Raw genomic sequence first — 116,488 nt, 5'->3', positions numbered from 1 at the left:
TTTATATCGTCACCTTCTTAAAATAATGCCTTAAGTCACTTTGAGGAAAATTATATCATCTCTTCATGATGTTGACCACCTCTAGTAGAATTGCCTGCATCCTTAATTGAAATGATCATGCTGTTCCTACCTAGTTGTGAAATTATTAATATCATATTATTTTCTTTTTTTTATCCACTTTTTCTCCTTATTTTCTATCTTTCCAATTCTCCCCTCCCCTGTCTTGAACATTGCTCGCATATGCCCCACACTGGTCGGTTGTAGGGAGGATAGAAGCCTTGCATCACGTGTCCCCTCCGGTACACGAGGAGGCAGCCTGTCACATCTTTTCACCTGCCAGCGCGGACTCTCATTGGCGAGGTGTAACGCATGGGAGGCTCACACTACCCCCGCTATTTCCTGTCTCTGCTGTGCAGGCGTCCCCCAACCGACCTGTAGGAGTCGCTGTCCACAACGTCCAGATTAGCACCCATCGACTTCCACCCAAGCCAGTATGACGGCCGGCCCAAGCCGGAGGCAATGCTGACACCCGGAGTCTCTTGCATTGGTGACGAGCACAATCTCCGCTGCGCCACCTAGCCGCCCTCTAATACATATCATATTCTATATTTGGTTCAGTTTATCCTGTTTTCCTCAAAGCTTGAACATATTTTAAAAAGGTAACGATATGGATCTTGCCCCCCTTGTGGGTTTATTGTCATATGAGGTTCAGGAACCAGCTTGCTTCCCCCGCCCAAAAAACAGCATTTCTGCTTAACATCCTGAAAGGTCATAAATGAGATGGTAAATATCCAAAGCGCTTTACAATTTGTTCCTCACATTTTACCCATTCACTCACACACCGATGGCAGAGACAACCATGCAAGGTGCCAACCTGCTCTTCGGGAGCAATTAGGAGTTAGGTGTCTTGCTCAAGGACACTTCGACACGCTGCCTGGGAGGAGCGGAAATCGAACCGGGAACCTCCGGAATACCAGACGACTGCTCTACCTCCTGAGCCACATGAAATAGCATGTGAGTGACGTATACCTGCATATAATCCTCCTATATACCTATTTATACACCTGCATATAACCCATATAACTCTGTGTGATAGCATGTACAATAATGTGTATATAATGTATATCTATCCACATCTGTCTGTACATACCTGTATATAATCCTTTTTACATATCTGTAGATACCATATCTATATCTACCTACTCCTACTACTGGCCAGTATGACTTACTACCATAGTGTCTTTATACCTGCATGTATCACTGTACATATTAATACTACAACTCTGTACATACATCTGATTAGCACTATTATACAGTAGTACTCATTTATATATTTTATACCCAGTTTAATCACCTGTACATTGTATATTACTATCGCACTTTACTGTTATATTTGCACTCTGGATGCCAAACTTCCTTTTGTTGTACTGTATTTGTGCTTTATAATGACAATACATTATAAAGTATGTACGTATGTATGTGTACAACTACACCTAAATGTAGAGTGACTTCATTGACACAATAAAGTATAAAAAAAAATATATATATATATATATATATATATATATATATATATATATATATATATATATATATATATATATATATAATGACAATACATTTTAATCTAATCTAAACCAAGTCAGATACATTTTGTCTGGAAAGTTGGTGAAGATTTGTGACATTATTCCTTTGACCAGCGCTGCCATTAGCTTGTTCAGCTACAATCAAAACCAGAAGTTGAGAGAATCACATAATTGTTGGTAGAGTGCAATACTAATATATCAACCTGTTAAACAATAGTGGCTTGCCGGTTTGCGACGTTCTGGTGAACAGCCACATGAAAGAGCTCCCAGTCGGTGAATATCAAGAAAAGGAAGTAAAATAATTCAAAGCGAAATAAAAAGTGACAATTCAAGGATATAAGAGAGGAGGAGGGTTGAACACGAGAAAAGGCGAGAGAAAAGCGACCCCAGAAGGAGTACAAATGGTGGCCCTGGAGATGATTCAGACTAGCATGCCGCAGTGGGCAGCTAGCATGCAGGCTAGCATACAGGCCAACATCCTGCAGATCGCCCAGGACATGCGGGCTAGCACACGGGCTAACGAGCTAGCTAACCAAGCTTTCCAAGCTAACATACGGGCTATCCAAACTGGCACGCGGGCCTGGCTGGAGAAGGAGCTGCAAGCTAACATGGAAGTCAACACGAGGAATACGACGCAGCGGGGGATACAAGCTAACAGGGTGTTGTTGGACCGCAGCAAGGCCTGGCTGGAGAGGGAGCTGCAAGCTAACATGGAAGTCAACACGAGGAATACGACACAGCGGGGGATACAAGCTAACGTGGTGGTGTTTGACCGTAGCAGGGCCTGGCTGGAGAAGGAGCTGCAGGCTAACATGGAAGTCAACACGGGGAATATGACGCAGCGGGGGATACAAGCTAACGTGGTGTTGGACCGCAGCGGGGCCTGGATGGAGGAGCTGCAAGCTAACATGGAAGTCAACACAAGGAATACGGCGCAGCGGGGGATACAAGCTAACGTGGTGTTGGACCGCAAGCGGGGGCCTGGCTGGAGAAGGAGCTGTAAGCTAACATGGAAGCTAACACGAGGAATATGACGCAGCAAGTGATACAAGCTGGTTCGGGAGAGGTGAAACGGACAGCCCCCAGGGGAGGGACGGGGAGGCGCTGGATACAACCGGATCAACCAGGACTCGGGCACCCAGGTCGGCCAGACCAACCGCACACGAGCTGCAGGCGCGGAGGTCGCCCAGGCCGGCCAAGATGCGAACATGGAGGCTACACACACAAACCGAGGTCCGAGCACCGAGACCAACCGGACTAGCCAGAACTTGAATAACGAGGTTTCACACACCAAGCAGGACTCGAGCACTGAGGTCATACACACCGACCAAGATTAAATACCATATGCATATAATGTATGTGTATATATATACCCTCCTCTCAGCCCTTGCAACCTCCTTTGACAAGCTCTGTCCCCTCGTTGAGAAACCTGCCCGCCGTTCCCCACCCAGTCCATGGCTGACGGATGCAGTGAGAGAACAAAGACAGGTCCTGAGAGCGGCTGAGAGGAAGTATAGAAAGTCACGCCTCACTGCTGACATCGACACATATCACAACCTCTTGTTAACATTCTCCAAAACCATTACTAATGCCAAAGCTTCTTTCTTTCACCATAGGATCGAGGCCTCTGCCAAGAATCTTCGCAAACTGCATGCTACCATGTCCTCCCTCCTCACTCCCCCCCCCACCCCCCCCCCTCCCTCATCTTTTTCTGCCGAAGACTTTGCGATCTTCTTTGAGGAAAACGTGGAGAACATCCGCAACTCCTTCTCCCAACCCCCACCCATTCCAAACGCTGAATCGAGAACCTCATCCACGTCTCTGAGCGGATCTGTCCGACATCTCCGCCTGGATGACGACCAACCACCTCAAACTGAACCTAAGCAAAACAGAATTGCTCCACCTGCCGGCCAAATTCTCCCCCCTGACCGACCTCTCCATCACAGTCGAGAATGCAGCTGTGACCGCGTCCCCGACCGCCAAGAACCTTGGTGTTGTCCTCGACAACCAGTTGAATTTCTCTGCTCACATCGCAGCGACAACCAGAACCTGCAGATTCCTCCTGAGCAACGTCAGAAGGATACGCCCCTTCCTGACAAAAGAAGCCACCCAACTCCTCGTCCAATCAACAGTCATCTCCCGCCTCGACTACTGCAACGCACTGCTAGCTGGCCTCCCGGCCACTGCCACCAAGCCTCTTCAACTCATTCAAAACGCAGCGGCCCGCCTGATCTCAAACCTACCGAAGTCGGCCCATGTCACCCCACTTCTTAGCAGTGGCGGCTCGCCACTAGGGGCGCTCGGGCGCCGCCCCCCCCTCAGGCCCTACCCTGGTTATATGACAGAACAAGAAAAATAAGTTTTTAGTTTTTAGTTTTATAGCCCTATAAATAATATAAACATGTTTAAAATTAATAATATTTACTCATTTTAAGTATGTTTGTGTTTCCAATGCACAATATAACGTTATTATCGCAATTAAAAAACACTCGTTTTCCAAAGCAGGAAGTGACATCACGTTTTTTTTATTTTTTCGTATTTCTCGGCCCGGGCTATACGCGATAGCGCTCTGAGTGCGCGTCACAGTTTGATCGCTGTATCCGTCACAGCCAATCAGTGCATAACGCGTTGTGCGTTGAAATATGACTATTATGTTGGAATCCGGGCGCGATTTGAAGCGGTCTAGCCAGTAGCGTCAAGAATATCTGTAGCCGCATTTCGCGGAGACGCTCTCTGATTGGCCGACGCCAGTATTTTTTTCCGTAGCAGAATTTCACAGAGACGATCTCTGATTGGCCGAATCCAATTTCTAGGTTATTATTCCTAGGTTGGTCGGTGGAGATAGTTGTGTTGTTGTGAGAATGATGCAGGCAGCTGTTTGTCTTAGACGAGCGTACCGTGACTGCAAGTTCTTTAGACTGTTAAGCTTAGGCACTCTTTCAAAGTTGGTTAAGGTTAGAGTTTGTCTTAGAGCATGGCGATAGAACGCCAGGTAGTTTGCAGGCTGTTCGAGGCGGAAATGGACAAAGACACAGCTCTTCACTCACACAGCTTGTTGGCTAACAACAAGCTATATGGATGCGGACAATGGATGGATATCAACACAGGCTGGATGGACAATGCCATGGAGTGGATATACTTTATCAACAAGCCAACAACAAGGTAGATTAGCGATCTTAACTCTAGTTTAATACATGATACGTTGTCTACTGATGCCGCATAACGTTGTAACGTTACAGCTACTGCTAGCTGTTAGCTCCGTTATCTTAGCTGGCCACTTTTATAATTACTTCATGGAAACGGAGTAACGTTAACGTTTAAACGTTATGTCGAGGTCATACAATACTACAGTCGACATAAGGTTAACGTTACCCCGTTTCCATGAAGTGTTTAAATAGCAGCAATCTTGTTGAAAATGTAACTTTACTAAAATGCTCTCTCTCTCTCTCTCTCTCTCTCTCTCTCTCTCTCGCTCTCTAATTTCGCCGCATGTGGGACATAACCACTCAGACAATGAATGGTAACTTGTTTAAAATAACAAGCTTTACAAATGTGTTTATTATTGAATGGATCTGACATCATCTGAGAGAGAGAGAGAGAGCGAGAGAGAGAGAGAGAGAGCGAGAGAGAGAGCTGTGCGTGTTTGTGTTGGGCTTTTTTTACCAAACATTTGCAAAATGTTTGGTATGTTTGGTATGAATGAATGAATGAATGAATGAATGAATGAATGAATGAATGAATGAATGAATGAATGAATGAAAACTTTATTAACAGATTGCAGAATGGGTACAGTACAGTACAGCTCAATACATACAATTGTTAAGGGGATGCAGACCAGAGAAAGACTTTCGTCTTGTTTACATCAGGGTCCCCCATTTTCAATTCATCGTAACATATGACATACATGACATACAGATAGACAGTACTGCTCCATCTATACATTTATGACATACCAGATTTGCAATTACAGTACTGTTTGTGATACAAAAAGAGTCCAGAAAGAAAAGAGTATATACATTAGGCGTGGAAACTGTACATTGGAGTATAGCGCCCCTAGTGGCGAAGTACCCACCGGCCGCCACTGCTTCTTAGGGACCTGCACTGGCTCCCCATTGCTGCACATATCCGCTTCAAGGCCCTCGACCTAGCATACCGTGCGGCAAAGGGAACCGCTCCCGCCTACCTCCGGTCAATGGTCTCTAACTACACACCCTCACTCAAGACCCCTACGCTCTGCATCTTCTGGCCGCCTCAGACCTACTCCTATCCAAGCTCCCGGAGGGTCATCAAAGAGAAGCCGCCTGGGGGGGGCAGGTGGCGCACGGAGATTACGTTCGTCACCAACACCGGGAGACACTAGGATTCGCCTGTTCGAATCCAGCTCCCGGCGTTGCTATCAGCTTGGCTGGCCCCTCGCACTGATACAATTGGCCGTATCAGAGGGTGGGAAAGCTGAAGGGTGGGTCCTGGGCGTTGTGGACAGCGACCCCTACAGTTCGGTCGGGGCGCCTGCTCAGTGAGGGTTGGATCTGAGGAGAGATAGTGTGGCCTCCCACACGCTACACTCTCCCCGGTGAGAACCTGCGCGGCCAGGTCGGCCTGCCCCAGGCTGCACATGCGTCGGAGGAAAGCATGAGACAGTCTCCGGTTTCCCGGACCAACAGTAGGGGAAAGTACGCAACAACCAGGAAGGGTGGGATGGGAGAAAAATCGGGAAAAAGGAGGGGAAGAAAGATAATAAATAAAAAAAAAGAAAAAAAAAAGAGAAGCCGCCTATTCTCAGTCCTTGCCCCACAATGGTGGAATGAACTACCCATCCCAGTTAGGACAGCCGAATCCCGTCCAATCTTTCGCCGTCGACTAAAGACTCACTTCTTCAACCATTATCTGAAATGAAAAAATAAAATAAAAAATCGAACCCTGACTAACCTTACTGTCATGCACTTGTCCTAATAAACTAACCTACACTGTAACACGCAACACTTTGATGAACATTGTTACTCAGCTGATAGAGTTGTACCCTTCTTGCTGTCTTGTCGTACAGAACTTGTAAGTCGCTTTGGATAAAAGCGTCAGCTAAATGACTAAATGTAAATGTAAATATGTGATAGTGAATGGATTCGAGACACACTGCAGACAACACACAGACCACTGGGGGACATATAATACAAATAACACGTACTAGACTAGACTGTAGAAACTAACACACATGACGCACAACTAAGCATATTATTTGATAGTGAATGGAGGTTATGGCTCGAGACACAATGCAGATAACACACAGACCGCTGGGAATACAGACAAGGTAAACGCATTAGTTGGAGAGGTTGGGACTTGATTCGGGACATATAGTACAAATAACACGCACTAGACTAAACTGTAGACACTAGCACACAGGACACACAAATAGGATGACAGGGAACATGGGGAATCACATTCAGAGACCGGACTGGGAGCTCTGGAAATGTACTACTAACATATGAAAGATAAAAATTCAAATAAAATGTTGGACAATAATAGGGACATTGGAGAATCCCCATTGGGGATATCTACGTCGTTATAGGAGGGGCCCTCTCCAGGAGAGCCTTACCCCTCCAACCCGCCAACGGGGGTTAAACTGGGTTAAAATAATTACCTGGGAAGTGCCAATTGTCATTAGTCTTCTTTTATATTATTTCCTTCTGAGTTATGTTAGAATAGCAGTTGCTTTAAATGTGGTGTGGTGCTTTGGCCTTCTGCGGGTCTGGGCTTGGGGTCCTCGGGGGCCTGGCGGTCGGGCGGGGGCGGGAGCTCTAGGTGCTCGGCTCCGCGCATGGTGGACCAGGATATGGGGGTGTTCTGTTTCTCGGGGAGGAGGGCGGGAGGGAGGGGTTTCTCTCAGGGGGATCAGAGCGGCTGGGCTCTGCCCGGCGGGGTCCTGTGTGTTGGGGGGTCGGTGGGCGTGGGGTGGGGCTCTCGGTGACATGGGAAATAGCGGGCTTGGCTCGTGGGGGGGGGGGAGTCCCCTATCCTTTCCTCTACTGGGCTGGCCCAATTGATTCAAGGGACCCGTGTCGCCGGGGGCCCGGCGGCGGCGCATCGGCCTGGGATATGGGGGGCTCCTATGGGCTTAGCTCAGGGGGGAGGGGGACCATCGTTTCCGCGGTTTGGCCCGGGAGAGTGGGGTCTTGGATGTTGTGGGGTCGTCGGCCGTGGGGTGGGGTGCTGGGTGGCATGGGAGGTAGCGGGCTTGGCTCGGTGGGGGGGGGGGGGTACCACCCCTCGCCCCTCTACTGGGCCTGGCCCAACCAAATTCAAGGTACCCGTGTCGCTGAATACTCGGCCATGCGTGGGACGGCCCTGGGATGTGGAGGAGCCCTGTTTCTGGGGGTAGATGGCGGGACCCTCTCATGGAGGTCTGGGAGGCTGAGCGCGGCCAAATTCAAGGGGCCCAAGTGGATGTACTGTTGTGTTGTTGATGTCATTGTAGGTATGCTGTGTCATTGTAGGTATGCTGTAAGTGTTGTTTGTCTATAAATGTTAATAAAAAATGTAAGTAAAAAAAACAAAAACAATAGTGGCTTAAATAAAAAATATAATTCGTTTTTGTGATTCAAAAGATGTTTTGTTTTTGGCGCAATGTTTCATCCGACTTTGACAGGTGAACACTAGCAGGTTGGATGAAAAAAGTCATAAAATGTGCAAACTGAGCTTCCGAGTTCCAGAGGACCACGTGAACACAACACTTTGAAATGTTTTGGGAAAATATACACAGCGAAATGCATCTATAAGGGCTGTGATAATGAAGAAATGCATCTGTAAGGGCTGTGATAATGAAGAAATGCATCTGTAAGGGCTGTGATAATGAAGAAATGTGAATGGTTAGGGGGAAGAAGTCAAGTACTTATCGGCCACAGGAGTCCTCATTAACATTGAATAACAATGTCTACCTGTATGTCATTTATGTTATGATAAATTGAAAATGGGGGACCCTGATGTAAACAAGATGAAAGTCTTTCTCTGGTCTGCATCCCCTTAACAATTGTGTGTATTGAGCTGTACTGTATTGTACCCATTCTGCAATCTGTTAATAACATTTTCAATCAATCAAAAAGCACTTTGACTTTACAGAAATTTTGGAGTCGAGTCCAATTCTGATTCTACATGATGGGAGTGTGTTAGGATTAGGAATCAGGTAAGAGTGTTGAATCCAAGTGCAGAATGGAAGGAGGAGGCAGAGATGGTATTTGCTCTTCTCAAATATAGTGTTCCTTTATTGTTAGAATCACTAGAGCGATAATAGGTAAATATGCAAAACATACAAAAATAGAGAACGACAATAACTCAGGATAAGGACGGGCGAGATATCCGACTTCTCTACCGTGAACACAAATAAAAACTAAACAAAAGAATAACAACGGGCGAGAGATCCGACTTCTCCCCGTGGACGACTGCTTCCAGTAACACTGCTGAAGAACCGACAAAGAGAGGACATACAGAGGGTTACTATAAAGGCGACAAACACATAGACATCAATCAGTAATCAGTACAGAGACAGGGTGAAGTACTCCAGGATGGCACTAGGGCTTTCACTCCTAGGAGAGAATAAGAAAGCCCAAACGTTACAGAAGTCTAGACCCTTTCAAATGTTATTCTCTCAATTCCAAAGATTTCAAAGAGTCGAATGTGACCTGCCTACTGAGCCACAAGAGATGAATAATAGATTAGATTAAAATGTATTGTCATTATACAGCACAGGTACAGTACAATGAAAATAAGTTTGGCATCCAACCAGAGTGCAAATGTAACAGTAAAGAGCAATAATAATATACAGGTGATTAAACCAGGTATAAAATATATAAGTACTAATGAGTAATAGTGCTAATCAGATGTATGTACAGGGTTGTAGTATGTACAGTGATATGGGTATAAAGACACTGGTAGTAAGTCATACTGGCCAGCAGCGTAAAAGTAGGAGAGTAGGAGGTAAGGGATATGGAGAGATAGTATGAATGCCTGAATGCAGATATAGTATCAAAAGATATGTAAAAAGGATTATATGCAGGGATGTACAGACAGTGGATATATATAGTATATATATACAGTAAGAATAAATACATGTATACTACATTATATACAGCATTATTGTACATGCTATCATACATTATATGGGTTATATGCAGGTGTATAAGTAGGTATATAGAAGGATTATAATGATGTAGGTATATTCAGACAGATATGGATATATACATATGCTGTAAATATAAATGTATATGTACGGTATGTACAGCACTATTGTACATGCTAGTGTGCGGCTGAAAGAAGTCTCCATTAAAACATGTTAATAATAGTGCTATTAAAAAAGTATAATCTTCCAGCTTTCACTACCATTTGCCCAAGGTCATGTGGAAGCCCCACTAGAAACATCAACACTGCTATGATGAGAGGCAGCTGGATTGTGGCGGTTCTAGACCCTTTTTAGGGGGGCTGAAGCTAAGTAATCTTAGCCCCCCTAAAATAAAAAATAAGAGATTTGTTTTTATTATTATTATTACAGACATGGATTGCCGGTAGTAGCCTGTTGACCTCATTGGTTAACTATAAAAAATTAAATAAAATCATGTCATGTCAAGTCCCAGTCCGACATTCAACACAAGACGTGGAAGCAGATGTAGCTAGCTACCTACTGTAACTAGTTTAGTAATAGTGAATTGCCAGTGCTGATGGGCAACAAGACAAGTATGTTGAAACGTTAGCTAGCACTATATAAAATTACTGACTATTCTGACAGAACGTTGTCAAATTGGTCATTAGTTCCATGGTGTTGGTGTAATAATAGTGTCAAAGAACGTTAGCTAGCTGATGCTATTTGCTAGTTAGCTATCAAGCTAATGTCAGTTCAGCTAATGTTAGCTATCTAGCCCAGCTAATCTGCTTGCTACAAAGGCTTATTGCTGCCACGCAAAATGAAAAAAATATGTTGTGGCCTCAAAATAGTATTTAGTTACCTCAAAATGTATTTAGTTACCTCAAATTAATCAATTTGGGGCCTCAAAATAATATTTTGTGGCTTCAAAAAAGAAAGATATTTTGTGGCCTCAAAATAGTTACCTCAAGTATTTTGTTCCCTCAAATTAATCAATTTGAGGCCTCAAAATAAAATAATACCCCCCCCCGCACCCTCCCTTGACATAGCTTGGCATTTTGTTAAATGATGCTACTGCTCTAGGGGCTGAGCCCCCCTAAAGGTCTGATGCTAAAACCGCCCAGTGTGTAAGTAGACTGATTGGAGGAAGGTTGCAGGCTGTATGTTTTGTTTGGGATTGGTTGCTGCCTGCCACTCTCTCCTCCCCCTGCTGTCTCTCTGATCATTCCTATATAGTGGGGCAGCTTAGCTCCAATTTTCAACAGAATTGTGCATTTTGTGATAAAATCACCTAATTTGGTAGGGCGGCTACGTGGCGTAGTGGGCAAGGCGCTCGCCACGAATGCGGAGACGCTGGGCTCGACTGTTCGATCCCAGCGCTCCACATTGCTTTCAGTTTAGCTGGTCGTCCGTACTAATACACATTGGCCGTATTAGGGGGTGGGAAACTGATGGGTGGGGATCGGGCGTTGTGGACAGCGACTCCTACAGGTCGGTTGGTGCGCCTGCGCAGTAGAATAAGGAAGTGTCGGGGGCAGCGTGAGCCTCCCACGCGTTACTCCTCGCCACTGAGAGATCGAGCTGCGCAGGTGAAAAGATGCGACTGCTGTTACCTCAAGTACCGGAGGGGACTTGTGCTATGTATGACTTAGTCCACATTGCAGCCGGCTTGTGGGAGGCAAGAAACAGCGTTCGTGACAGGGGAGGGTTGAATTGGATGATACGAAATTGGGATGGGAGGAAAATATAGAAAATGGGAGAAAAAGTGGATAAAAAAAATCATCTAATTTGGTACACATAGTTTAATTGCTAATTACTGCTAATTCTCCCCCTAGTGGTTATAGCAGGCATCAGCGTTATTAGATCGACCTTTCCAGTGATACCAATGTTATTGGGTCTCATTCCCAAATATTTTCCAAAGAGTTCTCTTGGAAGACTTATCTTAGAACCGACTGAGACAGAATCAATGACAAGTTCACTCTGAGTCCCCAACGCGCGGGGAAGATGTCTTAAGTGTCTCAAGCGGTCACAGCTGTGATATCTGCGTTGGGAATGGCATCAGTCTGAAACGCGAACGCGTGTCCCCGTTCAGGTCATTTGCATACAAAACAACGAGGAAAATGGACGCGGAAGCGCTTTGCGACCCATCAAAATTAGATTAGATTAATGTATTGTCATCATATATAGTACAGCTCGTGGTGCACCTGCCGCAGCGCGCACACACACGCGCGTGCAGTACTGTATAGCCTACGCACGTATAGGCTTATTATTCCAATGACTTGTTTCATTAGGAGAGCAGCAAAGACACATTGCGCTGCCCGCCCCGTAGACCGTAGTACAGTCAACCAGGCAGTCCGCTCATGGTACACCCGACTCTGGCGGCCTTAATATGTGTACAGTACACATATTAAGGCCGCCAGAGTCTTGTGTGCGCCAGTATGGGCTGTCTAATGAATGAACAGTAGGCTTATATTATTCTAGTTACTTGTTTCATTAGGATTTAGTAGATACTATATATATGCTCTGCCCTACGTACAGTATAAGTACAGTCTGTACGTCACCAATGCATGTTGAAGAAAACAAGTTCCCAGTACATTTTGAGACATTATTCACATTTCAAAACAATGGGTCTCATTCACCAACGGACTTACGACAAAAAGGGCTTTCTCTTAGGGCCATTTGAGACCTTTTTGGGCAAGACATGAATATAGACAATATATTATAATATTAATTATATATTTTATTGGGACGGTTGGTGAATCCCAAAATCGTCCCGAAAAGGTCTCAAATGGCCCTAAGAGAAAGCCCTTTTTGTCGTAAGTCCTTGGTGAATGAGACCCATTGATATTCACATGATAAAAGTACCACGTTTGCTACCTATAGGCATACAGTAGTGGCGGTTCTAGACCCCTTTTAGGGGAGAGAAGGGGAGACTCAAAGTGAGACCTGTCTGGGGAGCCAATGCAAGGCTCTCGTGAGACTGGTCAGCCAATACAGAGCGCTATTTCACTCTTGCTTGCTCTCTCAGTGCCCTCGCTCGTCTCCGTGGCTATGAAATGAATTCCTTCAATATCATTCAGATCCTTCCGTGCCACAGGGTGATGTGGAATCATTTCATCTGATTATTCACGGACAGCAGAGTCTTTGTTTGAAGATGGAATTGAATGAAAACACATGTTTGAGAGATACAGAGTACAACAAAAGAATGTCTGAGGGTCTCTGTAGAATGATGAGCTAACAACATATTTAAACAGGAGTAGATACAACAAGTGGAGATCTTGTTGTATCAGAACAGGGTAAATCTGTACTTTGCTATGATGCCCCTAGCTCATGAAATGAACTCAAACAGTCCTTAAAGCTTGAGATTCTCGCCTGTTGCAGAGTTTAAAACCTTGATCTCCAACCTTTGTCAATCAAGTTGTACGTGTTTTAATTGATTTGTTATCCGTGTTCTTTTCCTTGTGTTGTTGTCCCTCAATACTCTGTATTGTATATATGTATATTGATTGACTGAACACTTTGTTTACATACTCTTGACTTTCTATTTTATACAGAAAAAAACATTTCATGGAAAAGTATTCTGTATTTTATGACAACTATTAAAGAAACTTGAAACTGTTATAATTTTATATGCTTTTTTTCTGTATGTGAACTAGACGTGACTAAACGAGGGGAACCTGCAGTTGCCTTTCAAATTTAAATAAAGGTTTGAAATGTCTAACGTTAGACATTATAATAAACCACTAGTGGGATAACCATTTTACTAACCATTCACAGAAAATTAACAATATCATAAATACAATTACTCTCCAGTAGGATTTTTTTTTTTATTATCCAATTGATGTCACTAGATAACAAGACCCTACTCACTCAGGTCCAGCTTCTCTCGATTGTGTCAACCCACTTCTGACGCCATTTGATGTGGAATCATTTTGACCAGATTATTCACAGGAGGCAGACAGCCGAGTCTTTGGTTGAAGATGGAATTTAATGAAGCACATGTTGCACAGTGTGGAGAGATAGAGTACAACAAATGAATGTCTACTGAGCATCTCTGTAGAATGACGAGCTAACAATGTATTTATACAGATAAGATAAGATATTCCTTTATTGATCCGAGATTCGGGTGTCATATCAGCATGGGGGAGAGGGGAAGTACAGGCATGGGCAGGGTAATAGTAGAAAGACATAATTATAGGCAATGAAATTAGATCTGAATATAAAAATATGAGAAGAATAAACAGTCTAAACAATATGATTAACTCTAAATATAAAAATATGAGAAATTAATCAGTGTAAACAAAGGTGCAGATGGGGGTCTGTATATATCAGTTATATTATACGACTTTTACATCACTCTAAATGTATGTCACAATTCTTTACGTCCATCTTTTTTTTTTTAATGTTAATTTGTGCATGCGGGTCAGTTCAGGAGCGTGACGAGTTCACACTGGAATCTGATATTGGCCACGTTTATGGCACTGACTTGGGTATATATGTCTCAAATTAAATTATAACCAAATATAGAAGTCAAAACTCATCCGTTCTTATGTGTTTTATTGATGCCTTCAAAGCCTTTGATCGTGTTAATCCTAAACAGTGGTTTGTTAAATTGAGCCAAAGAGAGATAAATACATTGATAGAATTCTGGCTAACTGTTGTCCTCAGTTCTTTTTAATCTATATGATGATCTGTCCAAGCGATTGAAAGCCTGTAAAACTGGGTGCATGCTTGGTAATACTCTCAAACTTTTTAATGTTTGAGGCGCTAAAAACAAAATTACAAACATCTCAAAACAAACTGGTCAGACTACTGCTTGACCTTACTCCTAAAACCCACCTCACCCCTGCCCACTTTGACAACCTAGGATGGCTTAGAGTAGACGATAGAGTACAGCAACTTGCAATGGGCCTGGTCTACAAGATACACTACACAACCAAGGTACCCATGTACATGTCAAAATACTTCCCAAAGGTCAGTGAATACCACGATCACAACACCAGAGGGAGCTCCACAAATCATGTCAAACCCAGATTCGGCTCAAACAAGGGACTAAACACGTTTCGCAATTATGCCACATCAATGTGGAACGCCCTACCCAAAACTGTAAAGGAATGTGAATCACTACCCACTTTCAAAACCACTCTCAAAGAACACCTACGGGAGACTGCAATTCGAAACTGGCCCCTGTAAATGTCCTAACCCAACCCCCTCCAATGTACAGTAATTTACCTAGTATGGTTGTCAATATTCCAATGTACAGTTGTGCTTGTACAGTTGTACAGTGTTCCCCCCCCCCCCAACCTCCTCCAATGTACAGTTTTTACGTCAAATGTATATACTCCCTTTTCTGGACTCTTTTTGTATCACAAACAGTACTGTATTTGCAAATCTGGTATGTCATAAATGTATAGCTTTAGCAGTACTGTCTATCTGTATGTCATGCATGTCATATATGTCCTGATGAATTGAAAATGGGGGACCCTGATGTAAACAAGACGAAAGTCTCTCTCTAGTCTGCATCCCCTTAACAATTGTGTGTATTGAGCTGTACGTATTGTACCCATTCTGCAATCTGTTAATAAAGTTTTCAATCAATCAAGGACCCCCAAATTGAGATGTAATAGGTCAGGGACCCCCATTTGATTTGTCTCAGGGACATTGTTTTTACATGTAGTTTAGTCCAGAATTCCAGTCTATAATGTATGTCGATTCAGATTAAAATTATTTGCTATTTTATTGTAATATAAGCAATAGGGCTTACATACCCTTATCTGCACCTTTGTTTACACTGTATCTTTATATTCAGATCTAATTTCATTGCCTATATTATGTCTTTCTACTATACCCTGCCCATACCTGTACCCCCCGCCATGCTGCTATGACACACACATTTCCCCAAGGGGATCAATAAAGAATAGTCATTCTTGTATTCTCTCAGTGGGATACACTTTTAGTGAATAAAATATTATTATTAAACTATTCATTTTGCTAAGAATTTACACAATATGTGTACAGATGTCCCTGTTCAGAGCATATTGTACACCACTACTGATGACCAAGCAAGCTCACAGAAACTTATGATGCCATGAGAATATAACTTAAGAGACCTAGATAGTGGAGCAAGTGAGATGTTGCAGGCTGCAGGAGCCAATCATTTCCTGTTCCTATGTGAGGACATTAGTACAATTGTCTATTTTTCGTATTAAACCTTCATCTTTTATTGTGTTTGTATGTAGTGTATTATCTAATGGTGCATTTATATAGCACTTTTATCCAACGCGCTTTACAATTTTGTTCCTCACATTCACCCACTTTTTTTTATCTGGACCCCGAGTCTGTAATACAGTTTGATTGACTAAAGTTGTGCTACTAAACCTTGTGCGACAGTGGTTCAGGAGGTAGAGCAGTCATCTGGCAATTCGGAGGTTCCCGGTCCTCCCGGTCAGCATGTCGATGTGTCCTTGAGCAAGACACTTAACCCCTAATTGCTCCCGGTGAGCAGGTTGGCACCTTGCATGATGGTTGTCTCCGCCATCTGTGTGTGAATGTGTGAGTGAATGGGTAAAATGTGAGGAACAAATTATATAGCGCTTTGGATAAAAGCGCTATATAAATGCAGCCATTTACCATTTATTGTGCTCGTGCTACTTGAGCTTTGGTTTGGGAAATCTTTTCAAATGATAGCTAAATCTAAAAGAAAAGAATCATAATGCCCGTGCCATTTTCAGAATTGACAATACAGAATTTGTCCAGCAGAGGGAGGTGTTAACACATGAATTAGGGTAGACCAGAGTTAGTAGTGGTTCTCAAACCTTTTCTGTGAGGCCCCCCTTTGGCAGACCAAAATCTGTTGGGCAGGGGTGTAAAAGTACCCAGAAATTATACTTAAGTGAAAGTATGGGTACCGTCTCAAACTCGTACTCAAGTAAAGGTCAGAGTATCTGGCTAAAAACACACTTGAGTAAAAGTAAAAAAGTTTCTACTTTTAAATGTACTCAAACGTAAAAGTAAAATCTTTTTTTATTCCGGGGCAATGAAATGTTCCGTTTCGTCCTCTTCATCACTCGTACTATAGTTTGTGGCCATATTCTGTAGCTTGTCACTCTGTTTAATCAAAGATCCCCGCTTTCTAGTCTTGCACAAGGACCAATCAGCATGGGTATGGGCGGGTTAATTTTCCATTGATGGGGATTTGATTGGCTGTTTATAAATAAAGCGCGGCCGCAGGATTAATAATGTTATTTCGGCCAGAGAAACAAATATACTAATTCAGATTTGTTGGACCTGCGAGATTTGTACTTTGTAGGTCTGCATTTTAAATGTAAGGAGTAAAAAGTATGTTTTTTTTCTCTGAAATGTAATTGAGTAAAAGTACAAGTATACAAACCTAATAATACTCGAGTAAAGTACAAATTACATTACATTTACATTTAGTAATTTAGCGGACACTTTTATCCAAAGCGACTTACAAGTTCTGTACGACAAGTCATCAGGAAGTGATGAGTGCTACAGTGTAGGTTCGTTTATTAGGACAAGTGCATGACAGTAAGGTTAGTTAGGGTTAGATTTAAAAAAGAAATACCGTAATTCCTCTAATAGTAACCAGGTCTCAAATACAAGCCGGGTCTCTATTAATGGACGGGTGCGCTCTTGAGCTAAGCAATTATAAGCCGGCCTCCTAATACAAGCCGGGTTACTAATATACTGAGCTGCATACTGAGCTAGTTACTTGATTTCACTTTGAAAACATTGAAATGACCAGTGACCACCTGTAATTGCACTGTTTACTATTTCATACAGTACTTGGTTTCAATAAATGAACCCAGTACATTTTACTGGGTTCAAACTGACACAAAATGTTGATTTATTCATTATGATCCGTTTGAAAATTTGAAATATAGGCCTCCCTCTTATACAGGCCTCCCCCTAATACAAGCGTGGTACCCGCTACAGTTGAAACAAATACAAGCCGGGGTTACTATTAGAGGAATTACGGTATATATATATTTCAGATAGTGGTTGAAGAAGTGCGTCTTTAGTCGACGGCGAAAGATTGGACGGGTTTCGGCTGTCCTAACTGGGGTGGGTAGTTCATTCCACCATTGTGGGGCAAGGACTGAGAAAAGGCAGGTTCTCCTTGATGACCCTCCCGGAGCTCGGATAGGAGTGGGTCTGAGACGGCCAGAAGATGCAGAGCGTAGGGGTCTTGAGGGTGTGTAGTTAGAGACCATTGACCGGAGGTAAGCGGGAGCGGTTCCCTTTGCCGCACTGTATGCCAGGTCGAGGGCCTTGAAGCGGATTCGTGCAGCAATGGGGAGCCAGTGCAGGTCCCTAAGGAGTGGGGTGACATGGGCAGACTTCGGTAGGTTTGAGATCAGGCGGGCCGCTGCGTTCTGAATGAGTTGAGGCTTGGTGGTAGTGGCCGGGAGGCCAGCAAGCAGTGCGTTGCAGTAGTCGAGGCGGGAGATGACTGTTGTCAGGAAGGGGCGGATCCTTCTGACGTTGCTCAGGAGGAATCTGCAGGTTCTGGTTGTCGCTGCGATGTGAGCAGAGAAGTTCAACTGGTCGTCAAGGACAACACCAAGGTTCTTGGCGTCGGGGACGTGGTCACAGCTGCATTCTCGACTGTGATGGAAAGGTCGGTCAGGGGGGAGGATTTGGCCGGAAGGTGGAGCAATTCTGTTTTGCTTAGGTTCAGTTTGAGGTGGTTGGTCGTCATCCAGGCGGAGATGTCGGACAGACAGGCCGAGATCCGCTCAGAGACGTGGATATCTGAGGGAGGGAAGGAGAGGAAGAGTTGAGTATCATCGGCATAACAATGATACGAGAAGGCATGAGACGTGATAATGTTACCCAGTGATTTAGTGTAGAGGGAGAAGAGAAGGGGTCCTAGGACCGAGCCCTGGGGGACACCCATCTGCAGGGGGCGGGTGGCCGACAGGGTCCCTCTCCATGACACTTGGTAGGAGCGGTCATTGAGGTATGATGTCAGCCATGTCAGCGCAGAGCCAGCCACTCCCATTCCTGCAAGGAGGATCTGATGGTTGACTGTGTCGAAGGCTGCAGATAGATCTAGGATAATCAGGACAGAGGAGAGGCCTTTCGCTTTTGCTAAGTGAAGTGCCTCTGTGACCGCAATGAGGGCCGTTTCTGTGGAGTGGCCAGTCCGGAAGCCTGACTGATTAGGGACTAGGAGGTAATTCTGTAAGAGATAAGCAGTAAGTTGGTTGGATACAGCATGTTCAAGTGTTTTAGAAAGGAAGGAGAAAAGAGAGACAGGACGATAGTTGCCTATGACGGTGGGGTTCAGGGTTTTTTTTTTATGAGCGGTGTGACTCTGGCTTGTTTTAGGGAGGTGGGGACCACCCCCAAGTTGAGGGAGGAGTTGATGGTTGCAGTTAGGAATGGGAGGATGTCTGGTGCTATGGTCTGGAGGAGTGGGGAGGGTAACTGGTCCAGCTGGCATGTAGTCGGACGGTTCGACGTTACCAGTGTCAGGGTCTCGGCTTCTGTAATGGGAGAGAAAGATGACAGAGTGAAGGATGAGGTTCTCGATTCAGTATTTGGAATGGGTGGGGGTTGGGAGAAGGAGCTGCGGATGTTGTCCACTTTTTCCTTAAAGAAGATCACAAAGTCTTCGGCAGAAAAAGATGAGGGGGTGGGGGTGAGGAGGGAGGACATGGTAGCATGCAGTTTGCGAAGGTTCTTGGCAGAGGCCTCGATCCTATGGTGAAAGAAAGAAGCTTTGGCATTAGTAATGGTTTTGGAGAATGTTACATGTCCAGTTCATCTGGGAAGTGATCGAGCAGACCTGGAGGGCGATAGAGTGTAACAATGGTGAGATTGAAAGGATTAGAGACAGATACTGCATGATATTTGAGAGAGTGACAGTTCTGGGAGTGGTGTTAAGTTTGTAGCCCATGAAGGAGATGTCATGAGGCCAGTGCCTCCACCCCATCTGGAAGCTCGAGTAACAGTACTTGAGTAATTGTACTTTGTTACAATACTTAAGTACTTTACACCCCTGCTTTTGGGCCCCCCTTGCCCCAAGAAATGTCATGAAATGGGCCAAGTTTAAATGTATTGAAATGACATCAATATCATGAGCTTTCAAATTGTGCAATCCCTTTGCTAAAACAATAATATACATAATACAGTTAAATAGACACCCAGACTGTGTGCTTTTTTTTTTTTTTTTTAAATAGAGAGAAATCTCACCAAGACTCTTGGCAAGAGCAAGATAATCTATGTCGTATTTTCTTGACTTGGAAAAAAGATTATATATATATATATATATATATATATATATATATATATATATAGGGGTGTAACGGTACACAAAAACCACAGTATGGTACGTACCTCGGTTTTAAAGTCAAGGTTCGGTACAGGTTTTCGGTACAGTGGGGGAAAGTTTGGCTTTCCATGTTCCACTCGGGTGATGTAGTGTGCAGTAACTAATTGTACTTGTAGGGCTGTCAACGAATATTCTATATTGAAATTAATAGACTTGTTTATAAAAAAAAATAAAAAATTATATTAGATTGTGAAAAAAACAGCCCCTGGTGAGCGGTCGTTAGTGGTTAACATACCGCTTAGGGCTGCACGGTTAATTGATTTTTAATCGAAATCACGATTTGGAATGATGCAATTATCAAAAATCGCTAAAAAAATAATATCGCAATTATTCTTTTTTTTTACTTTTTTATTTTAACCAGGAAGTCCCATTGAGATACAAGATCGGTTTGGGAGAGGGAGGTAAGGGGTTTTAGATTGTGTGTTGTGAAGTTTAGACTTCAGAGAGGGAGAGTAAAGTACAGAAAAAAGGTACCGTTGGGTACCGGTATCGATTCCCAGGTAAAAATAAACATTTTCAGGCTCGGTGTCCCGAAAAGACCCACCGCGTAGGCCAGATGCAAGCCGCATTTTACAATAAACCTTTGTGGGGCTGCTTTTTTATTTTTATTATTATGTAAGGGGCTGAGGGGAATGGTGATCAATGGATGCTATGTTCCTGCCTGTTGGCTCCCCCAAATGGAGAGAAGAAGACTGACAGCTGCACACAGGCAGACCCACACACAGCTGTCTTTCAATTAGCAATCAGCATGCCTCTCAAAGAGGACAGACCAAGAACATCAGAGTGTGTCTTGGAATGGAGAGTGGGAGAGCTGTGGGGAGACAACCAAACTGTGAGTTAAACAGCCGGTAAGCCGGACAGCGGCCCGGCCTAGTTAAAGACTGGACTATAGCAAAGACAATTCGGTGCTTCACTGGGAGCCAGTATGATTGGTTTGTTTCTTAATTTTCTGTTTTGTTTAAATAAATGCCCCTGGCCATTGTCCAGCGGGGAGCTAAAGCTGTTTGACTGTTTGATTATTTGTACAACCATATTGCACCTTCCACCTACCCCTGTCTGCTATCTTTGTTACAATTATAATCGCAAATGTAGTCGCAATCGCAATATGTCAGAAAAATTACAATTACATTATTTCCCAAAATCGTGCAGCCCTAATACCGTTGTATTCGTTCGGTACACTACACAGCCGTTCGGTATGGTACGGTAACGGTACACACTGAAACGGTTCGGTTCAGTATGGATACGCGTACCTTTACACCCCTAATATATACACATATGTAAATCACTATCTTCCCTTTGAATAAAATAGGCTCAGGAATCAGGATTGGTAAAGTTAATTACCCTAATCCATGTCAAAGAGTAGCCTATAGTAAATGTACACACACACACACACAAGAGGGGGAATAGCTTATAGCAGTCTTAATAATTTTTTTAATATTTCTGCTAATGAAGTGAAATATGTATTATCATCAACTATCCAGTTAGTTTTTATAGTGTAACATTTGGCTACTTCAAATCATTGAATGCCAGAAAGCTTGCAGAAGTTGTTGTTGTTTTTAGCTCCGAGGATGAGAACCATAGAAGGTAAATGTAATTTTAAGCATCAGTATGTACTGTAGGACTAAGCAGATGTGTATTTCAGTATGTGGCGTGAAACTGTGGAATTCTCTACAGAATGATTTAAAGAGTCGTACAAATATATTTCAGCTCAAGAAATGTATAAAGAAAGAACAATTAGACCCTATGAAGTTGAGGGTAACAGCTTTCCGTATGACAATCTTTAAAAAAATATGTATATATTGTTAAATGTATAATTGACAGACCATATATTTATATTGTTGAGTAAGAAAGCAAAATAAGATTTTCTTCTCCCTGGAATGTTCAAATTGAGGTGCTTTGATTATCAAATACTTATTTTTTTCTTTTTGTGTATGAACGGAACAAATAAAAATTAAATTAAATATATTCATTGGAAATTCACTTAATATTGTCCAATCGCACGTGTCTTGTTTGCTCCCATGTTAAACACAATAGTTATTTTACATGCATACTTTTGACTCAAAGGAGAAAAGACAAAGGCAGAGAATCTGCCGCCATGCTTCGCATCCTTGTGACCGATGAACCAATCTTTATATTTATCACTAGATCACGCACATGTGTATGCATTACCCTTGTTGTGTTCGTTTATTTACAGTTTCTGCATTTTCATTTACTTTTTGTGTTAATACCGGTAGACAATATTAATCTGTTGCTGAACAAGGTAGTTAAGTTGGTCCGAAAGGACTCAGAATCGTATGGACATCGGCACGGTGGTGTAGTGGTTAACACTGTCGCCTCACAGCAAGAAGGTCCAGGGTTCGATTCCCGCTTGGGGACCAGGTTTCCATGATGCCAGGTACCCAGGTGGGGTAACTCCCAGGCCTTTCTGTGTGGAGTTTGCATGTTCTCCCCGTGCTCGCAAGGGTTTCCCCCCTGATAAGATAAACCCAATGGAAAAACATGCACAACAACAGATCGCTAACGCTGTGGCATCCTTGACGAAGACGGACAGGAGCACTTGGATTGGTCCCCTGGCGCGGCTCACGTTGACGCCTGTCTGCTCCCGGCTGCCCTTGGGGGGGGAAGGACGACGGGATGGGTTAATCGCAGAGACAAATCGCATCGGCGATAGACAATGCATGTGTGTGTGTTCCGGTGTGTGTGCTAAACTAACCGCTGTGTGTACCAGTGTTACAGTGTCGTTGCATGCCGAATAAAGACCTCTGCAACAGGTCCTGCATTATTATTATTATATCAGCCACTACAGAACACTGATCCAATCCATTACTTTTACTGAACGGCATGAACTTCTTTTACTGAACGGCTGCTTTGTCTTGCTCTCTGGCTCTTGATGTTACATTATGGCTCTTTGTATCAGATTTTTGAATTAGGGAAATTCTCCACTACTCCACTACCTACAATACCTAAGCCTGGTATTGTTCTGATGTAAAAATACTGGTGCATATGAAGCCTGGCATGCCAGCCGTATATATTATATATATATATAGGTCAGTAAACTGAGTAATGTTGTCCTGGGCCCAGGAGCTGACCTGTGGCTGACCTTTAAAGGATCAATAGACTCTCGCTAATTTTGGGCAACATTTAAAATTTCTTATCATATCTTGACTATAATCGATAGTATTCAAAATTGGATTTAAGGATTTGAAAATACTTCTAAGTTATGCCCAAAATCAATGGCTGCCTATTGCTCCTTTAAGAATCATGTGACAATTGACCGATCTCAAACGCCTCCCTATTTTCTTGTGATTGGAGGATCAGGTTTGAGAGGTACATTTTATGATTAGCTTGTTACGACTGACAAATGACATGTAACAACAAGCAACAATGAATTGACTGATGCTTTATTTCAGCGTAAGGCAGCTCTCTATAAACATATCTTCCATGGAATCATCTAACATGTCATCAACATAACTTAGACGTAAATTTTTAAAAGCTCAAAATAAAACTTTAAATGCATAATGATAGCTTTGAAAAACACTGTAGAGAATAAGAATGGTGACATTCAGATGATATTACATTACAAAGAATGACCATGTACATCTTGATCTGACAACCAGTCGTGTAACTTCTGACCAATAAAACGTTAAGTTCACAAATAAATGACACGTGTGACAACTAAACTAAAATATGTCAGTTGAATTCTGGATCTCTAGCATCCAGCAGTCTCTAGCAGTCATGGCTATGAAAAGCTAGCAAAACCAGTAACTGAAAACCCTTTCACAAGCGGTCGAGCCGTTTGAAAATGTAACCAAAGAAGACCCAATGGAAATAAGTCAGACTTTTTTGTGCTATCCTTGATAATTTTAGGATGCATGACTTGTAACATTTTTAATATTTGTCAAATAAACTTAACTAAACTAAACCCATGTCCACTTTTCAACAGCAGGGCCGCCTGGGGTTTGCCAGGCCAACTCAACGTTAAGTACTGAACACTGAAATAAGTTCACCTGAACTGTAACCCAGCTGACAAATAATTTGTTGGTAACAAGTATTATTGAAATGGTTTGAGATTAAAAAGGGACACCTCACCAAAAGATAATGTAGATTTATTTTGCACATAATCTCACACATCCAGTTTTGCACACATGGATTTAGTTTGACAACGGCCACCAGTGATGTCATCGTAACATTGAATGAATCCTTGTTGTGTTAATTTACAGCTCAATTTAATTATAAAGTATCAGTCCCTATAAGACAAGGTATTGCTATTTTTTCATCAACACAAGGATTCAGTGTCACGGGTGACCAGTCAAACTCATTTAATCTTAATAACTTAATAATGTGGGAAAAACTCAGTTTTCAGATGTGTGTGAGATTATGTGCAAAATAAATCTGCATTGTTTATTGGTGAAGTGCCCCTTTAAGTAATTTGCTTCTTTGCGACATTGCACTTCGAGCCACAGTAACATTTGGGGTGCAAAGCCATGTGAGCAAAGATTTGTCATGGTCAAATTTCACACTGCAATCAAAACAAACCCCGGAATACATTTGCATATCTCCGAGCAAAATTCAATATAGAGACAACTTTTCTGCGACTATTAATTGTTGCACACATTGGATTTTAATTAACAATGATACCCATCATTGTGAATGCTGAATGTGGTGTACTGGACTCAAGGGATTATGAAAATACTTGAGGGAACATCAAGTGACCGAGAGCCACCAATCTTAGGCACTAACAAATCACCCCGTTTGGCTTTGCTGTGGAAACCAGGTGAACAAAATACACAAAAGCATGGCACTGCCATTTAGGATCTGGATATCAAGGCTACATTGTGCATTGCATCTAAACACATTCTAGTGCAATTGAGGCTTAATGTGAAGTAACTAGGTAAAAAATACATTACTCATCTGAACGCTTGACAGATTTGACACTGAACTGTGTGTGTGTTTGTGTGTGTAATTAATGTGAAGCAAACCGCTGCAACTGAGCAAATGCAAGGCATTCCTTTTGACATTCCAATGAGATGGCCATTGTACTTGACGCAACATGAAAGCACAAGTTCCCCTGAGCCTAATTCCACAATGATTAAAAAACATAAAAGAACTCAAGGGCCCGCCTATCGGTGTAAAATAACTTCTCACTCGCTGAAATCTCCTGTGCAAGTACAATTAAGAGTAACAATCAATTTGCTTTTGATGTAACATACAAGACACTGTCATTAGTGGCACAAAATGTGAAAATATGGGCTGAAAGACAACTGTTAAGTTCATTTCAATTAGGTGTCGCCTCTGGGAAGAATTTGTTGCAGGCCAAAGATTTTCTTGCTTCACTGATGAAATCTTTTTCATCCTTAGAAGCACCTTGGACGCTTGGACTTCCAGAGTGAGGCATTCCTTGGGTGATGCCCACTGATCTATTCTTACTATGCTGACCAATCGATTGAGAGTTTATAGTTGCAGTGTAAAAAATACCCTCGTCCCCAGCATCCGACTTTGAAACCGTTCTCACGAATAAATCTTCCCCCGGCATCGCAGAAAAAGCAAAGGAGCTATGAGGTAAACAAGCACCTGACTGCAAAGGAAGACGGCATGGTGCGTTGAACAGCCCAGTATTCTGGCACGGTGCGTTGAACAGTCCAGTAGTCTGGCACGGTGCGTTGAACAGCCCAGTATTCTGGCACGGTGCGTTGAACAGCCCAGTAGTCTGGCACGGTGCGTTGAACAGCCCAGTATTCTGGCACGGTGCGTTGAACAGCCCAGTAGTCTGGCACGGTGTGTTGAACAGCCCAGTATTCTGGCACGGTGCGTTGAACAGTCCAGTAGTCTGGCACGGTGCGTTGAACAGCCCAGTAGTCTGGCACGGTGCGTTGAACAGCCCAGTATTCTGGCACGGTGCGTTGAACTGCCCAGTATTCTGGTACGGTGCGTTAAACAGCCCAGTATTTTGGGAGGCAAAGTCACAGGACACTCTTTCTGAGATCATATTTGAGGGGAGCAGTTGTGATTTACTGTTATGGACACGGCTGCTTGGTGAACCAGAAGACACTATGTGTTTGACTTGGGTTTGACAGAGACGGTGTGTTTTTTCAGTAATCTTCCCGTCTGTCAGAGGAGGGCTTGAAGTCCTTTCTGTCTCTGTTTGCCATGATAAAGAGAGGACGCTGTTATTGTCTCTGATTTCCGATGTGGACATGTGTCCATTCTTTCTTGGATGGGGAGAGGACTCGCTCTTCAAGTCTCTCTCAGTTCGGGGGCAAGAAACTACCGCAGCCCTGTTTCCCAAGTATTTGTCGGTCATCTGCAGCTCCAGGCTTTCTGTGTCCAGGGATCTACTTCTTCTGTTGAGAGAAAAGGAACTGGGCATGCATTGATTCACTCTAGTAAGGCTGAAGTGGTGTGGGAGACTTGCGATTGTCCATGTTTTGATGAAAAGACTTGGTTCATCCAGCACATGATAGTCACATTCAGCCATTGTGTCCTTTTGTAGGTAGCTCTCTTCAAACTGTTGATAGGGTGATGTAAGGTCCTCCTCCTCCATTTCCATGTGCATCGGTTGGTCATACTCTCCCTCGTTATGCATGTCCACCACGTCAAATGTGACAATAGTCGGCAAGGCCTGCATATTCTGGGCAAAGGTAGAATTGTCCTCCAAGCCATCTGCACTGTCATGCGAGTTACTGAACAAATGGGAGTGTTTTGTAAAGTCAACAAGGGCTTGAGAGAAATTAACAGTCTGCCCATCATCCAAGTCATTGGAAATTGTAGGAAGAACATTAATGCTGGATTCTTGTTTTGATTTGCAAGGTGTTTCTGAAGCAAAACTACCAAACTCATCAGACATACTTTCAAATGATGAATCACTGTCTCTTTTCTCACTCTGTGCACTTAGGGGCTTTAATCTTTTTTCCTTTATGGCAAGCAGCCCATACACCATATTTCCACTTTCCATTAATTCTTCTGGTTCAAAGCCATTCTTGTTAAAAGACGCTAGGGGTTTTGAATTCGGTTTATTGATCTGATTCAAGCCTTTGTCTTGAAGACTTTTTGTAAATGGTGCCAACTCTTTGGATTGACTATACATGCTTTGCAAATCTGCAGAGAGAAAATTCTGATGAGCCCGATACAGTTCGGTGCCTACCATTTGCAATGAATCAGTCTCAGGAACAAAAGCAGAGTATACTTTCACATCTACAGACTCGTCTAAATACTCAGATGTTTCAGCGCTGGGCGGCGTTGATCGATTTCCATAAGGCTGACTGACTAGACTGTCGTCTGGCCCAAAGAGCTCATAGAGGGCGTCGCCGCTGTAACTGTCTCTTGGTAATCTATCCGTCCTCATCCTGACGACTTTCTCATGTCTGTCGTCGTCGTCTGCCCCCGGTGTGGTCGAATCAAAGTATCCCTCGTCGCTGTTTGGAACCGATTCTTGGTTTTCACTCTGAGGAGTCAAGATGTCGGTGTATGAAGGAGAAGAGTCTGTGTTTCTCAGTGCACCGTTACTGCTGCTCGTGAGCTCCATGTGATGAGAGCTGGACAGCTCTTCGTCTGTCATCAAATCTCCAGCCTGGTTTTCATTGAAACTGCGACAAATCTCCTCTGTGGCCTGACTACTCCAGAGGTCGCGGATTCCGTCCCCATCCAATTCATTGGGGGAGGCCATTTCTTCACCCCCGCCCTGGTAAGTTACATAACAGGAGCTCCTTTTCCCTCCGTTTCTAATCCGCTCTCCGGAGACTGTACTCTCTGCGATGCTGTCATCGTCTTGATCTGCGATTATGTCACCGCAGCCTGTGAGTGAGTCAAAGCTCTTTAGTGATGCAACATCTCCAAAAATCAGGTTGAGCTGATCAGACGAGCCAACAGCAGGTAGTCCACTTTTTACTGCAGGCTCTGGAGTCGACTGATATTGCAGACAAGACTCACTGCGTGTCCTGGAACTCTCGCTGCACCTGTTAGAGGCCACCGCTACTATTTCTATCTCCTCCGTCTGATTATCAAGCGAAGACTTAAAGCGCCCTTGCTCCACACTGTCCTCTGATGCCATCACATCGACACCAATACATTCAGGAGCAACGGTCACACCACATAGGACACTTGCCAAATCAGGCACATTAGGTTCAGACAAACCTTCCAGGCACTCTGTGACATTTTGGTTAGTGTCATCTTGGACAATAGGCACCTCTTTGTTGCAGATATGAGAGGACATTGCAATCATTTCATTATTTTCCAATTCAGCATTTCTGTGGTTTTTATGATGTTTAATGCTGTGAAATAGACCCCTCAACCCCTTTTTTGGCCGGGAGAGAGACAACGATTTCTGATCACCACTGAAGTCAGTCTGGGGGCTTTTGTGTCCAGCAGTGGCACTCTGGCTGTGGTACTCAAAATCTCCGGCTGGAATGTATCCACTTCCCAGATTGTCGTCATAACTCAACTCACAAAGTCCGTCATGTGTTTTACTTTTGCCGATTCCTTTTTTGGAAGAGCACTTTGGATTTGTACTCCTTCCTCCGAATAAACTAGGTAAAATGCAAATGCTTTTACGAACTCTGAAAAACCTGAGGGCGGTCCTCCGAAGTTTTCCCGGCGTCTGGGGCTTAGGAGGAGCGGCGTTCATCGCGGCAGATTGAAGTTCCTCTGCTGTGGGTTCAGGGCCACTTATGGACAGCCTCTCGCAGGCTGAAGACAAATGCTTTGCATCGCTCGCCGGCTCGTTTACCTTGCAAGAAGCCATGGCAACCGGATTTAGAGAAGGGTGAGCCCAGCATCAGATTGTGCGGTGATTGCAGTGATGTTTTTCTCCAGTCTTATCTGCTGCAAGACCTTTATTATTATTCTGAAAATCAAGACAAAGAAGAACAACATTCAGGGGGGGGGTTGGAGGCATTAGCACCAGCTATATGCTAGGAAATCTGTGCCGTGGGTTGAAGGGATTATGGCCATGTCCGACTCCAGACTAAGGCGATTTTGGTCGTTTTCGTTTCGGTTTAAGGTTTCCGTAAAAACGAAAACGTCAAGATAATGAGCGTGCCACAAATTTACTAAATAAATGTCTTTCCTGTTTTTCGCTCTTTTATTTTGAAAACCGACCGGAAGTGTTGTCGATCGTTGTTTTTGATAACTTGTGTGTCCGGTTCTGTGCTTTTGTTTTGAGCCGACGCTATAGTTTTCAACGGAGAGACACACACACACCGCGGCGCCAGTGCAGCTTCACAGGCAGCCGGTGATGAGGAGGAGGAAGAGCTGTGGATTTTAATCGGCAGGAGAGAGAGTACAAAGCCGTATATAATATAATAGCCCCGTGGTGCGGTCGGAGGCAGCTCAAACTACCTGTGTTGTAATAAATTAATTGATTGATGTTTAACTTGTCCGTGTGTGTCCAGTCCTTTCGACTAGCAAACGTTGTCTGTATTTAATGTTACCTCAGGATACCACTGTAATTGTAGCAAACGTTGTCTGTATTTGTCTGCCCTTCCCTCCCAGCCCTTCCCAGAGACAGTCGCATTTCTCTCCTCTCCCCAGGCTCCTCAAGGCCGTTCCTACCGCCGCCTCTACTGCTCCATGAAGCCCGACGCTGCTATGCTGCGTTTCGTGCCGGTTGCCGGACTATACTCAAATCAACTCGAAATGGATCTAATCAGTGGATTGCATACTTTCGTCAAGAAGCAGAATAAGGCTAACCCTCTCTGCCTCTTGGGACATCATAATCGGGCTACCAACTTGAAGACGGTCATTTTTGGATTATCGAAGCTTTTGGACTGCAATAAGAAGATTTTGGATCCGTTTACCGCGCACAGGCCCTAGCAAAATGAACTGATTAAGACACTTGGACACTTGGACTAATGCATTCAGTCATTTGAACGGAGTTGTTAAAACTCACTCCACTCAAATCAATAGTTATATTTCACTCAACTCAAATCAAATTTAAAGTGACGTGGCTGGGAAAAATTGTTGCCAGTCAGTTCAGCCAAAAAAAATCCTGGAGTTTGCACATGCGGGGGTATTAGGGAGAGGTGGGCCAACGCGTCATCGGTTCAGGAGAAGACGTATCGCTTGTAAATATGGTGGCGCAACGGGGGGCGCAATCTGGAGAGTAGAGTGGTATCAAAAAGTACCGTCTTCAGGCTGCCAGAACGCAGTTCCGTCTGGCAGAACGATGCAAACGATCAAATACTTTGCCTAAAACGACCAAAATCGTCTTAGTCTGGACATGGCCTAACACAGCTATATGCAGGTAAATCAGTGCTGTGTGTTGAAGGGATTAACACCAGCTATATGCTAGGAAATCTGTGCAGTGGGTTGAAGGGATTAACACCAGCTATATGCAGTGACGCTTTTTTGCCTAAAACGACCAAAATCGTCTTAGTCTGGACATGGCCTAACACAGCTATATGCAGGTAAATCTGTGCCGTGTGTTGAAGGGATTAACACCAGCTATATGCTAGGTCATCTGTGCCGTGGGTTGAAGGGATTAACACCAGCTATATGCAGGTAAATCTGGGCTGTGGGTTGAAGGGATTAACACTAGCTATATGCTAGGAAATAATTATGTGCCGTCGGTTGGATAAGATAAGATAAAATATTCCTTTATTGATCCCCTTGGGGAAATTCAGGCATCATATCAGCATGGGGAGGGGAGTTACATGGGCAGGGTAATAGAACAGACAATAAATATAGGCAATCAATTAGATAAACAATGTAAGCAATATAATTAACTCTGTATATAAAAATATGAGAAAAATAAACAGTGTAAACAAGGTGCAGATGAGGGTCTGTATGCCCCATCGGTTATATTATACGTTACAATAAATATAGGCAATAAAGAATTTGAATCTGAATATATACTATGAGTAAGAGTAAAGGTAATCAGTATACATAACACAAGGAAGGTACCCTAAATGGCATGATGTACACATCATACATTTTTGTCCGTGCAGGTTTTGGTGGTTAAGAGTCAGGAATTAACACCAGCTATATGCAGGTAGTAGTAGGCTACTCATTTATATATTTTATACCCAGTTTAATCACCTGTACATAGGGCTGGGCGATGGCATAAAAATAAAATCTGTTTTTTTTTTATCCGATTTTAATCAATTTTTTTCTCTTGAAAACTAGAAATCATTCAAATAACCTTTGTTTTTATTTGACACCAAAGAAAATCTAACCAAGATGAATTTCCCTATTGGGATTGAAGTGCAAACCTAACTTTCACCAATCTTCACATAATTTTTTTTTAATAATATATATATAAAAGGTTACTCTTGATCAAACAAAGATGAATGTCCCTATTGGGATTAATAGTGCAATAACTTGCTTTTTCACCAAACTTCACTTAAAACAAATAAAATGTGCCTCTTGATCATCAAACAAGAATGGATTTCCCTATTGGGATTAATAAAGTGCAAATCTAACTTTCACCAAACATCACTTTTTGTTAAATAAAAGGTGACCCTTGAAATTTTATTTTTCAAAATCGTCCTAAATCATTCATTCGAATTAATCGATAAAATCGATAAATCGCCCAGCCCTACCTGTACATTGTATATTACTATTGCACTTTGCTGTTACATTTGCCCTCTGGTTGGATGCCAAACTTATTTTTGTTGTACTGTACTTGTGCTGTATAATGACAATAAATGTGAATCTAATCTATCTGATTCAAGCTTCATAACCCCCCAACCCACCTCCACCCACACCTTCCATCCAATCCAGCTCAAATTGTTTAGTTAAAATCAAATGATGATTAATTTCCAGCACCTCTTTCTTCACTTGAATTTTTTTCTTTTGAATTATTAGGCCTATTATTATTATTTTTTGTATTATTAATTTCCTTCCCCGTCTGGCTACCCAAGAGTAAATATATATATATATTTTTTTAACATTTAAAAACTGGGCAGTACATTCGGCAGTGTTCCCAGCGCCAAAAAGCACAGCTAATTGAGATTAACCGTTTGTGTGCGTTTCCCTTGTGACATTGACAAATGGCAATAATTTTGAAAAGGGTATACATTTACATAGTCATTTAGCTGACACTTTTATCCAAAGCGACTTACAAGTTTTGTACAACAAGACAGCAGGAAGGAACTCTTATCAGCTGAGTAACAATGTTCATCAAAGTGTTGAGTGCTATAGTGTAGGTAAGGTTAGTATATTAGGACAAGTGCATGACAGTAAGGTTAGTTAGGGTTAGAGTTTTTTTTTTTTTCACCTCTTAACACTTTCAGTGCCTTTGATTAACATTGATTTACCCCGTTGAATGCCACCATCCACTTCAATGTTAGCGTTAAAAATGCCTAATCTATGTTTTAAATTATGGCTATGTGTGTAATCTGCCCGTCGCTTATCAATGACTTGTTTTCCAGTCAACATTGTCGAAACGGATTGTTTTTTTATCGGTTCATTTTCGTTTTATAGCATTTTGAAAAGCCCTTGTTTTCAAGGAAAATATAAAGATTCCATGATAAAAGACATTTACTGGAATATTCTAGAATACACAAAAACGTTGTAATTTTTCGGCCTATTTATGAATAGTTTTCAAATAAACGCTAGATTATCGGTAGTATATGTGTACGTATGCATAGACGCGAGCTGAAAAATCTATTCTCTTATTTCCTCATCAGCGATCACCGCGCACACACACACACACACACACACGTCACACGCATAGGGCAAAAGCTAATATCTGCATACTGCTCGCCAGCACAAGGAGCGAGTTGGCTCCCCCCCCCAGATATCTACAGATCCCAGGTCAGTCTAAGCGACTGACCTGCAGTTACACAGGGATAGACGATAGGGGGCGCTTTTTTCCAATCTGAGCTCCTGTACCACGGGAGACTCGGTTGATGAAATATGAATTCAGATCGCTAATAAAACAATAAAACGACATTTGTCGTCGTGGGCACTCAACGGGGGGGCTGATAAAACGAGATATGTCGTCCGTGGCACTGAAAGTGTTAACAGGCGCCCCCAAAATTGGCCATTTTAGTTTTAGTTTTTGAGGACTGCATACTTTTCTTGCAAACCAAAACACTATACTTTATACTTATAGCACATGCATGGGCCTGGTCTCTTTTGAAAGATGACATTCTGAAGATTCTGATTCCAGAAAGAAAGTTCACTTTTAATGCTAATGAAATAGAGTAACATGGGTCTGAACTTGAGTTGTATAAAAACTTGTTACTCAAGTTTTTCTGTAGTAGTTAGTTGTCCAGAAGTAGTATTTCCCCAGAAATTCATATGGCTTAAAATGTCCAAATTTCATAAAGATCCGTTCAGAAATGAGTGATTTTGGTCGGGCAGCTAAGTGGCGCAGTGGGCAAGGCGCTCGCCACTAACGCAGGAGATGCTGGGTTCGAGCCAAGCTCTCGGCGTTGCTTCCGGCTTGGCTGGTCGTTCATACTAATACAATTGGCAGTATTAGGGGATCGGACGTTGTGGACAGCAGGGCTCTACAGTGCGACCATATTGCTCGCATATGCCCCTAAAAATATGTGCGTGCGAACATGCAAAATCAAGTACTCGCACGGCGTGCAAGTGGGGCCAGCGAGTGCAGAGTACAGCCTCTCATTCGTCCTTTTTTTTCTCCGCTGCGAGAATCGTTAAAAAACTACAAGTCCCACAGTTCACAGCCGCATAAACGTTCCAATCACAGTAGTTTCCTGTGGTCACGCGACTGGAAACCGAAAGTAATGATCAGCGGCTGCGTCACTGTCTGAGTCAAACAATAATACAGCCATGTCGAAGCCCATTCATTTTTATTTTGCGCGAAAGATACCGGAGAATGAGAAGTCAGGCGAGGCAGCTCATGTTACAGAGGTGATGGTTAACGTTAACCAAGATACTGACGCTAGCCAGCATGCTAGCGAAGTTGGCCAAGCTAGCGAGGCTACACCCACTGTAGCACCCAATGTAGCCACTGTAGCTAGCGAAGCTACACCCACTGGAGCCGGAGGGAAGACATACAAATTTAACGTGAATTGGCTAAACATTTCCCCATGGCTAGAGTTCAAAAACAATGTCATGTTTTGTAAATATTGCAAAGTAGGATCGATGCATTGCGATGCATTGTTACACCCCTACAACTGGCCCACTGTGTATGTGTGTACAGCTAACTTGGCTAGCGTTATCAACCGCAGAGGTGGGCAATGGGTCCAGCTGTAGCGCCGGACGGCCAGAGTGCAAGCGGTGTGGCAATAGGGTCTAGCTGCAGCGCCGGACGGCCAGAGTGCAACGGTGTGACGTCGTAATTGGCAGAATCGACTGTCAATCAATGGTCTACCTGACACGCAAACTACTGTACTGAAGGTGTACAGTATTTCAATAGGCAACCCTGAAAGGATTATTTTTCTAAAAGAGCAACACTAGCTCCCCCCTCTACTGATGGCCCTGGTTGTAAAGCCAGTGTCTCCTTTTTGTTCAATATCACTGCCTTTCTTATTAGGCCTAGTTGTTGGCTACAACTTTGCCATAGTAGGCATTAATCACTTAATTAATAGTTCAAATGTCTGTCCCATTCCCGTTTGCACACGCAGATGATACACACACACGCACAGTGGGCCAGTGACTTTGGTGGCATGTGCTATTGCACAGATGTGTCCCGTTTGCACATGCACGCACAGTACAAATATACATTTATTTTTGAAAAAAAAAAAAAACTGTTACTTGACATATTTTCACTGTGCTCCTAAATATTTTTGGGTGCTCCTAAATTTCTTTGTGTGCTCCTAAATTTTTTCATTTAGGAGCACCTGTGCCCCTAGTGAAAAAGGTTAGCATAGAGCCCTGGACAGCGACTCCTACAGGTCGGTTGGTGCGCCTGTACAGGAGAATCAGGAAGCAACGGGGGGCAGCGTGTCCCTCCCACACAGACCCTCGCCGCTGAGAGATCACGCTGTGCAGGTGAAAAGATGCGACGGCTGCCTCCTCGTGTACCGGAGGGGACACGTGATGCAAGGCTTCATCCACATTGCAGCCGACCAGTGGGAGGCATGGTCTAACAACGTTCGAGACAGGGGAGGGTAGAATTGGATAATACGAAATTGGGATGGGAGAAAAATTGAAAATGGGGAGAAAATAATAGTAGATAAAAAAAATTAGTGATTTTGGTCAACTGTAGTGTGTACAAAAGAAAAGCAAAATGTTCTCATAGAATTCAATGCATTGTGCGGTTTTTCTCTTCCCGTTGTTGCTCGTTAGTTTTTCACCTAGATCCCTGATTCGTACATCCTCCCTTGGGGTATCATTGGAAAGCCACACTCATTGGCTACAAGACAACCCTCCACAATCATTTTTGAGATCGCCAAATGATTGACGGAACTAGAGCCCCAAGAGTCGGGAGTAGTATTTTGCGCAATACCGTGTACTTTGCACAAGCCTCAAATATCGGCATCTAACTCGAGAACCGCTGAACGGATTTTGTCACCTGAAAGGGCTATTGACAGGCAACAATTGGGGCTTTAACTCAATATGCACACCCGAGCCACTAGTGGTCGCCAAAGTGCCGGTGGGAAATCGTTAAAGCCCAACTTGCAGGTTAAACCCTACTCTGCAATTATGGGTAGTTTACATCATTGGTATCTAATTTAATTATTTATTTATTTCCATTTGACGCCGGAAATTTCACTCAGAAATGGTTAAAAAGGTCCACGCACGAATAACATGCACGAGCAAATCTAAAAGCTTATCAGACGCTAGCACGGCTGTGACGTCACTTCAGGAAACGTATGCCTTATGCCCGTCCGGGTCATAGTACTACTCGATATATGGCGCTGGCTAACGTTAGCATTATGTCTACTGTCGTGAACCATTTGAGATCGGGGCATGTAGAGGAGTTTGGGGAACGAGTAAAATCATGTGCAGGTCCTCTTCTCAGACCTGTGTGGCAAAGCACTGCACACGCATCATGCAAGCTACACGTTGCTGCATGTTGATCAATGGTGGCCCACTCGATGCATCACAGTGGACTACTATTGTGCTAACAACGTGCCGCGGCGTCCGGCTTGTCGGCCGGCATGAGTGCTCGATTTGGGGTGGTTCTCTCCTCTTTGTGTGCCCCCGTTCTCGCGGGTGTCCTGCCGGGGAGCTTGTGGACGCGACAACAGCGGCGGCCGTAGGGTGTTTGAGTCTGTAGCATTAGTTAGCTCATAGCTATCGTGTACCAATAGCGTTACGGCGGGCTCGAGCACCCTACGGCTGCCGCCGTTGTCGCGTCCATGGGCTCCCCGGCAGGGTACCCGTGGGGACGGGGGTGTACAGAGAGGAGAGAACCATTTTGTGTCGGGCGTTCATGCCGGCCAGCGAGCCGGACGTTTGGGATATGTTGTTAGCACAATAGCTACCAAGCTAAGCTATGTTAGCTTCTAACGGTGTATACACAATATGTACAACGACACAATGATTTACATTATTACAAATATGGTAACGTGGTTGTGGCTTTTACAAATAGTGGTTTAGAGATGGATGGCTATGATCACGGAGCAATAGTGTTGTTAGATGAAACAGATACATTTTCATTCGGCTAGTAGTAGCAAGGCTCTCTGCCTGCAGTGCCTGCCACTAGCTGTGTGTGACTCTCAGAGCCCCCTGGTGAGCCCCCTGGTGCCCTGCACCTGTTGTGACGACATCATTTCGATTACACGCGCACGTTATGAACCATTGATTAAAATATCCACGTGCATGGTGATTGTGTTGGGCAGACAAAATGTTTGATAAAAACGCTAAAACTGGGTCAATTTCAATACTTTTTTTTTTCCTTCTTCATGAAAGTCACCGTTGGCCTAGTCCACATTGTTTATTGAACAAAAATACAACATGAAGGTTGGCCTTTAAGAGGCTAATTAGGACAAGTGCATGACAGTAAGGTTAGTTAGGGTTAGAGTTTTTTTTTTTCATTTCATTACAGATAATAATTGAAGAAGTGTGTCTTTAGTCGACGGCGAAAGATTGGACGGGTTTCGGCTGTCCTAACTGTGGTGGGAAGTTCGTTCCACCATTGTGGGACAAGGACCGAGAATAGGCGACTTCTCTTTGATGACCCTCCCGGAGCTCAGATAGGAGTAGGTCTGAGGCGGCCAGAAGGTATAGCTGGTTATCCGACCGCACTGATTGCCCTATTTGATTACATTTGGATTAATCAGGTCCTGATCCGATTAGATATTCAATTAAATTGTAATTGTATAGTGATTAAATAAGGCTTGATGGCACTGGTTTCAGTGGGTCAGCAGCACCCGACATTGTTGTCAAGAGATAATTTGGATTTGGTTAACTAAGTTTCCATAGTAGCTCAGAAGGAACTTGGGACAAGGCAAACAAGAGACATCTAGAGAAAGCTGAAGGGATTCGGCACGATGCCCCAGATCCTACAGGACTTCTACAGAGGCACAACTGAGAGCATCCCGGATGCATCACTGCCTGGTGGTATGTTAACCGCTTCTGTAGCACTACAGAGGGCAAGCAGCTCAGAACATCAGTGGATGTGAGCTTCCCTCCATCCAGGATATACAACGGAAGGTGTGTCAGCAAAGACCCCAGCCACCCCAACTGTAAAATATCTATCCGTCTATATTTCTATCTATTTTAAAAAGGACTATGAAACAGTGTCTACAATATGCCATATCTACTGTTGATGTTCCATGGTAACCGGCATTCCATTTGTAGACCGACCTTGAGAGTTCTCGCTCGCCCTCTCTCTCCGTCGAGGGAGGGCCAGGAACTCCTACGTTTTGATATATAGGACAGACGGGGCTTCTTGAGACGAACTGCTGGACAGCTAACTGGACCCACCAGTCTGTGTGGCAGAGCGTCTTTGCTTGGGACTCTCGAGAATATATTCTGTTGTCTTTTATTGTTTCTGCATCAACTGCTCTGTTTATTATTAATAATTTTGCCCAATTAAACTATAAAAAAAATCAACATCTGAATAGAAGACGGATCCCCCTTTATCAAAGAGGATCTGAACATGGTCGGAACCCCGACACAACCACAAATGGTTTCAGCTGATGCCGCCTGGCAAACGGTACAGAAGCCCCAGTCTATATATTTTTAACTGTCCATCTCTTGAAAGAACATTGTAACCTCCATACATAGCATTAGCAGCCATAAACAAACGTGCAACATTTATCAGCATTTGGCTGAAGAACAGTTTTAATTTCCCACCCTGGACTCCTTTTTTGAAATGCAGGCTCCATTTAAATCTTGTCTGGCACAATGTTGACTAGTTCAAACTTCAGGCCATCATTTGATTGCTTTAATATTGAGAAACGTAATATTAGACCCTTTGTCATTTCACCAAGCTCCAATCCAATGGGGCCAATGTTTTCGCCTTCAAAAAACATGATGCATGTCCTTTTTCTAAATAGGAACACAGTATAATCAGATGTGTTCTCATATACATGTTATACTGTGGAGATAGTTGCACACCATACATTCAAACATTATAATGAGTTTCATGGGCTCTGTGATATCTAAGTTGTAGTGTATTGGAGCTTAGTGAGATGATGGATTGATGCAGTAGTTTATAATTATTAAAGCGACCAGTGAAATTATGCCTGCACTAGTTAACAACATGTCAGAAATGTTTATTAAATGGGACTTGGTTAAAAAATAAATAAAAAATAGTGAAACCGTTCTTTAGTGGCAGCCCACAGGGGGCTCAATTGTTGCTTGCTAGCTAACGGTAGCTAGATTAGCTTGCCAATGTTGGCCCCAGTATGCGAGTTTAGACATAGTTCTGTGGCTTTGTGATTCTTTGGCAGTTGCTAGCAGTAATATTACCTAGCTAGATATAGCAAGCTAACATAACGATTAGCTGAAGGCCCTGAATCGGGGGACTGTTATATATCTGGACATCTAACGATTAGTCAAATGTGCAATCATGAACAACAACAACAACAACAACAACAACTATATAAGATAAACTAAACGTTGTTATAATGTAACGTTCGTTAGCTAACGTTCGTTAGCTAATGTCGTTCAAGAAACGACTTCACGTTAGTCAAGTTACCTTACCCATGCATGGTGAATTCAATCGAGATAAGGACTGATGTAAGTTATATTCTCCACAGCGATGTAACGTTAGATCTGTGTTGGTAACATCATGGTGTTACTGAGCTGCGTTACTAACTCGCGGCGGCCTCGTACACTGGGTTAGTCAAGGGAACTATACAAGAAGGAAGGGTCATGACGTCACAATACCAGCGTTGCTTGGTTTTGAATTGATTGATTGAAAACTTTATTACCAGATTGCAGAATGGGTACAGTACAGTACAATACACACAATTGTTAAAGGAAAACTCCAACATTTTGGGAAATTAGCTTATTTGGCATCTACCCTGGAGTTAGACACGAAGATACATACCGCTTTCTTCTCTGTGCATGCAGTAGGAGTAGGAAGACACACACTGTTAGCCTACCTTAGCATCAGTCACTGGAAGTAGGTTCCTCCATTAGCCTACTTCCCAACGTCTTCCTACTCCTACTGCATGCACAGAGAAGAAAACGGTATGTATCTTCTTGTCTAACTCCAGGGTAGATGGCAAATAAGCTAATTTCCCAAAATGTTGGAGTTTTCCTTTAAGGGGATGGAGACCAGAGAAAGACCACCTACCCAACCTACTCCAATGCACAGTTTTTATGTCAAATGTATATACACTCTTTTTCTGGATTTTTTTAGTATCACAAACAGTACTGTATTTGAAAATCTGGTATGTCATAAATGTATAGATGTAGCAGTACTGTCTATCTGTATGTCGTGTGTGTCATATGATGCATTGAAAATGGTGGACCCTGATGGAAACAAGACGAAAGTCTTTCTCAGGTCTGCATCCTCTTAACAATTGTATGTATTGAGCTGTACTGTACTGTACCCATTCTGCAATCTGTTAATACATTTTTCAATCAATCAATCAATCAATCAATCAGACTTTCGTCTTGTTTACATCAGGGTCCCCCATTTTCAATTCATCATAACATATATATGACATACATGACATACAGATAGACAGTACTGCTACATGATCATCTATACATTTATGACATACCAGATTTGCAAATACAGTACTGTTTGTGATACAAAAAGAGTCCAGAAAAGAGAGTTAATTGTGTAGTGACTGTACATAATTCACACAGAACTGTTGTTGGGAATAGTAGTTCCCCCCGGACGATTTATAGTGTGGCACTTCCTGCCACCGGCATTCTTACTTACTGTCGACTCGACTACGTCGACTTGTTGTTACGCTGATGATTAATAAAGGAATTAGGTTTAGCTTCGAGACACCGCCTCCGACTCCTTTCTCTCAGCACTACACTGGTGACCCCGACATTAGTCTCGAAGAAGTTTCCGAGACGGAGAATACGACAAACATGGCAAACAACGCTGTTTTTCTCAGACTGCCTGAGTTTTGGGAGCAGGCGGCAGCTGCTTGGTTCGCCCAAACTGAGGCGCAATTCGCCCTACGGGGAATCGTGGATGACGCCGCAAAATACTTCCACGTCGTCTCGAGTCTGAACAACACTATGGCGGCGAGGACGGTAGGCTTCATTACAGCTCCACCGGCCCAGAATAAATATGAGGCGTTTAAGACGAACCTACTCAGGATTTTTGAGTTATCACAGTCTGAGCGGGCCCGACGCTTGCTGGATATACGAGGCTTGGGAGACAGCAAACCGTCAGAGCATATGGAGATGATGCTGAACCTACTGGGCGCCGAACAGCCGAATTTTTTATTTAAAGAGCTGTTCCTCAGACACATGCCGTCACGGGTACAGACGGCACTTGCCAATACAAACATTGTGGATCCATCGATGGTATCTAAGTTTGTCTGGAATAACAAACGCCCGAGAATCAAAAGGGCTACTACTCAACGTAGGAAACAAGATGGGGGCCTCGCAATCCCTGATTTTAAACTTTATTTCTGGTCCTTTTCACTGAGACCTCTGATGTGCTGGCTAGACCCTGTAGAGGCTGTATCGTGGCGCTCCTTAGAAGCGGCGGCGGTGTCTCCGCTAAGATTGCAGGATGTAGTGTACTCCACTGTCTCTATTGCGAAATGCCGGCTGAGGTATGGACCGATCATAACTCACGTGATCCAAACGTGGCGTAATGTACAGAGGTCGTGTGGGGTTAAATGCCCTTGGCACCTGGACTCTCCAATTTTTAATAACCAGCAATTACTTGTTGGACACAAGCCGGTTAATATTCCTCAATGGCAAAGGAGGGGAGTGCATACTCTGGAGGATATTTATGATAAGAACGGCCTCCGTGCGTTTCAGGACTTAAGAGAATTTTATGATCTTCCCGGCGAGTCCTTCTTTCTTTACCTTCAACTAAGGTCAGCACTGAGGGCGCATGGCGTACCGTGGGCTCAAGCTTTGCAACCACACCCCTTCCTCAGGCTCATAGTGGACAGAACGACATCCAGAGGGTTTGTCTCAGACTTTTATACGCTCTTAATTCAATCCACGTATAAAAATTTATCATTGGATACAATCTGGCGTGTGGATATCCCGGAGTTGGACCCCGAGTTTGACTGGGATGATGTTTGGGCAAATGTGGCATTATCTTCCCGCAACCCCAATCACCAGCAAATTAATTTTAATTATATTCATAGGACCTATCTTACACCTAGGAAGCTATTTGCTATGGGACTGATAACCGACTCTCGGTGCACTTTGTGCTCTCAAAAGGCCACTGGCACTTATATGCATATGTATTGGGATTGCCCACCAGTGGCCCGTTTCTGGAGGTCAATAACGGACAAACTTTCAGATCTGTGTGGCTTAACTATCCCATTCACAGCTGTTACGCTACTCCTGAACGACATAACGACACTACCCGCGTCCGTACAACTGAAAAGGGTTGTCCTAGCGGGCGTCACAGCAGCGAAGAAGCTTATAGCAATGAGATGGAAGGAGCCTGAGAAGCTGACAATGATCAACTGGTCCCTAACTCTATTGGATGTGATTTATCTTGAGATATCCACGGCTCGGGTGATTGGGGTAGGGCAGGCTGGCATTGACCTGTGGTTCGCAGCAGCTGAGAAGGTAAAGACCGCCGTGTGCGGCTGAGCGGGGTTGGGGCGCTTGATCGGGGGGGTCCGGCGGTCTCTGGGGAGGGGGAGGAGGAAATGTCTTGTCTGTCTTGGTTTTTGTCTTGTCCTTCTTAACTTTGGCTGGGGGGATTTTAGGGGGGGTTGGTATTTAGCTATTCTGCGCTATATGTCAATTCACATGCCATCTCCCCAAGGGACTAATATTGGCAGACTGATTGACCTGTCAACCAACTTGGAAGAGGAATTTCTTTCTTCTTACACTTTACCGTCTGCGAGTTTGGCAGTCTTGAACATGTGTAAGGGACCTAGGCTATCTACAGTAAATCTGTGACAACACTCTCATAAACAATCTTTTAAGTCACTCCACTTTGTAAAGGTGGGGAAAGGTTGCCATGTCTTGAAGACCCCTTTTTTGTTATTGAAGTAGCCACCTATATTTGATAGGTTGGACGCTGTTTCTTTTTCTTTTTGTCTTATAATTTATTATTCTGTATTATTATTGTTTGTTATTCTCCTGTGAAGTTATGTTTTTTGTTACTGTGGTTATTGTGTTGTCCTGTTTCATGTAATTAATAATAATAAAAAAAATTTGATCAAAAAAAAAAAAAACAAACATTGTGGATCCCCGCGCTCTGGCAGAAGAGACGGACCGGTTCTACCTGGCCACGCAGCACTTAGCCCCAGAGGTGCTAGCCCCGACACGGGCGCACATGCCCAGAGGGGGAGGGGCGAAGATGGAGAGAGGCGCCGCGGCCGACGTCAATAATGACACAGGCCTGTGTTATTTCCATGCACGCTTCGGCGCGAAAGCAACAAAGTGCCGCCCACCTTGTACTTTTGTCAGGGCGGGAAACGCCAACACCTGCGCCCAGTAGCGGCTGTGAGCGCAGGTACGTCGAACAGGCTACTCTTCATTAAGGACACACTCTCCGGTCGAAAATTCCTCTGCGACACCGGAGCACAGAGGAGCGTCCTACCGGCGACGGTGGAGGACACCGCCGGCGGGGAGGGGGGTCCGCGACTGACGATCGCCAACGGTAACCCGATCCGCACCTACGGCACGAGGACCGTGGAGTTGTGTTTTGGGGGACAGCGGTTCACGTGGGAGTTTGTCACGGCCGACATCTCGTTCCCACTACTCGGGGCGGATTTCCTCTGCGCACATGGGCTCCTCGTGGACGTGAGGCACGGCCGCCTGGTAGACGCCCAGACATATGCTTCCTTGTCATGTGTGCGCAATGAAGTAGTATACAGCGGGCTGGCCAGCTCGCTCGCAGAAGGTGACGTGTACCAACGCCTACTGCGGGAGTTTCCCGGCTTGACACAGCCTACGTTCTCGGCCACGACCACCAAACACGGGGTCGAGCATCACATCGAGACTCAAGGAGCTCCCGTCTACGCTAGGGCCCGCCGACTCAACCCTGACAGACTAGCAGTCGCTAGGTCAGAGTTCGCCAACATGGAGAGGTTGGGGATTATCCGACGCTCGGACAGCCCCTGGGCCTCGCCGCTGCACATCGTGCCCAAAGCGGACGGGGGATGGAGACCGTGCGGTGACTACAGACGCCTCAATGATGCTACCACGCCAGACCGCTACCCGGTCCCCCACATCCAGGACTTCTCAGGGCACCTGGCGGGTAAGCTGTTCTTTTCAAAAGTAGACCTGGTACGCGGTTACCACCAAGTGCCGGTACACCCCTTGGACGTCCCGAAGACGGCGGTGGTAACACCCTTCGGTCTATTCGAGTTCCTACGGATGCCGTTCGGACTTAAGAACGCGGTACAGTCTTTCCAGAGGCTAATGGACTCGACGCTCAGAGACATGCCGTTTATTTTTGTCTACCTGGACGACATCCTCGTTGCCAGCTCCTCGCCCGAAGAGCACCTGGCGCACCTCCGGTGCCTCTTTACGAGGCTTGGCCAACACGGCCTAATCATCAACCCGGCTAAGTGCCAGTTCGGGTTGACCTCCATACAGTTCCTCGGACATCGCCGCCCCCCTCCCGACGAAAGTGGAAGCCGTTTCCGCTTTCCCACGACCCCCGACGGCTCGGGCACTCAGAGAATTTCTCGGGATGGTGACGTTTTATCACCGGTTCATCCCCCAGGCGGCCCACACCATGCGGCCGCTTTACGAGGCTCTGAAGGACAAGTCCCCCAACCAGCCTGTCGACTGGACGGCCGAGAGGACGACAGCCTTCGCGGCCACCAAGACGGCCCTGGCGGATGCAGCCATGTTGGCTCACCCGTCACCGGGGGCCCCGGTCGCCATTACCACCGACGCGTCAGAATACGCGGTGGGCGCGGTGCATGAACAGTACGTTGACGGCGCCTGGCAACTGCTGCCGTTTTTCAGCCGTCAACTGACCCCCAGAGAGCGCAAGTACAGCGCATTTGACAGAGAGCTCCTAGGCCTCTGGTTGGCGGTGCGCCATTTTCGCTTCATGCTGGAGGGCCGGGAGTTTACGGCCTTCGTCGACCACAAACCCCTCACGTTCTCCATGTCTAAGGTGGCTGAACCGTGGTCCGCGCGACAACAGCGCCAACTCTCGTATATTTCGGAATACACGACAGACATACGGCATATCGCCGGGAAAGCCAACGTGGTCGCAGACTGCCTATCCAGGGTCGTCATCGGAGCTGTGCAACTGGGCCTCGACTACGTCGCCATGGGCTCGGAACAGGCCTCCGACCACGACATCCAGGCCCTCAGGACAGCGGATACCAGTCTGCGCCTCAGAGACGTCGCGATTGGCGGCTCGGGCGCGTCCCTGCTCTGTGACCTCTCCACCGGGCACCCCCGGCCGCTGGTCCCTATAGGCTGGCGCAGGCGGGCTTTCGAGGCGGTGCACGACCTGTCTCACCCCGGTAGGAAGCCTTCGAGCAGGTTGGTGTCACAGAAATTTGTGTGGCGAGGGCTCAAGAAAGACGTGATGGCCTGGGTCGACGCGTGTGTGTCCTGCCAACGGGCTAAAGTGCACCGACATACCAAGGCCCCGCTTGTGACATTCGTGGTCCCCGAGAGGAGGTTCGACCACGTCAACGTTGACCTCGTGGGCCCGCTTCCTTCCTCTCACGGGTTTACCTACCTGTTCACTATGGTGGACAGGACCACCCGATGGCCGGAAGCCGTTCCCCTCGCCTCGACATCTTCTTCCGACGTGGCCCGCGCCTTTATCAGCACGTGGATCGCACGTTTCGGTACCCCGTCCGACCTCTCCTCCGACCGGGGCTCGCAGTTCACCTCGGAGCTCTGGAACGCGGTCGCCAGCGGCCTGGGGGTTAAGCTGCACCGTACAACCGCGTACCACCCGCAGGCCAACGGGCTATGCGAACGTTTCCACCGGTCCATGAAGGCGGCGCTGCGCGCAGGCCTGATGGACGGCAACTGGGTGGATAAGCTGCCCTGGGTCATGCTCGGACTTAGGAGCGCCCCCAAAGAAGACCTGCAGTCCTCGTCCGCGGAGCTGTTATACGGCCAGACATTGCGCGTCCCGGGGGATTTCATTCCGGACGCGACAACCCCTTGGTCCGCGGCCAGCCAGCGTTCCACCCTGCGGGAAGCGGCTCAGACCTTCGCCCCGATTCCCACGTCGCAGTATGGTACCCCCGTTTCCCGGGTGCCGCGCAGCCTGCACACGGCGGAGTACACTTTTGTTCGCCACGACGCACACCGTGGGCCCCTACGCCCCCCTTACGATGGCCCGTTTAGGGTCCTGCGACACGGTAATAAGGACCTCATGGTCGACATGGGCGGTAGGACGGAGAGCGTGTCAATAGACAGGATCAAGCCCGCTCACGTAGACGTTTCCCAACCTTTGGAGTTGGCCCTTCCCCCCCGCAGGGGTCGTCCGCCGTTGCCCCGGGAGCCGCCTCCCACAGAGACACCGGCAGCCTCACCGATGCCAGTGCCCCCGGGTGTCGGAGAGGGTACGTGCGCTTGCGACGCTTTCCCCTCTCCGCCCCCGGTTTTCCGCGCTCGCCGAGGCCGTTTCGTGCCCCCGGGTGTCGTGGACGGCGCGAGCACTTACGCCGCTCCGCCCTCCCCGCCCCCGGTTTTCCGCACATGCAGAGGCCGGGCAATTGTTCCCCCACGCCGGGGGGATTTTGACTATGAGTGAATTCTGGGGGGGCTTGTGTAGTGACTGTACATAATTCACACAGAACTGTTGTTGGGAATAGTAGTTCCCCCCGGACGATTTATAGTGTGACACTTCCTGCCACCGGCATTCTTACTTACTGTCGACTCGACTACGTCAACTTGTTGTTACGCTGATGATTAATAAAGGAATTAGGTTTAGCTTCGAGACACCGCCTCCGACTCCTTTCTCTCAGCACTACAGTATATACATTTGACGTAAAAACTGTACATTGGGGGAGGTTGGGTGGGGGGGGCTGTACATTGGAGGTGGTTCGGTGGGTGGGGTGGGGGGTTGGGCAGGAGGGGTGGGGGGGGGAACACTGTACAACTGTACAAGCAAAACTGTACATTGGAATATTGACAACCATACTTGGTCATTTACTGTACATTGGAGGGGGTTAGGTTAGGACATTTACATGGGCCAGTTTCTAATTGCAGTCTCCCGTAGGTGTTCTTTGAGAGTGTTTTTGAAAGTGGGTAGTGATTCACATTCCTTTACAGCTTTGGGTAGGGCGTTCCACATTGATGTGGCATAATTGCAAAACGTGTTTAGTCCCTTGTTTGAGCCGAATCTGGGTTTAACATGATTTGTGGAGCTCCCTCTGGTGTTGTGATCGTGGCATTCACTGACCTTTGGGAAGTATTTTGACATGTACATGGGTACCTTGGTCGTGTAGTGTATCTTGTAGACCAGGCCCATTGCAAGTTGCTGTACTCTGTCGTCTACTCTAAGCCATCCTAGGTTGTCAAAGTGGGCAGGGGTAAGGTGGGTTCTAGGAGTAAGGTCAAGCAGTAGTCTGACCAGTTTGTTTTGAGATGTTTGTAATTTTGTTTTTAGCGCCTTTGAGGTGCTTTGGTACCATGAGGTGCAAGCATAGTCGTAGTACCCTTGTATGAGTGCTCCTGCCAGAGTCTTCAGGGTGTTCTTGTTTACCAGAGAGGAGATCCGGTACAAGAATCGAGTTCGTTGGTTGACTTTTTTTATTACATTGGATGCCATTTTGTCACAGGAAAGATTAGCCTCTAGGATGGAACCCAGGTAGGTAATTTCATCTTTCTTTGTGACAATATTGTCACCCACTGTAACTGAAAAGCCGTCGGTCTTGCTGAGTTTGTTATTTGAACCGAAGAGAATGGACTCTGTTTTGCCCGTGTGTAATGATAGTTTGTTATCAGCGAGCCATATGCAGATTTTGCCTAGTTCCGAGCTGAGGGTTTTTCTGTAACTTGTTCTTGTCAGAGACCAGCAGGACTGAGTCGTCTGCGAACAAGATGCAGTCACAAGCTGACGACATGTCATTTTCATAAATTAGGAACAGTAGCGGTCCTAGTATGCTTCCTTGTGGAACACCACAGCTCACTGTGAGGGGGGGGGGGGGATAGGGTGCCGTTTACCTCCACCATCTGTTCTCTCCCCTCCAGGTAGGATTGCATCCAGCTCACTGATAGACTATCAAAAGCCAATTGCTTTTAGCTTGTCAATCAGAATGGAGTGATTGACAGTGTCGAAGGCTTTTTGTAGGTCCAGCATGACCATGCCGCAGTATTTGCCCGCGTCCACCTCTTGTTTGATGTGGTCGTTCAAATAGAGAAGGCATGTGTCAGTGGAGTGGGATGTTCTGAAGCCAGATTGGAATTCGTAGATTAGATTTTTTTCCGCTAGGTACTTTTCAACCTGTTCGTAGACTCTTTTTTCCATGACTTTCGAGATGGAGGTAAGAATAGAAACAGGGCGGTAGTTGCCTGGGTCTAATTTACTGCCCTTTTTGTGCAGAGGGGTCACTCTCGCAATTTTGAAGTCCTTGGGGACGTGTCCTTGTTTTATGGAAAAACGTTTTATACCACCATCTCCTTCGCGAATACACTCGTTCAGAACGTAAGCCGCCATCTTTAATGTGTGCCATACTGTAGGTTGCATCTAATATTAATAGGTTGCCGCGGCATTATGCATTCGTAATCCCCCCTACATAATAACCACGCAGGTTAATCAAGCAACGCTCACGCATAATAAGTAGGCAATTGGCACAAGTGTAAATTATACATTCGTCACTCAGTTTTAATATCGATGGATAGCTCAACTCGTTCGTCAGCTTGCTGTGGAGCCGCTGGTTAGTCGGTGACAAGTTCGAATCACTTCAATTTTTTTTTTTTTTTTTTTACGTTTAATAAATGTATCATCTCTCTATATAAACGTAACTAGCTATTCATATCAATCGAAATAACGTTCATCTCCGATATTTAAACATGGTCCCCAAAATGAATGGAAGCGAATGAGGAGCCTAAATTGTGAGGATTGGTTCGTTCCCCGCCACACGCTCCTTTAAGGTACTGTGTTAATTGGTGCATTCCCCGCCACACGCTTCTGGAGCGATTATCAATTCCATCACGCACCTGTCATAGTTTGTGATTAGCGCTCCAGAGGCTTCATATACTGGGACCTCCTTTCAATCGATGTCGGGTCGTTTTGAATACTACGGCTTCTGCCTGCTTTCCCCCCGTTGTTGTGCCTCGTCTACTTTCCCTCCAGGACATCTTTGGATTGCCGCTGGTGAAGATCTTGATCCTCCGTTTGGAGCTGCGCCTCGTTGCCCGCTTTACGCGTTTGCGCTTTGGTGAGTTTTGGAACCAAACCCTTTTTGGATTATCAGTTTTGTGTGTTTGGATAACACTGAAGAGTATCGTTTTTGTTTGCACTGGACTCAGCTAAATTGTGTGTTTTGGATAACACTGAAGAGTATTGTTTTTGTTTGCACTGGACTCAGCTAAATTGTGTGTTTTGGATAAACACTGAAGAAGTACCGTTTTGTTTTGTTCTGGACTCAGCTAAGGGAGGACTGAACTGCACTGCCTCTGTGTACTGTTGGACTGTTGTTGATATCTCTCTCTCTCTCTCCGTTTCCACTCCGAGTTGGAGCTGGGAGTATCTGCAGAGCTGCAACGGCGTCTACGCCGATTCCCCACCTCTAACACCGGGAGGATCTGCAGAGCCGCAGATAACTCTGCCGAAGGCAGTCTCCTTTTTTGTTGTTCAGAATTGTTACTTGACTCTTTTTGATTCTGTAAATAAATACGCCCTAGTGTTTGGCTAACTCTGAACTACCTGTCTGTGCCGTGCTGTTGAGGTCGGTTTCAAACCCTAACACTAAATAACATTATATAACGTTGCGTTACAATGTACAGTTTCTAGTTAATCAGTAAGAGTGTACTGTACATACAGAGTTAAGAGTGTACTGTACATACAGAGTTAAGTGTGTACTGTACATACAGAGTTAAGAGTGTACTGTACATACAGAGTTAAGAGTGTACTGTACATACAGAGTTAAGTGTGTACTGTACATACAGAGTGTACTGTACAATACATATAGTTAAGTGTACTGTACATACAGAGTTAAGTGTGTACTGTACATACATAGTTAAGTGTACTGTACTGTACAATACAGAGTTAAGTGTGTACTGTACATACAGAGTTAAGTGTACTGTACTGTACAATACAGAGTTAAGTGAGTACTGTACATACAGAGTTAAGTGTACTGTACTGTACAATACAGAGTTAAGTGTGTACTGTACATACAGAGTTAAGTGTGTACTGTACATACAGAGTTAAGTGTGTACTGTACATACAGAGTGTACTGTACATACAGCGTTAAGTGTGTACTGTACATACAGAGTTAACTCTGTATTGTACACTACACTCTGTATGTACAGTACACACTTAACTCTGTATTGTACAGTACAGTACACTACACTCTGTATGTACAGTACACACTTAACTCTGTATTGTACAGTACAGTACACTTAACTCTTAACACGTTGAAAAAAACCTCAGCTCGGAACTAGGCAAAATCTGCATATGGCTCGCTGATAACAAACTATCATTACACATGGGCAAAACAGAGTCCATTCTCTTCGGTTCAAATAACAAACTCAGCAAGACCGACGGCTTCTCAGTTACAGTGGGTGACAATATTGTCACAAGGAAAGATAAAATTACCTACCTGGGCTCCATCCTAGAGGCTAATCTTTCCTGTGACAAAATGGCATCCAATGTAATAAAAAAAGTCAACCAACGAACTCGATTCTTGTACCGGATCTCCTGTCTGGTAAACAAGAACACCCTGAAGACTCTGGCAGGAGCACTCATACAAGGGTACTACGACTATGCTTGCACCTCATGGTACCAAAGCACCTCAAAGGCGCTAACAACAAAATTACAAACATCTCTAAAAAACAAACTGGTCAGACTACTGCTTGACCTTACTCCTAGAACCCACCTCACCCCTGCCCACTTTGACAACCTAGGATGGCTTAGAGTAGACGACAGAGTACAGCAACTTGCAATGGGCCTGGTCTACAAGATATACTACATGACCAAGGTACCCATGTACATGTCAAAATACTTCCCAAAGGTCAGTGAATACCACAATCACAACACCAGAGGGAGCTCCACAAATCATGTTAAACCCAGATTCGGCTCAAACAAGGGACTAAACACGTTTAGCAATTATGCCACATCAATGTGGAACGCCCTACCCAAAGCTGTAAAGGAATGTGAATCACTACCCACTTTCAAAAACACTCTCAAAGAACACCTACGGGAGACTGCAATTCGAAACTGGCCCATGTAAATGTCCTAACCCAACCCCCTCCAATGTACAGTAAATGACCAAGTATGGTTGTCAATATTCCAATGTACAGTTTTGCTTGTACAGTTGTACAGTGTTCCCCCCCCCTCCTGCCCACCCCCCCCCCCCACCCCACCCACCAATGTACAGCCCGCCCCCACCCCACCTACCCAACCTCCCCCAATGTACAGTTTTTACGTCAAATGTATATACTCTTTTTGTATCACAAACAGTACTGTATTTGTAAATCTGGTATGTCATAAATGTATAGATGTAGCAGTACTGTATATCTGTATGTCATGTATGTCATATATGTCCTGATTAATTGAAAATGGGGGACCCTGATGTAAACAAGACGAAAGTCTTTCTCTGGTCTGCATCCCCTTAACAATTGTGTGTATTGAGCTGTACTGTACTGTACCCATTCTGCAATCAATCAAACCCCCCCACGCCCCCTCCCCCCCCCCCCCCCCCCCCCCCCCCACATTATATAGAATGGGCTTCAAGGAGTCAAGTGACCTGAGTAGGGTATATCTGCAGAGCCGCAATCCCAACGTCTGGGCGGGGCTTCGTGGCTTGGACTAGGTTTGAGGCGGGATTCGGGGCTTGTACTCGGTTTTACTGTGCGTGGGTGGGGCGGGGCGTCGGGGCCTGTACCTTGTTTTGTTGGGCTTCATAGTGCGCATGCGTGTGGACTGGAGCATGTGAGAGTTTAAGAGTCCGTTTTTTTCAAACCTAGCCCCCTCCCTTCTCTCGCTCTGCTGTTGCTTAACCTCGTTCCCAGCGTGTCTCTACATTTCGTAGCCGCATTTCTGCAGACCCCTCTCTGATTGGTTGAGCCCATTTCTGCAGACCAATCAGAGAGGGGCTTCGCTCAACCAATCAGAGAGGGGTCTGCAGAAATGGAGTTCAACCAATCAGAGAGGGGTCTGCAGAAATGCGGCTACGAAATGTAGAGACGCGGTAAAGCTATGCCTCCTAAAATGTGAATCGGAAATACAGAAATACCGGCTACAGGCTTTCCTGATCTGTTTATAGTCCCCAGCGAAACAAACAACAAGCAGGTCTGTCCATAGATATATATCTATGGGTCTGTCAGCCTGTCGAGGGAGGCGATAACGAGGTTGTTTCTGGGGGGAATACATTTTCATGAGCACCGTGTCGTGATTTCAGGGGCGGGACTTCCTACCTGATTCCCACTTTCGGCCGTAGTGCTTTACCAGGCTTTATCTCTCGAGATAAAGCTGGGAACGCGTCTCTACATTTCGTAGCCGCATTTCTGCAGACCCCTCTCTGATTGGTTGAACTCCATTTCTGCAGACCCCTCTCTGATTGGTTGAGCGAAGCCCCTCTCTGATTGGTTTAGCTCGTCACGCAGTAAAAGGCGGATGTAATGTTATCATATCAATCGCGTATAACGTTATTTCGCGTGACTTCGCGGTTTATTCATAACGTTATGCACATTTCACAACACAGCCAGCTGTCAGAAACTGTACATTGTAACGTTATGTTATTTCGCGGCCTGCCCATTTGATGTTCCCAAATCATATTCAGAAAGTATCACAGAGACTTCTATTGACCAAGGAATTAGTTATTATTAGTAAGACACAACATTTCCGTAGCAATTGACCACCAGACTCTTTCTCTTAAGGCATTAACTGGGTTAATTAATATAAATGTTATATTGTAACTGTCTAGTTACACATTGGTTCCGAAACATGTATGTTCCAGGCTGCAATTAAAACTTTGAATCTGAGAGAGCTCTGGTCAGCGAAGCCGGCGAGCGATTATTATTGGTTTTTAATGACAAACCAATTACATAAGCCTATCCAACATAATATTATGTGTAAAGGCACACACAACATATTCCAGTTAACGGTATATTTTTTTAATGATTCGTTATGGCGTAATCAATACTTCCATGCGTATAAATTGCGTTCGCGACCTCCATGTTTTGGGGCTATTCATCAGAAAACTCGGATCCGGGATTCGGCTCCCATCCGAGTTTTGACTCCTGGCTAGAGGAGCTTGTCGCGGCTCATGCGCATGCGCGCGCTCGGCCAATCAGAGAGGGGTCTGCAGAAATGGGCTCAACCAATCAGAGAGGGGTCTGCAGAAATGCGGCTACGAAATGTAGAGACGCAGCTCTACCAGCCTAGCTGTTGCTACCATAGATATCTATAGAACACTAGATAGCTTAAGGCGGAGTCACCAGCGTCACTGAACCGCCGCCATCTTGTGAGGATCAGCCTTGAGTGAGAGTGAGTGAGCTGCACAGACAAAAATACTCATAACTCGCTGAAATATTGACGGATTTACAAACGGGTTGGTTTGCTATAAACATCAAAGATGTAGTTATGATACTGCATACTTATAAAAAAAAGAATTTAACACTTTAATCACCATGGGTTAAATTCATAATTTACCATCCCTCACCAGCTCTATTTGTCTATGGAGAAGTTCCCCTTCTTTGCAGGGCTATAACTTTTTTAATTCTATTGTTACATTGCCATTATTATGGCCCATTCAATGTCCTATATGTATTGTTCAGGGTGTAGCAACGTTAAACTTTTTCATTCACATATTCATACTAAAATATGGTCTAAAGTATAAGTATGTTTTTATCGTTTTCTGCAGCTTTCTTCAGAACGTGATTTATAGCCCTAAATGCATTATATTGATGATCAAATACAGTTTGGTAGGAATCTGTGCGAGATAAAAAGTTTCAACTGGACGTGCTTCTAGGAGTTACTACATATCATCTGATGATGACCGGATGGGCGGGGGATCGTTTATAATTCCGTGGGCAGCGTTAGATGATTCATCCAGAGTGGGTCATATGTTCATCAGATCAGTTAGTATAGAATACGTTAGAAAATAACGCTGAATCTTACCGTGGCTTCCTCGCGCCACTGGCAGATGAGCATGGAACAGATTTTTTCTATTATGGGATGTAGAAATGCCAGATCCATTTCCAGGTTGTATAATAGTATATACGTCCAAATAACGTTGTTTATTGAGTTAGGGCGAGCAATCTATTATCCAGTGTTTCAAGATGGAGTCGCGGGAGCTATAGCGAGTGGCCGGACCACATTTGGATCAGTACTACCGGTTCAAAGGTTAATATCCGGTTGGCGATCTGCCGATCGGCCACCAGATGGCGCTCTTGAACCGCTAGAGAGTTGAGAGGAGATCAGCAGTGTGTCTCAGGGCTCCGGAAAGGAAATATGATTTCAATGACAGATTTTTGAAATATTGACATCAAAGACGGCGTCTTCGGCAGAATGAGCATGGCTCGGAATGACGTGAAAACTCGTTCCCGGCGATCATAGTGTTAAAGATGTTTTTTTTTACAAACCAAAGCCACGTTAATAATGCTTGTAATAAACCAAACCGTTTGTAAATCCGTCAATATTTCAGCGAGTTATGAGTATTTTTGTCTGTGCAGCTCACTCACTCTCACTCAAAGCTGACCCTCACAAGATGGCGGCGGTTCAGTGACGTCGCTCTCCATTGGCCGGCAGCGCGGGCAAGCTATCTAGTGTTCTATATATATCTATGGTTGCTACTGCTCCTGTTACCCCGAAGCCCCGCCCAGACGTTGGGCTTGCGGCTCTGCAGATATCCCCTATTGAAGGAGTCAAGTGACCTGGTTGTTTATCTCGCGAGATCTGGCGACACTGCTCGCAGAATAGAAAAGAACACTTCCGCTCTTTGTGTGCAGCAGGCTGCTTGCGGGTTGTAATTTGCTGCGTGTTTTACTACTACTGCTGCAATGGTAAGTCCGATTTTATTCGAGCTACTTTGTAGCTGTATATACGAAAAAAGGTAATATTTGGTTTGGTTGCTGATCTTGTTTTACTCGCTAAAACGGTAGAAAACGCGTTAGCAGGACAGAATTTGCGGGACACTGATGTTAGGTAACGTGTTAGCGAGCGTTAATAACGGTGCACCGCTCGGTGAATAATATTTCTTCTGGTCTTCAGAAGAAATCAACCTCATGGGTGACCCAGTTTGTGAGTCGAGGAACGGAATTTTCTCCGGTTGAATTACAATATCTTAGCTAGGACGCATAATAATTAATAATATTATTTCTAGAGTCGAATGAAAAAAGCGGTGTGTTGGGCCGCCTTCCTCCTGACGCAGGCGGCACCACAGGGTCGAGCCCGTTTCGCCATTTTAGCTAACCGCGCGCAGCTCACCATTCGTGCAACGGCTCGTTCAAATTACGTTTTAAACTTTCAATTGAATAACTATGAATAGTAACTTTAGTTTAATACTTATCACTATACAGCGCACTGTTTCGTGATTATTACTACTGTCGCACAACGGGCTTTCTTAGCCTTTGCCAGATGGGTAATGTATAATGTATCGTACCAGATGCTCGCATTTTGAGGGGAATTATCGTCGCGAGTCACTCACAAACCACTAAGACAACAACTACAAGCTGCAATGGTAAACTATGATAACACGAGTTGTAGCGGTTGTAGCCTATTCAGCATATACATGGAAATTAAATAAATCACCAAGTTCCACATAGCCTACCATTGTGCAATCTTCAAACAAGATCTCTGTAACCTTGATTTTCGTTACACAAATGCCCCCTCCCTGTAAACAAGGACAGATGGGAACTAAAATTACTTTGTTCTCAGGTAGGCAAAGGAGATGTGAATAAGTAGACTGATAACCAAGTGCCACAAAATGATCATACATGGCTGGACTTTTTGCATTATTGATTGTACAGAGTGCAAAACTATAGTACAAATGTGTTCGTTTCCTAGGCGATATCTAGGAAACATCTAATAAAATGGGTTAACTTGGAGTTTCTAGTTTCCAACCCTGAGTTCAAGCCTGGGTTTTGTTATTTGGCCGTTTTAAGAGTACATTTGTAAGTATATTAGCTATATGTCATTGTCTTTGTGCTGTAATTCATGCAAGACAAATTGTAAGTAAAAAAAATAATGACAAGTTGAGCCTGTGAGTTGTGATGTTTTCCCAACTCGAACACACATTTACTTTTAGGCCATGTTCAGATGAAACTGATTTCGGTCGTATCAGTCAAAGTATTTTATTGTATGTACCTTTCATCCACACGGAACTGCGTTCTGGGAGCCTGAAAACGCTATTCTCTGAGACCGGGTCGCATGTAGCTTATTCCCAGCGGAAGAGTGCGTCGCGTGCTTCCGCGTTTTCTCTGATTGGCCATGATGCCCATGTGACCATGGCAGCGCGAGAGAGCTGCAGCGCGGAAATAGGCTGTCTATTGCCATTCTCTAAGACAAACTCTTAACCTTAACCGGCTCCTTAACAGCGCCTAAACTTAACCATAACCAACGCCGAAACAATGCCTAACCATAACCAACTCCGAAAGAATATTGCCATTCTCTAAGACAAACTCTAACCTTAACCAGCTCCTTAACAGCGCCTAAACTTAACCCTTCTAACCTTAACCAACTCCGAAACAATGCCTAACCTTAACCTTAATGCCTAAACTTAACCGGCGAAAGAATGCACGGTAAAAAAAAAATGAAGGGATTCGAACTTGTCACCAACGGACCGCAGGACCGCACCGCTGCCAGTTGAGCTAAGCGTAGAATGAAAATCATCTGGGATTACGGCTACATAATGCCGCAAGCTCTGCCGCGGGGCGTGTCGCAGCCAATCAGGGAAAACGCGGAAGCACTCGGCAGCACTCTTCCTCTGGGAATAAGCAATAAGCGACCGGGTCCCAGAGTGGGAAAATCTGAAGACCGCCCCCCTTGCGTCGCCGTCTTTACAAGCCTATACGCTCATTTTCCTGAACTGATGACACGATACGGATAGCCCACCTCTCCCTTAACCCGCATGTGCAAACTCAGCCAACATCACATTCACAACAACAATGGCATCGTACAGAGTAGTTGCGTTCGTGTTACAGAAGCTATTGAGTTTGATCAGGCTTTTACAGCTAAATGTACTACCACCGTCGACAACAGATTGACATCTCCCTTAATCCGCATGCAAACGCAGCCAACAAAAAAGAAACATGATACATATATGTCTATGTCCTGTCTAGAAGTTTTTATTAAACACCGGGAGGCTACTGTGATTAATACATACACATAGCAGGCCTTCTTCTGAAAACCCAAATACGCTAAGTAGCCAAGCACATAGACTGTTCCATAGCATACGCCTTCAGTTGATCATGACAAATCCTCTTTCCTTGATGATTAAAAAGCCTCCATAATTTAGTAAATAGTATTCCCATGGGCCTGGTGTTGAGATTTTACGATGCCAGCTTGTGAGAATTCGTTGTAGCCAGCTAGCGTTGATGCTATTCAATGCTATCAACATTAGCACTAGCATACCCAACTAACATTAATGAATTTATTAACATAGCTACAACACACAGTAACGTTAATACAATTGCATGCATCATTCATTGTTTACAATGCACGGGTGGAGCTAGTCGAAAGGACTGGACATGGAGACAAGTTAAACATCAATCAATTAATTTAATACAACAGGTAGTTTTAGCTGCCTCCGACCGCACCACGGGGCTATTATATTATATACGGCTTTGACAAGCTCTCTCTCCTGCCGATTTAAAATCAGCAGCTCTTCCTCCTCATCACCGACTGCCTGTGAAGCTGCATTTGCGCCGCGGTGTGTGTCTCTCCTATCCGTTGGAAACTAGCGTCAGCTCAAAATCACAGAACCGGACGACACAAGTTACTCCGCTACCGAACACAACGATAACACTTCCGGCCGGGGGGTTTCAAAATAAAAGAGCGACGTCTAAAACAGGAAAGACATTTATTTTGTAAATTTCTGGCACACACTTATTTCTTGAGACGATTTCGTTTTTACTGAAACATTATTGTTTTTTTTTTTATGAAAACTCCAAAATCGTTTTTGTCTGGACAAGGCCGTAGTCATTTAGCTGACTCTTTTATCCAAAGTGACTTACAAGTTCTGTACGACAAGTCATCAGGAATGATCCGACACAGGTCGGAGATCTCACGTTTCCTACTTTCAACTTCCCACCATCGACGGACACGGCAAAATACGATAATTTTGGCTTTCCTCTTGGCTTTCAAAAGATTATTGGATGTTCCCATGGAAAAATGTACTGTATCCGATTTACGGCTCAACTATTAAAAATGATCGAAATTGCAATATAACTGCGGTTCGCTAGAGGTCAGCTCTCCTTTTGGTGACGTCATCCGGAGGAATTTCTCAGGCTGCCGATGCGACTGAGCTCTTGAGACACAGAACATGTTGGTGAGTTAGGCCTACACGTCTTGATTATTTTATGTATTGTGCTGCAGAGATGTCCCAGACTACAAATTGTCTACCAACTTAACCTGTTCCACCCCACGGCCACGGTACCGACCCCTTTTTGACATTATTATCATATATTAGTATTTTTATGAGTGATGCAATAAATTAACGTTTTTAAAATCAAACGTTTTCAAGTATTATTATCACTACTATGTCACAAATACATGTAGAATGTAAAACGTTAGGTTGGCAATAGTTTAGCAATAGGTTAAAAGTGAGTTTATATCATTTTAAGTTTTTATTTTTCACTCGCGTTTTTGACGCTGAAGCGTAAATGGAAATGTTGAACCATGGGAATTGTAGTTTTTTTGCGGCCATTTTGAAGAGCGACTCGCCAGCTATCTGCCAGCGTCGGAATTTCTCAAAACTACACTTCCCGTGGTCCGCTATGGTCGTTCAAAGTTCGGCGTTCTGAATGAATCATATCAATAATTGTTATGATTCGCGATAATAAGCTACAAAAGGTAACGTTTTTGACAAATATTGAAGCGCAGTCAGTTTCTCCACACTATTGTAATCATGTAGGAATAATTAGATCTGAAATTAGTTACAAAATGATTACACTGTGGGAGAAATAAAAAAGTACAGTCGATTACATTAAATATCTGTATATGTTATTATGCATGCCTGGTGATACTATATCCAAATTGAACTCGGCCATTTGAAAGATACTATATGTATATATATATAAATGTGCGAATTGGCTATAATAAGGTAATGTATAAGCATATATTCTATATTCTATAATAATATTTCAAATTGCATTGGTCCGGATGGGAGAATTCAGTACTGTATATACAAAACCTTCAATTTTATCATCTTCCCTTTATTAATTTCCTTAGATCTTTTGTACACATGATCTCAAGAGGGTACTGAATTAGCTCAGTGGCAGTTTTTTAAGTTTGGTCATTATTATCATGGTTTTATTCACTGTCAAAGATGAAAAGAAAAATCATAATTCATATTTTCCTTTGTTTCATCAGAATTTAAGCAAGCCTAGTAATAGACACAATATTTCTGACACTGAGAATACATTCATTGAGGTCCATAGATGTTCCTAGATACCAAGAATATGCAAATAGCCCTTGTAGAAGTGGAGCAATATTCCATTTACCATAGGTATACATTTTATGCAGATTTCACCTGGGGTGGAACAGGTTAAGGAAACATCTTTATCACCACCATGATCATTTGAATGTGTTTTTCAATGATATTAAAAATAAATGACACAGCGGTCAGGTGGCGTAGCGGAGATTGCGTTCGTCACCAACGCCGGAGTCGCTGGATTCGCCTGTTCGAATCCAGCTCACAGCTCCGGCGTTGTCACCAGCTTGGCTGGCCGTTCACACTAATACAATTGGCAGTATTAGAGGGTGGGAAAGCTGGCGGGGTGGGTCCGGGTCGTTGTAAACAGCGACTCCTACAGTTTGGTCGGGGCGCCTGCTCAGCGCGGATAGGATCTAAGGGGGGTAGTGTGATCCTTCCACACGTTACACCCTCTCAGTGAGAGTCCGCGCTGCCAGGTGAAAAGAAGCGGTTGATTGGCTAGACGTGTGTCGGAGGAAGCACGTGATAGCCTCCACTCTCCCAGACCGACTGTGGGGTGTAAGTGCGCAGCGACCAGGAAGGGGATTGGAAATTGGCATAACGACTAACATTGGGATGGGAGAAAATCTCATTTATTTTTTTTTAAATAAATGACACAAAAATGATCATTCCCTAAAATATTGTGAACTGTGTCGCAATTGCAACATCAGTCAATCAATGATTACCGGTAGTCACTAGCAACCTGAGGAAACGGTGACAAGCTGTGGCAGCCTATGTTAAATTGGCTGACCTGCCACATGGGGCATGAATCAACTTTGAGTTGCGTGTGGGCACATGGACACCCATCTCTGAGCTTCTTGATGTGATGTAAATTACTTATGATCTGGTCTTCTTGTTCATCCAGATGCATGGAAACAGAGAGCATCAACACAATCATGGGCCCCCCAGACAGAAACCTGAGAGCCCAATGGATCAGAAGAAACCCGGAAACACAAACGGACAACAAGGAGACGATAAGCCAAACTCAAGTGAGAACAAATTCCTTTTCATAACATGGTTATAAGACACCAAAAATACAGTTTCAGTGTTCCATTATTGCATTATAGAGCTGTCCCCGAAGCCTGTTTTTGGGATTCGAACATTCGCGAGTTTCTTTTTCGAACGGACGTTTGAACAATGGTTTTTAATCATGCAAAAAATGTGCTCCAAAAGAACTCTTCTGGTTCACTACTGCCGAGTCTTGCGCACATTTGCGCATATAACCTAGCGCATATTGCTGCGGTTATTAACCCCTTTAGCCCGAGTTGTCCATCGGCGGACCGCAAATGACATTACGTCATAGATCAATCTCTCCAGACTGTATGATATAAAATATATAAATGAGTACTACGGAGTATAGTCCTAATCAGATGTATGTACAGAGTTGTAGTATTAACACATTCAGTGCCGGCCGGATGTGCCCGAATTATGGCTTGTATGCCAGCTTTTTGGGACTGATTTTGCGATATTTCATGATCTTTGCGGAGCTATTTCTATATTCTATATTATAGATATGGCGAAATGGTTTGGCTCATTTGACAAAGACTATTTGCTGTACAATATGAAAAAAAAACGTTAGTTTCTACATGCCTTTGTTCTTTCACAATTCCAAGCTAAACATTGACTGAAATCGAGGCACATTTCCTGGAGTTATGTAGCGTTTTGTGCAGCATGCGCAAATCATGTTCTTTGCTCGCCTGAGACACATTATTCCCAGTTCATAGGGTAAAACACACCACCTAGTGTTGTTTATCATTTATGAAATGCAGTAAAGCTTAGGGATGGGTACCTTTCACATTTGAACCGGTACCTGTGAATCGATACCGGTACCCAACGGTACCTTTTTTCGGTACTTTAGTCTCAAGAAATTTTATTTACCTACCGCAGTCGTAAAAAAAAATCCAAACTTCAAATAACTACAATTTCGACAGTTTTCGGCTTGTCATTGCTCCGACTGCTTTGTTGTTGAATCAAGTCAAATCCTAGGTAAGCATTATTGTGCGTGTGAACGTTGACATGAAAAGAAAAAGTAATTTTTTTTTTTCTTCTCTCGGTTTCTCACTTGATTCGATACTCGGTAGTACCGACGTGTTTCGGTTCGGTGCCTCAAAAGTACCGAATTCGGTACCCATCCCTAGTAAAGCTATTATATAGGGATATCTTGATTGATTATGTTATAGGCCTATATATATCTATTGCATTCGATCATGTTGAGTAATATTTACAGGTCCTAAGTGTCATGAGCAGAAATATATAGTACCATTAGTCAAAAACACCATTGGAGGGGGAAAAATAAACGAATACATTGGCTGTCTGTTATTCCTGTACTGTTAGCTGTTTTTTTTTATCCACTTTTTCTCCCATTTTCTATTTTTCTCCCATCCCAATTTCGTATCGTCCAATTCAACCCTCCCCTGTCTTGAACGCTGTTTCTTGCCTCCCACAAGCCCGCTGCAATGTGGACGAAGCCATACATACAGGGAGCGAAATAAACTTTTTGACTCACCGGCCAGTGGCGGGTAGATGGGAAGAGTCTACCCGCCAAGCATATTTCTTACCTGCCAAATTATTTTTGATTAAAAAAATATATATATATATTTTATATAATTTTTTTTTAAAATAAAATATATATTATATAATCATACTTGTAGTTGTATTATCTGCGAGACATCGCCACCACGCAATAAGTCAAAATGCTTGCTATCTGCAAACAGCTCCACTGTCTCTGTGTGTATACTTGAGTAGCCTCCAGCTCCAGCAAGGATTCTCCGGCCCTGCAGCTAGACCCTATATTCAGCTAGACCCTACATTCAGCATGCAAGGATTCTCCGGTGATGCAGCTGGACCCTATTTAACGTTACCGTTTTTTTGTCAAATCACATTCAACATGCCCTCAGCTAGAATACGCACTCAATCAATGTTATAAGTAGGGATGTCCGATATTATCGGCCGACCGATATTATCGGCCGATATCGGAAAATATCGGTATCGGTAAAATTTTTTTTTTTTTTTTTATACATTTATTTAACCTTTATTTACCCAGGCAAGCAAGTAAGAACCAATTCTTATTTTATTTATTGTCAAAAGTATGCATGTTGGTTTAATTCAACAACAAGAGATATGTAATGTTAATCTTTACTTTTTTAATTATCATATTTTGCACAGATAATGCTTACATTTAGAAAGCCTTTTGAATGCATCCAGTGAAATTATTAATTACCTGAAATTATTCAGTTTTTTTGGGGGGAAACCCTGCATATATCGGTATCGGTTGATATCGGTATCGGTATCGAAATTAAGAGTTGGACAATATCGGAATATCGGTATCGGTAAAAAAGCCAATATCGAGCATCCCTAGTTATAAGACATTGATATCAGTAGCTACTGCTAGCCCGGTAGATAACGTTAAGACAATTTAGTTTACTGGGACAGATGGATCTAGCGTGAGCTAGCTAACGAGGGAACGGAGCACTCGAGTCGACTATTGCTGGAGCATTTGTTGATATCAGCAGCTATCAGTAGCTAGCCAGCTAGATACCGTTAGACAATGCCTCGTCATGTATTAAACTAAAAGTGAATAGTTGACTGGGTCATTGTTTAAACAGTAACGTTAGCTCATGGAGGTCCGATATAGACTAGAGCAGACGGAAGTAAACAAGCCAAATGAGAGCTTCCGATTAGTCATTTGCTTTCTTTCTCGTGAAACCAGTCACGTCACTCTACTGTGATTGGACCGTTGACTTGAGTGCAATGTGGGACTTGTAGTTTTTTAACGATCTCGCGGCGGAGAAAAAAAAGACGAGAGGCTATAATCTGTACTCGCACAAGAGTATCGTTATGGTCTACACGCCACACGGCGGGCAGCCCTCTTAAGTGTCATGCGCCAAAGGTAAAAACAGACCGCCCCTGGCGGGCGGCGGGCTTTAGTTTCGGTCCCTGCATACATAGCACGAGTCCCCTCCGATACTCGAGGTAGCAGCCGTCTCATCTTTTCACCTGCGCGGCGCGATCTTTCAGCGTCAGGGGTCTGCGCTTTGGAGGGGCCCATCGCTTCTTGATTCTACTGCGCAGGCGCACCAACCGACCTGTAGGAGTCGCTGTCCACAACGTCCGATCCCCACCCCTCAGTTTTCCTTCCCCCTAATACTGCCAATTGTATTAGTACGGATGACCAGCCAAACTGAAAACAATGTGGAGAGCTGGGCTCGAACCCAGCGTCTCCAGCATTGGTGGTGAGTGCCTTGCCCACTGCACCACCTAGCCGCCCCTACTGTTAGCTGTTTGAATTAGATTCTGCAAGTTCTTCATGGGCGCAACCCACATACTCAGCTGTGTTTGCTCTGCACATTTACCTGTGTTCCAGTGTAGAATCGTCCATACATGGCAGGTACAGTCCGACAGGTATTCTGACATTTTTGCATTGCATTATAATGTATTCTGTATATTCGAATCAAAGACACACAAGTTATAAAAACCATTGCATTATAAAGTATTCTGTGTGTATATAATAAACAAACTTGAAGATGAAGTGAACAAATGTATTTTTACTTCACAGATGCACAGTATATATGCAAATCAGCCGTCAGAAACAATTCAGTTTGTGCATTTAGAACATATTTACAGTACATTTAGGTCCTACGACTGTGTCCTTGAGGTTCCCCGCGTCCCCACAATATGGCTGCATTGAAAAGCAGTGCCCGAGTCACATAGGACGTATGACTTGATGCCATATTTGGTTGGCTTCTGGGGGTTGTAAACCCGGAACGCTAAGCGTCCACGCCAGGCCAGCATTCCCTCGTCTATACTGATGTTGCGGTTCGGTTGAAACGGCTCCTGGAAGCGCAAATGATCTGAAACCTGACATTGTGTTGGAGAAATGGGGTGCAAAGAAAATGGGATCAGTCGACCAATACATGTGCATCTCTGGCTTCCGATCCATCTCCATCAGGAATAATAGTCCAAAGAACCTCCGTAGCTCCTCAACAGTGACAGGCTTCCACGTACGTAGCCTGCTACTCACCCGGCCGGGATCGATGAGGGCAATGGTCTGTTCGGCCGGCGTACAGGTTTGTTTGATGTGCGATCTGACCAAGGAACTCTTCTGTGAGAAACAGACCCAAGAAGTCAACGGGGGGTCTGATCAGATTGTAGCCGCATCCTGCAGTGGTCCTGGTGTGGCTTCGAAATCGATCTCTGTACCCAATTGTCGCGGTGCCAGCTCTCCTGACTCTCACAAGGAGCCGACATGCTTCTCCGGCCTCTTCCCCGTCCTCGACCTGTAAATTATGCAAATATTACAATAACTAACTAGTCTACCATGTACACCCTATACTGTAGACACACATTCCTATAATACAGGGGTTCCCAAACTTTTCAGGCCGGGACCCAGAAAATAAGGCGTCAGAGAGTCGCGGCCCAATGCACATCGTCAGGCTTTTTTTTTTCTTTTTTTTTTGCCAGGCGACTGATTTATTAAGCCAAATATCACTTCAATCCTATCAACACTTTGATTGCCAAGGCTAAATTCATGATATACCATAGGTTGCCAGCTCTATTTGTCTATGGAAAAGTTCCCCTTCTTTGCAGGGCTATAACTTTTTTAATTCTATTGCTAAATTGCCATTATTAGGGCCCATTCAATGTCCTATATGTATTGTTCAGGGTGTATGAACGTTAAACTTTTTCATTCACATATTCATACTAAAATATGATCTAAAGTATAAGTATGTTTTCATCTCTTTCTGCAGCTTTCTCCAGAACGTGATTTATAGCCCCAAATGCATTATATTGATGATCAAATACAGTTTGATAGCAATCGGCGCGATATAAAAAAAATCCAACTGGACGGACTTCTGGAAGTTACTACACGTCATCTGATGTTGACCGGATGGGCGAGGGGGCGTTTATAATTCCGTGGGCAGCGTTATACCATTCATCTAATGTGGGTAAAATGTTCATCATAGCAGTTAGTGTCGAACACGGAACTATTACACGCTAAAACTCACCCCAGTCTCCGCGGGCCGTTGGGCGATCAGCGTGGGGTAGACAGTTTTCCATTATGGGATGTAAAAATATCCGGTCCATTTCCAGCTTGTATAATAGTATATACATCCAAATCATGTTGTTTATCGAGTTATTGGCAACGGATCGCTATGTATTGTGACAAGCTAGAGTGCCGGAACCTATACCGAGTGCCCGGAAGTAATATGGGTGAATAGCACATCGTCCAAGTAACTTCCTGTTAGGCGATTGCGCCGATCGGCCACCAGATGGCGCTCTTGAACCGCTAGAGGGTTCAGTGGGGCTTTTTGGTGAGTCTCAGGCCAGCGGATGGGAAATATGAATCCGATCACAGATTTTTGAAATATTGATATCAAAGACGAGTTACGGCGTCTTCGGCAACTTGAGCATGGCGGGGAAGGACGCCTAAACTCGTCTTCTGGCAGTTAAAGTGTTAAGTTAGTTCAAGTTAGTTATTCATTTATATGTGCTATTTATGAGAGGGCTAACTTCTTGCAAAATAATAATGATAATAATAATAGCCTCATTAAAATACTATTGTTGCTTCGGTTGTTTTCAGCGTTTTATGTGCATAATCTGTTATTTTGTTTGAAATGTTCGTTGAAATAAGTAGATTTTTCGTTTTTGTTTATTTATTAAGTTAATATAAAACCATATAGTCACATTTTAGAATACAATAGAATAGAATTTTAGAATACAACTAGAAACACTGTCCTGGCCTGCTTCTAAGTTCAGTGGCCTGACAATTTTTTTTTTTTTGTTTTTTTTTTATATCATCTCGCGGCCCACCTTTGGGTCGCGACCCCGACTTTGGGAACCACTGCTATAATACATAATTAGAAACGTTGTGTGAGTGAATGAGGCCTAACTTACCCATGCATTAAAGCGTTCCGTCTCCAGACGGATTTCAGTCTTTTTTATTTTTTTTTCCGTCAATTTGATTTGGAGTCTGACGGAATTGGCTACCTGGTATAATATGATTTGTAGATGCGTAGGGCATTTTGACCATTCTAACCAATCAAACGTGAGCTTGACGCACACACGCTGCTCACAGTGCCCTCCCCCTCACAGACCTGTCTTGTCACAGACCCGTATCATTTGCACCGAAGATAGCAAGCGTTCAGGTCCTCTTTTAACACCACTGAAGCATTAAACAATGGCCCAGTAAACTATTCACTTTAGTTTACTACACAAGGCGTTCTCTAACATTATCTAGCTGGCTAGCTGATAGCTCATAACATAATTGAAATTCGTTTTTGAAGCTGTGGCTAACGTTAGCTAGCTACCGTTCTTCGGGTGGCTAACGGTTAGCTACCTAGCAACTGTAGCTTGCTAATACGGGCTGTCCTGGCTGGCTAACTTTTATTTCGCAATGGAGTGGAGCTAACTAACTGTACAATCGATGTGATTGGCTCAGACTGTATTTTGTACGGTTGGCTGCCTGGCTGTTGTGGATTTGGGTAGCCAGCTAGCAGCTAACATCAACTCAATGTCAACACTATGTTGACACTGTGAGCGAGTTTGCCGACAGCAATGTAACAAACAATATGGTCCGTGCGGAAGCATTATCCCCAACACATAGTTATTAGCTAACGTCAGCATAATAACGATAATGGAAGGAGTAAGCCGGCCACTAAAAAGAAAACACACGCCGTGTTCTCAGACGAAAAGGATGAGCGGCACCACCCAACAAAAGAAAGTTACGAGAGGATGGAAGTTTGAAGATAGCAGTGTTTCAAGAGACTGGCTAGGCTACAGTATGATGCGGGGGCTGTAGACGGTGGTGAGTTGTTAACTTGTTCCGTGTTCCGCAACTATGTCAAAAAGAAAAACAGAAACAACTAGGGATGCCCCGATCGATCGGCCACCGATCGTTATCGGCCGATACTCAGTATAAATATGCAATCTGTGAATTCCGATAATGAGTCATATTCGCCGATAGCGGAAACTGATCAAGCGAAGGTCTCACTCGCTGTCTGTCTCAGACACACACAACCTGCAAACTGCCGCTGCTCCTCCTCCCTAGCCCCGCCCGCCCCGTGTAGAGTTTGTAAACACTGAGGACTGAGAGGAGGCTCCTCTGCTCGAGTCTGTAGTGCATTCGACCTGAGCTAACGTTAGCTACCTAGCTATCGTTACTGTTTAAACAAAATTACCCAGTCAACTATTCACGTTTAGTAGGCATTGTCTAACGGTATTTAGCCGGCTAGCTACTGATAGCTCCTGATATCAACAAATGATCCAGAAAGTCTAGTAGTCCATGTTCATACCTCCGTTAGCTTGCGTTAGCTTGCGTTAGCTGACGTTAGTTCTCTGTTCAAAACGAAATGTCCCATTGAACTAAAGTTCTGTCTTAACGTCATCTAGCCGGCTAGCAGTAGCTACAGATAGCTCTTGATATCAATGTCTTATAACATTGATTCAATGCGTATTGGAGCTGAGGGCTTGCTGAATGTGAAATGACCAAATAACCGTAACGTTACCAATAGGGTCCAGCTGCAGCGCCGGAGAATCCTTTTTGGAGCTGGAGGCTACTAGAGTACACAGACAGTGGAGCTGTTTGCAGATAGCGAGCATTTTGACTTGTTGCGTGGTGGCGATGTCTCGCAGATAATACAAGTACAAGTCTAATTATATAATATATATATTTTATAAAAAAAAAAAAAAAAAACTTTTTATATAAAATAATTTTTAATTTCTTTTTAATCAAAAACAATCGGTATCGGCCGATATGGCTCACGACGATCGGTGATCGGTATCGGTGGCAAAAAACGTGATCGGGGCATCCCTAGAAACAACACATTTGTCATTGTCGTGTTACTTCACACTACAAATATGAGTCCTCTGCTGTGGTTGTGAGTATCCTTTATTAGCTTAACTCCGTAGCAACATCACACGGGTGTATCTGTAAACGGTCTCCTCCCCACTGTATATTCTCTCCCCACCGTATGTATCTTTTTTCTCCCACCCACCCTAATGTACAGTCTCCTCCCCATCATAATGTATATAATCTCTGTTAGGATCTATGGGTAACAGTACTGTATATTTGCATATCGTATATGTCACAAATGTAACATTACTATATACCTAGGGATGCCCCCCGGACCCCGGTTTTGAACGGGAACCGGTACTATATTAGAAAATACCGGAGTATTTATAAGCTCCGACGTCCTCGGTACTGCCATCGATACTCTAGAGAAATTATTATTATTATTTAAAAGTTGCGAACGATCCTCTCTCTGTCTCTGCACGAGAAGCGAGCCGCAGCAAGCCATTACACACACTTGTCGCGAGCCACTCACACATACACGGGTAGGGACTGGAGGTGCCTGTCCGTGGCTAGCTACGTTAGCTACGGAGCTAGTAGTCAGTTTCAGTGTTGCTGGATGGTACACTCTAACGTTAACGTTATGCCGAGTTCATACTACACTACACTTATGAACTCGACATAGCGATAACGTTAATCCGTTTCCATGAAGTGTTTAATTAGCAGCAATCTGTTCTGTTGTTTAACATTTAACGTTAACGTGGCTAGCTACGTTAGCTACGGAGCTAATAGAGTATACCATCCAGCAACACTGAAACTGACTAACGTTAACGTTATGCCGACTCGCCGAGTTCATACTACACTACACGTATGAACTCGACATAGCGTTAACGTTACTCCGTTTCCATGAAGTGTTTAATTAGCAACAATCTGTTCCGTTGTTGAAAATGTAACGTTAAGGTAGGTATCCGATGCACTTCCGGCGTGGACAGGAAAACGTCGTGAAATCGTTGTAGTCATTTTGTAGTCTTATTAACTAAAAGATTTTAACAAAATAAAAAGCAGCAGCACTATTGCATAACTGAGTCATGTTTGCTATGTATTTCTTTCTTTAGGGGAGTAGGACATTTGTTTCACAGTTTTAGCATGATGTTTTATAGATGGCCAGGTTAAACACAGGTTTTTGTTTTTTAAGAGGGGGCCGGGGGTTTGATTTGATTGAAGTTTATTTCAAATATGCAACGACAACAAACAAATATCAAGTACAGATATAGCCTTAAGCCGTTCAAATAATAATTTATAATTTTTTTTTAAATTTAAATATATTTAAATAATAATCTAAAAGAACCGATAAGAGTATCGATAAAGTACCGAACCGTTAAGCAGTATCGATAAGAGTAGTAGTATCGATAAAATCCTAACGATACCCATCCCTATATATACCTGTTCTGTAGTATGTCATGTATGTCCCTATGCCATAAATGTTGTGTATGTCATAAATGTCACTATGAATTGAAAATGGGGGACCCTGATGTAAACAAGACAAACGTCTTTCTCTGGTCTGCATCCCCTTAACAATTGTGTGTATTGAGCCGTACTGTATTGTACCCATTCTGCAATCTGTTAAATATTGATTGTTTGTTATAACATATTGCAGAATCGGTACAATACAGTACATCTCAATACACACAATTGTTAAGGGGTTGCAGTTGCAGACCAGAGAGACTTTCCTCTTGTTTACATCAGGGTCCCCCATTTTCAATTCATCATAACATATATGACATACTTGACATACAGATAGATAATACTGCTACATCTATACATTTATGACATACCAGATTTACAAATACAGTATTGTTTGTGATACATTAAGAGTCTAAAAAAGAGAGTATATACATTTGACGAAGAAACTGTACATTGGAGGAGGTTGGGTGGAGGGGGGGGGGACTGTACATTGGAGGTGGTTGGGAGGGGTGGGTACATTGGATTATCGACGAAACCGAAACAAGTAGGCTCCCTTAAAACGCCAACGCTATTAAAAAGAAATACAGTGGAGGTTAAAATAAGAATATGACTTGGCCTGAAAAAGAGTTTTTTTTTTTGCTTTAATCCCTGAATTTACCCCTCTGCCTAGAAGGCGATGCATCGTCCACCGTCTCATCTGACTCCTCTGACTCGGAATCTGGCTCTGCAATAACATGGCACGTCAGCTTTGTCACCTAATGCATTTACAGTTATATCCAAATTCCGTTTTTCCATTTTAATATTTCAGAATTCTGTAGTTCTTTAGTTTATTTCATTTATAAAGGACAGTGTGTAGGCCTACTGACAATTATTTGCAAATAGATGGGTGCACCAGATTTAGCAAGAAGCTATAATTTCCATCTATAGTCCTATGTACTGTAACGTTACATAGCTATTTAAAGTGGAAATGAAGCAGTGCGATAAATACATATTCATAGCATCACATTAGTATTTAGATAAGCCACAGAAGAAATCACGTTATAAAAATAAGCAGTTTCTAAGAAAAAACGATTTGTTGTGTGCATTTCTGAAGCATTTAGCATTATGGGCAGACCAGGCTGCAGAAACAAATTAGTGGGGGGGCATAAAATTTTCTCCGGGGGGCACAATGATTTTTCAACACAGGTTCCCTTTTATACGTTTCAGCTGGGACAACGGCGCTGTGGCTTGCTTGGCGTTGCCCACGGTGCTGAACTAAACAGCAGAGAGGCAATTGAAAAATCAAATTTCTCTATCTTAAGAACATTCACTTATACAAAAACAGACTGAACGGATATATATAACAGACCTGCTGGGGCAGCGGACTGAGAGCAGGGGACACAGACAGGCTGGATAAGATGGTCAGGAAGGCCAATAGCGTGGTTAGGGTGTAGCTGGACGCCCTAGCGAGGGTGGCGGAGAGGAGGAGCCTTGCTAAGCTCCAGGCCATCAGGGAAAACCCCTCCCACCCACTATACACAGACTTGGCTGACAGGAGGAGCATGTATTGTTATAGGCTCACACTACCTAAATGCAGCACTGAACGGCACAGGAAGTCCTTCATTCCGACAGCCATCAGACTATACAATGCATCACTGTGCCTCACTGCATCACTGAGCAAAGAGTGACAGTTACCATCTTCCTGGACTCTTACTTTTTAAACAGCACTGTGCAATATTACACCTACTGTAGACTTCAGTATATTTTTACTGTATTTATTTACTGTATCTTTTATTCTATTTTTATTCTATTTCATTTTATTCTATTCTTAGGCCATTTGTTTAGTTATTCTTATTCGTGACTTGTTCTGTCTAAATGTTTAATGTTGAGTGATTTGGAGTGTCAAATTTCCCTCAGGATAATACATTTCTATTCTATTCTATTCTATATCTTTGAAAAGTCTCCATTTATTCAACACTTCTGAATTCACTGACAAACTGAACTGAACTGACAAAAATAAAGTGCATAAAAAAGCAAACAAAATTCCTCCACAGGCTACTCACCATCATTAGTAGAGCGGCAAGCAGCGTTTGGGGACAGAGTGAAATCTTCTTAAAACACTGCCCCTCCACTCATTCCTGAACTTTTTTGTTAAGTCCTTCTCAAATGCCAACTGAATTAAATTGGCCTTGCGTCGATGAAGCATACTAAGGCGATGTTCTGTAAAGATGTTCTTGAGGGTAGAAAACGAATTCTCACAGAGTGCCGTGCTAGCTTCAGTAGTGTTGTTGTTGACATCAGTGCCCACTAGGGCTAAGCATTTGGATAGTCTACTTTGATTGAAAAAAAAAAAAAATGTTTTTTTTTTTCAGGGTGGGCACAGCTGACTCAGTGGGCGGGCCAGGCCCCCCAATGCCCGCCCATGGCGCCGGGTCTGATTATGGGCGCGGCCATTTTGTTGCTGACGTCATGCCACTGGTTGGGTGTATACACGGCTCGTTAGCTGCCTATAGTGAATGGGTCAGTCAGTAAATAAAATGTTGCCTACAAAACAACGGGACCGCGGTGGTTCTGTTTGTATTGCTCCTGGCTGTTCAAACTAATTTTACCATGTGAGAGAGAGGAAAGTTGGTTAATTTCCACAAACTACCAGTGAAAAAAACAGTGTTGTTGGCACGTTGGCTCAGGCTGGCTGCACTCAGGCGGCGCGACCAGCCTGTTGGACAGGGAAGGAGGATCTGCAGCGAACACTTCATTGTTTGCCTCGGATTATGTTGTGGTCTTCGACAGACAGACCGGCGTTAGCTCTCGGGAGCGATCGCTAGCTAGTTGGCACCAGCCGGGGACCGGAGTTAGCTCTCGGGAGCGTCGCGGAGCATTCAGCCTGCTGGCTCTCGGGAGCGATCGCTAGCTAGTTGGCACCAGCCGGGGACCGGAGTTAGCTCTCGGGAGCGTCGCGGAGCATTCAGCCTGCTGGCTCTCGGGAGCGATCGCTAGCTAGTTGGCACCAGCCGGGGACCGGAGTTAGCTCTCGGGAGCGTCGCGGAGCATTCAGCCTGCTGGCTACCTAGATCCACTTCAACCAGCCGAGCGGAGCATTCAGCCTGCTGGCTACACAGCTTGTCGGTGTGCTGGAACCTCGGCAAGCTAACGGTAGCTGGCTACATAGCTTGTCGGTGTGCTGGAACCTCGGCAAGCTAACGGTAGCTGGCTACACAGCTTGTCGGTGTGCTAATAGCCTCGGCTAGCTAACGGTAGCTGGCTCCAGGCTATTAGCACATCAACAAGCTGCTGGAGCTCCCAACGCTCGGCTGGTTGAAGTGGATCTAGGTAGCCAGCAGGCTGAATGCTCCGCGACGCTCCCGAGAGCTAACTCCGGTCCCCGGCTGGTGCCAACTAGCTAGCGATCGCTCCCGAGAGCCAGCAGGCTGAATGCTCCGCGACGCTCCCGAGAGCTAACTCCGGTCCCCGGCTGGTGCCAACTAGCTAGCGATCGCTCCCGAGAGCTAATGCCGGTCTGTCTGTCGAAGACAACAACATAATCCGAGGCAATGAAGTGTTCGCTGCAGATCCTCCTTCCCTGTCCAACAGGCTGGTCGCGCCGCCTGAGTGCAGCCAGCCTGAGCCAACGTGCCAACAACACTGTTTTTTTCACTGGTAGTTTGTGGAAATTAACCAACTTTCCTCTCTCTCACATGGTAAAATTAGTTTGAACAGCCAGGAGCAATACAAACAGAACCACCGCGGTCCCGTTGTTTTGTGGGCAACATTTTATTTACTGACTGACCCATTCACTATAGGCAGCTAACGAGCCGTGTATACACCCAACCAGTGGCATGACGTCAGCCATGACGTCAGCAACAAAATGGCGGCGCCCATGTTGAAAACAGGGATATTATATTTGATTTTTCAGACAAATAAGATAGATTTCACATTTGATTATAGAACCCTGTCTTACACAAGGTACACAACAAACAAACTAGGATCACATTGCTCACTGCTTCATTTCCACTTTAAATCACAATAGTGTCAGTGATTAGCCTCGCCCTCTAGCTGTATCTATTGTGATCACCAGAGATAATCGTTAGAGAGTTGGTGTGTTTTGGGAAGCACAGTCCTTGTTCCTGACATGGCTTTTGAAGTGATCTTCGCACGTGTTTTTGCGGGTCCTGTCCACGGGGTATGTTGACAGAATTTGCAAAACACCTTATCAACTGAAGCATAAAAGTCATTAGGAGACTGCTCTGCTCTGAATTTAGGGCTTAGTGTGGAATTTCTTCCAACGACGCACCAAAGCAGCCAGATGCTTGGATATTTCTCTGTGTTGTGTGTAACACACTGTAGCGTCCCTGGTCATGTTCGCGTTGCACCAAACGTTCCATATTCTCCCGAACAGGGAATTTCAGTCCAGATTAGGGCAAATTCTGCAATATTGCACGTTTTACAGTTGATTCCCTTTTTATTGGTCAATTCCGTCCGCGATTCCGTGAATGCGGATTTCATATGGCTCTAATACAATGTAGGATGGTTACACACCATATCTACAAACGGTAAACACAATTTGGTTGTGTTCTCACTAGGGCTGTACCGAATTTCATTTTTTAACATTCAAACCTTTGATTGAAGTATTCGAACGAAGCTTCGAATGTCTATATTAAAAAAAAACGTACTTAAAAAAATTAAAATCTTTTATAAACAATCCTCAATTTGAATAAAGTGATTAATCTGATTAAAGTCTCTTTTTTTTTTTTTTTTTTTTTTTTTTATTATATTAAATTTCTTTTATAACATCAGTTTCGTCAACATAAATAATCCAATAAGGGCATGGTTGGTATGAAAGTGATGGTGACGTCTTATAGTATAATATTAGTGTAGCCTAATCTTTTAACTGCAACTGAAGAAAACCCCCATTGGTTTAGGCCATGGTTACACTGGTGAATACAGCAACGTTTTTGTTGCTGAATGATTACGTTTGCTGTCTAAGTTAAAAAGAAACGCCGCTTTGGCAGGATAACGCGGTGTCCTACTGGCAACGCTGAAATTGTGTTTCCGTTTTGGTTACTCGCCAAAACTCTCAGGCCCTGTCCACACGAGTGTTTGGGTTTAATATAACCGAAGTAGAAAAAAATAAAACTCCGTCCACACAGGTGAACACAGGTGAACAACCGTGTATAACTGCGTACCCACAGCACCAGCAACCGTTACATGTAGTACAATGCCAAAACAGTAGGCGGCGATGTTGTTCAGACATGAAGGCCATTTCAACCAATCAGAAAAGGCTGAACGCTCACTAAACTTCCTGTTTAGAAACACAGCTGGACTGAGATGGATAGCACACGACAACAAATTCAGACCAGGGATAGAAGATCATGGGTTCAAGAGGTGGGAACGGGGGGGTATAACAGCAATGTGCACGATGACGGAAGGAGGGGAGATGCAGACTCTACAAAAATTGAAAGAAAGATACGGACTAGAGAATAGGGACCACTTTAGATATTTACAGATTAGGGACTACTATAACAAAGAAATAAAGCAAGATAGAGACAAAGAACAGAATGGGGTAATTAAGATAATGGTAAAGTCATACGAAGGACGGAAGGGGAGGGTGATATCAGCACTATATCAGGCAATAATGGACAGTAAGGGAAATACAACATTGTATGTGAAAGAAAAGTGGGAAAGAGAGTTGGAAATAGAGATAACAGAGGAGGAATGGTATGACACATGTAAGACACAACAAACAACCACAGGATCAAGGATATGGAGGGAGTTTGGGTGGAAAAATATAATTAGATATTTTATAACACCAGAAATACAGGGCAATTACACACCAGCAAAGAAAACATGTTGGAGGGAGTGTGGACAGGAAGGGGCGAACCATACACACATATTCTGGGGATGTCAGAAGATAAGGCACTACTGGGAAGAGATAGGAGGGATAATAAATGAAATAATAGGATACGAAATACCCCAGGGAGGCCAAGTGTTGTATTTGGGGAATCTGTCACAGGAAGGAATCCAAGGGGAAGACAAATATTTGATTAAGATATTGATGGTGGCAGCCAAGAAAGCTTTAACTAAACTGTGGTACAAGGTAGAAGTGCCGACAAAGGATCAATGGATAGAGTTGGTAGAGGGGATACAGGAAATGGAGAGAATCACACATCTGCTGAGGCTGCAAGAAGAAAAGTTTGAATGGAAATGGGGAAAATGGGAAGAATACAGGAGGGGAAGTAACGACATCACAGAGGTTTGAAAAGGATACAAGGAAATGAATAAAAATGTAAATAAATAATGCAAATGTAGAAGGGACCGAAGGACCCATGTCACACTTTTTCTTTACCCATTTTTTGTCTATTTGTTTTAATTTATGTACTGTGTATTGTCTATGAATGTTGTCTATGTATGTTGTTGAAAAAATGAAAATAAAAATTTAAGTTTAAAAAAAAAAAGAAACACAGCTGGACCCTATTGATCATTTTGCCAACGGAACATATATTTTCAGCAAAGAAAGAAACTGCAATAAATAAACGGATACATTCACTGTGTGTTCTGCCTCATTTTGTTGATTAAACGACCATCAGCAACACAATTTACCACCAAGAACGGATAGTTTAGTCTCACAAAAGACCGCCAGTGTTGTTAGCTACATGCTAATGTGAATGGATAGTATAGCAGCGTTTCAGTTAGAACATATTCGTGCCGGTCTGGGTGTCCTGCAAGATTTCTATCCCCGGACATATTCGAGAAATTCCGGTCAGCCTGGTTTTCCTTTTTACCGGCTGAATGCCACCATCGGCGCCAATGTTAACGTTAATATCGCCTAATCTATGTTTTAAATTATGGCTGTGTCTAATCTGCCCATCGCATTATCAAAGACTATTTTCCAGTCAGTGCTGTCAAGGCTGTTTATCGCGTCGTTTCCGTTTCAGAGCATTTAGAAAAGCCCCCGTTTTCAGATAAACAGCTCATTCTGGAGCATTCTATGAAAATCTTCTTTTAGTGGAATATTCCACAACGTTGATATTCGTCGGCCTTTTTATGAATCGTTTTCAAATAAACGCTAGATGATCAATATTATACGTGCACGCAAGCACATTACGGCCGCGCGCGGATAATCGCCTTGTTGATTTCCTCTCGGACTTTTACAGTGAAACCGAAAGAAGACATTTCACAAAACAGCTTATAACTTCATCAAACTTACTCTGATTATCCTAACACTGATAACATAGAGTCCTTACCTGACATCAGATGGTATCCAACTTAGGGCTGTCTTAAATGCTTCGAAGCTTCGAACGTTCGATTCGATGGCACAAGCTTCGAACATAAAAAAAAGAATCGAAGTTTATTTTTATTTTTATTTTTTACTTCGATTTGTGTGTGTGTGTAGGTGTGTGTGTGTGTGTGTGTGAACTACCCATCCCAGTTAGGACAGCCGAATCCCGTCCAATCTTTCGCCGTCGACTAAAGACTCACTTCTTCAACCATTATCTGAAATGATAAAAAAAAAAAAAAAAAAAATCTAACCGTGACTAACCTTACTGTCATGCACTTGTCCTAATAAACTAACCTACACTGTAACACGCAACACTTTGATGAACATTGTTACTCAGCTGATAGAGTTGTACCCTTCTTGCTGTCTTGTCGTACAGAACTTGTAAGTCGCTTTGGATAAAAGCGTCAGCTAAATGACTAAATGTAAGTGTGTGTGTGTGTGTGTGCGCGCACCTTGTAGAATTCCACACATAAGAAAGAAAGATACTGGGATGAATAAACAAAATGGGAAATAAAATGTAGAAATGCATGCAATACATAAATAAATATGAATCTCCATATATGAAATATAACATTTAGATAAGGTGCTACTGAGATGTTTTGGTGAGTTCTTTGTTTTTTTGTGGAAGTTGCCCTTCTTAAAAATGCATGAACATTCACTGATAATTGGTCTGTAGTGGAGTCTACAAGGTCTACATTGCCGGACCATGTAGAATCCGGACCTTGTAGACTGACATAATTCTGTGCATAGTTTAGTCTACACAGGCCATATTTCAAATAATCAAAATCTTACTTCATTCATCTTAAACATTCTTGATTTGGGGGATTGGTAGTTCCCATGAAATCTGAAGTTGTTCAAACGACAACAGCGATCCACCTTTAATTAAATCACACAGCCGAGTGAAACCTTGTTGGATGAGTCAGTCACGAAAGGGGCTACTTAATTAATTAATTAATCCAACCCACTTTATTTATAGAGCACATTTAAAAACAACAACGTTTACGAAAGTGCTGGACAAGTCCCACAACATAAGATAAATATTTTTTTTTTTTTTCTCTCGAAGCTTCGAATTAAAATCGAAGCTCGGCCCCGAAGCTTCGATTGCCAAAAAAAGCTTCGAATGTCAGCCCTAATCCAACTGGTATATTCCAATTCCTGATCACCATACGAAAAAATTGATACGTGTATGGATCCAACGCGATACTGTAGAACTCCATGATCAGCGGGGATCTGAGGTTCCAGAATGAACTGTGGTAACCCTGGCTGGATCAGTGAACTGGAAAATGTGGATATAATGTCGCACCTCAGCCAGGAGAATTAAACTTTCCACTCGGGCCTGAACGCTCGACATTTCTGTTTCTGTTTTCTTTCACCACGGCATCAGCGGTCTCTGTGACTTCAAGTTCATAAGACTCATCTTCGTTGTCATTATTATTAGACCTGCTTGTGCTTGGTTTCATGAAATATTTGTTAAGCTTAGCTTGTTTTGGCCATCTCTCTCTCTCGCTCGTATACCTGTTTGTCGTTATGGTGGCCAGACAGGCTCAAAAAAAGAAAGAAAAAAAGATTCACATCCGAGCGGCGCCATCCGCGCTTTATCAGAGTGAAGCAACATGTAATGATTGTTTCGTTCATCGCATAGGCTATTTAATTTTAGCCTATTTTAATACAATTCAAATAATAAAATTGTGCTTAGAGAAATTATTTTCACCGGACATTATGACCGGAGAGATTTAAATATTCGGACTTCAACATATTTTGCCGGTCAAATACCGGTAATTACCGGCTAACGGAAACGCTGTAGTATAGTATGTATAGTATATAGCTTAAATGCTAACGTAATGTGGTAACGTACGGATATGAAATGGATGTAAACGTTATTTAACACATTGCAGAATGGGTACAATACGGCTCAATACAAACAATTGTTAAGGGGATGCAGTCTGGACTGGGTTCCTTATAACAATAACTTGACAACACATGAGTTTAGTTTAGCTGCAGCTACATGTTTACTCTCAGCGTCAGGTCAGGAATGCGACAATACATCAGTCGATCACAACACTCTTCAACACAGACGATACGTTTTGAACAAAAGTTTGTTACAATCATTTTCATATAACGCTACTTGGGACAGCTCTGCTGTAAACACTGGTGTAGCTGGCTCTGCTATAATCTCTACCCCGCGGTCTGCTGTGAACATGGGAAATAATTGCGACAGCTCTGCTGTAAACACTGGGAATAACCTCGATTGCTATGCCCACACGCAACTGCAACACGCAAAACTTCACCCTGGCCACCGGTTTTAAAGACTGCGGTTGCAGTGTAGCAAATCCCCGGTTGTGTGTGGCAGAACAGTGCAACTGCGCACATACAATCATGGTTATATTAAAACCAGCTCTCGTGTGGATGGGGCCTTAGACAACGGTGCCATGTAATCGGCGAGATACAGAGCCGTTGTTGCTCAACGCCCATGCGCAGTAGAGACCTGCACGGTTATTTCCAGTGTTTACAGCAGAGCTGTCCCAAGGAGCTGCGGCTACCATGTGTTAAGTTATTGTTATAAGCGGAGCCCAGTCCAAGCTACAACAGTCTGCATTCCCTTAACAATTGTTTGTATTTAGCCGTATTGTATTGTACCCATTCTGCAATCTGTTAAATAAAGTTTACATCCATTCATTCTGCTAGCATTAACGTTACCAAGCTGCTAGCCACAATGCTATACTGTTATACTGGCATATTCCTAGCATGTAAGCTAACAAACTTTGCTGCTAGCCACAATGCTATACTGTTATACTGGCATATTCCAATCACGTTAGCACGTAAGCTAACAAAATCGGCAACAATCTTTTTGTGAGACTAAACTCCGCTCTTGGTGGTCAATTGTGTTGATGTTAGTTTTGTTTCATCAACAAATGAGAGGCAGAACACGGTGAATGTATCCGTTTTGTTTATTGCACTTTCTTTGCTGAAAAATAAAATAAATGCTACGTTGGCAAAATGGCTCACGTGAGGCATTTAAAGATGGTAGATTGTTGATTTTGAATAGGAAGTGTATTGGCACATTCAACTTTTCTGATTGGTTGAAAATTGCCTTCATGTTTGAACTACATCGCCACCTACTGCCACCTACTGCTTTGGCATTGTACTACATGTATATACATCACTGTGCTCAGGAGGCAAAAACAATGTCTAACTTGCCTGCCATTACATTGCGTTCTGAAAAGCGAAACTGACCCTGACAACAAAACGAAAACTGGCCATTAGAAATTTTTTTTTATTATAAAAAAATTCGAATGTTGATTTAGAATTCGAATGTCAACATTATGATCGAAGCCTCGACGCATTCGGTACAGCCCTAGTTCTCACCTAAATTGGGCGGAGTGATAGGCCTTGCCGCGGCTCTCGCAGCCACTTCCTTATCTGACTCCATGTCGGACTCCATGGCTCTCGCAGCCATCTCATCATCACACTCCATGCCAGACTCCGCGGCCACATGCTCGTCGGACTCTGTGTCCGTGGCTGCAATAAAACAGTCTGCTTTATTGTCACTAATACATATGCAATGCACAAACAGACGCGCACACACATGGTAAGACGGGTCAGTGATAGGTCAGCCTTTTATCAAAAGGCCTTTGATCAAAAGAACACACAACACACCGCCCCCACTAACAAGTTACATTGGGCGCCGTCGCGCAGAGGATCAAAGGGCCCAATTCGAAAAATACAAAGAAAATTAATGCAATTTTATCTATATATTAGTTAGATAAATAAGTGCATGCATTTAGGCATGCATGCATGATCATCAGCTCTGAAAACATCCTTGATGTTGTACATTTTTAGAACACATATCGGCTTTAGTTCACACCAGTGGTTCTCAAACTGTGGTATGGTATGCTTGGTGGTACTGCTGGTGGTACTTGAAAATGTAAAAAGAAAAAATTATACTTTTTTTTTTTTTCTTTTGCAGTCAGGCCACTGAACTTAGAAGCAGGCCAGGCCAGTGTTTCTGGTTGCGGCGGCACGATGGTTAGATAACCTAAGTGGGGAACAACCAGGAGATCACTGTGACAGAGAGTAATGCAGTCTAAACAGTCATAAATCTTTAATTCAACTTCAGCCCTGATCATAACTTTATTTTTTTAGATTTTTTTGTAATGTCAGATAAAAAATGAAATACTCCCACTTTTCTGAAAAGAGTTGGTGTTAAATCTGACATTACAAAAAATCCATCAAAATCTGCGTTGTTGCTAATCATTGACACATGCCTAGCCTGTAATAATCCCCCCCAGAAAAATGTACTTTGCATTTGATATATTGAAAATATTCAACTTTTTGTGTTTTTTTTAACACTTTCAGTGCCAGCGTTGGCGTTAAAACACCTAATCTATGTTTTAAATTATGGCTGTGTCTAATCTGCCCGTCGCTTATCAATGACTTGTTTGCAGTCAACATTGTCGAAACGGATTGTTTTTTTTATAGTTTCATTTTCGTTTTATAGCATTTTGAAAAGCCCTCGTTTTCAAGGAAAATATAAAGATTCCGTGATAATCGCCCTTTACTGGAATATTCTAGAATACACAAACGTTGTAATTTTTCAGCCTATTTATGAGTTTTCAAATAAACGCTAGATTATCGATAGTATAATGTGTAGGGGTGGGAATCACCAGTTTAATCACGATACGATACGATATCGATTCTTTGGACAACGATACGATATTATCCGATATCACACAGTCTGCCACGATACGATACGATTCGATTCAGGTGCCTGCGATCGATATGAGACGATATTATGTGCTCATTTAATACAATCAGTAACATTTAAATCAACAAAAAAAAGGCAATGGAAATATCATGACATTTTTATTTTTGAGCTCTTCCAGACATTTAAATGAAAAACAATCTATTGTTTTTAATACAAATAGACCTCCTGTTCACTGTTTTTGGTTCATCTTTCTTTTTTATCTCGATATTAATATCCTATTCACTGTCGCAGAGCTGTATTTTGGCTGGAAAAGCATATTGGGAGTCCCAAGGTGCAGTACCGGCCAGATCCTGTTAGTGGGGCTATCCCCGAGAATGCACCCTCCCAGTCCCCACTTCTCTCTGCCTATGGCTCTGGGTTAGCTTGTTAGCTCACGCTAAAGTAACGTTATCTTCGATCTTTAACGCGACGTGGGCATAATGGAGTGACGAGGATTGCAAAGCAGGTTAGATGCATTGGACCCGTTGTGGAATAAAACAGCAGGGACATGTTTTGGGTCACAGAATAGGCACACTAGTCTTGCTCTAGTGACGCTCTAGACGCTACTGCTGTTGATGTTAAACGGAGTTTGAGTTTCACAACACTGGGCGCGGGGCGATGACGTCGCCGGATTTTCAAAATAAGAGTATCGCAATATGAATCGATCTTTTTACGTGGCATCGATCATATTTGATTATTGATAATAGATCGATATATCGATCTGGATCGATGTATCGTCCCACCCTTAATAATGTATGCATGTATGTATGTAATGTATGCACGCTATATAGGCGATCTGAAAAATCGATTCTCTTATTTCCTGATCGCTCGCACAGCCACACACACATAGGGAAAAAGCTTATCTCTGTGAAAACGGGTCTGATTATCCTAAGACTGGTAAAATGGATTTCTTACCTGAGATCAGATGTTGTCCAAAAAGATTATTCCAATTCCTGATCGCCATTCCAATACCTATCGCTTTTATTGATCCAACGCTACATACTGGACATCGATTGACGGCACTAATATATACATATCTTTTCACATGTATGTGTAAGATTATAACTGTTTGTTGGTTTCCATAAACATATATATACGTGAATGAACAAAAATAAGTAATAAAACAAAAAAAAATATATAATTCCTTTTTTTTTTTTTTATATATATATATATATATATATATATATATATATATAAACGTTTTTTTTCTCTAAAAGCTAAATGTCGGCGGCGTGGAGCTACCGTTGTTGTTGTTGTTGAGCTCTCGTCAAAATCAATGGCGGATATAGCGGAAGTAAAAAATGAATACGCGCTTGCCGATTGGTGTTAAGAACAGCAGGGCGGGTGCAAGCGGTGTGACGTAATTGGCAGACTCTACTGTCAATCAAAATTATTCTGTTTGCTGTCTGAATGAATGAGAACTTTATTAACGGATTGCAGAATGGGTACAATACAGTACAGCTCAATACAACAACAGTGGACTGGAGGATGAAGACCAGAAAAAGACTTTCGGCTTTTTTACATAAGGGTCCTCTATTTTCAATTCATCAAAACATTTAGACATACAAATATACAGTAGTTTCATAAAAATGCTATTTATTGATTGATTGATTTAAAACTTTATTAACATATTGCAGAATGGGTACAGCTCAATACATACAATTGTTAAGGGGATGCAGACCAGAGAGACTTTTGTCTTGTTTACATCAGGGTCCCCCATTTTCAATTCATCATATTTCATGTCTAAATCATATAATATCTCATTGCTAAATATATGCAATATATAATCTAATAATCTAATCTAAATCCAATATATAATATAATGCTAAATGCATGGGTATTTTATTCTGTCTTTAATGTTAGCTTGCAAACTCAAATACTGAAGCCTCATAATGAATTGTTTGGGGGAAAAAAGAAAAACATTGTGATGTGTATCGCCGAAAGGTCAGAAAATATCGTGATATCATATTTAGGCCATATCGCCCAGCCCTAGCTGGCACTTTACAGTGAACAGGACATTTAAATGTCTGGAAGAGGTTTCCGTACCCACTCTCTCTGCTGCGGGTATGCAATATGTGCAGTGACCAGAAGACTCCCAACGGTGTTTTATGTGGCTTCTGCGACCCCCCACAGCTCTGTCTGTGAAGAGGAGGTTCCCCCTGAACAGCAGGAGAGGAGCCAGAGCTCATACAGATTAAAGAGGAACAGGAGGAACTCTGGACCAGTCAGGAGGGAGAGCAGCTTCAAGGTCTGGAGGAGGCTGATGTCATCAAGTTCACATTCAACCCTGTCCCTGTGAAGAGTGAACATGATGAAGAGAAACCTCAGTCCTCATGGTTTAACCAAACCCAGGACTCAGAGCTCCTACAGATTAAAGAGGAACAGGAGGAACTCTGGACCAGTCAGGAGGGAGAGCAGCTTCAAGGTCTGGAGGAGGCTGATATCAAATTCACTTTCAACCCTGTCCCTGTGAAGAGTGAACATGATGACGACGATGATGAAGAGAAACCTCAAACCTCATAAACCCAGACTGATGAAAACAGAGAGACAGAGCCTCTAGCCCCTCAACAGAACAGATGAAAACAACCTGATGGAGAGGACTGTGGATTATCAGAACCAGTCAGTAACTTAGATCCAGCTGGTGATTTAGAACAAACTACAGATGGCCAGCTCCTCTCTTCAGACTGTTCTGGAACTGATACTGATGACAGTGATGATTGGGTGGAGACTAGTGAACCTCATCCTGGTTTAAACTCACTGACATCAAAGAAGACAGAAAAACAAAGGACATAGTTTGTCTAAAAGCAACCAGTTCAATAGCTCTGGTTTCATCCCATGAGGTGAAATTATCAAACCAAATACCATGTGAGACCTGGAGCTGTATAGTGTGTGAGAAAAGTTTTCCTAATAGGAATTAGGGATGCACGATATTGCTTTTTTGACACCGATAACTTTATGCTCCTCAAGCCGATAACCGATATCGATAACTGATATTTATTGTATTATAATTTTTTTTTAATGTATATATTTTTTTTGATTTTTTTTTCAACATAAAACAAAACATATCACAATACAATAATAATACATAAAAAGACTTCCCAGGACAATAACTTAACACCAACTTAAATGTGACCTAACCAGACAACAGAAACAAAAGCCAAGACAACAGTTTTGACTGATAAAGTGACCATATTTATTTTTCCAAATGAAAATTCACAATCCGTCAACAGCTTGTGGTGCATCCAACCTAAGACGCTCGAAGCTTTTTGTTCTTTTTTCAAAGCGGAGCCTTGAAAAAGAGGCTTTGAGTGGACACATCACCACCTCACATCACCACCACAACAACGGGTCACCTGCGGCATCACCACCATAGATATATGATCACCACGGTGTTGGGGGCCCGCGACGACGGCGCGAGCACGCTTGTACCTATTGACGAGTCGTTTGACAAATGGCCCAAGGGCTCAAGCCGCTAGCTTTTAAGCAGTCCTTGGTGGTGCAAATTAACCTGGCTACTACGGAGCAATAAGTGACTGCGTATTCAACCAAGGGTTGCATCACAGCCACAAAAGGGGCTAGCTTTGCTTAGCTCCTCGCGTCGTCGTGGGCTTCTAAGTTAACACAATAACACACCGTCGTGGCGGTGGTGATGCCGCAGATGACCCGTCGGGCTGGATGTATTGCAAGTTGTTGCCCTTTTCCCTCCTTGTGGAACTTCTGCATTGCATTTATTACAAATAGCAAGCGATCTTTTTCTTCAAACTCCGAGTACCGACGCGGCCATCTTTGTTGTTAACGTTAACTTGCGTGGCTACGTCACAGCCAAGAAAGGGAGCGCTGGATTTGTGTAAAACGCCCTGTTCCTAAACCAGTCGTAGCACAGTACTGACAAAACGGGAGGAGCCTACAGTCAAAACAAACGCACTTCATTCCAATTCACCCACACCGCATTTTTTTTTACCAAAAAAATTATTGTTATCAGAGCTATTAATAACGTTATCGGGATGACGTCATAATTGTTGATATCGGCCCGATAATTATCGGCCCGATAATTATCTTGCATCCCTAATAGGAATGCTTTAATGCGCCATCTTAAAGTCCATTCTAGTGACTGTGGTTTGTGTGGAAAACATTTAGAACCCACAGAGAGCTTGAAACTTCACCTTCAAAGTCACAGGACATGTACTGTTTGTGGCAAGAAATTTACTATCACTATAAACTTTGATAGACATATGAGAATTCATACTGGGGAAAAGCCCTATAGTTGCACACTGTGTCCTAAAAGATATATTCCACTGGGACACCTGAATAGTCACATGAGAAGCCATACTGGGGAAAAGCCCTATAGTTGCACACTGTGTCCTAAAATATTTGGTGAAAAGTACATATAAGACGCCATACTGGGGAAAAGTCCTATAGTTGCACACTGTCCTAAAAGATTTGGTGCAAAACGTGACTTAAAAGTACATATCGGAAGCCATACTGGGGAAAAAACATTTAGTTGTGAAGTTTGTGGGAACGGATATAGTCTGAAGTCATATATAAAGAGACGCATGAGGATTCACACCAGAGAAGAAACAAACTCGCGTCTGTCCCTCCCTCATCTAGTTCACATTCAACCCCGTCCCTGTTAACACTTTGAGTGCCAAGTACGAGAAATCTCGTTGTTCGCCGCCATGCGTTGAGTGCCAACGACGAAATCTCGTTATTTAATCGTTATTGCTTTTATTAGCGATATCTATCCATTTTTCATCAATCCAGCCTCACGTTATCATTGGGACTGGCTCTGACCTCGAAAAGGGAAAATACCGCCCTATCGTCTCCCGGATTGGACTCAATGGAAATGCATGGGGGGGAAAAACCCGGATTCCACATTTTACTTCTCAGGCATGTAACCCGAGACGATTGCATTCATTGGGGACCCTCAGAGCAGCGTGGAATATGTGTTTCGAGGTTGGATCGTTGGATCAATAAACGCCATAGATATTTGGAATGGCGATCAGGAATTGGAATCTTTTTGCAGAACATCTGATGTGAGGTAAGGAATCTATTTTACCAGTCTTGGGGTAATCGGATGTTTTTTTTCACATATTCCACAACGTGTCCCCTATGTGTGTATATGACGTTAACCCTGACCAGGTCATAGATAATCGATTTTTCAGCCCGCTTCTCTAGCGTGCATAAGTACACATATACTATCGATAATCTAGCGTTTATTTCAAAACTATTCATAAATCAACCGGAAAATGACAGCGTGTTGTGTGTATTCCAGTAATTGGCTATTTCCGTGGAATCTTTTTTTTTCTTTTATATATAGACATTTTCAAAAACTTCAGTTTTTTAAAACGGTATAAAACGGAAATGTACAGATGAAAAAACAATCCGTTTCGTACATGTTGACGGCAAGCAAGTCATTGATAAGCGACGGGCGTATTAGACACAGCCATAATATAGAAATAGCTCCGCGAAAATCATGAAATATCGGAAAATCAGTCCCAAAAGGCTGGCATTCAAGCGATAAATCGTGCGCCCCCTGCTGGCACTCAATGTGTTAAGAGTGAACATGATGATTAAGAGAAACCTCAGTCCTCATGGTTTAACCAAACCCAGACTGAGGAAAACAGAGACGGCGCCTCTAGCCAGCACCTCAACAGAACAGATGAAAACAGAACCTGATGGAATAGACTGGATTATCAGAAGCAGCCAGTGACTTGTTTTTATTTAATTAATTTGTGACTGCCCCCACTTTGCCTGCTTATTGGCGAGTCTGCTGCCCCTCCTGGAGCAAGGTAGAGTGGGGGCTCGTCAACCCAATTAGACTCGCCTGGGCAGTGAGAGCTGCCTGTATACATGTGTCCCTGTTTGACCTTCTCTCTCTGCTTCTCCATCTCCTCTGAACAGTTTATCCACCACCCATTGAACTATACTATTCCTACTTACACCGCACTTCACTTTTCACTCATCCACACACTGCATTCATCACTGATTCTTATACATATTCATTGTTTATATAAATGATTGGTTGTTATATAGGTTTAAATAAATTATATTGTTAAATTGCAAAAAAAAATAAAAAATGTCAGATGGTGTAGCGGAGATTGCGCTCGTCACCAACGCAGGAGACGCTGGGTTCGAGCCCAGCTCTCGGCGTTGCTACCAGCTTGGCTGGTTGTTCATACTAATACATTTGGCAGTATTAGGGGGTGGGAAAGCTGGCAGGTGGGAATCTGGCGTTTTGGACAGCGACGCCTACAGGTCAGGTCTCGGCGCTTGTTAAGCGGGGCAGGACTTGGTGGAGATAGCGTGCCCTCCCACACGTTACACTTCACCAATGAGAGTCCTCGCTGCCAAGTGGAAAGAGCGTCACTGGCTTGACGGCGCACGTCTCGGAGGAAGCGTGCGTTCGACATCAGGACACCCTTGTACCGACTCGTAGGAGAACATGCAAACAACAACCAGGTAGGGGAGGGGGGCGATTGGTACAACGACTAATTGGGACGAGGAGAAAATCAAAGAAAAATAGGAGAAGGAGAAGGTAAAAAAAAAAATTATATTTCCATTGCCTTTTTTGAGTTGATCTAAATGTTACTGATTGTGTTAAATGGGCATATAATATCATCTCATATCGATCGCAGGCACCTGAATCGAATCGTATCGTGGCAGACTTTGTGATCTCGGCAAATATCGTATCATTGTCCAAAGAATCTATATCGTATCGTGATGAAACTGGTGATTCCCACCCCTAGTAGTTGGCAACACTGCAGTGGTGACTCGCCACTCCTCGTGATGTAGTAGCAAGTAACGGTAACATGTAGCTCAGGGCAGTCCAGCTGTCTGTCGTCAATGCAACCTTGCGAGCACCGGTAACGTTAGCTAGATCCGCAACTCCTAACTTTGCATCGCTCATGTTTTTTCCCCTTGCTTATTTTCCAGACAGGTAGGTTTTTCCTCGTCATAGTTATATTGCGCCCTCTATCTGTTCATTGAAACATGCTTTGAAAATACACCATTCTACTGACGGCTACAATGTAATAAGAGACCGACAACATTGTAACATATCATTGTTGATTGAGTAAATGTCATGTGTTCGAGTAAATCCTTAACGATCAATCAATCGATCTTCGATTTAATTGTCAACATCCCTAATATATATATAATATAGAACATATTGCTATGTTACTGTTTCAATACCGTTGATTTTCTTTTTCCTCTGCAGATGCAGCGTTGATCATCGACCTGGCGAACTTCAGGAAGCCTGGTGAGAAGACATACACCCAGCGCTGCCGACTCTTTGTGGGAAACCTTCCCACTGGGACCTCTGAAGCGGAGGTGGAGAAGTTGTTCTCCAAATATGGCCAGCCATCTGAGATTTTTATCAACAAGGACCGAGGCTTTGGATTCATTCGATTGGTAAGAGTTGTATTCAGCTAATTGTTTTTAAGGCTGTTTGTACTACTTCAATAGCCATATAATGTCTTTACTATCCGGTAGGTTAACCCAGGGGTTCCCAAACTTTTCAGGCCAGGGCCCAGAAAATAAGGAGTCCGAGAGCCGCGGCCCAATGCACATCGTCAGGCTTTTTTTTTTTTTGCCAGGCGACCGATTTTTTAAGCCAAATATCACTTCAATCCTATTAAGTTAGTTCAAGTTAGTTATTCATTTATATGTGCTATTTATGAGAGGGCTAACTTGTTGCAAAATAATAATGATAATAATAATAGCCTCGTTAAAATACTATTGTTGCTTCGGTTGTTTTCAGCGTTTTATGTGCATAATCTGTTATTTAGTTTGAAATGTTCGTTGAAATAAGTAGATTTTTCGTTTTTGTTTATTTATTAAGTTAATATAAAACCATATAGTCACATTTTAGAATACAATAGAATAGAATTTTAGAATACAACTAGAAACACTGTCCTGGCCTGCTTCTAAGTTCAGTGGCCTGACCTAAAAAATAAAAAAATGTTTATTTTTTTATTTTTTTTAAATCATCTCGCGGCCCACCCGTGGCTGCTCGCGGCCCACCTTTGGGTCGCGACCCCGGCTTTGGGAACCACTGGGTTAACCCACCATAAAACGAGGCTCTAGTTGGCCGCAGTTCTCCAGGCTGCAATTTCAATGAAATGTATCGTCGTCATACACAGCAGAGCAACGTACAGCGGAATGTGCAGTGTCCTCAAGGGCAGTACAACTGTGCAATATAAAAACCACAGGATCATTACATTTAACCTCATGCCCGGTACAGGTACAATATTTATTTCACGTCATGTATAGATCATTACAATCCGTATTAATTAATGTTGCGGTTCTTTTTCAAATGTAGCAAAGAGTAAAGACCCTAACCCTATCAAAACTGGAGTCAAAGTGTATTTTCAGCACTACGTTTGTTTAGCAATCGTGTTATTAGCGAAATATGAGCGTATAAAAATATCTGCATTGCACCGGAAAACGGACGATTTAAAGAAGAAGCACTCATGAAATTGTAGTCCTAAGAAAGAGGAGACTCGGGCCATTATTATTATTATTTCGATGGACGTTTCATAGAACTACACTACCCAGCTCACACCAGCAATGGAAGTCTAACCATTTTTCGCGAAATCTTTCTGACGTGATTTTCGTGTTTATGTCTCTGAACGTTATTGCCATAAATTACAACGTACCGGTATATTGTTTCTTTACTTTTCTGTGAACGTCTAGGAAAAAAAACATCGTAATCCGGTGAAAAATGGCAGAGCTATGGACATTATACAAAAGTAACTGTACTTACAGTAGATTTCATTCAGTCTTTCCTGCCCTGTAATGGGCGCATGGTGGTACTAAATCCAGATTTAACTGCCATTGGAAAGAGGAGATTTGAGATTTTAATAAGGTAATTTATAGGCCTGATATTCTATATTCATATTTCAAATTGCATGTGTCCAGATGGCACAATTCAGTACTGTATCTACAATGTAAATCATCTGCCCTATATTAATTTGCTTAGATTTTTAGAACACTTCACGTCTGGTGTTATACGTTATGGTGTTATACACCGTCAAAGATGGGGGGGGGGGGGGGGGATTATTAGGGCTGACCTTCGAAGCTTTTTTTTGCAATCGAAGCTTCGGGGCCGAGCTTCGATTTTAATTTGAAGCTTTGAGGGAAAAAAAAAAATCTTATGTTGTGGGACTTGTACAGCACTTTGGTAAACTTTGTTGTTTTTAAATGTGCTCTATAAATAAAGTGGATTGGATTAATTAATTAAGTAGCCCCTTTCATGACGCAGCCAACAAGGTTTCACTCGGCTGCCCTGCCTGGGTGCAGTGGGGCTGCTCTCACAGCCAACGACATGACATTACATAATTATGTTGCAACCTTCGTCTATCAAGCAAACAATTATATAAATATTTATATGTAGTTGATAGACAAAGGCAGAATTCGACTTAATTAAGCACGTTTAATTAAGACATATTTTTATATGGGTCGAGACACTTTAAAAAAGCAGCACAATGAACACAAATCTGTCCGACATAGTCTTAAATAACAAACGGCATTGCTTCGCTTCTTCGTCGACATGTCTGCTGCACATGTCCTTGTTGTTTTCAACACAGATAATCTCCACGTGCTTGTTGTAGAGAGGTGGAGTCGAGGCGCCGCTTACTTTCGTTTCATTGGAATGGAGGCGGGAAGGCGCCGCTTACTTTCGTTTCATTGGAATGGAGGCGCACGATTTTGGAGGCAAAACAAATATGTAATTTTTTTTTAAACTAATTACATTTTTATTTATTTTTTCTCTCGAAGCTTGTGCCATCGAACGAAGCTTTGAAGTATTTAAGACAGCCCTAAAAATTATATTCTCCTTTTTGGTTAATTACAATTTACTCGAGCATAGTAACTGATGGGGGGGAAATACATTGCCATTTCAAGGAGGGTGGACCGCGCGGGAAACACCAATGACGTAACCACTACACCTCCCTATAGAGAACAGCACTATGAGTAGGATGAACACATCAATGGAGAGCAGGGGTGGAGTCAATGTTCCCCCTAAGGTGTGCGCGCGCGCACATGGCAAAACGCTTCCGCGCACATCTGAAATCTGTCGCGCACAGAAACGTTTGTGTAAAATATGCATGTAGTTAAAGTGACTGGCGCGTTGCACCGAATACTACGGTAACCTGTTGCGTGTGACGTTACCAAGAGAAGCCTCGCTTTCAGTGCTTTGTGGGCGTCGCTACTGCACGCTCACACAGACACGCACAACAGAGCAGGAAGCGGACAGATCCGACCAGCATCGCTGGCTCCTCACAATGCAAACGCAAAAATGTACATTACAGATTAACTGCAGAGAAAATTCCCAATTTATCGTCCCGGTTGACTAATTGGAAGCGGAGTGCAACGCATGCAAAGCTTGACCATATGTTTCTGTGTCTAATAAAAGTGGTGGCGATCTCAAAGCTCACATGGACACAGAAAAACATTACAAACAAGCCGTGCGAGGCGAGAGTTTGATGGCAAAGTTGACCGAATTGATTGAAGTATGCAGCTATACAGAGAGAGAAAGAAAATAATTGAAAACTATTTTGATGCCTCAAAATGATGTTTTGGTTTGATAAGATGCTTGTTATGATACAATCATTCTAAGGATTATGTGTGTAATAAATTAGTTTAGTACACTAATTGCAACAAATCTGAAACTGCATAGTGCACTTTTAAATTAGTATCTTTGTGAGGTTACTGTTTTATAATTTACATTACATTGAAAAGATACAAAGATATATTTTTTAAGCTGGATTTTCTAATACAGAAGAGGTAGTATTTAGAACATTACTTCATATTTTTCTTGTTATTTATTTTGTCCAGTAAGACTTGAAAATATATATTTTGTCATAGGTTGATTTAGTTATTTTCTTGAGATTTGTCAGATTACTTTAGGCATAATACAGCATGTTGAGTAACTTTGGTTATAGAGAGATATTATTTTGTTATATAAAATAATATAAACCATTTTATATAATGATAAGGCATCTTTGAGTAAACTGAGTATCATTAAGTATCTTGAGGCTGAAGGCAGTGTCCTCTTTAAAAAAAAATCACAATATGGTCACCCTTGAAGTCGCATTATAATTCACTTAATAAAATAATGACTAGTCAGCCTCCTAAAAAGACAAAAGTTAGTGACACGACTCACACCGCCGCCGCCAAAGTAAGGACTTTGCTCTGTATCGTCAAATAAATATAATATAAGGAATATAATATGCCTTTTAAACCCTTTTTGTATTATTTCTCTGTATCTGCAACATTTATATATTTTTATGTTAGACATTGAGGGAAATTAAGATTCTCAGATTTTTTTACAAACCGCCGCTTATCAACTAACCGGTTGATCGGCAGGTGATGTATGTTGCTCAGTAGTTGCTGATGTCTGCTCAGGAGCTTTGAGTGTTTGCTCAGACCGAAAAAAAATTAGAGGGAACATTGGGTGGAGTGGTAGAGGGAAAGCAGCTCCAGATCTGTCCTTGTGGCAGAAAGTAACATCAGTAAAATGGTACTGAGGCCAACTTGCCGGTCAGAGAAAAGAGCTGTGGGCAAAAAGTTAAATGGCCTAGGGCAATTGAAAGGAAAGGAAGACGGTTACCGTACTTTTCGCACTATAAGCCGCACCTGACTATAAGCCGCAGCAGCTAAATTGAATGATGTGTACATATATAAGCCGCACTGGACTATAAGCCGCATGTGTTTTAATGTTTAATTACCTATGTAAGGAGTGGAGCCTGCGGCTTAATTTGACTCAACACGGGAAACCTCACCCGGCCCCGACACGGAAAGGATTGACAGATTGATTGCTCTTTCTCGATTCTGTGAGTGGTGGTGCATGGCCGTTCTTATATTGAGCTTTAAGTTCCCACCTCTACAGAGTGACTCCCATTGGGACACAATACTGTTGGACAAATAAGATTAACTCATTTACAAGTTGTATTAAGTTTAGCAAATAAGGGAACAGATAAATAACATTTCAATGCAGTAAAAAAAGGAATATTTCGATTTTCGGGTTTTGTCCACATATAAGCCGCACCGTTATATAAGCCGCAGGGTCGAAAAATGGGGGGAAAAGCAGCGGTTTATAGTCCGAAAAGTACGGTAATAGTGATTTTAAAATGGTGTTAGATGGGCTTAAAGGCAAGTAAATAAAATAAATTAGAGAAGATGGGAGACATTATTTATGAATGGTGCTGAAAGATTGGGTATCATTTGAGAAAAAGAGGGTGGAGAGATTGCAGTCAGTTAGGTCCAAACAGACAGCTAAGAAGGCTACTGTGGATGAGCGATGGAATAGAGGAATTCATGTTTTGCAGGAAGAGCTAAGAAGTCAGTTAGCAGTATTCAGAGGGCAGAACAATTTAGGAGAAAGACAAAGAATGAGTGAGTAAAGGCAGCCTCCCACCAATCAGGGCTTATATGGATGACATTGGTGACTAGGACCTGTACTAGTGCCTTGTACAAAAAGGTTAATTAGAGGGGTTAAATGAGAATGTTAAGTGGGCTAGGATGACGTTTAAGCCTCGAAATGCATTTAATTGACCAGAGGGAAGGTAGTAGAGTGAACATTTGATGTAGATGAGGAGAAAATTGCATTGATAAGGTAGGTGTAACTGACACAATATTTCTGACATTGGGAATACATTCCTTGAGGTCCATATATGTCCCTAGATAGAACATGCAAATGGGCCTTGTAGAAGTTGAGCAATCTTCCATTTACTTGGGTATGTACTTTTAGGCGACTTTTCTGGAAATGTGGCTAGGGCTTAAGAGGTTAATAGTAGCTAAGACGATACAAAAAACAAAACGTGCAATCCCTAATGTTTAGTACAGTTGATGTCCCAGCAGTTTTAAAAGACGGTACAATCCCAATAGGGCAATCGCAGACTCACATTATTTCCTACAAGACCAGGGCTCTACAGTGCGACCATTTCACTTGTATTTGCCCCTAAAAATAGATTTGTGCGAACCGGAAAAATTATTTAGGAGCACAGTGTGCAAGTAATAGCTTTGCATAGTGGGCATGTCGACATGCAATTGTCATTTCATAATGGACTCGGCACACGGACCTTACATTTTAGACGCTATGACATCTAGCTATTCAGCCCTGTGTTCGGCTCTGTGACGACTTCTCTCGCGAGTCGCGCTGTTTCTATGTGTAATGAACTCTGCAAGCAACGGGTCCAATGGTCTAACATGCTTTGCATTAGGGATGCACGATATTGATTTTGACACCGATATCGATAACTTTATGCTCCTCAGGCCGATAACCGATATCGATAACCGATATTTATTGTATTATAATCTTTTTTCTTAATGTATATATTATTATTTTTATCAAAAAAAATTTTTCAACATGAAACAAAACATATCACAATACAATAATAATACATAAAAAATACTTCCCAGGACAATAACTTAACACCAACTTAAATGTGACCTAACCAGACAACAGAAACAAAAGCCAAGACAACAGTATTGACTGATAAAGTGGCCATATTTATTTTTCCAAATGAAAATTCACAATCCGTCAACAACTTATAATACATCCAACCTAAGACGCTCGAAGCTTTTTGTTCTTTTTTCAAAGCGGAGCCTTGAAAAAAAGGCTTTGAGTGGACACATCACCACCACAACAAGTCACCTGCAACAAGCTAGAAGCTAGAACCTAGAAGCTAGAAGCTGCTGTGAATCCAAAGCCAGCTATTGACGAGTCGTTTGCTAAATTAAAGAAGTTTGACAGAAATGACCCAAGGGCTCAAGCCGCTAGCTTTTAAGCAGTCCTTGGTAGGGGTGGGAATCACCAGTTTCATCATGATACGATACGATATAGATTCTTTGGACAACGATACGATATTTGCCGATATCACAAAGTCTCTCACGATACAATACGATACGATTAGATTCAGGTGCCTGCGATCGATATGAGATGATATCATATGCCCATTTAACACGATCAGTAACATTTAGATCAACAAAAAAAAGGTAATGAAAATATCATTTGACATTTGTATTTTTGAGCTCTTCCAGACATTTAAAGGAAAATCAATCTATTGTTTTTAATACAAATAGACCTCCTGTTCACTGTAAAGTGCCACGTTTTTATATATTGAGCTTTAAACTTTAAGCTACATTTTTTGGAACTCAAAACTCACAACCTCCCTCTCCCAAACCGTTCCTACAACAATTTGTTGATGTTGCATGATCATGTATAGGCCTACATTTATTATGTATTATATTGTTTATGTTTAAATAACATTTAAACATCAAACTCCTCTGACCTCATCTGGTCTTTCCAAAGACGCGCGCACACACACAGAAAGGGAGAATGCTATGCTGTAACATCTACACACACGGAGCTACTGCTGTTGTTCTTGGGCGGATATGAGACTCGCCACAGGATTTTCAAAATAAGAGTATCGATATGAATCGATCTTATTACATCGCATCGATCCGATTCGATTGTTGATAATTACATCGATGTATCGATCTGGATCGATGTATCGTCCCACCCCTAGTCCTTGGTGGTGCAAATTAACCTGGCTACTATGGAGCAATAAGTGACTGCGTTCAACCGAGGGTTGCATCACAGCCATGGAAGGGGCTAGCTTTGCTTAGCTCCTCGTGTCGTCGTAGGCTTCTAAGTTAACACAATAACACACCATCGTAGCGGTGGTGATGCCGCAGGTGACCCGTCAGGCTGGATGTATTACAAGTTGTTGCCCTTTTCCCTCCTTGTGGAACTTCTCCATTGCATTTATTACAAATAGCAAGCGATCTTTTTCCTCTGAAATTCCGAGTACTGACGCGGCCATCTTTGTTTTTAATGTCCGCACTGATTCAGAAACTTACGTGCCTACGTCACAGCCAAGAAAGGGAGCGCTCGATTTGTGTAAAACGCCCTGTTCTTAAACCACACGCTGTCAGTCGTACCACAGTACTGGCAAAACGGGACGAGCCTACAGTCAAAACAAACGCACTTCATTCCAATTCACCCACACAGCATTTTCTTTTACCAAAAAATATATTATATTATCGGAGCTATTAATAACGTTATCGGGATGACGTCATAATTGCTGATATCGGCCCGATAATTATCGTGCATCCCTACTTTGCATCCTCGCGATTCCTGTATACCAACCTATCTCTGCCTCTGCTAACAATCCTGATTCCTGAACCTATTTCATTAGCCAACTCGACCATCTCAAACCCATCTCATATTCTAGTTGCTGAGATTCTTTGCAAGATTTTAGTCAGTCAATATGCATGATGCCAGTTAACATTGGTCTTAACTAGAAATTACCAGAATTATCCTTTTTTTAAAGGGGCTATATTATGCTTTTGGGGTTTTCCCCTCCTTTATGGCATTATATAGCTGGAGGTGCATGTATGCAGAGTTACAAAATCCATCCATGCCAAAGCGAGTTATTATCTCCGACAAAGAACACTGCTCCTGAACTGCCTGAAACATCGTTTGTAGTCCAGCCTTTTCTCCCTGAAATGTCTCATTTGTAGTACAGCCTTTTCTTCTTGAAATGGATATGCAATTGCTGATCTTCATTCATATTTGATCTCCCAACACCTAGTTTGACAGTTTGATCAGAATTTCATAAGCTGTGCATGCTCTGGTGTGGGAAGCAGCAGTTCATGTCCATTTATAGCAACAAAAAAAATGGAGTAGGTACCGCACTCGAGGAAAATCGTTGTTTTTGTTTTTATATGCACAATTTGTATAACAAACTAAATGTTTTCAGCCATCCGGCCTTAATCAGTGTGCACACTGATGAAGGCCGGATGGCTGAAAACGTTTTGTGCGTTATACAACTTGTGCATATAAAAATAAAAACGATTTTCCTCGAGTGCGGTCCCTACTCCATTTTTTGTAACTTAATTAATGTTGGACTACGCTCCTGTCTGAGCGCAGTGGTTACCCTTTTTCTACTTACATTTATAGCTACAGGCACAGAAACGGAAACATCCTATCGAGAACAGGACTGAAAGAGAGGAGAATAGAGACATGCTAGAATGCATAATCTTGAGTGGCATTTTCAGCAAAAAAAAATTATTACATGTTTTGGGGATCTCTGAGACCTATATTAACTTGTTGAAAAGGAGCATAATATGGACCCTTTAAGGTTATTTGATAAGAAATTTGTCTTGGACCAGAGAATTCGACTGACATATCACAGTTCATACACCACAAACATACTATAATATTAAGGCGGTAAAATTTGGCCCCAAGCTTGTATTCCATTGTCTTCGGTTCATCTCGGTCTCTTGACCTCGTCTTGTGAGTGCATATTCAAGAATAGTTTTTAACTCTGTTACTTTTTCTTCACTCCACAGGAGACGAGGACGGTTGCGGAGATCGCCAGAGCCGAGCTCGACGACACTTCCTTCCGAGGCAGACAGATAAGAGTGCGTTTTGCAACGCACGGCGCAGCCTTGTCTGTGAAGAATCTGCCGCCATTTATCTCCAATGAGCTCTTGGAGGAGGCGTTCTCAGTCTTTGGCCAGATAGAAAGGGCCATAGTAATAGTGGACGACAGGGGCCGCCCCACGGGAAAAGGAATAGTGGAATACACTTCCAAACCAGCCGCAAAGAAGGCTTTGGACAAGTGTGGCGACGGCGCATTCCTCTTGACCGCGTAAGTGATGGTCTATGTTTTTTCGAAATCACCATTTTCTATTGGTTGTATTCACTAGTGGCAATTTTGTTCTTACATCACGCTTGTGACATAAGAGCAAAATGGCTGCCTGAGACGGCCACCTTTCACAACGTGGCCAAAGCCTGCTGGGACTGTTGTATCGTCATTGTTTAGCTTGTGTACCACAGTTGGTGGTGTGGATTTGAAAGGTTGCCTAGCAACCGGAGAGTTTACAAGAAATGCAATGGAGACACAAACCCAGCCAGGCTGCGTCTATTTTTTTACCAACGGATTTCCAGTTCCACGTTCGCGATCTGATTGGCCACTGACGTTTCTGGTGCGATCTGATTGGCCACTGACGTTTCTGGTCATGCGACATGTGCGCCCAATCGCGTGACGCCTGTGTCTTTGCCCATTTCCGCCTCGAACGGCATGCAAACTACCTAATGCCTAGTTTATCACTTGTTAAGCTTAGGTGACTCTTTCGAAGTTGGTTAGAGTTTGGAATCAGGGCTGGTGTTCTATCGCCCTGCTCTAAGACAAACTAACAGTAACCAACTTCGAAAGAGTGCCTAAGCTTAACCGGTGAAAGAAACGGGCGTCACACGATTGGCTGCACAACGTCAGTGGCCAATCAGATCGCACGCGGAACTGGAAATCCGTTGGTAAAAATATTGACGCAGCCAGGCTGAACATGGCTAATGGAGACACAAACCACACCATACCATACAACAGTGTTTCTCAAAGTGGGGGGCGCAGAGGCATGACAGGGGGGGCCTTGAGATTTATTAAAAAAAAAAAGAAAAAAAATTGATTCCAGAAAATTATCACTAAAGTGCTATCTGTTGCAGCTGCACTGTTCTCCATGAAAACCATTTATCAAAATCTGAAAATCATTATTTAATAAAACACAGAAAAGGATCACCAAGTTACTCTGGATAAAAAAAACCTTTACAGACAACATTGAGACAAAGCTTCCTGACACATCTCCATCCAAACTCTTGGAAGAACTCTTTGAAATCTCATCTGATACCACCTGGAGAGCTAGTTTCAGAGTGTGGTGCTGAGTACCAAGTATCTCATCTCATGGCCCACCAAGTATCATGATGCAGCAGTTAAGGTGTTGATACCATTCAGCACCACATACAGTATCTGTGTGAAGCTGGCTTTTCATCCATGACAGCTCTGAAAACAAAATATAGGGCCAATTTGAAAGGTCACGATATTGGTGTTATTTCAATAAATTTAAACATGGCCCATTTCATGACTATTTTGGTCCGCCAAAGGGGGGCCTGACAGAAAAAGTTTGAGAAGCACTGCCATACAACAACATTTTATCTGAAAAATACACATTGTAGTCGACGAACGTATGTATTCCCATTTCTATTCCTCTGTGATCTACGGTTCCTACTGAATGTTTCTTTTGTCTGCAGTTTCTTTACTTAATGAAAAGCAATACAACCTTTTCCCGATTTGCAGGTTTCCCAGACCTGTGTTGGTGGAGCCGCTGGAGCAGTATGATGAGGACGAGGGACTGTCTGAGAAGCTTGTCAACAAAAACCAGCAGTACCACAAGTAGGTTGATGCAGTGCTTCACAAACTAAACTTCACTTTACTCTGGTAAGAGGCTGTAACTGTGGAGAACAGTCCGCAGCGTCTCTTAATTTATTTATTGAAAAAGGATAAACTCCTTGAGATTAACCATCTCGTTTCCGAGGGGGTCCTAAAACACTTCCCAATCTAGAGATGTAAATTTAAATGAAAATTTCATAACACGATATTGCGACCAAAATGATCACTTATCAATAGGGATGTTAACAATTAATCAAATCAATTGATTGATCGTTATGGATTTACTTGAACATGTGAAATGTACTCTATTGTGGAGGAATTTACCATGAGTAAGGATGTACTCGGTCAGATGTAGAACACAGGTTTATTTAACTCAAACAGAGTATCAAGTACAAATAGGTAGAGTTATTGCTGGATGACTCGGGCCTAGTATCCCTCTAAAGAGCTCTAGAATCCAGTAAAACCTAGATCTTTATAGTAGAGAGAGAGGGATTATGGGTATATCGGGCTAGGTATCTGGTTGGAGGGGGGCCAGGAGGGGTCAGGTGAGAGACAAAAGGTGGATGAATGGGGGAGGGTAGAGGGGGGTTGGGACACGAGCGACGGCAACTTGCTAAATTAAGCGGGCTAAAAAGCGTTCATGGAGATATACTAAAAAGCTATTTATAATGTCTGGCCGGTAAAGAATCTCTGGCTGGTAGATTTTTAAATCTAAAAGCTAAAGTTAATTTTGTTCCCTGTTTTTCAGTATTTGGCTACAGGCATGGATACATTGTATGTAATGATAAACAATGTCATAGTAACTGGTGGGTGTAAGTAGCTATAATGAGTCTATAGATAAAAAGCAATGGCATGTAGGTTACTCGCCCTACTCATGTACAGTAGGCATCTACTAGGGCTGACCCCTATTAGTCGACTAATCGGTCGAAAGGAGCCGTAGTCGACTGGCCAACCTCTTATTAATATTTTTATTTATTTTTATCATTCTTTCCAAAAGAAAAGAGGCCTAGAAGCGTGGCTACCGCTAATGGCACGCATACCAGAGGCTAACTGCCTACGAAAACAGGCACAGAGGCACTGAAAGAGGATTTCACCCATCTAAATGAACACACTAGACTAGACAAATATCAAGATGTATCCATCAGTGGACCAATTGCATGCTTTTGCAGAGGACAAGAAGCCTTCAGTCGACTCCTTCAGACATTAAGCACCCCCCACAGCCCAAATGGAATGATAAAAAATGTAAAAATACTTTTTTATTTTTCTTCTCTCGACCAATAGTCGACTAACGGCAAATTTTGGCCAATCATAGTCGACCATCCAAATCCTTAGTCGGGGACAGCCCTAGCATCCACACTACACAGCATTTATATACATAAATTAACTTCATGGCTCATCTCCTACTCTGGGTATTCAGTAGGTGGTGTCAAAGAGGCAACTACCCATGTGACCTTCATTCATTCATTTTATTTTGTTTCGTACATGGGGGTACAGTTCATCTTTGCACAATATCACAATTTTTTTTATATATAAACCTGTGGATACTAGTAAAACATTTTGAAATATTCAATTGCAGATGTAATCAATTCTTGTAGATTTGTCTGGTAAATGAATAGTTTAGATTAATCGACTAATCAATACAAATCAATAACAAAATAATCGTTAGTTGCAGCCCTAATTCAGACCCATTCAAACAAACTTAACAAGCAGCAGGAAGGGGAGATGGAGAAACATGCTGATGGGAAGAGGCTCACTGGACAATCTCAAATAATTTAATTGCGATGGTGCATTTGAAGAAAATCCTACACATTATTTCTACTATTATAGTTTTTTTTGCCTGTACCTCCCCATGCTGCCATGATGCTGATAATTCCCCAAGGGGGTTCATAAAATTAATAAAGGAACACTTGACTTAAAGGTACTAGTATACAGTGTTGTCTGAATCAGCTGGTAGGGCTCTAGGGGGAGTTATAGGCAGAACTAAAACTTTAAGGAGACATGGGCTTCTCTTCTTGCACAAAGCTCCATCAAGCCTGTGTTTGATTACCGGTATGTGGCAGGTGTTGGGGTCATAAGGGATGTGAATCAGTTAATAATTTACCATTGGATACTTTTTGGGAGTAATATGCAACAAATATGCTCTAATCCTCGCCATCGCATGAGTTAGAACTGTGGACCATATCCTCTGTGCTTTTTAAGTATTTCTATTTTTATTTATTTGAAGTTAACTTGGAACAGGCTTATTTTCACATGTCAACCTTTCTGCCTTTTTCTCAGAGAGCGCGAGGAGCCTCCACGGTTCGCCCAGCCGGGGTCTTTTGAGTATGAGTATGCCATGCGCTGGAAGGCCCTGATGGAGATGGAGAAGCAGCAGTACGACCAGGTGGACAGGAACATCAAAGATGCCCAGGAGAAGCTGGAGACCGAAATGGAGGCAGCCAGACATGAACACAACCTCATGCTGATGAGGCAAGGTGTGTATGGTTCCTTTTTTAAACGTGTTCCTGCACAGCCAAATGCTTTTTTAGGCAGTTATATGTGTTGATGGAACAACTAACTTAAACTAACCATAGCCTAAATCCACTTTTCCCACCGAAACCATTTATTAGGGGGACTTTAATGATTCTGAAAGTGCGATAAATTACTTGGCCTAGATCTCACTCGGGGCAAGTAGGAGAACGGGTTAGAATTATACATTTTATGGGTAAAATATATTACTAATGTACCATGTTGGAAAGATGGTGTTTTTAGCTGAAATATATATATATATATGTTCTATATTCAAATTGAGGTGTCTCAGGGGTGGCCGGGTAGCGCAGCGGACTAAGCGTCTGCCTACCACTGCAGAGACACTGGGTTCGAATCCAGCTGTCAGCGTTACCTCCGGCTTGGTCGGTCGTCCATACTGACACAATTGGCAGTGTCAGCGGGAGGGAAGCCAGTGGGGTGTATCCTGGTCGTTGTAAACAGCGACTCCTACAGGTCGGTCAGGGCACCTGCACAGCAAGGGAGGGAACTGGGGGAGGTAGTGTGATCCTCCCACGCGTTACACTTCCCCAGTGAGAGTCCTCGCTGTTGGGTGAAAAGAAGCGGCTGGCTGTCAAATGTAACCGTAAAGTGCAATGGTAATATACAATGTAGTTGTATGGTTATTTAAACTGGGTATGAAATATATAAATTGGTACTACTGAATAATGGTGCATCAGATGTATGTACAGAGTTGTAGTATTAATATGTACAGTGATACAGCTATAAAGACACTATGGTAGTAACTAGTCACACTGGCCAGCAGCATAACTAGTAAGAGTAGGTAGGGATATGTTATGTATAGTTATAGTATCTACAGATATGTAAAAAGGAGAGTTATATGGGTTATATGCAGGTGTATAAGTGGGTATTATAGAAGGAGTATATGCAGGTATATTCACAGATATGGGTATGGTATTATCCAGAGATTAGTTGGGGGTGGGGTGAACGAAAAAGACCAAATGGTTGACTAGTAAAAAGTATCAAAAGAAAAGGGCTTCCATGAACACGTGACGGATTGTCTTTGATATTCCTCCAGACCTGCTGAGGCGTCAGGAGGAGCTGCACAGGATGGAGGAGCACCACAACAACGAGGTGCAGAAGAGGAAGCAGGCGGAGATCCGTCAGGAGGAGGAGCGGCGCAGGAGGGAGGATGAGATGCGTCTCCGCAACGAGGAGATGTTGAAGAGGCAACAGGAGGGCTACAGGGGAGGCAACTTCAATGATCATGTGAGTCGACCCGCGTGAGACGAGATGTTTGTGTTGGGATATATAACCGGGTATCTGTGGGGTAGTGTTGGTCAGGTTTTTATTTTTTACCCGCACCCACCCGACCCGGCATGAGAGAGCATCCGAACCCACCCGAACCGTTATGCAGATAAAACAATGACCCGAACCCGACCAAACCGCAAATAAATAAATAAAAGTAGCACAATTAGTACAACAAACAGAAGTTCGATACGACCTCCACGGTTCGGGGCATGTGTGTATTGTTAGGTTATAACGTTAGCCGCAAGCTAACCGTGGAAATGCTCACAGCGAAGTGACTCCACGACACAAGGTCCATTAGTGGGGAAGGGGGGGTATATTGACCAGGCTTGACAACAGGGGTTTAAAGATAACTTCATGTTTATTAGCTGTTCGTTTATATTATATCATCAGGGCTTCTCCAGGTTCCAATGCTGTGTGTTACTGTTGACCATTTACTTCATGGTGTGATGTCGCTTCAAATACGGCTAGCAAGACTCTCAAATAGCAAAAGCGAGTCAAGTGGATTAGGTACCATGCAGTGAAAAACGGCATAAGAGAATACTTAATGTTTCATGCAATTAAAAAGTAAATATATATTTAGTACACATGATTTATTTATTTTAAATAAAAGTCTAGTGCTTGTTGAGCATATGCATACTCTGTGCATCCCCTTAACAATTGTGTGTATTGAGCTGTACTGTATTATACCCATTCTGCAATCTGTTAATACAATTTTCAATAAATTCTTTATGTTGATGGCCTTTGTCTATAATGTGGCCACAAAAAATTTAATTATTTTGTTTGTTTGCACTAAGTTAAAACTTTGACAAATGTTGCCTATATTTTTCAGTCAGTTCGGTCTTTGTGTGCCAGTTCGGTCTTTGTATTTAAGGCAAACCGCTGTAAACCTTATTTTTTACCAAATAAATGAGAAGCATGTTTAAATCAGCAATGCCCCTCTTGCTGTACAAACATCTCTCCTAGCTTTAACCGGTCACTGTCAAAATAATGTGCCTGATGTCAAACTGCGTCATTCTTTCAGTTTTTGCATGACTACGTCCTTGAGAATAACTGAAAAGTTGGATTATTTTTAGGCTATATATCTTAGCTGATGTATGGTATTTTTGAGTGTTACAAAAAAAAAAAGTATATCGAACCGAAAACCATTAAACCAGAACTGTTCCACCCCTAATATCTATATAGACTATAGATATGTAAAAAGGATTATATGCAGGTATGTACAGATGTGGATATATATATATATATGGTAAGAAGAATAAATATATATGCGGTATATACAGCATTTTTGTACATGCCATCATAGTATAGAGTTATATGCAGGTGTATAACTATATGCAGGTGTATAAGTAGGTATAGAAGGATTATTAAGTATAGTCACATATATATATATATTATATATGCAGTAAATATATAAGTGTAATTGTGTTTATATAAACACTTATGTATATACATGAGGTCTTGGTGATTGTTTATACATTCTGCACAATTAATTTCTTTGAGATCGGTCAATTTACTAGATGTAAAGGTAAAAAAAAATCCTGAACATTTCCATGCGGTCCACAAAATACAACACGAGGAAATTAATCTGAACACGTACACGATCCAGGACACAACAGCTCTCTTGTGCATTGTGACCATTGCAATGTACAGATTTCCTTTTGACCGTTGTTCTCCTTCCTTTTTTCAACATGTAGAGGGACGGGGACATGAGGATGCATATGGCAGGTAAAGTATTTTGTGTTACAGCTGTATGTATAGGCAGGGCTCTACAGTGCGACCATATTGCTCGCATATGCCCCTAGAAATATGTGTGCGAGAACCGGGGGGGGGAATTGGCACAACGACTAATTGGGACGGGGAGAAAATCAGAGAAATCGGAAGAAGAAAAAAGAAAAAAAAATACACAAGTCCCACATTGCATTCAAGCCAACGGTCCAATCACAGTAATAATAATAATAATGGATTGGATTTATATAGCGTTCTTCTCTGACTGACTGTTGCTCTGACTCGGAGCGCTTCACGGAGTCCATTATTCGTTCATACACAGTCATACCGGTGGTGGTAAGCTACAATTGCAGCCAGAGCTGCCCTGAGGCAGACTCACGGAAGCGTGGCGAATAATCAACGCCTACGGCCCCTCCGACCACCACCAACATTCATTCACATGCATACACATTCATACGAGGCAAGTAGGTTAAGTGTCTTGCCCAAGGACACAACGGCAATGGGATGGACATGGGCTTGAGCGGGATTCGAACCACCAACCCTTCGATCATTGGACGCCCCGCTCTACCCCTGAGCCACGCCGCCCCACAGTAGAGTGACGTGACTGGTTTCAAGGGAAAGAAAGGAAATGACCAATCGGAATCTCATTTGCTTGTTTACTTCCTGAAAGTCCGACATTGCGATATGTGAGACGTTCCCGAGACGGTAACATTAAATTAACTTATTCTAGTCTTACCAATAGCAATAGATTTTAGAACACCTAGATTTATCGATAGCAATAGTAATATAACGTTAATGCAACAAAACGAATGCCTTGCTTTGTTAATCATACGTTGATGCAGTAGTGCAGTGGTTCCCAAAGTCGGGGTCGCAGCCACGGGTGGGCCGCGAGATGATTAAATTTTTTTTTTTTTTTTTTTGTCAGGCCACTGAACTTAGAAGCAGGCCAGGACAGTGTTTCTAGTTGTATTCTAAAATTCTATTCTATTGTATTCTAAAATGTGACTATATGGTTTTATATTAACTTAATAAATAAACAAACGAAAAATCTACTTATTTCAACGAATATTTCAAACTAAATAACAGATTATGCACATAAAACGCTGAAAACAACCGAAGCAACAATAGTATTTTAATGAGGCTATTATTATTATCATTATTATTTTGCAACAAGTTAGCCCTCTCATAAATAGCACATATAAATGAATAACTAACTTGAACTAACTTAATAGGATTGAAGTGATATTTGGCTTAGAAAATCGGCCACATATGGCAAAAAAAAAAGGCCGGACGATGTGCATTGGGCCGCGGCTCTCTGACGCCTTATTTTCTGGGTCCTGGCCTGAAAAGTTTGGGAACCCCTGCAGTAGTGTATGTCATTGTGTTGGCTGTAATCGATCGTCAATCAATGGTCTACCTGACACGCAAACTCATAAACAATGTTTCTGTACTGGAGGTGTACAGTATTTCAATAGGCAACCCTGAAAGGATTATTTTTCTAGAAGAGCAACACTAGCCAAAACATAGGCATTGTATGCATAAAAGGGGCAAAAGCTAAAGTTAAGTGACTGTTACTTTTGTAGCAGTAGTTTGATTTGATAGTTTATTTGATAGGGACAGCACATGTTAATGAACATCAAGTACAAAATGTAAACGTGCAGGGTTGTAGCAAGAGCTAATTTACACCAGGAGACAGCAAAACTCTTTCAATAAATAAATAGCCTGCTTAGGGTAAAAGCATTGTGACAATCAATGATACAAACGAGAAACAAGTTACATAAACTAAATCAGATTTAAAAATGATCACAGTTCTGGTTTGCCTTAAGATGCAGTTTAAGATGGGTCTTGAACATGGAGTATGTGGGGCACTCTCTAATCACAATGGTAGGCTATTCCAGTAGTTGCCACCTTTAACAGAGCACTGTTTTAGCAAAGGTAGTATACCGAAAAGGCACCTTACAGTCCCCTCTACTGATGGCCCTGGTGGTAATGCCAGTGGCTCCTTTTTGTTTAATGTCACTGCCTTTTTTAATATGGCCTAGTTGTTGGCTACAACTTTGCCACAGTAGGCATTAATCACTTAATAGTTCAAATGTCTGTCCCATTCCTGTTTGCACATGCAGATACACACACACACACACACGCACACAGTGGGCCAGTGACTTTGGTGGTATGTGCTATTGCACAGATGTGTGTCCCGTTCTCGTTTGCACATGCACGCACAGTACAAATATACATTTATTTTTGAAGAAAAAAATCTGTTATTTGAAATATTTTCACTGTGCTCCTAAATATTTGTGTGCTCCTAAATTTCTTTGTGTGCTCCTAAATGTTTTCATTTAGGAGCACATGTGCTCCTTGGGAAAAAGGTTAGCGTAGAGCCCTGTGTAACTCCGTGAAGGGGGATGGGTATCTCAACATAAAATGGGGTAGGTCTGAGATGAGACTATCCAGGCTAAGAATTTACTTTTTGTACTGTAGTTCTAAGTCTTTATTTATCTGCATATTGTCATTGTGTCTGAGTGGTTGGTTTTGGGTTTTCCAGGTCACGGAATGGCGATGAACAGAAACTCGATGGGTGGGAATGTTGCGCCTGCTGGAGCTCCCAACATGTCTGCTGAGAACACTGCCTTGATGGTAAATATTCACCATCCAGTAGTTTGTTGCCATTTCGACAGTCGATTGTAACTTGTGTCAATGCAGCTTGAGATCAGATAACATATTCCTTTATTGATCTCCTTGGGGAAATTCAGGCATCGAATGGGTACCGAATCCGGTACTTTTAAGGGTATCGACCGAATCACGTCGGTACTACAGAGTGCCGATTCACGTGAGATCCACATTTCGTAAAATAAATAAATTGACATTTAAAAAATGTATATATATTTGAGTCCGATGACGTCAACGTTTAGTTTACCACGAAGCCTATGAAGTGTGCCGCACGTTCAAATAAATGTTCACACACACAATACACGCTTACCTAGGATTTGACTTAATTCAACAACAAAGCAGTCGGGGCAATGGCATGCCAAACGGTCGCAAGTGTGGTTACACTTTACAAAGCTATAGATGCAGACAACGCTCGCTGCAATATTATATATATATATATTAACAAATTGGTCTTAATAAATAATTTGATGTTTGGAATTATTTTTTTTACAACCGAGGTAGGTAGATTACATTTCTTTAGACTGAAGTACTGAAAAAAAGGTACCGTTGGGTACCGGTTTCGATTCACAGCTACCGGTATCAGTTCAAATGTGAACGGTACCCAACCCTAGTCATAGCAGCATGGGAGAGGGGATGTACACTATGAGTAGGAATAAACTGTATACACAAGGTTAGGTACCCTAACTGGCATTATATACGTCATACGCTGTAGTCCATGCAGGTTTTGGTGGTTATTATAAAGTTCTTCAACTTCCTTTCCCTTTTCTCTCCAGCCTGGTGCAGGAAACAACAACATGCCTGGAGGTGGTGTTGGAGGTGGCGTTGGAGGTGGCGTCGGAGGTGGCGTCGGAGTTGGGCAGGGTGGAGGCGGGCAGGGTGGAGGCGGGCAGGGTGGAGGCGGACAAGGTGGAGGCGGACAGGGTGGAGGCGGGCAGGGTGGAGGCGGGCAGGGTGGAGGAGGGCAGGGTGGAGTAGGACAGGGTGGAGTAGGACAGGGTGGAGGAGGACAGGGTGGAGGACAGGGTGGAGGAGGACAGGGTGGAGGAGGGCAGGGTGGCTTCCCCAGAGGTCCTCCCCCCGATTTCGGAAAGCGACGCAGGTTTTGAGGCCCATTATTTCTAGAGGTGCACCGATTTGCAAATTTCTTGGCCAATTCCATTTTTCTTTTTTAACTTTTTTAAGTCTGACCTTCTGATTTCTTTCTATCAACTATAATTGACAACATACACAAACCATTTTTTGTAATATTATTTTTTTAATGGAAGATTTGTGGTTGTTCATCCACGGCTTACTTTACAGGTATTACAAATTGCAAGGTTTGTCGCTTCACTTATGGTGCAGAACTTCCATGGCGACGACATGTTGTGTGTGGCTGTGATGTTACTTTCTGTGCCGCTGTGTGCATGACTCTAATCATGGGTGAAAATTTGACCTGCCCAGAATCTGAGATTGATAGGCCGGTCGCCGATCACAGCTGATCGAACAAAAAAGAAACGGCAGATTCCGGTCGCCGGCTGATCGATGAGTGCATCTCTAGTTAGGTGTTTTCTTTTTCATACTTTAAAACAATTGGTCATACATTGATACTGTGGGATTTGTAGAACTTTTTTTTACTCATGTTTTAATTAGACTTAGTAGTGTTATCACTTCAGAATTCTATTGTAAGTTTAGACTTTTTATTTCTCAAAATATTGTACTTTTCTTGAAAGAGCAAATGTTTTGTCATGCAGTCTACCCAACCAACTTTTAATAAATTCTTGATGTAATTTATGTGTTTACACTCCCAACTCTTTTTTGTTTGGTATTTTATTAAACTTATTTAGATCAACTGCACATTCACCATATTCACATGTCGTCCATTTTGCTCTTATGTCTTGCTCAGGTTGGGTTCCTTTCCACCCTCTTCCCATCTCAATAAAATTATGTATTTCCTCCTAAATCTGGAATAAGAGTTGACATGCAGTGATATTTATGATTAGGCTTGATGGATTTAATGTATTGTCATTATTATTGTCATTAAGTACAGTACAATGAAAAATAAGTTTGGCATCCAACCAGAGTGAAAATGTAACACGTATATTAAACTGCTTATAAAATTAGTACTATTGAGTAATCGTGCTAATCAGAGCTATGTACAGTGCTACAGGTATAAAGACACTGGTAGTAAGTCATACTGGCCAGCAGCGTAATTAGTAAGGTATGGGATAGATATAGTATCTACTGATGTGTAAAAATAAAAAAATAATTATATGCAGGCATTGCAGGGTATATTCAGACAAATGTGTGTAATATATGTGGTAAATGTATATGGTGTATATACAGCAGTGTCATTCAACCTAACAAGTGACGATGACTGATGCTCAACACCACTCTACCGAAATTCTTTTAGACAAGTCTTTCCCAGTCAAAGGACAATCTGCTAACCAACAGAGGGTACCGAGGAAGAAAAGGACGAGGCGGGGACGAAAGAAACCCACCTGTGACTATTACACCCGGAGTCGAAGTCAGCAACTGTGATTAATTAATCGGGTACCGCGCTCTCTGATACACACAAGTTTTATCTAAACTTTAAAGGACTTACCCTAACTCAAGGGAATGACCTGTTTAGTTTTTATAGAAACCTCCACTTAAAGGCATGAGTTAAAAAAATAAATAACTTAACATGTCTGAAAAGGAGTAGGAAGAAGTATGCATTTATTTAATCCTTGTCTGTTTTGCAATTAAAAAAATAAGAAATTGCTCACACAAACTACTGATGGTGCGTTCTGTTGGTCAGATTGTAAAGTAGTAAATTGATCATGTGACCAAATTCTATGAGGTGATGGTGTTTGGGTGCGCTAGTTAGGTTGTAAAGTCGTCAGATTGTTCAACCTTTCTTTCTTGATGCTGGTGGTTTGACCAATTCTTAGGAACTCCCAGTATGTCAACATCATGTTTGTGACTCATGATAGCTCAGTGATACGTCACAACTCGTAAACTCTGGTATTGTGCGACTCGCCAGAGTTTACCACTGGTATTTACTTGGTTGGCTGTTCCAGTGCAATTTCGTGGTGACAAACTCAGAAAATTCAGACTTTATGAACAGAGTGGCTGAAGTGGGGCAATAATGAAATTGCAACATCTACATAAATCGTATCTTTCTTCTATCATAAGACTTGTCCAGCCCATGGGGACATTAACTTGTGATTTGTAACGTGTGGGAGGCTCACACTACCCCCGCCATTTCCTGTCTCTGCTGTGCAGGCGTCCCCAACCGACCTGTAGGAGTCGCTGTCCAGATTACCACCCATCGACTTCCACCCGCTAACTCCCAATTGAGTTAGTATGACGACTGGCCCAAGCCGGAGGCAACGCCGACAGCCGGAGTCGAACCCGGTGTCTCTTGCGTTGGTGACAAGTGCAATGTCCACTGCGCCACCCAGCCGCTGCTTTACAAATACATTTGATTTGATTTGAGTTCTACCTAAAGTTGAAACAAATGTATCTGACAATTTTAATGCCAAAATTGCTATGCTATTGCTGGATCGAGTTTTTCATTTTAATTTCAACCTTTTAATAAATATAGTAGGTTTCTGAGATTTCCCTCATTTACAGAAACGACATACAAATGCAAAACAGTACAAAATAAAGCAGCAATAGACAGAAAACTAAGCACAAAAGAAGACTGATTCAACAATAATTTTTCTAATCAGATCTGTTTCTGTACAGGAAACACATTTTCTGTCAGAGCTTGGAGGCAAAATTATCCACAAAGTTCCATTTATACAAAACAAGAGTCCCTTACAGTAGATATCTGCACATTATCATAGTCAATATCTGGCTCTAGAAAACATTTAGTCTTATTAGCAATCATTTATGATTAACACTTTGGGTGCCGGGAACCGTCTTTAGACGTCTTTGCTGGCCATGCTAAAGTTGCCGGAGGACGCGTTACGTCGTCCTTATATCAATATTTCAAAAATCTGCGATCGAATTCATATGTCCCCTCCGCTGGCCTGAGATCCACCAGCAGGACCCACTGAGCTCTCTGGCGGTTCAGGAGCGCCATCTGGTGGCCGATCGGCGCAATCGCCAAACAGGATGTGCCATAGAGGTTGTGCTAGACGTCCGTAGTACTTCCGGGCGCTCGCTATAGGTCATGGGACTCTGGCTCGTCACGCTACACAGTGATCGATTGGCAATAACTCGATAAACAACATGATTTGGACGTATATACCATTATACAAGCTGGAGATGGACCGGGTAAAAATATATCCCATAATGATAAGATTTCTACTCTACGATGATCGCCCAACGGCGCGCGGAGACTGGGGTGAGTTTCAGCGTGTAACGTTACCGTCTTCGATACTAACTGCTATTATCAACATTTGACCCACATTAGATGATTGGTATAACGCTGCCCACGGAATTATAAACGCCCCCTCGCCCATCCGGTCAACATCAGATGACGTGTAGTAACTTCTAGAAGTACGTCTAGTTGGAATTTTTTATATCGCGCTGATTGCCATCAAACTATTTCATCATCAATATAATGCATTTGGGGCTATATATCACGTTCTGGAGAAAGCTGCAGAAAGAGATGAAAACATACTTATACATTAGACCATACTTTACTATGAATATGTGAATGAAAAAGTTTAACGTTGCTACACAATGAACAATACATATAGGACTTTGAATGGGCCCTAATAATGGCAATGTAGCAATAGAATTTAAAAAGTTATAGCCCTGCAAAGAAGGGGACTTTCTCCATAGACAAATAGAGCTGGCAATCTATGGTATATCATGAATTTAACCCATGGCAGCCAAAGTGTTAACAAGGGCCTTCTGCAGAGCATCAAAAGAAAGCTGCAACTTCTCAGTGGCCAGCTGTACCAAATCAACAATACACACAGTACACAATTTTATCATCAGCATACAAATGGGCAACCGTACAAAGAAGAAAATATCATTGATGTAGATCGTAAAAAGGACAGGACCCAGAACTGAGCCTTGTGGCACACCTTTAGTTATAGACAAATATTCTGATTGGGGTTGACCCGACTTCACACACTGAAGCCTAGTAGATATAATCCCAAAACCAGTCACAGGCACTGCCAACCAAGCCAATGTTAGGTACATTATTTTAGAAGCAGGTGGTGATCGACTGTATAAAGGTATTTGACAAATCTACAAAGAGAGCAGCACTATATTTATTTGTATCTAATGCCAAAATTATATAATCTATAACCAAAGTGATGGCTCTAAAACCAGATTGACGAGGACTAAGTACTGACTGGTTTGAAAGAAAAAACGTGTTGATTATTTACAAGGGTTTCCAGGATTTTCAAAGACATTTAACTGAGAAGGGCTGAAAGGAGAAATGTGAAGTGAGGCCCGCAGGGCACAAACAATCAGAATCAGCAGGACAAGGTCCATTATAATTCCTTTTTCTTTTTATCCACTAGGAGTCGCTGTCCACAACGTCCAGATTACCACCCATCGACTTCCACCCGCTAACTCTGCCAATTGAGTTTGACGACTGGCCCAAGCCGGAGGCAACGCAGACAGCCGGAGTCGAACCCGGTGTCTCTTGCGTTGGTGACGAGCGCAATGTCCGCTGCGCCACCCAGCCGCCCAACAGGTCCATTATAATTCCTATAAAAATAAATGACCAGCCTCTGCAAAATGCCTATTAACTCATTCAGCGCCACCGCTTAATCCACGAGATGGCGCTAGTGCGCCACCGCTCTAAGTCAATGGGGGGACTGCAAGATTTGCAAGTCCTTAAAATATATCTTAAAGTATAGCTATGGGTCTAATTATCTAATACATACACCCGTCGATTATCAGTTAGTTGCACCCAGTCAACATGTACAAAATGGATTGTTTTTTCATCGGTACATTTCCGTTTTATAGCCTTTTGAATATGAGTATAACTTTGGGTGCCTCTGAGTAATTCCAGAGAAAGACGGATAATAGCGTTTTAGTGGAATACACTAAACACACAATTTAAACCTGATTATCGTATCTTCCTGAAATCAACGCTAGATTATCATTATCAGTACTCGAGTTGTGAGAAAAAAAAACGGGGGATGGTCAGGGCTGCAGATCTCATGACAAGTTTGGGGGGGATGCAGAGGGGGGTCCGGGGGCATCGTCCCCTGATAGAAATGTTGTATGATTTTAATACGCAAATGATGCTTTTAGGAGTATTTTGAAACTAGAATTACAGAGCGGGAGTAGATACACTACTCTTGATAGCACATATTATTGATCTGCAGCCATGGGATGGTGGATTTTATCATATGGGGACATAATTTGTGCTGATAATGGCACAGAGGGTAAGACCAACTGAGTACCGTACCTTTTGATTATTGTAAGCACAAAGATAATAAACTTCTAAAACAACATGCATGATGTTATTATGGATGTTTGGCACCTCAGAATTGGAGTCAGTCCCCGGCCCGCCCGGGCTGCCATGGCTCTTACAGTTAGGGTCAAAAGTGGTTGTAATGGAAGGCTATGGTCTTACATTTACATTTAGTCATTTAGCTGACGCTTTTATCCAAAGCGACTTACAAGTTCTGTACGACAAGTCATCAGGAAGGGCACAACTCTATCAGCTGAGTAACAATGTTCATCAAAGTGTTGGGTGCTACAGTGTAGGTTAGTTTATTAGGACAAGTAAGTTAGGACAGTAAGGTTAGTTAGGGTTAGATATCTTTTAATAAAAATAAAAAATAAAGTTTTATTTCAGATAATGGTTGAAGAAGTGCGTCTTTAGTCGACGGCGAAAGATTGGACAGGTTTCGGCTGTTCTAACTGGGGTGGGTAAGGACTGAGAATAGGCGGCTTCTCTTTGATGACCCTCCTGGAGCTCGGATAGGAGTAGGTCTGAGGCGGCCAGAAGATGCAGAGCGTAGGGGTCTTGAGGGTGTGTAGTTGGAGACCATTGACCGGAGGTAGGCGGGAGCGGTTCCCTTTGCCGCACGGTATGCTAGGTCGAGGGCCTTGAAGCGGATTCGTGCAGCAATGGGGAACCAGTGCAGGTCCCTAAAAAGTGGGGTGACATGGGCCGACTTCGGTAGGTTTGAGATCAGGCGGGCCGCTGCGTTCTGAATGAGTTGAAGAGGCTTGGTGGCAGTGGCCGGGAGGCCAGCGAGCAGTGCGTTGCAGTAGTCGAGGCGGGAGATGACTGGACGAGGAGTTGGGTGGCTTCTTTTGTCAGGAAGGGGCGGATCCTTCTCACGTTGCTCAGGAGGAATCTGCAGGTTCTGGTTGTTGCTGCGATGTGAGCAGAGAAGTTCACTGGTCGTCGAGGACAACACCAAGGTTCTTGGCGGTCGGGGACGCGGTCACAGCTGCATTCTCGACTGTGATGGAAAGGTCGTCAGGGGGGAGGATTTGGCCGGAAGGTGGAGCAATTCTGTTTTGCTTAGGTTCAGTTTGAGGTGGTTGGTCGTCATCCAGGCGGAGATGTCAGAGAGACAGGCCGAGATCCGCTCAGAGACGTGGATATCTGAGGGAGGGAAGGAGAGGAAGAGTTGAGTATCGTCGGCATAACAATGATACGAGAAGCCATGTGACTTGATAATGTTACCCAGTGATTTAGTGTAGAGGGAGAAGAGAAGGGGTCCTAGGACCGAGCCCTGGGGGACACCCGTCCGCAGGGGGCGGGTGGCCGACAGGGTCCCTCTCCATGACATTTGGTAGGAGCGGTCATTGAGGTATGATGTCAGCCATGTCAGCGCAGAGCCAGCCACTCCCATTCCTGCGAGGGCCGCGAGGAGGATCTGATGGTTGACTGTGTCGAAGGCTGCAGATAGATTTAGGAGAATAAGGACAGAGGAGAGACCTTTCGCTTTTGCTAAGTGAAGTGCCTCTGTGACCGCAATGAGGGCCGTTTCTGTGGAGTGGCCAGTCCGGAAGCCAGACTGATTAGGGTCTAGGAGGTCATTCTGTAAGAGATGAGCAGTAAGTTGGTTGGATACAGCACGTTCAAGTCTTGTAGGTTAACAGTCCCAATTTACCATTTTGTTCAATCCAACAAAGTCAAATGTGTTTCTAGAATATTGAATTATAGTGTATTTAATAAAGCAGTTACTGGTATCTAAAGGGTTGATTTCCAATTGTGATTAATTAAATCATTATGTAAATTAAACAATAACCCCTTCTGAAAAAAGGAGGAAAATAATGAGAAAAATATTGATCCATCATCATTTTATTGCAGTTCAAATACAAATATTTGATCTTACCATTCCCAAAGTTAGTTTTTTAACAGGGCATCAAATGCTAATTGAAATTGCTTAGAAAAACAAATTCAAAATATATTCAAAAGTATAAAGAAAATACAAAATAGAACCAATCTTGTCAATGGCTGCCTACCCCACTCTCCCCCATCTCATAGAAGTTTCCAAAGATTTCCATAATCATGCTTTTTGTCCTCAATCTTTCCTTCGGTATAAAGATTCAGCACTATGGACAGGTCTGCTCAAAATAATGTATTTGTGGATGACAAACAAATGCAATGATGAAAT

General features: G+C 43.0%; 2 protein-coding genes across 3 annotated transcripts; one reads left to right on the top strand and one right to left on the bottom strand.

Annotated features, from left to right (window-relative positions):
• Positions 1-20,048: 20,048 nt before the first annotated feature.
• On the bottom strand, positions 20,049-39,209 carry LOC311233852 (APC membrane recruitment protein 1-like). 2 transcript variants are annotated; one of them, XR_014620040.1, is made up of 3 exons: positions 39,080-39,209; positions 28,794-28,910; positions 20,049-22,682 (listed from the first exon to the last, which is right to left on the bottom strand). XR_014620040.1 is itself a non-coding variant. In XM_084320902.1 (2 exons), the coding sequence occupies exon 2, from the start codon at positions 28,806-28,808 to the stop codon at positions 25,347-25,349; it is 3,462 nt and encodes a 1,153-aa protein (XP_084177028.1). In that variant the 5' UTR covers positions 28,809-28,910; positions 39,080-39,209; the 3' UTR covers positions 23,440-25,346. The 2 variants fall into 2 exon arrangements, 1 of the variants encoding a protein (XP_084177028.1); XM_084320902.1 differs by lacking the exon at positions 20,049-22,682 and having other exon boundaries at positions 23,440-28,910.
• A 15,355-nt stretch (positions 39,210-54,564) lies between these two features.
• On the top strand, positions 54,565-109,756 carry nono (non-POU domain containing, octamer-binding). Its single transcript, XM_084320446.1, has 10 exons — positions 54,565-54,661; positions 60,158-60,281; positions 88,760-88,953; positions 97,903-98,204; positions 99,684-99,779; positions 102,054-102,250; positions 103,342-103,532; positions 105,269-105,299; positions 107,845-107,936; positions 108,743-109,756. The coding sequence occupies exons 1-10, from the start codon at positions 54,659-54,661 to the stop codon at positions 109,073-109,075; spliced, it is 1,563 nt and encodes a 520-aa protein (XP_084176572.1). The 5' UTR covers positions 54,565-54,658; the 3' UTR covers positions 109,076-109,756.
• The last annotated feature ends 6,732 nt before the right edge of the window (positions 109,757-116,488 follow it).

Source organism: Notolepis coatsorum (genome assembly GCF_963971535.1).
Source record: "Notolepis coatsorum genome assembly, chromosome: 8".
NCBI classification, from domain to species: domain Eukaryota; kingdom Metazoa; phylum Chordata; class Actinopteri; order Aulopiformes; family Paralepididae; genus Notolepis; species Notolepis coatsorum.
Note: the sequence above shows the minus strand (reverse complement) of the source record. Positions and strands in the feature narration are given on the sequence as shown.

Excerpts from the sequence above, each read along its gene's own strand:
- LOC311233852 (XM_084320902.1), bottom strand. The coding sequence starts at position 28,808 with ATGGCTTCTTGCAAGGTAAACGAGCCGGCGAGCGATGCAAAGCATTTG.
- nono (XM_084320446.1), top strand. Across the intron at positions 88,954-97,902 it reads GCTTTGGATTCATTCGATTG|GAGACGAGGACGGTTGCGGA; the intron begins GTAAGAGTTGTA and ends TTCACTCCACAG. Across the intron at positions 102,251-103,341 it reads CCTCATGCTGATGAGGCAAG|ACCTGCTGAGGCGTCAGGAG; the intron begins GTGTGTATGGTT and ends ATATTCCTCCAG.